Source organism: Mesoplodon mirus (genome assembly GCF_964341445.2).
Source record: "Mesoplodon mirus genome assembly, contig: HAP1_SCAFFOLD_839, whole genome shotgun sequence".
NCBI lineage: Eukaryota > Metazoa > Chordata > Mammalia > Artiodactyla > Ziphiidae > Mesoplodon > Mesoplodon mirus.
The window spans coordinates 58,747-202,925 of NW_028295200.1; the positions used below are offsets into that span (position 1 = coordinate 58,747).

A 144,179-nucleotide genomic window follows, 5' to 3' on the forward strand; every position below is an offset into this window, starting at 1 on the left:
TTGACTTGCAGTGGCCTATCGTTGTATCAAGTCAGTATTTCTGTCCTCCCAGACAAGTCTGATCTACTAATTCGCCGACTCCTAAGGTACTAATAGCTTAGTAAGCCCAAGACGAAGGACCGAACCTCCGATCCGTCCGAGTATAAATTGCAGAGTATCCCTAACCACTGCGCTACATGCTCCCCATGAACTGTAAGGTGATTTCTAAAAATTTTGACATGATTTTAGAAACCGTCGCTTCTACGGTAATACGCCATTAAGATTGAAAAAAAGAAAATTGAAAGGTTGTAGAAAAAAAGCACCTTTGCAGTACTTTGCAATTTAATTCTTGCGTTTGAGCTAGCAAAAAATTGTTTAGACGACCTTATATTACTTTTCCTAGGCGTTGTTGAAAAGTTGTTGGTGTCGAAAGGAAGGCTTTCCTGTAACCGTTGAGCGAATAACTACTGGAAACATGCAATTATTCTACATAAGACTATTATAGGATTTTGTTCTTAGTTGATGATTTGGTAAGAACTTAAGCATGATTGAGTATAAAGTTTAAAAACTATGTTACTCTACCCATGGCTCCTAGCTGAATTGAAAATGAAGCCAACTCTTCAATACAGCGTACAACACATCGTTGCACTTCTGCGAAATCGCAGCTAAACCTTCTCGCGATGGCTATCAACAGTGGTCTTTAAAATGTCTCTGCTTCTCATTTGTGTTCTTCTAATCTTCCTGACATCGTCGTTTTACTGCCCGTCAACTCACATTGTTAGATAATGCACTCTTAAATTTTGTTTGTAAGTTTACATTTATTTTTACATCGATTCACCTGTATCACCCTCCGTTGATCATTGTTATGTGATCCGAACAGATTACGGTGGAGTTGTTACTTCTACCTGTAAAAAGAGAATACTGGTGGAAGCTGCTCGCTCTAGAGACTCGAAGAACATCGTAATTTCTCTTCTTGGCTTCTCTACGTGAGATTTCTAACCCTCGGGTTAGTGGTCTTTCTCTTGTGCAACTGATATCACGAGGAACACAGCCAATAACGGCTCCCGTTTAGCCGGTGCCGTTACATATCTGGCCTACCTTAATTTCGACGAGCAGATCTTACACAACTGCTTTTCTGATTTTTTACCAACTGAAATAGGTGTATTCTTCAGAATACCTATCACGCTATCGTAATCCTTGTTACTCCTTGCATCATCCCTTATAAAGCGCGCTCACAAGATTTCACCCTGGTTACGCCGAAGTTTTCGAAGCCATGTTAAGCCAAAAAGAATCATGGAATCAAAAAGAAGGGCTCGAAACTGCCTGTTCTCTGCATTTTTCACTATGTATCCGACGTTCCGCTAACCTCACCGACCCAGTCGAAAAAATCCCTTATTTATTAGTAAGGAAAATACGAAGAAAACACACGAAGAACGGTGAGGATTTAAGAAAGCTGTTCCGTATGCGATTGAAATTTAGATTTGAGTCTTTTCTCTGTAAGTGTTAGTCTTTTCCCTGTTAGCGTAGGTGCTGGGCTGAGAGCTGTGACCTGGACCTTTTCAGCCTATGAAGAAGGCGAACCGCCAAAACGTTATCGATCATATAATAAATATTGTTTTATCAACCTCGTGTGTGCTCAAGAAAAGGTATATAGATATCAATCAATGCAGAGGTTAAGAGAAACTCGGTTCTAGGAATTGTATTTTTAGTAGCCATTTGTGATATATCGCATTGAGGGCGTTTGAGTAAACAACCCGTATACGTTGGCAATGGCTAGTTTTCATGACCACTTTTGTCTCAATTGAATCAAGAGTGTTTAATGAAACCTACACAAATGTTATGTTGTGCTTTTGCTATAATTCAACGAGGTTTGTTGTCGTATGGGTGTAATTTATTGTACCGAATTCTTTTCCAAACCATGCCTGGTCTTCATCACTGCCATTCATCCAGCGTTCCGTCAATTCTAATCAATATGAGTGGAATTTATGTGAACACTCGTGTTGAACACAATGTGCGAAAATCTTGAACAATCTTAATGGGAAATAATTGTTTAACGCTCAGATGCAGTTGTTCGGGTCCAACCTTGTTAGAACCGAGTGCAATGCGATTCTTCATCAACGAATGAAGTGGGACTTCTGGGCAAAGCACTGCCCATACCTGCTGAGCTGATGTGTGCACAAGTGAACAGGGCTGTCAAAGATATATATAAAGAAATCTACGGATGGCCTTTTCTGGTAGTTGTTGGAATGTGTTAAGTTTTCCGTCAGAATTTCGGAAGTGTTTAGCTTGATCTGAAGTATCGGAAAGTGTTCCACTGGCATTGCTGAATTTTCCAATACTGTTAAATCTTCTTCTATCGCTAATCTGCAGATCTTCCCTAGCATAGGAAATGGTAGCCAATTGCCGATAGTTCATATATCTTTAGATTTATGTTTAAGCTAAAACATTTCTGCGGGTTGTTGAACGCGTTGCGATGACCCGATCGTATTCATCACCGATTTTTATAATCTTAAGATTTCATTTCCTGATATTTTCAGCTTTTTCTCCTTCTGTCCTAAAAAGGAGTCTGTGTGAATGATGCGACATTGTCCCATCATGTATGAAATTGGGGAACAACAGTCGCTTCCATTTGGTAAAATCTTCTGCTTAAATGTCGCTTTTTTTAAAGAGTAATCTCCATTGGGAGAATTACGAAGGATATAAGTCGTCCAGTGTTGAAATGTACGTCACCGGGTTTACGAGTTTCTATGAATGGCTTTAGTGATAAACTCTGATAGTTTCCCGCTCTGTTCGTTCCATTCTATTTATTTCGTGTTCTCGGATTTGAGATTATTTAGGCGGCCAGTGGGGTGTTATACTTCTCTCGTGTGCTACTACACGGGACTTATATTAATGTAAATCTTAAACATAATTAGTTAGGCACTTACACAAATAAGACGTCAATATAAAGAGAGATCGATAGAAGTAGAAAGCATACATTGTGTTGAAGCATACCTTCAATGATCCTGGTTTTATGAGAGGGAATAGATAACATGTGGGAGTTCAATCGAATTTTTGATTATCTTAATACCAGGACCGACTATTGGGAAGGCATAGCAAAATTAGGGGGTGGTTTTTCAGAGACCTCAACAACTGGATTTTACTACTATTAGTAAAGATTTCAAATAGTGTGACAAGAAGTAAGAGAGCGTAAAAGCGTCAGAAATAAATAACGATATTTGTAAAGCGTTTGGAGCGCATAGACGCTATCGTGACACAAAAAAAAACAGTAAAAAATATTAATAACTTTCATTATTAATTCCCTAATTCTAAAAAAAAGAATTACGCAGTTAATAAAGAAAGTTAATAACAGTTTCCAAGACCGACTATCCTTTAATCTCGGCATTGTTTAATACTTGAACAAACACAACGTTGGTAAACAATTTTACTTATTGGGCTGACTTTCGGCCGTATCGCCTTCTTCAGAGCCACTTCTCGATCTCCGACCAACCGCTTGGTTGTGTCTGCGGAAGAGGAGAGAAGAAGAATTGACAAAGTTAATAACATTGTAAGCTAACTGCAGCTTCAGCTCAATTGGGGTTTAAAACCGATTTGGGCAATTAACACAATCAGAGGTAATCAAGTTGACGGCGAATGGTGATAGCAATGATAGAAGTAAAACATACTGAAAGGCAAAGCAAAGCGCACAGATGGGTGTGGTGAATAACTGGTGACCCCCGCAGATAGGGCAGTCACGGGTTGGAAATTCGCCTACGACAAATTTCGTTGCAGTGTAGGGGTCCATCTCTTGTCTTGCTTAGCGAAACTGTAAAAACGATTTATATATTTCCACCGCGTAGCCGAAAACAAAAGCGTAAGAGCATGGCGAAAATCACAGCTATCTCATGATAAGAGTTAAGTCGCCTATAATATTGAGCATCATAAAAAGTTCTACATAAATCCAACGTTTGAAGGCTTTCGTTTTTCGCAGTCAACGTCGTGTTATGAGAGTGATGTGTTTAGTAAATCAAAGATTGTTATACTTCCGACCGCGTAGAATTTCATTTGATGCTATTCCATGTGTTTTCGCTTTGCATCATTTTCATGTAGTAAAAAAATATCATGTTCTATTGTCCTCTTATTAAATAGATCCTGGACTTGTACAGTGGCGAGTTCTTGCGACTGGGTTGGTTTTTGCTTTTGGTACTGAGGCTCCTGTTTCGAAAACTGGGACGATTTAGTGAGCGAGCTCGATTGCTTACCGAAGTGTATCGTTTGTGTTTGCGGCTACAATACGTCCATTACGAGCTTTGAAAAATCGAACTTTTAATAATGCTTATAAAGAATCGATAGAACACTTTGAAGAGGACTTGATGAGTTGAACATTGGCTTGATTGTTCGGTAGGCCACCGAAAGTTATGGGATGGGTCACATATGCATTCATTCACATCTGCGTGATGAAGACGAATGCATGGCGCATTCATCAACGTTGAGCGTTTTGTCTTTTATCTCTATCCACAAGCACTCCAATTAACGAAAATTGTTTGCGATTATCGAAAAAGTAGCATCGTCACGCATGCTTTGATGTCACCTGGATCACCTGGATTCCCGTTGATCTTCGAGTGTATCGAGCGGGCGACAGTACTGTCTCCATCCGTCCCTGTCGCGTGCAAGAGTAGCCCAATGGGTTCTGCTCGCTCCAGGGACACGTTGAGCATCATACCATTCCTTCAGCGTTTTTGTGAAGAACTCTGACCATCGGGTCGGTGGTCTTCCTGTTGTGCGCTTGACATCCCGAGGAATCCAATCCGTTACGGCTCTTGTCCATCGGTTGTCATTGAATCGCATCACGTGCCCGGCCCACCTTATTTTTGACTTTTTGGCGTGAAGAACGGCGTCTCTAATTTTCGATCGTTGACGTAGGTCGGAGCTTCGTATTCCCTCTCTCACTTGTGTGATACGGGACAGTCCTAGCATCGCCCTTTCGACTGCGCGTTCAGTAACGCTGAGTGTTCTTTCATCCTGCTTACGTAGACACCAGGTCTCTGATGCGTACGTTAAGGTAGGAAGAATCGTTGAGTCAAAAAGGTGGGCACGGAGTCGAGTGTTCTTCATTCTCTTCACTACATCCTCGATGCTCTTAAAAGCTCCCCATGCCGCTCTCTTCCTCCTGCTCAGCTCTGGAGCTAAGTCGTTCATCATGTTGATTTCTCGACCTAGATACACATAACTAGAGCATTCGGAGATATTTGTTCCGTTGAGCGTAAATGGGGCATTAGATACCCATCCGTTCCTCATGAACATCGTTTTTGTTAGATTTAGCCGAAGGCCAATATTTCCACACACTTTGTCGAACTCGGCAAGCATTCGTTCCGCCCGACTGATGTTTGATGTTATAAGAACGATGTCATCAGCAAAGCGAAGATGGTGTAGTTGCCGACCGTCGATTTTCACTCCTTCATTCTCCCATTCCAATTTTCGCATAACGTCTTCGAGGGTCGTTGTAAACAGTTTTGGCGAGATTGTGTCGCCTTGTCGAACACCTCTCTTTACGTTAATTTTAATTTCGTTGTAGAATGGTGATATGATAGTTGTGAAATCCTTATATAGCTCACGAAAGATCTTGATGTACTGCGCAGCGACGCCCTGGTTTCCCAGAGCTTCAATCACCGCTTCTGTCTCAACGGAGTCAAAGGCTTTCTTCAAGTCGATGAAAGTTAGACAGAGCGGTCTTTTATACTCTCGTGACACTTCAATGAGCCTCGTTATTGTGTGGATGTGGTCTATCGTGCTGAATCCTTTTCGGAACCCTGCTTGCTCGCATGGCTGTACCTCGTCCAGTGTTCTATCAATCCTGTTGAGGATGACTCGAGTGAAAAGTTTATAGACGACGGACAGCAGGCAGATTGGGCGATAATTACCAATGTCGTGGAGGTCTCCCTTTTTGTACAACAACACGGTCTTGCTGATCTTCCATTGATTTGGAACCTTGCATTCCGACAGGTAGCGCGTGAAGAGACGAGCCAGTGTGTTGATTAGAACTGGCGGAAGGTTCTTCAGATGTTCAGGTCTTATCCTGTCTAGACCGGGTGTTGTGCGGCTTCTCAGAAATGAGATAGCATGTTGGATTTCTGAAGGGAGAACCGGTGGAACAACATATTCGTCCTCTTTGATTTCATATGTAGGGAGGAGGACGTGGCTGTCGAAAAGATCAGAGTAGTAGTCGTGGATGATTTTCTCCATTGCCCTTCTTGAAGCTGTAAGTGTTCCGTCTGGGCGTCGGAGTGCAATCATCTTAGTTTTATAATTGGCAAAGCTCCGGCGAACGTTGCGAATGTTCTTCCCAACTTCAGCAGCTTCAACCATCACTGCAGTTCTTCTCTCTTTGAGATCTTATTTTATTGCCTTTCTGCACAGTTTTGCGAGTTCGGACGTGAGTTTTCGGTTGCCTGTGGCTCGCGCAATACCACGTTGGCGTATCAACTCGAGTGTTTCTGGAGAGAGACGTCTCTTAGTGACTTTGGGACACTCGGCGCTTATAGCACTAACGTGAAGATGTTGAATAAGCCGATTGTATTCTTCGTCAATGTTGTCAGTAACAGAATCTTTCCATAGGCCGACTATTGATTTGAATAAATCCCAATTAACGGCAGTTTTGGGATTTCGTTTTTTGAACATAGCGGCTTTCTCTCCTTTCCGCGAAAAAAAGAATTTTGCACGAAGAAGGCGATGGTCTGATCCGGTGTAGAACTTGGGGACAACAGCGACATCGGTTAGGCAAAACCTTCGGTTTACTATGATGTGGTCTATTTCATTATGGTACTCTCCATTGGGGGATTCCCACGTCCAGCGTTGAGAGAGGGGCTTTTGGAACTGTGAGCTACCATGGATTGTCTTGGTCGTCATGATAAACTCGGATAGCCTCTCTCCCTGTTCGTTCCATTCTAATCCGTGGGTCCCAATGTGATGTTCTTCAGACATTCTTCTCGGTCCAATCTTAGCGTTGAAGTCGCCAATTATGACTTTGAAGAAAGTATGATCTTCTCTGTAGAACTTTTCCAAGTCCATATAAAACGCTTCGACCTCATCTTCGTCGTAGCTTGAAGTTGGTGCGTAGACGACGAAGATAGTCAAAGCTGGCATAGGCCCACATCTCTTCAACCTTAACCGTCCGATTCGGGTTGTTAGTTGCTCAAACGATTCGATGTTCATGGCCAAACTCGGGTTGACGTGGACACCAACGCCTCCATCTCCTCTATTGTCGCATGTTCCAAGGAAGAGTTCTTCTCCGGAATCATGCACGGCGTTAAAGGAACGATGTCTCCTCGTCTCAGCCAGTCCGATGACGTCGTACCTGATTTTTCTGGCTTGCATCAGCAAGTCCTCAACAGCGGACTCTGATGCAAGCGATCTTGCGTTGTAGGTACAGATCGTCACCTTAGTCCTATCACATTTAGGCAGCCTAGAATGGCCCTGAGATTTTAGCAGCCTCTCCGTACTCGTCCTACCCAACGCTGCAGTATCGGGGGCTCTTTCGGGGTCAGGGGAATGAGGCCCATTTGTTATACTGTTTTTGGCGTTTTTTGTACCGACGGAGTAGCTTGCCGGGCTCTGACCATGGGGCTAAATATACTCATGAGTAGCTTGCCAGTCTTTCCCAGAGTTTAGTAGAGTGGACATTGAGCTTATTTGTTGGAGGCGACTACTAACCGCCTCACATGTACTTCCCAGTCACTTGCTTGCAGGCTTTTAGCCGAATTTACTTGTAGAATACAATCTGCACTGCAAGAGCATATCCACACACGCGTGCACGAACATGTCTACACAGCAACAGAAGGTATGTGCGAAATCGGCGCAGCAGAAAAAGGGAGTCCATCCCCTTAATCCACCTGCGGCTCTGGACAGTACAAGGTCGCTTTTGGTCCGCGTTTCACCCCCTATCCGCCACCTGGGGACGCGCCACGTAGCCTCGCGACCGCCGGCTCGAGATCCTTCCGTGAGGAAAAACCTCAGTGAATGGAGATCCGTGGATGCTTTGATGTAGGAAAAAGAATCTAAGGAAGCATATGAATGTAGCACATGCTGAGATATGTGTCTTCCACTACACTCATGATGTATGTTGATGTTAATTTATAGTTAAGGAGTGTAGATGATGTGTAGTAGACACTGTGATACAATCAACTCTTGGTTCTAAGTGAGCACTGTAATGAGAAAAGGCTCACCGCGAAGAGAGCTTGTGAGTCTACCGCAGAAATTTTTTGCTATGTCCTCGTTTAGGTATAAAAAAAAAGATAAAGGATAAAAAGGATAGTTGGCGTTGATCAGTCCCCGAGGGATACGCCATGTATTCGACTTCATTATAAATCTTAGAGGTGATTGAATGCATATGTGTCATATACAATGATTTGCGGGGGTAAGTCAATTCAGTGTTTTTATCCTCCCAGACATGTCTGCCACCAATTTGCCGACACAGTAGGGATGGAGGGCTTGGTGTGCGCAGAACGCGGGATCGAATCCACTGTGTATTGCAGGACACCTCTAACCACTGCGCTACACGCGTCCCGTTTAGTACATATTTGAAATTTCGACCTTTGCTCCGCCATCTATTTTATAATAGATAGTGACTGACGTTCTAGAAAATTAGACCAATTGAAACACGTGGTAGTTGTGAATGTTAATGATGCCGCACTTGACATTTTGCTCAAATATGTTGTGGTTGAACAGGTATATGTTAAAGTATACTTCGTATTTTATGATATATTTCAGTTTTGTACCGATGACGCATGTACTCGTTGTTTTTGCAGGATTTGCAAATATTTCGAGATCCGATTTTCGAACAATCCTCTTTCAAGTTGACACTTCATGGGTAGACTAACCCTAGTGGGTCAATACGATTTTACATTTAAAATAGTGTAACTGTCCGATACGCTGTAATTCAGCTACATCTGCTGTTTCTCAATGTCTCTACCAAAATACAAAAAAAAAATTTTTAAGTTTTTCTGCCTTTAAATAGATCAACTTGGATGCAGTCTTGATCTTGTATTTGTGTTAATTATGCAGTTTTTTTGTCCAATTTTTTATGTTTTCCTAACTTTTCTATGTTGTTAATGAGGAGACCGGCCAGTAGAGAGATCTCTGCTTCTTGAAAAAATAGAGCTACCTTTCAACGGACGAGAAGATGTTAAAAATCCCTTTGACGAATTGTAGAGTGCAGTTGTTTACTGGGTGTAATCAAAACTATTTGTCTGTAAAATGGCTAACTGTTCACCAGTGTTTTATGTCGTAAACACGTAAGTAACTAAACTTTTTTTTTGCAAAACTCCTACAATTAGCACTTCTTATATACCATCTGGATTCTTTCCATCCTCCAACTTTCATAAGAGTTTTAAATCGTTATAAGATAAAGCCCTCATAACTAGCACTCTAGATGTAAAATCGATGTCAATTTGAGGTTCGAGATAGTAGGTCAGCTTTTCCATTATTAGCACTTATCCTCATCGTTATGGGAAGCGAAGTCAAAAACTACTTCAAATCAAAATAACCGCTAAGAAGACACTGAGATATTTGCAAAACTTGGGGGCGGTGCGAACTTCCAACCCGATGATTGCCCTTTCCGGGGGGTCACCAAGTTATCCATTACACCATCCGTGCCCCTCGCTTTGCCTTTCTCTCAGCGTGCTTTTTTTTTTTTTTATTTTACTTTTATCAACGCTATCAGCACTCACCCGTTATCGGGATGATCTTGGGTGCCCAAATCGGCCTTAAACCCAAGCTAAGCTGAAGCTGCGGTTAATTTATAATGTTGAATTTAAAATTCAACATTACTTCAAATCAATTTGAAGAAATTTTTAACTAGAGTAATAGAAGAGTGCCTAAAATGGAGAGAAAGTAAAATCCATAATTTCAACTACTTTTGAGAAAAGAATACACAAAACATAGTAGCAGCTGGGAAAATTTGGTAAAACATTTAGTTTTGCTTGTGAAGGCTTTTCGAATACATCTAACTCATCAGAATCATCGACGAAAGTTTTTTCTACGACTGACTGTGCAACTTGGAATATCAGAGATAAATCAGGATAGACATGCCAACATTTTTTAACAATTTCCATTGACAAATTGCACAGAGGAGTGCAAGAAAAATTGTTATGAAAAGGTTCGGGTAAAAAGTAAAAATGATTTCCGATGTCGACTTGTAGATTTAACTTTCACTTTAGAAATAAGAGGTTGTAACCAACTTAACCAGGAATTAAGAATTTCATAACGACAAAGAAATACTATTGATATGTACCTAGAAAGCTTGAACGCCTTTATGCGCTTTACCAATGTTATTATTGATATGTGAAGTAATAGGAATAGAAGCAATTAAAAAGAAAACAACTGAAATTTTCGCGTTGAAATGGAGGAATTTTAGCAGAAAAGGAATTATTTTAATAAATCATAAAAATTTAATCCGCTAAAATAACTGGTTAAAAAATAATGTGTTAGTGTTCGAACGTTGCAGGGGGATCTCTATGGGCTGTTGAATTTCAATCACTGAGCGAATCAGAATTGGTTACCAAGCCTGATGTACTTTCATTATCCTGGAACAGGAAAGGGACAGGTTATGCTAGGGTTATAGTTATAGGGGAAAGGAGATAACATTTTACTTAATTGGCGACTGTTACATTTATCTTTGTGCCTTATTTACTTTAAAGAAGCAACGCTGGGAGACTTACATTTCTTCATTGTTGGCACAGTATCACTAATAAATTCAGATTTTAAAGCACAACATTTTATGGAGACTACAGTTAATGGGGGGATCATAGGCTGTATCTTGTGTCAAAAAGAAAAACAACAGCAACAATACCACATTGCTCCAGTTAGGATTTCTTTAAAAAAAGAAAGAAGAAAGGTTCATATTTCAATAAAAGAAGAATTAACAGTTAAAGCCCTAATATAAGATACGAAGAGCAATGTCCTCAGGGTCTATGTACATTTGATAACTAGCTTCAAAACTCATAATAAGATGCCGAGAAACTCCTCATCTCTATACTCATTCTCTGACGTAAATTCATCGTGGACCCCTACACAGAGAACTCAATGCTCATAAGCTTCAAAAACTTTAGCATCACTGTCGTTGAAGAGCTGACTTAAAACCTACTGGAAATCGTTATTAGAATCCCTGTTCGCCCCATAAAAGTTCAGCTCCTATCCAGTTTAAAATCGTTCAGATAAACGAAAAGCTTCATTACAGCACAAAGTAGAACTAATATTTCATAGATAGATGTGTTTGTGGCATTCCAACGACATAAACAAGCAATTAAGAGAAACGGAATAAGTCAACTGTTCACTTTTAAGTAGCGCTTTGCAGTATATCGGCGAATATAAAGCAATAAAATATAAATACACATAGACTGATAAAAGAAATTGCATTCGATGTATGGAGTCATTTGTATCGTCTGAAATGACCTAATGTAAAGATGTGGTTCCCATTGACTCCCGTATGACCCCTACAGAGGTCTTTACGAATGTGTTAATCAGCTGTCAAGAACATAGAACTTTGTTAAGTGCACGCATTCACTCACAAATATATACATAAAATGGAAATTCGAGCTATGCCTGGAATTTTATAAAGAATTTTTACCACCACATATAGACAAATACTAGTATGTTGGATGTTTCCTACATTAACTACTACATCATTGAATTTTCGTTTAACATTAAGAGGATGAAGACAAAGAAAAATAAGAATTCAAATTTACGAATTGCACGAACAACTCTTTGAAAATTTGGTGAACCAGTATACTTTCCATTTAGTTTGAAAGAAAAAGCTTCTTTTCAGTGCGGCATTGAACCAAAGCTTGTGCCTCTGGCAGTCATCATAAATTTCGGCATCAATAACACTGCCTTCATTTATCTTACCAGCGAGACTCCATTGGTGTGAACTATTTGCACAAGTTACACCTTCATTGCTGAAAAAAAATGTAATGAAATATATCTGCACTGATAGATTAGTTGTGAGAGTTTCATAACGGTTTACAGAATCATTGTGGATAGAAGGAGGGCGGGAAAAGCATCATGGAAACTTTTCTAGAAGTCCCTTGTCTTCTATGTGAACAGAAAGGATTACTTTTATGGGAAAAGCTTTAGCATAGAACAAATGTTCTGCATCACATGATTCCAACACCCTAATAATTGACATTGGTTGATGAACCGCAATGGATAGAGATTGGGTCACACACTACAATGATAGGTGGTGTATTACTGAAACCAACAAAATTCGGTCCCATCCTAATGATTTCAGTATTTGAGTTAGATATTACTGCAGGCGTCAAAAGGATGCTACCGCTACATGGATTTTGGCATTGGTCTCTAGGTGGCAAGATATATGCAATTAAAACGTGAGAAAATGAAATTTTGCTATTCATAAGAATTTTCGTAACAAACAATGAATGCAAGAGTCGAATGCAAGAAGTTTTGGAATCTCCATTATGTGTAATGTGAGTCATGTAAAATAAAAAAAGTATTACTTATTTAGTTGTTCGCATTCCCAGGACGAAGATACGCGACGTTTCTGTTCATTTGATAATCAACTAAATGTTTGGTAAGCACGTACTTGTCTGTTACTGGAAAAAAGAAGAAACATTGTTATTCAACCACAACTATGTAGAATTAACTTTAAAATATTACAGCTATACAATAGTATTATTAACAAACGTACATATAGTTAAGATATTTGGTTATGTTACCATAAGGTGGTTAACTTCGATCGAAAAATGATTTTTCGATAGCAAAAGCTATGCAGCAGAATAAATAAATAGCGGAAGTGAAATTAGCTTTAAGTGCTAAATATTAACCAAATGCGTGAAGATATGGACAAGCAGAGGCAATGAATTTGGTCCCAATATCAGTTGTTTGAGGAAACTTGTAGAATGAGAAACCATCAACCTCACTCTTCAGTAGTCATAAACATGAGCAAAATTATTTCATTTACGTAGTATTGAAGAATAGCTTGAGTTTCCTTGATGAGGGGATACATCGATATCAAAACTATTTTCATTCGAGAGGTGCCGCTAAAGCTATCCAGAGTGACGAATTCAGCATAAAAATAGATGTAGATGCCATCAGGCTTCTTGGAGTTGCCATTTGAAACTGAGTTTTTGTGCTTTATGAAGTAATATGAGATCAGAGTGGTTAAGTAAGTAATGTGAAGAATTTTTTTTGATTTCTTGAACAACAAGCGATCATTTTCTAAAAAAACATACACAGTTCGCAATAAATAAACCATTTTTTAAAAAAAAAACTCAATTAACGAGATAATTGACCAACTACTTGACTGGTAATTGAGAGGTATTCCAATTTCAATCGCAATCACGAATCATGTTTATAGTATGGAATTAGTGGGTATGAAAAGATAGAAGTGGATACCAGTAAAACACTTTCAAGTGTTGCCAGTAAAAGTCTCTTCTTTTATGTTCTCAACCCCTATTCTCCAGTTATAAGAAAAATAGATCTCCATTCTCTAGTTATAAGAAAAATATCCTCTGTTTCCGAAAACTGGAAAAACTGTAACTACATGAAATGCATATGAAACATAGCGCACCTATTTATGTCAACGAAGTGTATGTCCATCACAATATCTTCAATGTTCCTTAATATTGCGTAGACTTTCCTTGAGGAATAACCGCCTCTAAGTTGAAACGGTGTCATAAAGGTCTCGTATAGGCTCAGCTAGTTATCTACAACGATTTGAATACACTGAATAAATCCGCCATTTTGAAAACACTAAAATAGCCACCTGCATGCTTGAATAACACAATTTCGTTGGTGAAATACTTGAGAAATAATCTGCAATAAACCACATATTATACGATAAACAAATTCTTTAATATAAAAACCCGTTTGTCTTTGATTAGAAGAAAAAAACCACCAATCATACGCAACAAGAAAAAAGCAAAAGAAAAGCATTAAGCGTGGTTTCTGGAGAGCTAATAAGAAAGACTGTCATATGAAATTTAAAAAAATTTAAGGCTTTAAAATAACATAAGAAATTAAGAACGCTCAAAAAGCATGAATGATTCCCCACGCTTTCATATAATTAGCTATCCCAAATAATTGTAGCTTTGAGGTCTTAAGGAGGGGTGGATCGCGAAGAGTTTAAGCTAGTTATTTCTCATAAGATTAAATGACGTGACACGTAATGCTCGAGATAACTTGTATGCTGTACATTCGTAGAGGGCGAAGTGGAGGAATTGCATTGTATCCATTGAATCTTGTTCTCACCGTTTATTTTGCTACATAGAGTTTTTTTATCGTACTTTTTGGGCTCAATCGATACCTTGTCCAAAACATTTGTGGTAGCGATCATTACTTGTAAAGAGCTATTTTCAACGCCTAATAACTCTGCACATTTATTAAAACCGTTTTTTTTTTTTGGAAAGATTTCATCCACTAGTAATTTGAATGGTAATTGACTGACATTTTAATTCGTATCGCTATGATAGAACATGGTTATCATATGTAAAGGGCGGCTATAAAAAATATAGAAGTGGACTCAACACAGCTGAAAAATGCTTGTAAATGCTGGTAAAAATGCGGTTATGTGGAAATATAGAGAAAATTGCATATTTAACACATAAATGATCGCAGTTGATTTTATGGAGAGCAGAAAAGTCTTGAAGTTTTCTACGAAAAGTTGTTCGGTTCCGATAAGGTATGGACCACATAGCTCAAAGGTGTTTCAGAGTCTCGTAATTCACTTGAGTGCGTCTCTTTATGACCCACATTCTCTATGGCGTCCTCTTTAAAAGCAACAGTGTCTCGTCATAAAATGACCATCTCCAACAGGATTTTGTTTGTAAATTATTAAGGATAGAGAACATCTTCTCATAATCCGTGCAGACATAGCGGTTCGGTCAGATTTGTTATCGACTCCCAACAAGAAGTGCGATAAAAAATCTCTGCGAAGCGCTGGATGGATGTGGTGTGTTATAATTTCAGTACAGTGGTTGGTTATGTGTCAACACCTTATTATTAACACTTAATCGACCATCTGAATCCATTCGGATGCAGGCCTCTTCAGCAGTTCACAGAAGTTTTTTACGGGAATTTTTATAATCATTCGATAATCAATCTCGCCTATCGTTTATGGCCTGCATGGATCTTGAAATGTTTTCTGTATACTTAACTATTTCCAAAAATATTTGGGCAAGTGCATCGACCTTTAATTCGACTGGTAATCTATTGTGATTTTAATAATAGTCGCTATAATGAACCATAGTTGTCATATGGAATGAGGGATATAGAAAATACAAAAATGCGCTCAACATAAACTGGTAAACACTCCAAAATTGTAAAGGTGCTATTTTTGTGCTGTATACTTGATAACATAGTGTAAATAGTAGCATGCATACAATTCATACTCTTAGAGCAATAGAGGAAAGTATTTTCCACAATAATATCATTTTCTGAACCCTAAAACCATCGTGTATTGTTGAAAAACCAGCAAGTTGCGGCATCCGTGAAATTAACTGTGGTCTGTTATGTGTTACTACTGCCTAACATTAACAAGGACAGACGACCTACCAATTTTTTTAGCAGTTATAGTTAATTTATAGTTGTAACACAAGATCTGTTGCATCTAGGTTCTCCACTGAGAAACTGTTGATGCAGGCTAAGAAGATCAAGGTCGTTGTTTTCGGACTGGTCCAAATGAGATGATACCGCCCACTTGACACCGTCTATTGTACTGGAGAAACGCTTTCGAGAACATGCGAAAACAGGAAAGTCGGCAGCGTCGGTGCCCCCGTCGACACAAATATGACCATAAACATTGATTCTTTCGATCAACTAGCAACTCGAATTGGGCGAATACGGTTGAAGAGGCGCCTATACCGGCGTTGACATTCTTCATCGTCTACGCACTCACATATAGTCACGACTATGACGACGTCGAAGAGTACTATATAGACATGGAAAAAGCTCTACAGAGATGACCATACCTTTATCAACGTTATCACTGCCAATCCGCACGGTAAAATTAGTTAGTGGTTTAGTGAGATCTCTTTCTTTTCCCGTTATAACATTACTAGGAATTTCTCAAGGTTTACAACTTAACGACTATGCTTCACAGGAAAATAGCTATTATTCTCAATAATTTATAACAGCTTGGTTTTTGGATGTAAATCTCAAACTCGTTTTCAATTTGGGCGATCATCTGTCGGAAGAAACTCTGTTGTACATCACAGTTTGACAATCAGGAGCGCTTTCATCCCGGTCGACAAGTAAATCATTGAGGACAAAACAAAAATGTTACATTTCTAGTGCTTAAAACTTGTATAGGAGTCTATTTTTATTATTCAGTAATTGAGCAGAAAAATTACTTGTTTAAATAATTTTCGAAGTCTTAAGATAGTCGTGGAAGAAGAGCATATTTCTTTTAGAACGTTGACGGCACGAGGAAAAGACCGTTGGTCGGCTAAAGATATGAGGAAATTCATTTCAAAGGAGAAGCTTTTGAAGCCAGTCAAGGTAGAAGAATCTGCATGAAGACATTATCATTTCAATGGTTTAATTTTCACATTTCATAAACAGTTCTTAAATGCAATTTTTGATCACCCAACATTCATCGTGTTCTTTGTTTACTTCCTTTCTTTTCGTTAAGATTTCTATAGCATTTCGTGCTATCACTATCACTTTCCTCCAACATTTCTTGTCTTGTGATGCTTACATGTACATAATTTGATTTTTTTTCGTAGACTTCTGAAGTTTTGACGAGCATTTTTTTTAAATCTTCCATCATAGCCTTTTCTATGTGAATAGATGAATTTTATTCAAATAAATCTCGTAATTACTCGTGTCAATGGTGGCAAATGATGTAACGACTTTCATACTCAATCACAAGGTCACAATCTTTCTTTTTATCTATGCAGCTAACAAAAATTTGCACATAGTCGCTAATTCCATTAATCTCTAACTCAGGACAGCTATGCTTCAGTTTAACATGCAAGTTTTATCAAATCACTCTGCTTTCAAATTATTCTAGTTCATTTTACAATGAAGCGGACGATGTGTTCGCATGTAGACCGAGTGAGATCGTTAAGGTGAGCTCTTAAATGCAGATGGCGACATAATCTTAGAAAGTCAGCAAGCATTACGGTATACTATCGATTTTTTATCTCTACCGTTCTTGACTAAGCAACTACAATCACTTTAGCAAAAAAAATGCACCCCTACCTCTTGAGGGGTTGAGGATATAAGTGCAATACATCCATTTTCTAGTTCTTTGATTCAGTTTTACTTCCCTTGTTCAATATTTACCAATTTACAGAATCAAGATCAAAGAAAAGATAATGGGAAAAAGAAGAGAACACTGAACATTGGATCAGCGCCACATTGTCAGCAATAGCGGAAATTAGCGAGCAAGTGGTGTCAGCTGTGACGACTAATTCCGTCATATCGCTTGTATGTTTTTGCATGAAACCAACCAGAAATGTAATTAATAAAGTAATTTGAAACTGTGAGAAGTTATTCACTACAATCTTTGGCTTCATTATACTACAATAATATAAAGTATTGAAAAACAGCATATCGATAGAATGTTCCATCGATATAAAGTGTATTAATATTGAAACAAAACTCCTCAGGCTCTAAGTCTACGTGAATAGAAGCGTCTTCGACGGGGATAAATAGTAAATTATTAGTTTATGTTTGTTTGTTGCTTTTGCGCAGTTGTTTCAATCAAATAAATTGTTCAATTATAGACTAAACAGTAGATGTAAAGCTTGCTTCGTTGGGTATCGTGCTATGATTTCGAACTCGTTTGAGGTAAATTCATGATTTAAAAAGTATTCTACGTGAATAGAAGCGTTTTCGACGGGGATAAATAGTAAATTATTAGTTTATGTTTGTTTGTTGCTTTTGCGCAGTTGTTTCAATCAAATAAATTGTTCAATTATAGACTAAACAGTAGATGTAAAGCTTGCTTCGTTGGGTATCGTGCTATGATTTCGAACTCGTTTGAGGTAAATTCATGATTTAAAAAGTATTCACTCCAAGTTTTTGGAAGAACGTTTTCTCTTTCAAATTTTAGCATTATTATACATCATTATCTATATGATTAAATTTTTAAAAATATTTTTGTTACATTTCTCCTCGTTATTTCACAGATGAGCTTCCACAAAACTGCAAGCCAGAGCTGAGTTATAAGAGGCGATACTGATCTCTTGGTGCCTGTAAAAATCAGATTTCACCCATTCTGTAAAAAAGGTGATATATACAAAACACTATGAAAAGAGTATAACATATGTAGTGTTTTCTCAACTGAGTTTCTCAAATATTTGTTAGCAATAACATTACTCATCTGCCGAAAGTTCGAAGACCACATACTCGTTAGCGAGGAAAATCCGTAAAAAGCTTATGCTCGTTGCTTGTGAGCTTACTTCCGAAACACACGAAATGAACGTAATGCCTGCTTGGACGAATATCATGGTAGTATTCTTTATTAGAATTTTGTTCTATCATTCCTATAAGTTTCAGCCTGTGTCACACCTTACATCATTATCAATGAGGAAGACTGAGTCAACTAATATGCATTTCTAAGATCATCATCCTTATTGTTACTAGCCAAAAATTTGTGCAAGAAGCTTGATATCACTTAAAGTTATAAAGCTTAGGTAAGAAAGCTATAATTCCATAGTAAAAAATCGCTATCTCATTGAAAAACAATGACCATAAAAGGCGAAACTACTTTTTATTATACCAGAATCAATAAAATATCATCTGGTTGTCTCCTTTATGTACTAATTTTTTAAATCAAAATCTTTGTGTCACATGAAAATTTCTGCAGTCGTCATTCGGACTTTTAATCCTTGGCATAAAGCATTTAGGATTACTCGCATCCTTCAAAAGGTTGTTTTTTAAAGCCATCTTACATTTAACGTGCACTTATCTTAGCTAGGGAGAGTGTCACAAAAACTAACATATTTCACGTTTTCTACTCTTGCTCTTCTTTTTTTTTTTAAAATGCGACGTGGTAAATGGATATACCTTATTTTTTATACTTAGTTTTCTAAGTATTGCTTATTTGTCCAAAATGTAATATTCCTTTTTGAAATTAAAAATAAGTGATCGAATATAAAAGAGTGATTTTTACATAAACGAATATAAAGAGTAAAGTGACGACACGGAGTATACAGTTCATATTCATTGGTATCAATGGATTCAAACTGTGAAAATCGAAAATTTCAGGGTTTACCATTTTATCTACACATGTCTATTCACTATGACCAGTCAACATCCGAAAACAGCATTCGATTTCCTCACCTACAATTGGACCATCCAACACTTGAACAAATCAGCATCGAGCGGGTGAAAAGCGTCGAGAAAGCGTGCAAGAGACTTTTTCGAGTGCCTTCGGATTTAATGTAGTAATCATGTCGAGTGCCAAATATAGTTTAGTTTTCAAGCTGATATTTCCTTAAATATACCCCATTAAGAGATGCCATTAAGACACCATTTTGATACTGTGCTGGATTAGTGTTTTACTTAATTTGGGGTCAAAATTTAAAGATGATAATTTGCCTAGATTTAAACACACCTATAATTTTGAATTTCATTTTTAACTACCTATTTCTGTTAATCGGTAGTGTTATTATCAATCGAAATAACGGCTAAGACACTGAGATATTTGCAAAACTTCGGGGCGGTGCGAACTTCCAACCAGATGATTGCCCTTTCCGGGGGGTCACCAGTTATCCATTACACCATCCGTGCCCCTCCCTTTGCCTTTCTCTCAGCGTGCTTTATTTTACTATACACCTATAACTGTTCCAAAGCAGCATTCCGTATATGTGAAGCTAGATTTAACACAAATATTGCTTACCAGCACTTCTTTCCGCTGTATACTTTTTCGTCAAAGAATGATAGCCAATAGAATAAATCTACTCACAAAGGTCTGAACTATTCGCACTTTTAACGTTAGCTTTCTTTCAACCTATCCTCAATAACGGATACTTCGCCGATCTTGTTCGTATTTTAGCAATAAATATCCGATTTTGAGCAGAAAATTGAACACCACTACAACATCGTTAAAAAAAATAACTTTATCGGCCAAAGTGAAAGCCTTAATAAGTACTGAATTTTTTTTTTAACTGTACAAGTTTAGACATTCCATCCATGCAGAAGATAAGATTTTTTAGTCTGAAGTCGTCAAAGGCCTGTTTGGTCGCTTCTGAATTGATGTTTAGTGCGAATGAAGTTGTCCAGGATTTTGAAGTGGCAGTAATCCGTAATTCCCACTTTAAATTAGTAAACATGTCCAACTCCAACATGTCCTTCTACACTACCACTTGCAATTCGCGCTGCTTATAATTACATAGTAGAAACCGTCTTTACCGATCTTTCATCAACATCCTATATTCCAATTTTTAGTACATTATAGCGACTTCTGCACACTAATTCTTGCCGTAGTAATTTTCCCAGGATTTTATGCGTTATGATTTCATGTGCTCAATAACATCCATGACCAGTGGCCGCAAAATTCTTCGAGCGTAATTTCGCACAAATGTGTTTCAGGGTTTTCTTCATGTGTCTTTTCTCTTGGTCATCATAAGGGTAGCTGCGATCCTTGTAATCCTCAAGCTGCTTTTCTCCATCAATAAACATTCCGAAACGAACGTTGTAACCATTGATCATTAGCAATTCTCTGACCAAATGCAGTTCAATGCAACCAGTTTCAACGATTTTGCGTCACTGTTCAATTGAAAGTTAAAAAAGTCAAATTTTGAAACGACATTATCTCAGTAGTCCAAATCAATGAAGGACAATGGACAAACCATTCGGCATTGGTCACTATCGTTGATTTTCTGAGCAATGCATCATGGATTCGACTTCAGGCATTGTAAAAGTGATTGAACGCAATGAGTTCCGGTTACCTGGCAATGTATGAAATCACTGGCCTTATCCTCCCAGACTAGTCTGGCACCAATTTCTCGTTACCAGAGGAAGGAAGGACTTGATTAGATCGGCTCTCAGATCAAACACTCAGATAGTGCTTATTCCATTGCACCTCTAACTAGTACGCTACAGGTACCCACCCAGAATCAGTACAAGTTAGTATTAGAACAAGATCACTAAGAAAAATGGTGAAAAAAAACGTGAACTTTTCGCGTTACGAAATTGGGCAATCTACTCTAAATAATCCAAATATTTCCTCAATCTTTTATAATTTTTTGCTGCATTACCTTTACAATCAGTTTTGTGGTTTATCAATTGATTGAAACCGTTTATGCTCATCTCTGACACAGTCGACTAATCTGTTCTCCACACCCCATGAGCACCAGGAGCACAATGATTTTTTTGTATGAGGCTTTCTGTTTTCAATATCTGTGATAAAAGATATCCACGGCAGGCTTGCCAAGCTTTGTCATTGCAATGCAGGACCTAACAAAGGTGTAGCTTGTCAAGTTCCTCCTATTACAAGTCGGGTTTATTTATTGGAATCTACCTCACACGGTGTCCCATTTCTACCACCTCACTTCATTTCAGCCTTCTGGTCAGTTGACATGCAAAATACAATCCATGCACATTGAGAAAAACTCATAGATTTATTCATGAGTATGGTTACCTGTATTTGAAAAATATAAATCATTCCGACAATTCAGAAGCCAAAAATCCATCTCTTCAGCGTTTCACTATCTACTAACGTAGTCGTTTTTGGCATAGTTCTAATAAGTTAGCCACTAACTATGTGTCTGGGATTAACTGAGTTGAATTTTTTCACATATCTCCGTGGAGTATTTTGAATTATGGACGAAGATTAGGGCGAAAAACAGGAGCAAAGTTGTTCTTCCATTATCCGACGTCAGATGTTCTGCGGGTCCCAGCACATCTCTTATTGGTTTCCTCGTATTCACCATCTACGAAGGTCCACGGATTTGTGTGTGGATTCGGCTTGAAAAAAATAGGAGAAAACGAGATCAAACTCGGGCGTTGTTGCAGAATAGAGTATTTAAAACAGCAATGAGGATTAGGCCAAGGAATGCACAGGGCGACATTTGTTTCAAAAAAATCGTAACGGCGAGTTCTACCTTGGAAAATATAAAAGTCGCTGTCATTCCCCTGCTACGGTCGAAGGAGCTGGGCCACGAAACCCTGCCTCACTCACCATAGTTGCCGCATCTCTTATCTATCGTCTACGACTTTTTCAAGCATCTCGACAGCTTCCTGTTCGGTAAAAATTTCAGAAACAAACGAAGGCTTAAACTGCATTCAATGACTTCATCGCTTCCAAAAATGCAGAATTTTATGCAACCGATATGTGCCTCGTTCGCAAAAATGTGTAAATTTTAAAGGTTTTTATTACGGTTAAGAAAGCTTACTCTGAGCTAAGATGTGGCTTTCTAAGAAATAGCCCACATTTTTGACGTCGGGATGCAAAAGCAGAATTTTAGAGGAGATTTTAGGACATGGTATGGGTATTGTAGAACTAAGAATATTAGAGTACAACTTTCTCTACATCAACTTCATATAATAGAAAGAAGTGGTAGAACCACTGTGTTTCTCAAGTAGAATTGGATTCAGATCTTTATGTTCACAATTGAACAGAAGCATTGTTTCCTGTTTTGGACTACTTCCAGTGTTTTTTTAACCTGTTATATTTTCCTGCAAAAATAGTGTATAGCTAATATTTAATAATCACCAACCGTGTTAGGTGAACTAATATCTTGCTTCAGTTTTCATCATTTCTTAGCAATATTTCGTAACACCTTTGCTTTGCTAGAGATAATACAAAAACTTTATTACTAAAGATGATGAAAGGCAACAGATTACTAATGAAGAACTGAGATATAATCGAAATAGCCTCTTTCCGGTTCAGTCTACTAACAGTCTTTACTCTAAATCTCCTTGATCAGCCGGTTCTCTCGTCATATAATATTTATATATTTTTATTTATTGTCATGTTATTTTTGATGAAAGAAGCTCATTTACAGATTGCAGATGATTTGAATCATTCCACGAAGATGGCGGTGAATTGAGGCTGTAGGGAAACTTGTAAACTGCAGTGATGTCAACTTAATACTCGACATAATCCTAATGTTCTAAACCTTTAAGATTTACCTAACTTCTAAGCAATTGTGAATTTCTACAAGATGTTTGCAGGTGTATTTCCAAGCACAGATCTAATCTTCATTCGAGGACAATTATTTGAAAAAAACAACACGCGTGATTGTGCTGCTTATGGAGAAGACTCAGGTGGCTGTCATTTCAAAGCCTAGCTGCCTACTTATTAACAGCTGCAGATTAATTAATCAAGCGCAAAAACTATTCGGTAGTGTTATTTACGAAGCACTAAAGTACTAAAGATATTAACAGAAAATGAGCATTTTATTGATGTTTACTTTAAACGCATGTTTCCCTGGGTATTTTTATAGTCGTTCTTCTTCAAATAATATGCGAACCCCAGTTCCCAGTAGTTTTAAGGAGTGCAAAGAAAAAAACCTCTATAAACCACTCGAATGAGGGTTGTACAGATTTTCGGCATGCGTTAATATGCAATGACTTAAGTCCTTATGTGACGTCATAAAACATAAAATAACGGATCAAAGGGATCGTCGTTGATCAATCCGTGAGGCGATGCGCCATGCATTCGACTTCAGCAGACATCATTGAGATGGTTGAATATATATTCAATTTATACAAACTTACGATATCTGACAAATGTAAGAGTCTAAATAATTTTCCGATCCCAGAGTGATATGGACGACTTAGTAAGCCCGGAATCGAACCAAGGATCAAACGTGAATTTTAGGGCGCCTCTAACCACTGCGTCATACTGTCGTCATGTGGAGTCATACGATGATTGAATGGTTGCTTTTAACTTTCAACACATTACATTCGAGATTTATTTGATCCAGTGCATTCAATGAGAAAATAATGAACGCTTTTAACTTTAAATTAATATATTGTCGGTTCGTATTGAACCTTAATACTTGGAATAAAACCATTGAAATCTATAGATTTTTGCCTACAGATATCCCATCAAATTAAAATTCTTATTTTCTAAAGGCAATGATATTCTTTTCACATTTCAGAGAGAAAGCCTTTATCTCCAATACAAAAGCTGTTCAATTCAACAACACAATATTTCGCCCTAGAATGCATAGACGTATTTTTCGTAGCTCCGTTTGTATTTGCGGCTACCGCGCTTATTTGAAAAGTTTGAAAAAATTTAGATTTGGTTTCATTTTTTTGGAATGTTTTGCTTCATTTGTAATAGATTTACATTACACTTGGAATGGTAGAGTAAAGTTGTTTTTATTGGTATGTAGATTTCCCAATTCCCTTACTATTAATGAAGAAATTATAGTCTGTTATCGAAAATACAGTTTCGTTACGGAAGTGTTAATAATGATTACTGAACAAATTGCATAATATACTTAATTTTTCAAATAGTGGAATAACATTGAAGTTCGCAACTTATTTATTTTCATTTTCCAATAGAATATAGTGCTTGACAGTTGCAATAAGCCGGAACTCTTAACATTTTATAGTTCTCTCGCACAGTTCGACGAGATCTACAATATTTTTTTTAAATCGTCGCGCAATATCGAATAAATAAACTGTAGGAGACACTATTATTGACATTCATAATCATAATGAATGCTTTCCTAAGCACAAATCAACAATTAAGAAGCGGTGGAAACTGCCTGCTGGCGGTCATAGGGATTTTATAGTGACGTGTTGATTTCTATCCATTTCTAGCTGGTTATCATGTTTTTCATTTCACGAATAGATGTGTAAAAGATATGTACGTGTTGTTTTCTTGATTTCGCTGATATAAAAGTAAACCGTCATCTCAGTGGTCTCAAATGAGTTCTCTACCTCGTAAATATACTCGCGCTCAACTTGGTGCTCCTCGTAGGTTTTTTGGAATTCAAAAATTCATATTTATCATTTTGAAATTTCCATATCGATTACTCAGAAATAATATATCGATTTTCTTAATGCTTTCTCTATTGTGTTTGAGTTTTACTGTTACGTTAATGTTAGTGGATTTTTAACGTTTAATCTGGATGACCGTTGCTAGAGTCAGTATGCATTCCAAATATATTTTTTTATTTGTTGTTCTCTTTAATACCTTCAGACACTTCCAAAATGTCTAGCATTGCGGATGATGAAGAGATAGTGGAAGACAGATTCGATGATCAGAGTTTCGACGATGCCCCGCTTTCAGATCGTGAATCAAACTGTGAGTTTGCACTAGAATTGTTGTATACTAATTAACGAGGTACTCGTAGAATTTCCTCTGCAATCTACCATGTCGTGATGTCATTGTGTAATACTTTTTTTTTTAATTTAGTTGATGAAAAGGAATTGCATGAATATGACAATGTTCAACAATCCGTTGACGAAAGGTATGTGTTTTGCGCAACAGATTGTTTTTAGCTAAAACAACTTCGAATGTATAACCTATTTAACAGGATTCATTCTTTCCTTTCCACAATTCCGGAGGAATCGAAGATTGGAGACATGCCAAATAGTGGTTTGCGCTTTAGTTCTTAATCTTAATCAGTATTTGTTGTTTTGGTATATGAGACTTCTAATCTTAAGCTCCACTTTTTATTTTCAACCACACTCATGTCTTTACGCAGATGAAATAGGTTCCTATACTTTTACAATTAACCATTCTGTCATCAATAAGTCGACATCCGTCGAATAGCAATACCTTCAATAACGATGATTGTTCATCCTTTCGGGCGGTTTCTGTCAAAAGCAGCGAATTTATTTCAGACCGTTAGTTTTGTGTTATTAGTCATCCAATATAAAGAACTGATAAGTCTCACTTTAGAAAAACCAATTGACATCATTCAAAGAGAGCAGGAATCATTTCTTCGCGATCATGGCCGCTTCATTTTAAACGATCCAAGGTTTGCAAACTGTTCCAACAAGTCTATATCTATTTACCATTTTATTTCTCTGTATTGAAGGTTCAATCAGAGCAATTTCGAGAAGGAGAATAGTTGGGAGCCAAGCATTATTAATCATTCTTCGTGCGAAAAAACAAATAAGGCTAGATTTTCCCAAGGCCTTCCAGTGCCGGTATGTCTTTTAAAACTTTCTCAGTTATTCGTTTCATCAACTATATTACTGCAGGATAATGGTGATTGTTGCCTGAAATCTGACGGAACATGCTTGAATGCTGCTAATGAAGCACCTTCAGAAAGCAACAACGGCGCGGTTGGTATAATCACAAGTATTTCGTTCTATCATTATTAAACGATTGAATATCTTGTTCCAGGTTTCCGTTAGTACTAAAATGTTTTGTCAGAACATCGTAAACAAGGAAAACATAACGAGTGATGTTACCAATAAAGACTACGATCACATGCTATTAGACATGCAAAAAGTGATTAAGAACTTTCTTGGAACTGTTACTGTATGTTTTAAGCTTCCTGAGGCGTTCAAATTTCAGCTTAATTTGAGTCATAGTTGGAGTACTCCCAAGCGGATTCTGGATTCATCGTATGTTACCAACGAACCGACAAACCCTTCTGTTTCATCTTCAGGAGTCGTACAAACGAGCACTCCTATTTGTGTGTTACTGCATTTTCATATTAATTCTATAGCCATCCACTGCATATTCACTCTTTTACATATATATATATATATATATATATATATATATATACGTATGCACACGTACATACATGTGTATATACATATATATATGCATATATATACATATATGTGTATATATACATATGTTTTTTAGCCTTAATAGCCAAAGCTACATCTCGACATCATGATCTTGCTAAAGAATTCCATGGTATATCTCCGATCCTGCCTGAAGGTAATTTACATGGAAAAATTGGCTTTAGTTCGGGTTCCTTTTATGTGTATAGAGTTGTTTTTTCTTTTTAGCTTCATCTACACTTGATGAGCACTCTGTTGCGGAAACCACGGGATCGCTTCATTTAAGTATAAGGACAATTCAAGAGGTTTTAAAGGAATACCTTTGATCCTAACGAAGAGTGTATCTTCGATAATCAAAAATTCTGAAACGAGTATTTATTGTCTTAACTTAAGCAAGAAGTATATTTAAAAGTGACTATTACACATAAGTTAGGTTAGTAAATTCTTGCGAAACATTGATAACCCTGGCATGAAAAACAGCATAGTTTTTCTCAGTTATTTATTCGTTAAAAAAGAGATCGCGGTGTTTGAGTTCTTGGAAGAACGGTGGAATTATCTCTAATGTCGAATCTTTTAACCCGTTTATGAAAATGTTTCTTATTAGTCGGACACCTTTCCAGAATTAAAACGAAAAATTTTTCAGAAACAACCCTCTGGTGCTTCCACAGAATCGTTAATGAAGGTGTTGGAAGAGCATAGAAAAAGTCGAGTGAAGGCACGAAAAGCTCATAATCACCTTTTTGCGCCTCCGGTTTCATATATGTCAGTGCATATATCTTAATTAGTAAAAAAAGGTGCATTCACACTGCTCTATTTAAGTAAACCATCATTGCCGTGTACCTCGCGTAATCTCTCTTCCACTAAATCATGTAGCAGTGGTGGAATCATGGTAGGAGCTGTCTTTTATAGTTGCCGCAATAACATTGCGCAATATATTTGTAGTTTAGGCTGGATTCGTTGTGGCAGAAAATGCTTTGGTAGGTTAAGTTCCAAGTGTTTCTGTAAAGGCTGTCTTCCTGATTTATTTTCAAGGCTAACATATTCTGTTCAGGATAAAACTACAGATATGAATAAGACAATTGTTCCTGACAATGAAATGGTTTCAAAGGTTTCTGCCACATTGACGGTTGTTCTTTGACTTTATTTTGCTATCGTTCTATTTAGCATGATTCATTTTCCTTTCAGCTCTTTATTTTGCTCGCCCACCCACTACTTTTTTATTGCTCTTCTCCATATATTTAATCTATACAGCTTCCCGATGCAGACGTTATATCACGCGTCGCCTGAGAAGCTTATTTTGTACAAATTAAAGTTTGCAAAATTTTTTTGCAAACGGGTTAGTTCTTTTCGCGACGGAACTGTTCTAAGAAGAAGGAAACTAAGAGTACCAGCTTATTATTATGATTCCATATGTTTTATCATTGAAGACATTAGAGATACTCGACTCTATCGTAACAACTCGTATAACCTAAACGTTTTGCCATCAACTTTTGAACCTTTTGGTATACCATTTATATATATACTTGTGGAGTTTGTATATATGTATATATACATACAAACAAACATATATACAAACATATATACATATAACATTTATATATTTATAGTATATATACATATATATAACCTCAGGAGGGGCTGGTGTAGAGCAGTGATTAGAGGTGAATTTGCAATATGCACTGTATCGAACAAAGGTTCGATCCCTTCATCTAAGGTCACCATGCCTTCATCTCTCCGTGGATGACGAGTTGGTTAAAACTTGTTTGGAAGGATAAAAGCACTAACTTGAAACATCATTGGGCCACCTTTGGCTAGTGTATAGGCCAAATACGCATTCAATCATTCCTATGATGGTTGATGGAATCGACCACATGCCACTTCCTTCATGGTCTAATCAAAGCCGAATAGTTAATCCTTTACCTAAGGAGCTTCTACTCACCAATTTGAAAACTCTTTGAGCTTGTGCAATCTTTCCAGCGTCCTAGAGAGGTTTTCAAACAGGAAATTTTCTCTACTGAAGCAAAGTTAGCAATTCGCATATTGTTTAGAAGACATTTTAAAAGTCTCCAGTTCTACTTTCATTGTAAGCTAAGTAAGACAGATTTTCAAATTTATCTCTTGATGGGATTTGGGATTCAAGAGGATGGAATACATAAGCGAAGTTTGGAATTCCTCTTAATAGTGTTAACAGTTGTTATGTGAAGGCACAGTCTAATAAATATGTTCATCTCTTCAAAAGATGTTGGTACCCTCGATTCTGATTCGTCGCCTGCCCAAGCCACTTTACTTTCACAACGAGATATTAGAAGTACTCCAAAAATTCTTAAAGTTCTGTTCATTCTCCCAGAAGCTGCAGTCCATTGCAAAATCTGTTCTCGATAATCCAAGTGTCGTGATGCATCATATTGCTCCACCACTGAAGTCATCTTTGTCCTTCTATGTACTTCTCTTTACTTTCTTCGCATATGAGTAACACTGGATGTTTCGGTGGCTTATGAATTGTATTTTTTACACTCGTTGAACAATTCGAAAAAGTTCAGTTCTCTTCGGCCGACATAACACAAGCGTTTATTTGAACATACAATTTAACATCCAGTTCAACTGTATCACCTGTATTCCCGTTGATCTTCGATTGAATCAAGCGGGCGCCAGTAATTCCTCCATCTGTCCCTGTCGCGTGCAAGAGTGGTCCAAAGGGTTCTGCTCGCTCTAGGGACACGTTGAGCATCATACCATTCGTTCAGCGTGTTTGTAAAGAACTCTGAAGAATCGGGTCGGTGGTCTTCCTGTTGTGCGCTTGACATCCCGAGGAATCCAATCCGTGGCGGCTCTTGTCCATCGGTTGCCATTTCGTCGCATCACGTGCCCGGCCCACCTTATTTTTGACATTTTGGCGTAAAGGACGGCGTCTCTAATTTTCGATCGTTGACGTAGGTCCGAGCTTCGTATTCCCTCTCTCACTTGCGTGACACGCGACACTCCTAGCATCGCCCTTTCGCTGAGTGTTCTTTCATCCTGCCTACGTAGCGATCAGGTCTCTGATGCGTATGTTAATGCAGGAAGCATCGTTGATTCAAAAATGTGGGCACGGAGTCGAGTGTTCTTCATCCTCTTCACTACATCCTCGATGCTCTTAAAAGCTCCCTAAGCTGCTCTCTTCCTCCTGCTCAGCTATGGAGCTACGTCATTCATCATTTGAGTTCTCGAGTTCTTCTAGGTACACATAACTGTTGCATTCGGAGATATTTGTTCCGTTGAGCTTAAATGGGGCCTTTGAGACCGATCCGTTTTCATGAATACCGTTTTCGTCATGTATAGTCGAAGACCAATACTTCCACATACTCGGTCAATGTCGGCAAGCATTCGTTCCGCCTGACTGATGTTTGATGTTATAAGGACGATATCATCAGCAAAGCGAAGATGGTGTAGTTGCCGACCATCATTTTTCACTCTTTCATTGTCCCATTCCAATTTTCGCATAACGTCTTCGAGGCTCGATGTGAAAAGTTTTGGCGACATTGTGTCGCCTTGTCGAACACCCCTCTTTACGTTCATTTTAATTGCGTTGTAAAATGGCGATACGGTATTCTATTCGTGAAATTCTTCTATAGCTCACGAAGGAGTGGTGTTTGGGTAGCGACGCCCTGGTTTCCCAGAGCTTCTATAACCGCTTCTGTCTCAACGGAGTCAAAGGCTTTCCTCAAGTCGATGAAAGTGAGACAGAGCGGTCTTTTATACTCTCGTGATAGTTCGATGAGCCTCGTTATTGTGTGTATGTGGTCTATCGTACTGAATCCTTTTCGGAACCCTGCTTCCTCGCATGGCTGTACCTCGTCCAATGTTCTGTCCATCCTGTTGAGAATGACTCTAGTAAAGAGTTTATTTACGACGGACAGCAGGCAGATTGGGCGATAGTTGCCAATGTCGTGGAGGTCTCCCTTTTTGTACAACAACACGGTTTTGCTGGTCTTCCATTGTTTGGAACCTTGCATTCTGACAGGTAGCCTGTGAAGAGACGAGCCAGTGCATTTGCACACCCAAATCGGTTATGCAAAATCTTCGGTTTACTATGATGTGGTCTATTTCACTATGGTACTCTCCATTGGGGGATTCCCACGTCCAGCGTTGAGAGAGGGGCTTTTGGAACTGTGAGTTACCATGGATTGTCTTGGTCGTCATGATAAACTCGGATAGCCTCTCTCCCTGTTCGGTCCAATCTTAGCGTTGAAGTCGCCAATTATGACTTTGAAGGAGGTATGATCTTCTCTGTAGAACTTCTCCAAGTCCATATAAAACGCTTCGACCTCATCTTCGTCGTAGCTTGAGGTAGCTGCGTAGACGACGTAGATAATTAGAGCCGGCATAGGCCCACATCTCTTCAACCTTAACCGTCCGATTCGGGTTGTTAGTTGTTTAAACGATTCGATGTTCATGGCCAAACTCGTGTTGACGAGGACACCAACGCCTCCAACTCCTCTATTGTCGCATGTTCCAAGGAAGAGTTCTTTTCCAGAATCATAAACGGCGTTAAAGGAATGATGTCTCCTCGTCTCAGCCAGTCCGATGTCGTCGTATCTGATCTTTCTGGCCTGCATCAGCAAGTCCTCAACAGCGGACTCAGATGCAAGCGATCTTGCGTTGTAGGTACAGATCGTCACCTTAGTCCTATCACATTTAGGTAGCCCAGATAGCCCTGAGATTGTAGCAGCCTCTCCGTACTCGTCCTACCCAACGCTGCCTTATCGGGGGCTCTTTCGTGGTCAGGGGAATGACTCTCATTTATTTTACTCTGTTTGGCATCTTTTGTACCCATGGGGTAGCTTGCCGGGCTCTAACCATGGGGGCTGAATATACTAATGAGTAGCTTGCCAGTCTTTCCCAGAGTTCATTGGAGTTGAGTGGACAGGACTCCTAACCGCCTCCCATGTACTTCCTAGTCACTTGCTTGCAGGCTTTTGGCCGAATTGACTTGTAGAATACAATTTGCACTGCCAGATCTGCGCAGCAGAAAAAGAGTGTTCATCCCTTTGATCCACCTGCTGCTCTGGGAAGCACAAGGTCGCTTTTGGTTCGCGTTTGACCCCCTATCCGCCACCTGGGGACGCGCCACGTAGCCTCACGACTAACCGGCTCGAGATCCATCAGTGAGGAAAAACCTCAGTGAGTGGAAATCCGTGGAACATCCAGTTATTACCAGCAATTGGTTGTTTTTCATTTGAAATCTCTTTTAAGAATCATAGTTGTAGTACTGAATTTATAAGAGGGTAGAGTTTTTGGCGCTGGTCAATAACTTTGGGATTTACAATCTATTAAGCTGAGCCTCGAACAGGTAAAATATTTGCCCTATACGATCTTGCGTGGCCTACCGATGTTTCCAGGTAATGCTTTTTTTTGGAACCACTTTCCTGATCTCAAAGGATGGAGAGTTCGGTTTGTTTGGAGCGCGAGATCGAGCCAAGCCTCGTTTATTATAGGGTTCCTAGGCGATAAATACTTTTCTTTAAAGTGGATAGTTGTAAATGTTGTATAAAATTGGAGAAATATACTACATGTGTTGCAAAATCGACCGCCAAAGGCGACAGCAACGTATTTCAAAAGAAACATGGAAAACTAAATAGATAAGCCGAATTGTAGAGCCGAATACACAAATAAGGGGCGGGCTATTGCGAAACTACAGTGAAAATCATGAGTCACATATTATTCGTTGCGTGAGAGATGAGAAATTATACGTTGTTCCATGGGCTTGACACAAAAATTTAGACGTTGTACACGTTGTCTTAGGTGGGTTAAAAAAGAGATTAGATCAAGACGAACTGGAAATATATCTGGCTAAAAATTCACCTCTCAAAATGCTTTACATGGTGAAGACTCTACTCCGAAGCGAATGGTACCGCCAACATTCATTTGAATATTATTTCCTTCTCGGTTTCTTTTTGATTTTCTTTTTTTTATTTCCTAATGTATACATTTTAGAAAATGGATCATGGTGTTGCTTGTAATCAAGGGAAGGTTACATGCGAGGGAGAGGTGCGTTGTGAGGCGGTTTTTTTGCTTTTATGATTTTAATAGTTCCTCTTTCTCTTACAATATTCGTTCCTGGTGGTGATCCTTTTCGAGCATCGCGACGTTTGCGTGTGTTATTCTATAAAATACAAACGTACAAATCTTTTGAAGTTGCAACTACAACTGGGTGGCTTAAGCCACAATCATTATTGTCAGCCATCCCAATGTTCACCTTAAAGCTCTCTTGCATCTTATTCTGTCTCTCTGATATCTTTCTGGGCCATTTATAATGAATAGAAGAATGATTGTAAAGTTGCATTCAAACCCCGTATACAATCCATTTTCCATCCTTGGATTAGGGTTATAAGGCAACGAAAGCAATAAAGGGAAAGCTAGGCAAGTACGATCTAATTAGCAAGCACTCTATGTATAATAAGTAAACAATTAGTATTTGTGTATAAATTTTTGTGTTCGCTCTCATCAACTTCCGTGCTGTTGTTTGCTTGTTTATTAGCTATTCAAGCTGTTTTTCATACATATTTTGGTAATTGTACGCATATCTCTATGATGAAACTTCACTCCGTTACTGCATAGTACTATATGTTGCGTCCTATTGCTGTTTGTGAGTAAATGTAAGCCAAAACCAACTATGTATTTTTTATGATCAAAAATATAATTCCTATATCTGTTGTGCTGGGATGGTTTGCACACAACATACATTAGTCATAATCATTCTTGATTCTGTGTATACTGGTTGATTCTATGATTGGGAAGAAGTGGTGAGACACTTCAGAGCTTGAAGAAGTAAGTCCACGTATACTCTTCAAAGGTCGGTAAGGCAACTAATAGGTTTGCTAAGTTCCCCAGAGAGCGGCTCGTAGCTGTTTTTGGTCGTTATTCACTTCTTTCGTATGCCCCATACAACCTAATGACGTGCGAGTGAATGAAGTTGACGAATATATCTTTAGTTGAGCTCTCGACCGCATTCCTCTGCAAGATCATCTAGCTCTTTATCTACAAACGCTATGGTTCCATGCTTTTCACAACTGACTTCTAATCCGACGCGGAGGTTTTTTTTCAACTACCAATAAGAATTTTATGACAGCTTTATTTTCTGAAAATTGAGATTTAGGTCTGTGCTTTATATCCCTCAACTCGAAGTAGCGTTCGGTTTCGTAGCTATTGGAGATACAGCTGTTTCGAACGTTGATGTTACCAATCGTACAGATACCTCTCTTCGAATAAGGGCGAAGCTCAGTCATTCTGGACCACTTTTACTGTACACTAGTTATTTTCTAAAATCTTTCCTATCACTATTCAATGCTCTAATGAAGAACGACTATATTGGTTGCAGCTCTTGGACAGCCAAATCTTACTTCTGGATCCACGTCGTACTGTTCCGCTTCGAATTGAATTTTCCCCGTCTCAGATTGCTCGATTCTATACAAATGTTCTGATTGCGGTGGAGGGAGGAGATGGACCTCAAGTGAACTATAGGGTATTCTTTTTTTTCTTATAAGCTTTTATTTATAGATAATGTTTCATTGTTTCTTTTCTTTTCTTAAATCTTTGTTGTGTAACTTCAATGGTGTTAATTTCATTTTTATGGTTACTTTCAGCTGAATTAAACTCTTAATTTTTCTTTCTACTTTTTAATACACTTCTACATAAAGCATTATTTCTTTTAAGATGCCGGTTCGAGGACTGGGTGGAGCTGCAGTTGTTAGAGTGAAGGCCAGAGATGACCTACGTATTTTACGAAATGGAACTTATATCTTACAGTCTTGTCATGAATCAACTTTCTCATTTTCGTTGACAAACTCAGGAAACCGGTTTGTTACTAACAACCGTTGTTGATTCAGAAGCTATTGGAAGAGCATTGTATGTGATTATATCTTATATGATTCATTATAAAACTTGAACTTTTAGACGAGCGTTTTCCCGTGTAGTCGTTTTATGCACTACAGAATCTGGCGCTCTGGAACACATTCCTGCTGATATTCGTCCAGCTCCTGGAATTGTGATAGATCGTGGTGACTCTAAGGAAAGGATATTCACTGTTATTTATTTTGCTTACGTCTTGTTTTTATTTTCATTTAAATGTCCTCTGTAGTAACACATTTAGATATGTGGTCGTAAACAAAATTCACTTAAAACTTATAATTATGATTTTATCCTGAAGAAAAATTTATCGTAACGCTCATCTAACTTTTCAAAAAATTTTGACGCGCTTAATATCGCCTACAGTTATTTTGCCTTTTTAAGCTGGTTTCCATACGTCTCCATTCTCCCATATCTTCAATGAACTCAATTGTCTCTACTGCGTCAACAGCAGTAAGCATTTTTGCATACCTGTATTTCTGTACTCCCTTTTGGTTTCGAAACTTATTAGATCCATTTAAAGTAGTTTTGTTGTAGCAACAGCGAACAGCTAGTGAGCTTCAAGTGATGGTATATTGGGGAGAAGAACGCACTCGTCAACGACTAAGATGGTTGATTTACTTTCTCCTCATTCTTCTTTTTTGAGACATGAATATGGTGTTTTCATATCCTTACGTTTCACTATTTTTTACTTTCTTAAAGGTATCTCTGTCATTTCAGAATAGTTTTGTACATATTTCTTACTTGTATTTTTTATAGCTCACGAAGTTTTAGTTTCGAGAAATTGAAAGACATTTCACATCTGTGTGAAGGGATTCGTTTTACGGATGCTTTTCTTGGTGAAGAGTTATCATTCTGCCCTCCTGAAGACCATCCCATTACCAAAGAGGACGTGCGACTTTTCGATCAGAAGCTGAGGATGTCTACTATATATGTGAGTCGGTAATTTTTCGCAATGTCTGGTTTTCATAGCTGTATTATTTGTAGGTTTGCTCCCAGCTAGTTCGCCTAAGGCAATCATTGGCCTCGAGCTATTCAACATCGTTTGAGAGGAGCCTTCAACCAGAAGACACTTTTTGCGAGGAATCTACTTACAAAGTAGCTGTTCCTGACCAAACGCTGCAATAGATGGGATCAAATCTTATATTTAACTAGAGATTTTCTAATTTCTTATTTCGATCTCTGGATCTCTTTCACGATGTATGGTTAGAGGGTGATATAAAAGCTGTGTTTTTGTGATACATTTCGTTCCAACGCTGGAAATGCGTTTAATGTAATGTCATATTTGAAAAAAGTGAATTCAAGAGGCAAATGATGCTGTCGACATACTCTTATGGTCCTGAATACGGCCTGGATGTGGTCCATACAACAGGTTTCATGACGGAATCCTGATTGCTGTTGTTGTGACTCAAAGTTCACGATATGCAGAAGAGGGTAATCTTCGTGTAAAAATTGTAGAGAACACTCAACAAGCGTATCGGACAGTACTGATGAAGAATTCTTTTGCAACCTAAGGAGGAGGAGCGTGCGCGAGATCGACTATCTAGGATCCTTTCCTTTGAAAGTAAGACGTCATATGGCTTGTGGCTTTCAACAGAAAGAATTTTGTAATGATTTTATTTGGCAATCAATGACGGAGTCACTGACCTATCTGTGAATAAATGAATAAAGATAGGTTGAGTCTCATGTGTAGATGGAAACGAATAACGCAGAAAATTATAAAATAGTTCTACAATTCTCAATTGATCTCAAAAAGAATCCTGAATGGTTACAATACACTACTTTCGTGGAGTGTTGCTATAGTTGAAAGTGTTCAAATGGCATTTGCAATACACCTGATTTAAATACTAATGGTGCGCGTGTAGCGTAGTAGTTAGAGGTGGCCTGCAATACGCTTTCCAACAATCCTTGGTTCGATCCCGTACCCAGGCACACTAAACCTTCCATTCCGCTGGAATCGGTATATTGGTACCAGACTTGGTTGAGAGGATAAGCACACTGACGTGATAGATCGGTAGGCCACCGAAAGTCATTTTATTGGATAATATATGCATTTATTAATCTCTACAATGCTTGATGAAGTCGAATGCATAGCGCGAGACTGATCAGCACTGATTGATTGTCCTTTATTTTTCAAATAATAACAAAAACCACAACAATATATCGTACTTGGCAAGAAAACGGAAATATCGATGAAAAAAAAAACATAAAAAAACCAAAGTGTGCATAGGATGAGACCGATGTCAAATAATATTGTGGTTTAATGAAACGAAGAAAAAACTCGAAAGAATCTAAAATGCCCAACTAATTTATGTGTGTAGGGTGGATACATATTAGAAAGGTATTTCTTCGCGATTCTTTTTATCCGTTTGCTAGCCTTAATAAAAGAACTAATTTACGTGGAAATTGTTTTGAAATTAGCAACATTGTCGCTTTTTAGATCCATGTTATATGGCTTTGGACAATTAGATCAAATTTGCCACACATTTTAAAAAGGGCAACCAGAAACAGTCAATTATTTTGTACAAAAATCCTCGACAAAATCTGGTACCTGTAACGCTGTAGATTCTCGACTAATAGATTTACGTAACCCTCACATACGAATCATTTCACATCGGATCTCTGGCTAACCGATTACCATTTTTTCGCAGGAATCTCGAAAGCTACTACTACTAAGAAGTCTTTAACAACTAGACCGCTGCTGAAAACGTTTTCAGGAAAATCGTCGATTTCAAGACGTCAAAATGCTATGCGAACAAAAGAAAAGTGTCTCGTTGGTAGAATTAGTAGATTCCAACTGTTTCTTTTTTCAGAGTAGCCATGTTGTGTTTGATCAGGATTATATCATTTTAAAAGTAAATTATGACCTTTATAAATAAATCGTCTACAATCCATCGTTATTTTATCACCTGAGATTGTTTTCATGAGAGCAGCGATTTGAATCTTCCGATTTGTTAACAGACGAACTGCTCGACAACAATGTTACAAACCAAATTCAAGGTTTAAGGGCTTCGTTGGTCTGGTGCCGCATTGAACCAGTAAGGTTATTATGTTGTTAAATGGTTAGGAAAGTGTAATCTTCTGGAATTTACTAAAGAGACATCTGGGTAAAAATATGAAGGATATTGATACTTATACTACTTCATAATTGAAAATTAAACAATTGTTGTTCAACCCTTAAGTAGTCGCCAGTTATGCGGATTTGAAGAAGCCAATTGGTCCTGAACAAGTCTGGTACCAATTCTCCGACCCGACTCCGGAGGGATGATAGGCTTAATGGTCCTCGTGTATGATCGAACCAATACCTTTCTTTTGCTGAACAGTATCACTTCTAATGTGTTATCAATTCCTAATTTTAATAGTACTCTATGAAATTTAATGAATAAATTGAATGGATTCTGCTGCCTAGAATATAGCTTTTCGGTTCGCTTCCTTAACACAAAAACGCCATGTGTACCAAAATCGGTATACACCCCTTGAAAGATTCCCAGAGGTTTTCTTACCGCACTTCTTGAAATCACTAGAAAAGAAAATTCGACGTAAATCGTATGTCCGGAATAGCTCTTCGAAAACTGTTCTCTCAACTAATAATTTATAAAAAACCTCCATTTAGAGCAGCTCAATTTGGGACAAGAGTGTATTGCTTTTTAAGAGAATATACACTACAGATTATGGCCAATGAGAAAACGCAGATATTCCCTTGTTTAGACATTGAGGTTCATTACCTTAGGACAGCTTTTCACTATGATGTAATAATAAATCAGTAATGATAAATGTTCTAACTTACTGTGTTTCTTTTCACGACAGTGAAATTATTGGAAATAATTTGGATACATAACAGCATCATTGCAGTTCTTTGAGAATTCTTCTTCAGACTGTTCAGACATTAGGGGTGAGAAGATTTTCTGTTTGGAAACAATTATTAATTCTTATTACCACCAATTTTTATTGCTGGTTTAGACCCTTACTGTTCGAGAACATAGATATATGCGATATTATAGTACAGCCCATAAGATAGGTCCTTCTATGCAGTAAGTCCTCAGCCAAAGGAATACTTGTATACCAACACTATCGGTGTACAAATGCCTTCTCTTATTTAGAAATTCGTACATAAAGTACATCATTATGGAATGCACTACATCTGCACTAAAATTCAGTACATCCTGAATAACTTGTGAATTCTGAAGAACTTGGTTTTGTTCTTGGATCTCTTATGTGAGATGTACTGGTAGAAAGCTGTCACAATGAATTGTCACATTGTCATACGTCAGCAAAATGGAGATTTGCCATCGGACATCCAAATCACTTTCTTGACATAAAAGGCCAATGACACAATGAGATGGCATGATGAATGTTTTAAAGTGAAATAAGCTTAAAATGAAAAGTACACACACCTTAGAAAACTTACTAGTACTTTCCTACTTTGGTAGATCACTTTTTACAGATAAATAACTGGTGTTATTAAAAATTTTGCATCGTCCATGTAATGTATGTGTAAAACATGTAATGTATAATATTTTGTATTTGTATTACATTATTTTATTTATTTATATTTATTTATTATATTATTTTGCATTTGCCCTCAGGGCAGAGACGGTGATTGCATGATCTCAGGTACAGTGTACCTGATTTCTTGCAAAACTTGCGGAGACGAATATATTGGCGAAACGGGAAGACCTCTTTGTGTCCGCATAGAAGAACACCTAGATGGAAAATTTAAAAGCAAAACGAGTACTCCACTAGGCACGCATAGGACACAAAGACACAACGGAGAGGATTTTGATGTTAAGGTTAATATTCTTGCGCAAGAAACTAGCATATCGACGCGCAGGGTTCTTGAGGCATTTTGCATTAACTTCAAAAACCCAAATATGAACCGCAAGGAAGAGTGCCTCCTAATCACACGTGATTTCGCACAATATATCAGATTGATCTTCTAGTCTGATAAAGGGGCACTCTAGAAGGAAGTGTACCTCATTCCTCTTCCGCAGACACAACCTAGCGGTTGGTCGAAGGCAGAGAAGTGGTGAGTATTCGATGTTATTCACGCGGTTAGGATTTGGTTTTTGAGTTTCTCTGTTTGAGATATTGACGTGTTTGGCTTGGTAGATCGCTGTCAGTCGACCTTTCCAGGCTCTGAAGAAGGCGACACGGCCGAAACGTCAGCCTCATAATAAACTTAACAACCTCGCGCTCGTTCAAAGAAGAAGAATCAAGAAGTATTAAACAATGCCGAGGTTAAAAGACAGTCGGTCTTGGAAATTGTGGAATTATAACTTTCTTACCTAAGCTTTATAACTTTAAGTGATATCAAGCTTCTTGCACAAATTTTTGGCTAGTAACTATAAGGATGATGCTCTTAGAAATGCATATTAGTTGACTCAGTCTTCCTCATTGATAATGATGTAAGGTGTGACACAGGCTGAAACTTATAGGAATGATAGAACAAAATTCTAATAAAGAATACTACCATGATATTCGTCCAAGCAGGCATTACGTTCATTTGGTGTGTTTCGGAAGTAAGCTCACAAGCAATGAGCATAAGCTTTTTATGGATTTTCCTCGCTAACGAGTATGTGGTCTTCGAACTTTCGGCAGATGAGTAATGTTATTGCTAACAAATATTTGAGAAACTCAGTTGAGAAAACACTACATATGTTATACTCTTTTCATAGTGTTTTGTATATATCACCTTTTTTACAGAATGGGTGAAATCTGATTTTTACAGGCACCAAGAGATCAGTATCGCCTCTTATAACTCAGCTCTGGCTTGCAGTTTTGTGGAATCTCATCTGTGAAATAACGAGGAGAAATGTAACAAAAATATTTTTAAAAATTTAATCATATAGATAATGATGTATAATAATGCTAAAATTTGAAAGAGAAAACGTTCTTCCAAAAACTTGGAGTGAATACTTTTTAAATCATGAATTTACCTCAAACGAGTTCGAAATCATAGCACGATACCCAACGAAGCAAGCTTTACATCTACTGTTTAGTCTATAATTGAACAATTTATTTGATTGAAACAACTGCGCAAAAGCGACAAACAAACATAAACTAATAATTTACTATTTATCCCCGTCGAAGACGCTTCTATTCACGTAGACTTAGAGCCTGAGGAGTTTTGTTTCAATATTAATAGACTTTATATCGATGGAACATTCTATCGATATGATGTTTTTCAATACTTTATATTATTGTAGTATAATGAAGCCAAAGATTGTAGTGAATAACTTCTCACAGTTTCAAATTACTTTATTAATTACATTTCTGGTTGGTTTCATGCAAAAACATACAAGCAATATGACGGAATTAGTCGTCACAGCTGACACCACTTGCTCGCTAATTTCCGCTATTGCTGACAATGTGGCGCTGATCCAATGTTCAGTGTTCTCTTCTTTTTCCCATTATCTTTTCTTTGATCTTGATTCTGTAAATTGATAAATATTGAACAAGGGAAGTAAAACTGAATCAAAGAACTAGAAAATGGATGTATCGCACTTATATCCTTAACCCCTCAAGAGGTAAGGGTGTATTTTTTTTGCTAAAGTGATTGTAGTTGCTTAGTCAAGAACGGTAGAGATAAAAAATCGATAGTATACCGTAATGCTTGCTGACTTTCTAAGATTAAGTCGCCATCTGCATTTAAGAGCTCACCTTAACGATCTCACTCGGTCTATATGCGAACACATCGTCCGCTTCATTCTAAAATGAACTAGAATAATTTGAAAGCAGAGTGATTTGATAAAACTTGCATGTTAAACTGAAGCATAGCTGTCTTGAGTTAGAGATTAATGGTGTGATTGAGTATGAAAGTCGTTACATCATTTGCCACCATTGACACGAGTAATTACGATATTTATTTGAATAAAATTCATCTATTCACATAGAAAAGGCTATGATGGAAGATTTAAAAAAAATGCTCGTCAAAACTTCAGAAGTCTACGAAAAAAAATCAAATTATGTACATATAAGCATCACAAGACAAGAAATGTTGGAGGAAAGTGATAGTGATAGCACGAAATGCTACAGAAATCTTAACGAAAAAAAAGGAAGTAAACAAAGAACACGATGAATGTTGGGTGATCAAAAATTGCATTTAAGAACTGTTTATGAAATGTGAAAATTAAACCATTGAAATGATAATGTCTTCATGCAGATTCTTCTACCTTAACTGGCTTCAAAAGCTTCTCCTTTGAAATGAATTTCCTCATATCTTTAGCCGACCAACGGTCTTTTCCTCGTGCCGTCAACGTTCTAAAATAAATATGCTCTTCTTCCACGACTATCTTAAGACTTCGAAAATTATTTAAACAAGTAATTTTTCTGCTCAATAACTGAATAATAAAAATAGACTCCTATACAAGTTTTAAGCACTAGAAATGTAACATTTTTGTTTTGTCCTCAATGATTTACTTGTCGACCGGGATGAAAGCGCTCCTGATTGTCAAACTGTGATGTACAACAGAGTTTCTTCGGACAGATGATCGCCCAAATTGAAAAGGAGTTTGAGATTTCCATCCAAAAACCAAGCTGTTATAAATTATTGAGAATAATAGCTATTTTCCTGTGAAGCATAGTCGTTAAGTTGTAAACCTTGTAAACCTTGAGAAATTCCTAATAATGTTATAACGGGAAAAGAAAGAGATCTCACTAAACCAGCAACATACTCTTTATGTGTAACGGCAATATGAGACAATAGGCTTACTCTTGAATGTGTTGCAGCATGGAAGTGCCGAACTTGTCCTCAGGAAACCAAATGCACGAGCAATTACAACTATCTCAGATTTTAGCCGCTTAAATTAGATCTTAGTAATATTTCACGATTACTATGTAGCTCATGCTACTCGTTCGCAAGAGTTGGATAAAAAGTAAAGAAAAATAGAAGTCCGGAAGTCGACATTTTTAGTCAAACTTACCTTTTCATAAGTTTAAATGCTTTTTCACTAAACAACGTCCATCGTTTTGGTAGTGTCGGATTTTTATGCTTCAACCATTGCTCCCATTCCCAGTACTCCTTACACATGATAGACGCTTTTTGCCATAGGAATCGTCCTCTCAAGCAGTAGTAAAAGATAACACCTGAAGTGGCATGAAAATCAGTATGCCTTGCCATAGTTAGTCATTAAATTCTATATATTGTTCTTTCATTTTACTAAATGCTTCCTGAACCTTCTTCAAAATACTTTGCAAGCTCTCATATAACTTCAATTGTATATATGTTCTCCATTTCAAAAACTTGTTTTAAAAGCTACACTTCAAACATTGTTGTATTTTCTTATTTTGTTGTTAATTAGTGGTAATTATTAAACTTTTGAATGAAACGCGTGTCGTGTGGAAACCCCAGAGTGATATTAATGATTATGAACAGAAACCATAGATTCATCAAGTCAAGAAAAAGATTGATTTTGGCTTTGAAAACATAACAGAAGAACTGCTGTAGGTAAGAGAACACAAATACTTACCTTGAACCTATTCTTGAAAAAGGGCATAAAGTGTAGATCCTAGAAGTGCAAGAATGTTTACCATTTTGAATACAGACAATCTAAGAAACCATGGGCACGGCTTCAGTGACCGAGTTATAAAAAGTGGTTTCTACCTCATTTTTACAGAGAAGATCTAATCATGAAACTTAGCCATGTACGTTTTTTGTGCATTCGTCTGTTTATTATGTAACCATTCATGAAATGAGAAATTCCGTCTAAAAATAAGAACCGCACGTCTTTTTCAAGCAGCTCCCTTACTGAGACTCCAGAAAGAGTGGACGGTGTCGTTTTGCCGAAGAGTGTCTAACTGACGCCCATATAGAACGAGATTGATAACCTCACATGAAAACGGATCAACGAACTCCATCATCAAATCTTATCCACGATGATTCAGATGAGGGATAAAATCGACGAAATCGATTCCAAGCATAGCTAGTGAGGAATAGAACTTTCGTCACACTAAAGGAAAGCTTGAAGCACATTCCAGATAAAGAAAGTGATGCTTGTAAACAGGAAATACTTTACACTACATTTTTCTAACTAGGTAGGTTTAACAAAAACTTTTTAATCCAAAATTTAGTGGAAATTGTAAGAAGAATTATTAGTGATGTCGACGCCAAAAATACGATAATTATAAGAGGCTGAAGATTTATGATAATGTAACACACCAAGTCAGTCTAGCCGCTGGGTTAAACGGCAACTTACAAGCGGTAGCATCATAATATCAGATGAATTCATTTCAAAATCATGTAAAACCACTATGAATTGTTTTCTATTGAACAGTTCCTGATCAATAGTACTCGCGATAATTCCTGATAAAAAAATTTCTTGCAATAATAAGTTAATAAAGCGAAGATAAAGTGGTATGCCTCGATCAATCCCTGAAGAATGCGCCATACAATCGACTTCATCAAGCATCGTAGAGGTAATTGAATGCATATTTGCTCCATACACTGATCTGCGGTGTCTTCCTATGTATCAAGTCGATGCCTTTACCCTCTCATTATCAATTTTCCGATCTCGGAGGTACGGAAGGATTGGTGAGCACGATGCGCTGAATCGAACCATCGATCGATCCAGTGTGAATTTCAGGACACATCTAATCGCTGCGCTACACTCGCCGACAAAATTATAAGAATTCGGAACGTAATAAATCTAAGGAACGGGCTATATTCACATCTATCTTCCCATCAAGGAAGAGAACTGCTAAATAGCAAGCTGAACTGCTTAAATACTATGCTGTCCAAACACATACATGCTCAAAGTCACGGCTGTTCGATAGCTGCGGATAAGATTTCGATAATCAGAGCTGAAGAGTTCCGAATATGACAGACTTGAAAAAGACAATTTATACTAACGTTCTATGTTTATATGTAAATTTCTTAAGCGCAATTTCCATCGGTTATAACTGGGCGGGATTTCGTTATGTTTCTCTGACTTTTGCATCTTAACGCAGTAATGATGCTCTTCTCTCGTCCTTCCTTTTATCCCTTCTCTGAAGAACTTTGCAAGATCGGCATGTTGCTCGCGCATCTCCGCGTTTGGGTATCTACCGGAGTGCTTCTGCCGACGGACTTGTGCTTTTAAATTATCGGCTTTATTAGCACTGACATGGAGACGTTGATTTAAAGAGTCTCTTCAACTGCTTGAGGTTTCGAGAAACCTTTTTTCTTCGGCATCATAAATCACTGAGGTATTCCAATCTCGGCCTATCTAGTGATACCGTTCTTAACCTTCTTAGCTAATATCACATCGTTAGTCAAAGATTCAGACGCAAGTGTGTATGCGTTGTAGCGACGTATGTACAATACGCCTTTATACTATCACCAGACCCTAGATGGCTAGAATGATGCTGAGATTTAGTGACCTTGTTTGGCTCATCCCACCCAAAGTTGCCTTATTATAAGTTCTTTTGAGGTGATGAAAATAAGACAATTTATTTTCGCTATTTTTGGCGACAGCTACCATTGGATCGTTTGCAAGACTCCGCCAAGGAAATTGATATTTCTACGAGCATAGCTCTTCGGACTTTTATACAGCATAAGTGAAGCGGAAATGCTAGACGTAAGGTTGCATACTTTGATACACGACAAACGGTATTAATAAAGGTAGAATAAAGCAGTTTCTAAAGCCATGTGTTCAGCAGATCTAGGAATAAGGGAGGACGGTATACTTAGATATCTAAGTGCGTAACTAACACACAGCAGATTCAATAGAAAAGAAAATGTTAGATGATTTAAAACGTCAAAATAGAAATGAAACTGAATCAGTTGAAGTTTGGACGACTGACTAACAGAGAATTGGTTAACATGATACAACTTCTTGTCTGCCATGGACAACAACATTGGAATGGGAGGCACTCAAAAATACCGTAACAAGGATGAGGCTAAGAAGATTGTTAATTAACATTGTTAAAACGCGCAAATATAACCTTTTTCAACATGTTGCTAGAACAAAAAAGAAGGAAAGCTTTCGAAAATAATCACAATAAAGAGGGAAAATCACTTAAGAATGCCGCAGATAAATGCTAAAAGAATACACCCGTTTAGAAGTCGTCACGTGTTTCTTGTACACGAGCGCCAACAACAATTTATTGCAATTCAAACAGCTTGTGTTTTCCTTGTCACTAATGGTTTTCGCCCACACATACAAACAGTCATCAACAAATGAATTTACCAAAACCATAACAAACAATCAACAATCTACTTTTGAATAAATTTAATTATTCTGAATCCTATAAAAAGAAAAAAAAGCAAATTCCTCTCCACAGTATCGAACGATATATGGTAGAAATGTGCTTAGCAAGAAACATAATACTGTTATTAATGTTAAAGGATAAAGGATGAAGTGGTTGACGTTGATCAATCCTTGGGATGCGCAATGCATTCGACTTCATTAGACATCATAGAGGTGATTGAATGCATATGTGGCCTATACAATGCCTTGCGGGGGCCAGCCGATGTGTCAAGGCAGTATTTTTATCCTCCCATACAATTCTGGTACCAATTTACCGACTCCGAAGAGATAGTAATCTTGGTGAGCCCGCCGCGCGGTATCGAATGCATTGTGCATTGCAGGGCGCCTCTAACCACTGCGCTACACGTGTCCGTTATTATCGTTACGTTTATCAGTCTAACGTGCCCTTCCTCATCTTCGAAGTGGGATTCTCCACGGTGAAAGTTTGAAACCAACGTTGCACTGTGCGTTTGTTAACAGCTCCTTGACCCCATGCGTTAATTGTGCTACTCTATGTCCCAGTCTGAAATCGTAGAAATAGACTTGTCGAAATTTTTCTTTTGACACCTGAAATTCTAACGTTTTAGATATGTCAAAAACATAATTGGCAGCATTAATTAATTATGAAATTAATTAAAACATATACAAGAAAAAGATATAGAGAGAGATAAGAAAGGGGCACGTGTAGAGCAGTGGTTAGAGGTGTCCTTCAATACACACTTCATTCGATCCCACGCCCTGGGCTCACCAAACCTTCCATCCATCCGGTTCAGCAAACTGGTACCAGAATTGTATGGGAGGATATAAAAAACACTGAGTTGACACATCGCGCAGCACCTGCAAGTTATAGTATAGGCCAGACATCATTCAATCACTTCTACGATGTCCGATGAAGTCGAATGCATGGTGCATCTATTAGGGATTGATCAACGCCAACCACTTTATCCTCTATCCTTTTGTAGAAGAAAAATGACATTACGAAAGCAACATTATTCTCCGAACAACCTAATACATTACTAACTAATTATGTGAATAAATAATAAACCTGATTTTTCGTGAATGAAGTTCTAACTTTCTTTTCTTGGCAATTTTGGTCCACGAATTCAGCTTCGTCATTTCGAGCACACCGGTTTTTTTTATCATTCATCTTAAAGTGTTACTGTTAGAACGCAAATATCCTTACAAAATACATGTGAATTTTCAAATTTACCTGTTGATATCCATATAAAATATTGTTGACAGAAAATGTAGGGTTTTCCATTCGCTCGAAATTGTATGAATGATAATACGAAGCAGCTACAGCAATTCCTCAGAAAAGAGGAGAATAAGCGGCGGAACCATAATGAAATTCGGTGTTAATGTCAATCAACTCGTTTATTTGCTATTAACAACCACAATAACATTGAAAATGAAAATTAAAAGCGGTGGAAAGTAAAACGACAATTAGGCAATCGACATAACTGTTTGCAAGCACTGTTATTCTCATCCCGTATGTCGATAAGATCATTACGACGTCTAGTTGTACTTTAATTGCGGAGAAACAAACTTTCTAATTGTATAATAAAAGAATAGAGCTAAATAATGGTACTCAATAATACGCAAAAATTTTGACCTCGCAATTTTACCAAAGGGGTGCATTTCAGTGCTTGGCCACGTTGCCTTTGGCTCGATCTCGTGTTCTCGGCAACCGAGGCCTCCATCATTCCGGATTCCAAAAATTGGTAGTGGATATGTTTGGGAGGATAAAAACATTGACTTGATAGGTGAGTTGCCCAACGAAAGTCATTGTTTAAATGTCATACTCATTCAATCATCTCTAATATGTATTAGCTCGAATGCATAGCGCATCCCTGAGGCATTAATATCACCAACACTGAGGATAACATTGAATTAAGAACAAACACACTTAATTGATGGATTTAATTCCAATGATTTCTGTCTGCATAACATGTCATAAAATTGGAATTTATAAAAGTCCTAACACAGCATTGCCATACACTGCATTTGCATATTTTCTGAAATTTAATGACCAAAGTAAAAATCGTAGAATTCCACTGTTTTCTTCAAAAAAGGCATTCTTTTCTAATATATATGTATATATTCGTATACTTTATGATGTCAAAAAATTTAGGAATTTGGGCATTCTTTGCATATTCCTTGAATGTGGATTTTGAAGCAAATGTACACCAAAAGTAGTATTCGAGAAGAATCTTGTTCTATAACCTCAAAGCGACAAAGCTAAGTCACTTTCTTAAGTCTCCAAGCTCTTCGCGGTGCTCAAGTACTTTAGTTGTCGGAAAATTATTGGGAGTTTTGGATAAACCATCATAACTCATTATGTGCTTACTATAGACTAGAATTATCATCAGGTCTAAACAATCCATCGTCGTTTGCTGTCAAGTTTTGTTAACAAATAAACGTTCAAGGTTATGGCTCACCTCCATGTTTCCTATAATTCATTCAACGATATGGAAGACAGGTTTCATAGGATTAGATTACATTTCGAACTTCCCAACAGAATTTACCAGGGACTTCTCAGACATCACAAGATACGAGTGTACTTGAATATTTATGAAATTATTAGTGTCCTAACGCTATCACTTAGCCATGTACTTGAAAAGGCTGATAGAATTTCGAGACAACGGAATGACACAGACGCTGTGTTGCCTGTTATAACAGGTTCGAAAAAATCTACTTTAATGTGTACCAAACAGGTCAATACTAGATGTAGTCAATGTAGAGGTTGTACACTGCAATAATTGTAATATGTATATATATATATATATATATATAGTGTATATTGTAAACGATACGGATTTCAATCATGTTTAAATGATGTAAAATGTAAACGTCACATTTTAGAGAAACATTTTATTGAATATTTTGTGAAGAAAAATCGTTTAAAGGGTGCAAGTTATGTGAACACCTAGCATTTTTTCAGACAATCGTTTTGACGAAGCCGAGTGTTCAACTACATTACAATTTCATTCGTACAAGTCTTCTCAATGATTTATTCTTTTTTTTTAACAAACAATTAAACAAGATATTATTGCAAATGTTGAGCTTCAGAGCTTAGAAAATACAGTATTTATAGTCGTAGCTTCAATGATTTCTTCTAAGATGATTCTCACTTCACCATCAGCAATCTGTCGCCCTGAATTGGTAGTGTCAGAAAAAGTACCTACTTCAACATTTCCAGTGCATTCACGGACTACAGAATCCAACTTAGACAAGAATAAGATCTTCGACAAGACAAAACGACAGATTAAAATTGTCATCAAAGTACTGAAGACAAGAGTAAAACCAGAACAAATGATGCGTGATGTGATCAATATTAACCTGGAGTGATTGGAGCTTGCTAATAGTCTCTAAATAAGAGCATATGAAATATTAGGATTTTGATTGTGAATTAATTTCACCGTCAGCATCTTCGACAGCTTCGCTCCTTTTATCATCCGACTCTTTTGTCTTATTTTCTTTATTGTCGACGTTCGAAGTAGACGCAATCTGAATTCTGTGTTCGACGCACGGAAATAACGAGCTGCGACTTATACTAGCAGCAGTGGTACACATGTATACAGTATAATACTTGTAAATGCTTACCTAGTTAGATGTACAGTATATAGAATCATTTTATATTACACAGCTATTCCGCTAGCATTACGAAACCATACGATTAAAATATGAACGAACCTCGGTGATTGATCCAGTTGGCTCATCCGATGCTGCCGGACCAGTCTCCTCAACAGCTGGTGTTGAATCTTTATTTAATTCGCTATTAACGATATACTGAAATCATATCAAGTAAACCAATGACACGCCATTCTCGATGAGAATGTTTTGAAGAGTCGCTAATTTAAAAAATGAATTCAAATTTTTAGAGTATCTTTACACGAACGAAGAATACAAACACACACAAGCAAATATACACGCCCAAATATTCACATGAAAATACGTAGGTATACCTTAATACGTACACATGAACAAACGTTTATATGTATATATATCGGACCACAGTTTAAAGATTTAGGTTCTGTCAGCATTCGCATTTTCGTTGAAGAACGTACCACCAGAGGTAAGATGCGAGCACTTCTGCTTAGGAAATACTTTTGATTAAGGGCTGGTAATACCAATGAGGAAAAAATTGTTACAAAACATTCTTTGATAATGCCCTGATAATGTCATACTTTTGAATGAATTGGTTGGTGTTTGTTCAGTACGACGATGATAATACAACAGCACTGAGTGAGGTTTAGTTTATTTGCGGTGTTGCGGTGTAGAAGGTAGAATCATATGATGTCGGTGAGTGAGTAAAAATTTTTGAAGCTTTTTTCAATTGTGCATAAATGTAATGTGTGTGCGCATGTGTACATCGCATGTGTACTTTTCTATGTACCTAACTACATAATTTACAAGTCTCTCTTTCTGATGCATAATTACAATTTTTAACAACCACAATAGAAAACCACTACGTAGAACTATTCTCTAACTTACCAAGTCTGTACTTCAAACATTTTGCTATGCCAAAAAGTGCATAAAGTTTTGTGAGTTAGAAAAAAGGCTACAAAATTAACATAGACTGAAAGTAGGCAGAGCAAAAATACACCTGTGATAGGTTGAGCGAGCCGTAACAGCATTGCGGATGCGCGCACAAACGATAGGTATCGATCGGACGAGAATACGAATGCGAAGGCAATAACATATAACCTACCTATGCAAAAAATAAATGGTTAACAATACTTAACCTTAGTGGTATAACAGCTTCTCTGCTTTGTCACACATTAATTCTTCGTGTCGGTGACAAAACAACGATTATGGAGTTTATCTCATCATATTTGTAAATCACATCTTTTCTTTTCGACTTTACGACGAATAACTAGAAAAAATAAATAAAATAACGATGATATTTTAAGGAAGACTACGAAAAAGAAAAAGCGAAAAAAAGTTCAAGAGAGGGTAGTAGAATTGTTCTTCGAGGCTAGTTATGTTTTTTCTTCTATGTGTGCCGAATAATCGCAAACTTCTTCATTAGCTCTTTTTTAATTTTAACAAAGCTTAAAATATACTAAATACGTTGGAATAACAGATCGTCGTAATATGAAGGTTAGCAGAGTGTGAGATTTTTCGTTTTCTTGAGCAGCGATGTGTGCATATCAACGCCAAAAATTCAGATAACAAACCGTACAAAGTGGAAAAACTTACCAAATCGTGTGGAGAAACGGTGGGAAGGAAAGTTGAGGTAAGTTAGAGTGCGCGGAAAAGCGCAGTGGATAAAAGTGCCATGCAATACATGTGGTCACGAGTCGACCCAGCAATTCGACGTGACCAAGCCGCCATTCATTCAGTGGAAGCGAATTCGTACAAGATTTATTTGTTAGGCAATCAATACTATACCTCGTATATTAAAAGGTCATAACGAATTATTTTCTGGACCAAATATGTATTGGGTCAATTTTAGTAAATGAAAAAAAAAGTAAAAAATTAATGAATTTCGAATGCGTGGCGTATCTCTAAGGATTGTTCAACGACAAACGTTTCAAGCTTATGGAACGTGTGCGTTTGTTTTCTTCTGGAATAGAAATGGGTAATTGAATTGGCCATGTGCACTGCTTTACCTTGTATCCATTTACAGATCTACACATATTGCTGGAAAATTTTGATAGCTGTGCTAGAGTTCTCTCACATATTCATTCAAATGGAGTCGCTATTCTTTGTAGATCGAAGGAGGCTTGTCCCAATAAATCTGGCACCAATCTGCCGATTTCGGATGGTTGTGAGGGTTGGCTGGCCCTAGGCGTGGAAAACTACACTTATTATGCATGTGTTTTACAACATCTTCAACCACTACCCTTCCAATGCCCGAAAATGAACCGTCCAAATAAAATTGTAGGCTTATTGCTGCTCACATGTGTGAATAATGATGGAAGCAATTTTTAGGGCGAAAACAGAAAGGAATGTGGTGAAGTAGCAGTTGACATTGACAAATCTCAGGAACGTAGAGGAATCGTGGTTGAAAAAGAGAGAAGAAAAAAACTGAAACAAGAACGAAAGTCTCGCAGTGCCGATAGAGCACAAAGGCGTAGTGAAGTTAGCAACAACGAGAATGCATCGATTTTAAAAACACGGAACGATAAGTCCTTCTACGATGTACCGAAAGCGAAAAGTCTATGCAGAATGCAGAATGTCGATGATGAGCCGCAAGCAAAATCATTGAAACGATCGACAGAGAGGCTCTCAATTTCGCTATCAACAGATAATCGCTCTATTTGGGCTCAAAACCTCTTGATGCACGTGGTTTGTCTTTTTTATATTATTATTCTACTATGAACCGCCATGGAAGACAGCCTGTAAAAATCTACATAACAAAAAGAAAGGAACACGTTTAAGAACAATGTAAAATTTTAGAATATAACATCGTTGAGAAAAGAATTCATTCAAAATAAGAGAAATTCGCAAACGAACTACACATTTGAACACTGCAAGTGAAATATGACGAAGAACAGGTGTATTTATAATAGAAGAATAAAGTAGTGGTTTTATTATTAGTACTTAAATTTGTGCTTTCGATAAATAAAATTTGCTAAAGACTAGTAACTATAGCGACTCTTTCTTAGGCTTAGACATGTTAATCGAACTATACTTTTTATTATACATGTTACATCACCCGATATCTCATATTTGCTAATACCAATACTTGCTCCATCGGAATCGCCTCCAACCACTAGTCTTTGAATTTGGGGGTAGATTCAGCTGATCCTTGAGGGTTTTAGTATTCTTTATGAAAGTGGTAAAATACGGATCGAATATCTCTTCGTTATCCTGGGACAGCTCTGAGGAGCGTTCTCATGTCTTAAACATAGGCAGTCACCAGTCCATTATTAATCATTCTTCGTGCGAAAAAACAAATAAGGCTAGATTTTCCCAAGGCCTTCCAGTGCCGGTATGTCTTTTAAAACTTTCTCAGTTATTCGTTTCATCAACTATATTACTGCAGGATAATGGTGATTGTTGCCTGAAATCTGACGGAACATGCTTGAATGCTGCTAATGAAGCACCTTCAGAAAGCAACAACGGCGCGGTTGGTATAATCACAAGTATTTCGTTCTATCATTATTAAACGATTGAATATCTTGTTCCAGGTTTCCGTTAGTACTAAAATGTTTTGTCAGAACATCGTAAACAAGGAAAACATAACGAGTGATGTTACCAATAAAGACTACGATCACATGCTATTAGACATGCAAAAAGTGATTAAGAACTTTCTTGGAACTGTTACTGTATGTTTTAAGCTTCCTGAGGCGTTCAAATTTCAGCTTAATTTGAGTCATAGTTGGAGTACTCCCAAGCGGATTCTGGATTCATCGTATGTTACCAACGAACCGACAAACCCTTCTGTTTCATCTTCAGGAGTCGTACAAACGAGCACTCCTATTTGTGTGTTACTGCATTTTCATATTAATTCTATAGCCATCCACTGCATATTCACTCTTTTACATATATATATATATATACGTATGCACACGTACATACATGTGTATATACATATATATATGCATATATATACATATATGTGTATATATACATATATGTTTTTTAGCCTTAATAGCCAAAGCTACATCTCGACATCATGATCTTGCTAAAGAATTCCATGGTATATCTCTGATCCTGCCTGAAGGTAATTTACATGGAAAAATTGGCTTTAGTTCGGGTTCCTTTTATGTGTATAGAGTTGTTTTTTCTTTTTAGCTTCATCTACACTTGATGAGCACTCTGTTGCGGAAACCACGGGATCGCTTCATTTAAGTATAAGGACAATTCAAGAGGTTTTAAAGGAATACCTTTGATCCTAACGAAGAGTGTATCTTCGATAATCAAAAATTCTGAAACGAGTATTTATTGTCTTAACTTAAGCAAGAAGTATATTTAAAAGTGACTATTACACATAAGTTAGGTTAGTAAATTCTTGCGAAACACAGATAACCCTGGCATGAAAAACAGCATAGTTTTTCTCAGTTATTTATTCGTTAAAAAAGAGATCGCGGTGTTTGAGTTCTTGTAAGAACGGTGGAATTATCTCTAATGTCGAATCTTTTAACCCGTTTATGAAAATGTTTCTTATTAGTCGGACACCTTTCCAGAATTAAAACGAAAAATTTTTCAGAAACAACCCTCTGGTGCTTCCACAGAATCGTTAATGAAGGTGTTGGAAGAGCATAGAAAAAGTCGAGTGAAGGCACGAAAAGCTCATAATCACCTTTTTGCGCCTCCGGTTTCATATATGTCAGTGCATATATCTTAATTAGTAAAAAAAGGTGCATTCACACTGCTCTATTTAAGTAAACCATCATTGCCGTGTACCTCGCGTAATCTCTCTTCCACTAAATCATGTAGCAGTGGTGGAATCATGGTAGGAGCTGTCTTTTATAGTTGCCGCAATAACATTGCGCAATATATTTGTAGTTTAGGCTGGATTCGCTGTGGCAGAAAATGCTTTGGTAGGTTAAGTTTCAAGTGTTTCTGTAAAGGCTGTCTTCCTGATTTATTTTCAAGGCTAACATATTCTGTTCAGGATAAAACTACAGATATGAATAAGACAATTGTTCCTGACAATGAAATGGTTTCAAAGGTTTCTGCCACATTGACGGTTGTTCTTTGACTTTATTTTGCTATCGTTCTATTTAGCATGATTCATTTTCCTTTCAGCTCTTTATTTTGCTCGCCCACCCACTACTTTTTTATTGTTCTTCTCCATATATTTAATCTATACAGCTTCCCGATGCAGACGTTATATCACGCGTCGCCTGAGAAGCTTATTTTGTACAAATTAAAGTTTGCAAAATTTTTTTGCAAACGGGTTAGTTCTTTTCGCGACGGAACTGTTCTAAGAAGAAGGAAACTAAGAGTACCAGCTTATTATTATGATTCCATATGTTTTATCATTGAAGACATTAGAGATACTCGACTCTATCGTAACAACTCGTATAACCTAAACGTTTTGCCATCAACTTTTGAACCTTTTGGTATACCATTTATATATATACTTGTGGAGTTTGTATATATGTATATATACATACAAACAAACATATATACAAACATATATACATATAACATTTATATATTTATAGTATATATACATATATATAACCTCAGGAGGGGCTGGTGTAGAGCAGTGATTAGAGGTGAATTTGCAATATGCACTGTATCGAACAAAGGTTCGATCCCTTCATCTAAGGTCACCATGCCTTCATCTCTCCGTGGATGACGAGTTGGTTAAAACTTGTTTGGAAGGATAAAAGCACTAACTTGAAACATCATTGGGCCACCTTTGGCTAGTGTATAGGCCAAATACGCATTCAATCATTCCTATGATGGTTGATGGAATCGACCACATGCCACTTCCTTCATGGTCTAATCAAAGCCGAATAGTTAATCCTTTACCTAAGGAGCTTCTACTCACCAATTTGAAAACTCTTTGAGCTTGTGCAATCTTTCCAGCGTCCTAGAGAGGTTTTCAAACAGGAAATTTTCTCTACTGAAGCAAAGTTAGCAATTCGCATATTGTTTAGAAGACATTTTAAAAGTCTCCAGTTCTACTTTCATTGTAAGCTAAGTAAGACAGATTTTCAAATTTATCTCTTGATGGGATTTGGGATTCAAGAGGATGGAATACATAAGCGAAGTTTGGAATTCCTCTTAATAGTGTTAACAGTTGTTATGTGAAGGCACAGTCTAATAAATATGTTCATCTCTTCAAAAGATGTTGGTACCCTCGATTCTGATTCGTCGCCTGCCCAAGCCACTTTACTTTCACAACGAGATATTAGAAGTACTTCAAAAATTCTTAAAGTTCTGTTCATTCTCCCAGAAGCTGCAGTCCATTGCAAAATCTGTTCTCGATAATCCAAGTGTCGTGATGCATCATATTGCTCCACCACTGAAGTCATCTTTGTCCTTCTATGTACCTCTCTTTACTTTCTTCGCATATGAGAAACACTGGATGTTTCTGTGGCTTATGAATTGTATTTTTTACACTCGTTGAACAATTCGAAAAAGTTCAGTTCTCTTCGGCCGACATAACACAAGCGTTTATTTGAACATACAATTTAACATCCAGTTCAACTGTATCACCTGTATTCCCTTTGATCTTCCATTGAATCAAGCGGGCGCCAGTAATTCCTCCATCTGTCCCTGTCGCGTGCAAGAGTGGTCCAAAGGGTTCTGCTCGCTCTAGGGACACGTTGAGCATCATACCATTCTTTCAGCGTGTTTGTAAAGAACTCTGAAGAATCGGGTCGGTGGTCTTCCTGTTGTGCGCTTGACATCCCGAGGAATCCAATCCGTGGCGGCTCTTGTCCATCGGTTGCCATTTCGTCGCATGACGTGCCCGGCCCACCTTATTTTTGACATTTTGGCGTAAAGGACGGCGTCTCTAATTTTCGATCGTTGACGTAGGTCCGAGCTTCGTATTCCCTCTCTCACTTGCGTGACACGCGACACTCCTAGCATCGCCCTTTCGCTGAGTGTTCTTTCATCCTGCCTACGTAGCGATCAGGTCTCTGATGCGTATGTTAATGCAGGAAGCATCGTTGATTCAAAAATGTGGGCACGGAGTCGAGTGTTCTTCATCCTCTTCACTACATCCTCGATGCTCTTAAAAGCTCCCTAAGCTGCTCTCTTCCTCCTGCTCAGCTATGGAGCTACGTCATTCATCATTTGAGTTCTCGAGTTCTTCTAGGTACACATAACTGTTGCATTCGGAGATATTTGTTCCGTTGAGCTTAAATGGGGCCTTTGAGACCGATCCGTTTTCATGAATACCGTTTTCGTCATGTATAGTCGAAGACCAATACTTCCACATACTCGGTCAATGTCGGCAAGCATTCGTTCCGCCTGACTGATGTTTGATGTTATAAGGACGATATCATAAGCAAAGCGAAGATGGTGTAGTTGCCGACCATCATTTTTCACTCTTTCATTGTCCCATTCCAATTTTCGCATAACGTCTTCGAGGCTCGATGTGAAAAGTTTTGGCGACATTGTGTCGCCTTGTCGAACACCCCTCTTTACGTTCATTTTAATTGCGTTGTAAAATGGCGATACGGTATTCTATTCGTGAAATTCTTCTATAGCTCACGAAGGAGTGGTGTTTGGGTAGCGACGCCCTGGTTTCCCAGAGCTTCTATAACCGCTTCTGTCTCAACGGAGTCAAAGGCTTTCCTCAAGTCGATGAAAGTGAGACAGAGCGGTCTTTTATACTCTCGTGATAGTTCGATGAGCCTCGTTATTGTGTGTATGTGGTCTATCGTACTGAATCCTTTTCGGAACCCTGCTTCCTCGCATGGCTGTACCTCGTCCAATGTTCTGTCCATCCTGTTGAGAATGACTCTAGTAAAGAGTTTATTTACGACGGACAGCAGGCAGATTGGGCGATAGTTGCCAATGTCGTGGAGGTCTCCCTTTTTGTACAACAACACGGTTTTGCTGGTCTTCCATTGTTTGGAACCTTGCATTCTAACAGGTAGCCTGTGAAGAGACGAGCCAGTGCATTTGCACACCCAAATCGGTTATGCAAAATCTTCGGTTTACTATGATGTGGTCTATTTCACTATGGTACTCTCCATTGGGGGATTCCCACGTCCAGCGTTGAGAGAGGGGCTTTTGGAACTCTGAGTTACCATGGATTGTCTTGGTCGTCGTGATAAACTCGGATAGCCTCTCTCCCTGTTCGGTCCAATCTTAGCGTTGAAGTCGCCAATTATGACTTTGAAGGAGGTATGATCTTCTCTGTAGAACTTCTCCAAGTCCATATAAAACGCTTCGACCTCATCTTCGTCGTAGCTTGAGGTAGCTGCGTAGACGACGTAGATAATTAGAGCCGGCATAGGCCCACATCTCTTCAACCTTAACCGTCCGATTCGGGTTGTTAGTTGTTTAAACGATTCGATGTTCATGGCCAAACTCGTGTTGACGAGGACACCAACGCCTCCAACTCCTCTATTGTCGCATGTTCCAAGGAAGAGTTCTTTTCCAGAATCATAAACGGCGTTAAAGGAATGATGTCTCCTCGTCTCAGCCAGTCCGATGTCGTCGTATCTGATCTTTCTGGCCTGCATCAGCAAGTCCTCAACAGCGGACTCAGATGCAAGCGATCTTGCGTTGTAGGTACAGATCGTCACCTTAGTCCTATCACATTTAGGTAGCCCAGATAGCCCTGAGATTGTAGCAGCCTCTCCGTACTCGTCCTACCCAACGCTGCCTTATCGGGGGCTCTTTCGTGGTCAGGGGAATGACTCTCATTTATTTTACTCTGTTTGGCATCTTTTGTACCCATGGGGTAGCTTGCCGGGCTCTAACCATGGGGGCTGAATATACTAATGAGTAGCTTGCCAGTCTTTCCCAGAGTTCATTGCAGTTGAGTGGACAGGACTCCTAACCGCCTCCCATGTACTTCCTAGTCACTTGCTTGCAGGCTTTTGGCCGAATTGACTTGTAGAATACAATTTGCACTGCCAGATCTGCGCAGCAGAAAAAGAGTGTTCATCCCTTTGATCCACCTGCTGCTCTGGGAAGCACAAGGTCGCTTTTGGTTCGCGTTTGACCCCCTATCCGCCACCTGGGGACGCGCCACGTAGCCTCACGACTAACCGGCTCGAGATCCATCAGTGAGGAAAAACCTCAGTGAGTGGAAATCCGTGGAACATCCAGTTATTACCAGCAATTGGTTGTTTTTCATTTGAAATCTCTTTTAAGAATCATAGTTGTAGTACTGAATTTATAAGAGGGTAGAGTTTTTGGCGTTGGTCAATAACTTTGGGATTTACAATCTATTAAGCTGAGCCTCGAACAGGTAAAATATTTGCCCTATACGATCTTGCGTGGCCTACCGATGTTTCCAGGTAATGCTTTTTTTTGGAACCACTTTCCTGATCTCAAAGGATGGAGAGTTCGGTTTGTTTGGAGCGCGAGATCGAGCCAAGCCTCGTTTATTATAGGGTTCCTAGGCGATAAATACTTTTCTTTAAAGTGGATAGTTGTAAATGTTGTATAAAATTGGAGAAATATACTACATGTGTTGCAAAATCGACCGCCAAAGGCGACAGCAACGTATTTCAATAGAAACATGGAAAACTAAATAGATAAGCCAAATTGTAGAGCCGAATACACAAATAAGGGGCGGGCTATTGCGAAACTACAGTGAAAATCATGAGTCACATATTATTCGTTGCGTGAGAGATGAGAAATTATACGTTGTTCCATGGGCTTGACACAAAAATTTAGACGTTGTACACGTTGTCTTAGGTGGGTTAAAAAAGAGATTAGATCAAGACGAACTGGAAATATATCTGGCTAAAAATTCACCTCTCAAAATGCTTTACATGGTGAAGACTCTACTCCGAAGCGAATGGTACCGCCAACATTCATTTGAATATTATTTCCTTCTCGGTTTCTTTTTGATTTTCTTTTTTTTTATTTCCTAATGTATACATTTTAGAAAATGGATCATGGTGCTGCTTGTAATCAAGGGAAGGTTACATGCGAGGGAGAGGTGCGTTGTGAGGCGGTTTTTTTGCTTTTATGATTTTAATAGTTCCTCTTTCTCTTACAATATTCGTTCCTGGTGGTGATCCTTTTCGAGCATCGCGACGTTTGCGTGTGTATTCTATAAAATACAAACGTACAAATCTTTTGAAGTTGCAACTACAACTGGGTGGCTTAAGCCACAATCATTATTGTCAGCCATCCCAATGTTCACCTTAAAGCTCTCTTGCATCTTATTCTGTCTCTCTGATATCTTTCTGGGCCATTTATAATGAATAGAAGAATGATTGTAAAGTTGCATTCAAGCCCCGTATACAATCCATTTTCCATCCTTGGATTAGGGTTATAAGGCAACGAAAGCAATAAAGGGAAAGCTAGGCAAGTAGGATCTAATTAGCAAGCACTCTATGTATAATAAGTAAACAATTAGTATTTGTGTATAAATTTTTGTGTTCGCTCTCATCAACTTCCGTGCTGTTGTTTGCTTGTTTATTAGCTATTCAAGCTGTTTTTCATACATATTTTGGTAATTGTACGCATATCTCTATGATGACACTTCACTCCGTTAGCTGCATAGTACTATATGTTGCGTCCTATTGCTGTTTGTGAGTAAATGTAAGCCAAAACCAACTATGTATTTTTTATGATCAAAGATATAATTCCTATATCTGTTGTGCTGGGATGGTTTGCACACAACATACATTAGTCATAATCATTCTTGATTCTGTGTATACTGGTTGATTCTATGATTGGGAAGAAGTGGTGAGACACTTCAGAGCTTGAAGAAGTAAGTCCACGTATACTCTTCAAAAGTCGTAAGGCAACTAATAGGTTTGCTAAGTTCCCCAGAGAGCGGCTCGTAGCTGTTTTTGGTCGTTATTCACTTCTTTCGTATGCCCCATACAACCTAATGACGTGCGAGTGAATGAAGTTGACGAATATATCTTTAGTTGAGCTCTCGACCGCATTCCTCTGCAAGATCATCTAGCTCTTTATCTACAAACGCTATGGTTCCATGCTTTTCACAACTGACTTCTAATCCGACGCGGAGGTTTTTTTTTCACTTACCAATAAGAATTTTATGACAGCTTTATTTTCTGAAAATTGAGATTTAGGTCTGTGCTTTATATCCCTCAACTCGAAGTAGCGTTCGGTTTCGTAGCTATTGGAGATACAGCTGTTTCGAACGTTGATGTTACCAATCGTACAGATACCTCTCTTCGAATAAGGGCGAAGCTCAGTCATTCTGGACCACCTTTTACTGTACACTAGTTATTTTCTAAAATCTTTCCTATCACTATTCAATGCTCTAATGAAGAATGACTATATTGGTTGCAGCTCTTGGACAGCCAAATCTTACTTCTGGATGCACGTCGTACTGTTCCGCTTCGAATTGAATTTTCCCCGTCTCAGATTGCTCGATTCTATACAAATCTTCTGATTGCGGTGGAGGGAGGAGATGGACCTCAAGTGAACTATAGGGTATTCTTTTTTTTCTTATAAGCTTTTATTTATAGATAATGTTTCATTGTTTCTTTTCTTTTCTTAAATCTTTGTTGTGTAACTTCAATGGTGTTAATTTCATTTTTATGGTTACTTTCAGCTGAAATAAACTCTTAATTTTTCTTTCTACTTTTTTAATACACTTCTACATAAAGTATTATTTCTTTTAAGATGCCGGTTCGAGGACTGGGTGGAGCTGCAGTTGTTAGAGTGAAGGCCAGAGATGACCTACGTATTTTACGAAATGGAACTTATATCTTACAGTCTTGTCATGAATCAACTTTCTCATTTTCGTTGACAAACTCAGGAAACCGGTTTGTTACTAACAACCGTTGTTGATTCAGAAGCTATTGGAAGAGCATTGTATGTGATTATATCTTATATGATTCATTATAAAACTTGAACTTTTAGACGAGCGTTTTCCCGTGTAGTCGTTTTATGCACTACAGAATCTGGCGCTCTGGAACACATTCCTGCTGATATTCGTCCAGCTCCTGGAATTGTGATAGATCGTGGTGACTCTAAGGAAAGGATATTCACTGTTATTTATTTTGCTTACGTCTTGTTTTTATTTTCATTTAAATGTCCTCTGTAGTAACACATTTAGATATGTGGTCGTAAACAAAATTCACTTAAAACTTATAATTATGATTTTATCCTGAAGAAAAATTTATCGTAACGCTCATCTAACTTTTCAAAAAATTTTGACGTGCTTAATATCGCCTACAGTTATTTTAGCCTTTTTAAGCTGGTTTCCATACGTCTCCATTCTCCCATATCTTCAATGAACTCAATTGTCTCTACTGCGTCAACAGCAGTAAGCTTTTTTGCATACCTGTATTTCTGTACTCCCTTTTGGTTTCGAAACTTATTAGATCCATTTAAAGTAGTTTTGTTGTAGCAACAGCGAACAGCTAGTGAGCTTCAAGTGATGGTATATTGGGGAGAAGAACGCACTCGTCAACGACTAAGATGGTTGATTTACTTTCTCCTCATTCTTCTTTTTTGAGACATGAATATGGTGTTTTCATATCCTTACGTTTCACTATTTTTTACTTTCTTAAAGGTATCTCTGTCATTTCAGAATAGTTTTGTACATATTTCTTACTTGTATTTTTTATAGCTCACGAAGTTTTAGTTTCGAGAAATTGAAAGACATTTCACATCTGTGTGAAGGGATTCGTTTTACGGATGCTTTTCTTCGTGAAGAGTTATCATTCTGCCCTCCTGAAGACCATCCCATTACCAAAGAGGACGTGCGACTTTTCGATCAGAAGCTGAGGATGTCTACTATATATGTGAGTCGGTAATTTTTCGCAATGTCTGGTTTTCATAGCTGTATTATTTGTAGGTTTGCTCCCAGCTAGTTCGCCTAAGGCAATCATTGGCCTCGAGCTATTCAACATCGTTTGAGAGGAGCCTTCAACCAGAAGACACTTTTCGCGAGGAATCTACTTACAAAGTAGCTGTTCCTGACCAAACGCTGCAATGGATGGGATCAAATCTTATATTTAACTAGAGATTTTCTAATTTCTTATTTCGATCTCTGGATCTCTTTCACGATGTATGGTTAGAGGGTGATATAAAAGCTGTGTTTTTGTGATACATTTCGTTCCAACGCTGGAAATGCGTTTAATGTAATGTCATATTTGAAAAAAGTGAATTCAAGAGGCAAATGATGCTGGCGACATACTCTTATGGTCCTGAATACGGCCTGGATGTGGTCCATACAACAGGTTTCATGACGGAATCCTGATTGCTGTTGTTGTGACTCAAAGTTCACGATATGCAGAAGAGGGTAATCTTCGTGTAAAAATTGTAGAGAACACTCAACAAGCGTATCGGACAGTACTGATGAAGAATTCTTTTGTAACCTAAGGAGGAGGAGCGTGCGCGAGATCGACTATCTAGGATCCTTTCCTTTGAAAGTAAGACGTCATATGGCTTGTGGCTTTCAACAGAAAGAATTTTGTAATGATTTTATTTGGCAATCAATGACGGAGTCACTGACCTATCTGTGAATAAATGAATAAAGATAGGTTGAGTCTCATGTGTAGATGGAAACGAATAACGCAGAAAATTATAAAATAGTTCTACAATTCTCAATTGATCTCAAAAAGAATCCTGAATGGTTACAATACACTACTTTCGTGGAGTGTTGCTATAGTTGAAAGTGTTCAAATGGCATTTGCAATACACCTGATTTAAATACTAATGGTGCGCGTGTAGCGTAGTAGTTAGAGGTGGCCTGCAATACGATTTCCAACAATCCTTGGTTCGATCCCGTACCCAGGCACACTAAACCTTCCATTCCGCTGGAATCGGTATATTGGTACCAGACTTGGTTGAGAGGATAAGCACACTGACGTGATAGATCGGTAGGCCACCGAAAGTCATTTTATTGGCAAATATATGCATTTATTAATCTCTACAATGCTTGATGAAGTCGAATGCATAGCGCGAGACTGATCAGCACTGATTGATTGTCCTTTATTTTTCAAATAATAACAAAAACCACAACAATCTATCGTACTTGGCAAGAAAACGGAAATATCGATGAAAAAAAAAACATAAAAAAACCAAAGTGTGCATAGGATGAGACCGATGTCAAATAATATTGTGGTTTAATGAAACGAAGAAAAAACTCGAAAGAATCTAAAATGCCCAACTAATTTATGTGTGTAGGGTGGATACATATTAGAAAGGTATTTCTTCGCGATTCTTTTTATCCGTTTGCTAGCCTTAATAAAAGAACTAATTTACGTGGAAATTGTTTTGAAATTAGCAACATTGTCGCTTTTTAGATCCATGTTATATGGCTTTGGACAATTAGATCAAATTTGCCACACATTTTAAAAAGGGCAACCAGAAACAGTCAATTATTTTGTACAAAAATCCTCGACAAAATCTGGTACCTGTAACGCTGTAGATTCTCGACTAATAGATTTACGTAACCCTCACATACGAATCATTTCACATCGGATCTCTGGCTAACCGATTACCATTTTTTCGCAGGAATCTCGAAAGCTACTACTACTAAGAAGTCTTTAACAACTAGACCGCTGCTGAAAACGTTTTCAGGAAAATCGTCGATTTCCAGACGTCAAAATGCTATGCGAACAAAAGAAAAGTGTCTCGTTGGTAGAATTAGTAGATTCCAACTGTTCCTTTTTTCAGAGTAGCCATGTTGTGTTTGATCAGGATTATATCATTTTAAAAGTAAATTATGACCTTTATAAATAAATCGTCTACAATCCATCGTTATTTTATCACCTGAGATTGTTTTCATGAGAGCAGCGATTTGAATCTTCCGATTTGTTAACAGACGAACTGCTCGACAACAATGTTACAAACCAAATTCAAGGTTTAAGGGCTTCGTTGGTCTGGTGCCGCATTGAACCAGTAATTTTATTATGTTGTTAAATGGTTAGGAAGGTCTAATCTTCTGGAATTTACTAAAGAGACATCTGGGTAAAAATATGAAGGATATTGATACTTATACTACTTCATAATTGAAAATTAAACAATTGTTGTTCAACCCTTAAGTAGTCGCCAGTTATGCGGATTTGAAGAAGCCAATTGGTCCTGAACAAGTCTGGTACCAATTCTCCGACCCGACTCCGGAGGGATGATAGGCTTAATGGTCCTCGTGTATGATTGAACCAATACCTTTCTTTTGCTGAACAGTGTCACTTCTAATGTGTTATCAATTCCTAATTTTAATAGTACTCTATGAAATTTAATGAATAAATTGAATGGATTCTGCTGCCTAGAATATAGCTTTTCGGTTCGTTTCCTTAACACAAAAACGCCATGTGTACCAAAATCGGTATACACCCCTTGAAAGATTCCCAGAGGTTTTCTTACCGCACTTCTTGAAATCACTAGAAAAGAAAATTCGACGTAAATCGTATGTCCGGAATAGCTCTTCGAAAACTGTTCTCTCTCCTAATAATTTATAAAAAACCTCCATTTAGAGCAGCTCAATTTGGGACAAGAGTGTATTGCTTTTTAAGAGAATATACACTACAGATTATGGCCAATGAGAAAACGCAGATATTCCCTTGTTTAGACATTGAGGTTCATTACCTTAGGACAGCTTTTCACTATGATGTAATAATAAATCAGTAATGATAAATGTTCTAACTTACTGTGTTTCTTTTCACGACAGTGAAATTATTGGAAATAATTTGGATATATAACAGCATCATTGCAGTTCTTTGAGAATTCTTCTTCAGACTGTTCAGACATTAGGGGTGAGAAGATTTTCTGTTTGGAAACAATTATTAATTCTTATTACCACCAATTTTTAATAACTTGTGAATTCTGAAGAACTTGGTTTTGTTCTTGGATCTCTTATGTGAGATGTACTGGTAGAAAGCTGTCACAATGAATTGTCACATTGTCATACGTCAGCAAAATGGAGATTTGCCATCGGACATCCAAATCACTTTCTTGACATAAAAGGCCAATGACACAATGAGATGGCATGATGAATGTTTTAAAGTGAAATAAGCTTAAAATGAAAAGTACACACACCTTAGAAAACTTACTAGTACTTTCCTACTTTGGTAGATCACTTTTTACAGATAAATAACTGGTGTTATTAAAAATTTTGCATCGTCCATGTAATGTATGTGTAAAACATGTAATGTATAATATTTTGTATTTGTATTACATTATTTTATTTATTTATATTTATTTATTATATTATTTTGCATTTGCCCTCAGGGCAGAGACGGTGATTGCATGATCTCAGGTACAGTGTACCTGATTTCTTGCAAAACTTGCGGAGACGAATATATTGGCGAAACGGGAAGACCTCTTTGTGTCCGCATAGAAGAACACCTAGATGGAAAATTTAAAAGCAAAACGAGTACTCCACTAGGCACGCATAGGACACAAAGACACAACGGAGAGGATTTTGATGTTAAGGTTAATATTCTTGCGCAAGAAACTAGCATATCGACGCGCAGGGTTCTTGAGGCATTTTGGATTAACTTCAAAAACCCAAATATGAACCGCAAGGAAGAGTGCCTCCTAATCACACGTGATTTCGCACAATATATCAGATTGATCTTCTAGTCTGATAAAGGGGCACTCTAGAAGGAAGTATACCTCATTCCTCTTCCGCAGACACAACCTAGCGGTTGGTCGAAGGCAGAGAAGTGGTGAGTATTCGATGTTATTCACGCTGTTAGGACTTGGTTTTTGAGTTTCTCTGTTTGAGTTATTGACGTGTTTGGCTTGGTAGATCGCTGTCAGTCGACCTTTCCAGGCTCTGAAGAAGGCGACACGGCCGAAACGTCAGCCTCATAATAAACTTAACAACCTCGCGCTCGTTCAAAGAAGAAGAATCAAGAAGTATTAAACAATGCCGAGGTTAAAAGACAGTCGGTCTTGGAAATTGTGGAATTATAACTTTCTTACCTAAGCTTTATAACTTTAAGTGATATCAAGCTTCTTGCACAAATTTTTGGCTAGTAACAATAAGGATGATGCTCTTAGAAATGCATATTAGTTGACTCAGTCTTCCTCATTGATAATGATGTAAGGTGTGACACAGGCTGAAACTTATAGGAATGATAGAACAAAATTCTAATAAAGAATACTACCATGATATTCGTCCAAGCAGGCATTACGTTCATTTGGTGTGTTTCGGAAGTAAGCTCACAAGCAATGAGCATAAGCTTTTTATGGATTTTCCTCGCTAACGAGTATGTGGTCTTCGAACTTTCGGCAGATGAGTAATGTTATTGCTAACAAATATTTGAGAAACTCAGTTGAGAAAACACTACATATGTTATACTCTTTTCATAGTGTTTTGTATATATCACCTTTTTTACAGAATGGGTGAAATCTGATTTTTACAGGCACCAAGAGATCAGTATCGCCTCTTATAACTCAGCTCTGGCTTGCAGTTTTGTGGAAGCTCATCTGTGAAATAACGAGGAGAAATGTAACAAAAATATTTTTAAAAATTTAATCATATAGATAATGATGTATAATAATGCTAAAATTTGAAAGAGAAAACGTTCTTCCAAAAACTTGGAGTGAATACTTTTTAAATCATGAATTTACCTCAAACGAGTTCGAAATCATAGCACGATACCCAACGAAGCAAGCTTTACATCTACTGTTTAGTCTATAATTGAACAATTTATTTGATTGAAACAACTGCGCAAAAGCAACAAACAAACATAAACTAATAATTTACTATTTATCCCCGTCGAAGACGCTTCTATTCACGTAGACTTAGAGCCTGAGGAGTTTTGTTTCAATATTAATACACTTTATATCGATGGAACATTCTATCGATATGCTGTTTTTCAATACTTTATATTATTGTAGTATAATGAAGCCAAAGATTGTAGTGAATAACTTCTCACAGTTTCAAATTACTTTATTAATTACATTTCTGGTTGGTTTCATGCAAAAACATACAAGCGATATGACGGAATTAGTCGTCACAGCTGACACCACTTGCTCGCTAATTTCCGCTATTGCTGACAATGTGGCGCTGATCCAATGTTCAGTGTTCTCTTCTTTTTCCCATTATCTTTTCTTTGATCTTGATTCTGTAAATTGATAAATATTGAACAAGGGAAGTAAAACTGAATCAAAGAACTAGAAAATGGATGTATTGCACTTATATCCTTAATCCCTCAAGAGGTAAGGGTGTATTTTTTTTGCTAAAGTGATTGCAGTTGCTTAGTCAAGAACGGTAGAGATAAAAAATCGATAGTATACCGTAATGCTTTCTGACTTTCTAAGATTATGTCGCCATCTGCATTTAAGAGCTCACCTTAACGATCTCACTCGGTCTATATGCGAACACATCGTCCGCTTCATTCTAAAATGAACTAGAATAATTTGAAAGCAGAGTGATTTGATAAAACTTGCATGTTAAACTGAAGCATAGCTGTCTTGAGTTAGAGATTAATGGAATTAGTGACTATGTGCAAATTTTTGTTAGCTGCATAGATAAAAAGAAAGATTGTGACCTTGTGATTGAGTATGAAAGTCGTTACATCATTTGCCACCATTGACACGAGTAATTACGAGATTTATTTGAATAAAATTCATCTATTCACATAGAAAAGGCTATGATGGAAGATTTAAAAAAAATGCTCGTCAAAACTTCAGAAGTCTACGAAAAAAATCAAATTATGTACATGTAAGCATCACAAGACAAGAAATGTTGGAGGAAAGTGATAGTGATAGCACGAAATGCTACAGAAATCTTAACGAAAAAAAAGGAAGTAAACAAAGAACACGATGAATGTTGGGTGATCAAAAATTGCATTTAAGAACTGTTTATGAAATGTGAAAATTAAACCATTGAAATGATAATGTCTTCATGCAGATTCTTCTACCTTGACTGGCTTCAAAAGCTTCTCCTTTGAAATGAATTTCCTCATATCTTTAGCCGACCAACGGTCTTTTCCTCGTGCCGTCAACGTTCTAAAAGAAATATGCTCTTCTTCCACGAGTATCTTAAGACTTCGAAAATTATTTAAACAAGTAATTTTTCTGCTCAATTACTGAATAATAAAAATAGACTCCTATACAAGTTTTAAGCACTAGAAATGTAACATTTTTGTTTTGTCCTCAATGATTTACTTGTCGACCGGGATGAAAGCGCTCCTGATTGTCAAACTGTGATGTACAACAGAGTTTCTTCCGACAGATGATCGCCCAAATTGAAAACGAGTTTGAGATTTCCATCCAAAAACCAAGCTGTTATAAATTATTGAGAATAATAGCTATTTTCCTGTGAAGCATAGTCGTTAAGTTGTAAACCTTGAGAAATTCCTAATAATGTTATAACGGGAAAAGAAAGAGATCTCACTAAACCAGCAACATACTCTTTATGTGTAACGGCAATATGAGACAATAGGCTTACTCTTGAATGTGTTGCAGCATGGAAGTGCCGAACTTGTCCTCAGGAAACCAAATGCACGAGCAATTACAACTATCTCAGATTTTAGCCGCTTAAATTAGATCTTAGTAATATTTCACGATTACTATGTAGCTCATGCTACTCGTTCGCAAGAGTTGGATAAAAAGTAAAGAAAAATAGAAGTCCGGAAGTCGACATTTTTAGTCAAACTTACCTTTTCATAAGTTTAAATGCTTTTTCACTAAACAACGTCCATCGTTTTGGTAGTGTCGGATTTTTATGCTTCAACCATTGCTCCCATTCCCAGTACTCCTTACACATGATAGACGCTTCTTGCCATAGGAATCGTCCTCTCAAGCAGTAGTAAAAGATAACACCTGAAGTGGCATGAAAATCAGTATGCCTTGCCATAGTTAGTCATTAAATTCTATATATTGTTCTTTCATTTTACTAAATGCTTCCTGAACCTTCTTCAAAATACTTTGCAAGCTCTCATACAACTTCAATTGTATATATGTTCTCCATTTCAAAAACTTGTTTTAAAAGCTACACTTCAAACATTGTTGTATTTTCTTATTGTGTTGTTAATTAGTGGTAATTATTAAACTTTTGAATGAAACGCGTGTCGTGTGGAAACCCCAGAGTGATATTAATGATTATGAACAGAAGCCATAGATTCATCAAGTCAAGAAAAAGATTGATTTTGGCTTTGAAAACATAACAGAAGAACTGCTGTAGGTAAGAGAACACAAATACTTACCTTGAACCTATTCTTGAAAAAGGGCATAAAGTGTAGATCCTAGAAGTGCAAGAATGTTTACCATTTTGAATACAGACAATCTAAGAAACCATGGGCACGGCTTCAGTGACCGAGTTATAAAAAGTGGTTTCTACCTCATTTTTACAGAGAAGATCTAATCATGAAACTTAGCCATGTACGTTTTTTGTGCATTCGTCTGTTTATTACGTAACCATTCATGAAATGAGAAATTCCGTCTAAAAATAAGAACCGCACGTCTTTTTCAAGCAGCTCCCTTACTGAGACTCCAGAAAGAGTGGACGGTGTCGTTTTGCCGAAGAGTGTCTAACTGACGCCCATAAAGAACGAGATTGATAACCTCACATGAAAACGGATCAACGAACTCCATCATCAAATCTTATCCACGATGATTCAGATGAGGGATAAAATCGACGAAATCGATTCCAAGCATAGCTAGGGAGGAATAGAACTTTCGTCACACTAAAGGAAAGCTTGAAGCACATTCCAGATAAAGAAAGTGATGCTTGTAAACAGGAAATACTTTACACTACATTTTTCTTAACTAGGTAGGTTTAACAAAAACTTTTTAATCCAAAATTTAGTGGAAATTGTAAGAAGAATTATTAGTGATGTCGACGCCAAAAATAGGATAATTATAAGAGGCTGAAGATTTATGATAATGTAACACACCAAGTCAGTCTAGCCGCTGGGTTAAACGGCAACTTACAAGCGGTAGCATCATAATATCAGATGAATTCATTTCAAAATCATGTAAAACCACTATGAATTGTTTTCTATTGAACAGTTCCTGATCAATAGTACTCGCGATAATTCCTGATAAAAAAATTTCTTGCAATAATAAGTTAATAAAGCGAAGATAAAGTGGTATGCCTCGATCAATCCCTGAAGAATGCGCCATACAATCGACTTCATCAAGCATCGTAGAGGTAACTGAATGCATATTTGCTCCATACACTGATCTGCGGTGTCTTCCTATGTATCAAGTCGATGCCTTTACCCTCTCATTATCAATTTTCCGATCTCGGAGGTACGGAAGGATTGGTGAGCACGATGCGCTGAATCGAACCATCGATCGATCCAGTGTGAATTTCAGGACACATCTAATCGCTGCGCTACACTCGCCGACAAAATTATAAGAATTCGGAACGTAATAAATCTAAGGAACGGGCTATATTCACATCTATCTTCCCAGCAAGGAAGAGAACTGCTAAATAGCAAGCTGAACTGCTTAAATACTATGCTGTCCAAACACATACATGCTCAAAGTCACGGCTGTTCGATAGCTGCGGATAAGATTTCGATAATCAGAGCTGAAGAGTTCCGAATATGACAGACTTGAAAAAGACAATTTATACTAACGTTCTATGTTTATATGTAAATTTCTTAAGCGCAATTTCCATTTTAAATCGGTTATAACTGGGCGGGATTTGGTTACGTTTTTCTGACTTGTGCATCTTAACGCACTAATGATGCTCTTCTCTCGTCCTTCCTTTTATCCCTTCTCTGAAGGACTTTGCAAGATCGGCATGTTGCTCGCGCATCTCCGCGTTTAGGTATCTACCGGAGTGCTTCTGCCGACGGACTTGTGCTTTTAAATTATCGGCTTTATTAGCACTGACATGGAGACGTTGATTTAAAGAGTCTCTTCAACTGCTTGAGGTTTCGAGAAACCTTTTTTCTTCGGCATCATAAATCACTGAGGTATTCCAATCTCGGCCTATCTAGTGATACCGTTCTTAACCTTCTTAGCTAATATCACATCGTTAGTCAAAGATTCAGACGCAAGTGTGTATGCGTTGTAGCGACGTATGTACAATACGCCTTTATACTATCACCAGACCCTAGATGGCTAGAATGATGCTGAGATTTAGTGACCTTGTTTGGCTCATCCCACCCAAAGTTGCCTTATTATAAGTTCTTTTGAGGTGATGAAAATAAGACAATTTATTTTCGCTATTTTTGGCGACAGCTACCATTGGATCGTTTGCAAGACTCCGCCAAGGAAATTGATATTTCTACGAGCATAGCTCTTCGGACTTTTATACAGCATAAGTGAAGCGGAAATGCTAGACGTAAGGTTGCATACTTTGATACACGACAAACGGTATTAATAAAGGTAGAATAAAGCAGTTTCTAAAGCCATGTGTTCAGCAGATCTAGGAATAAGGGAGGACGGTATACTTAGATATCTAAGTGCGTAACTAACACACAGCAGATTCAATAGAAAAGAAAATGTTAGATGATTTAAAACGTCAAAATAGAAATGAAACTGAATCAGTTGATGTTTGGACGACTGACTAACAGAGAATTGGTTAACATGATACAACTTCTTGTCTGCCATGGACAACAATATTGGAATAGGAGGCACTCAAAAATACCGTAACAAGGATGAGGCTGAGAAGATTGTTAATTAACATTGTTAAAACGCGCAATTATAACCTTTTTCAACATGTTGCTAGAACAAAAAAGAAGGAAAGCTTTCGAAAATAATGGATTAAAAAAATTATAATTTTTATATTAATATAATAATTATAATTAAAAAAAATAAATTATGGATTTGCCGTCTACATTCCAACAGTTCCTCTTGCATGAACTTCGGTGGTGCAATGATAAAATCTCTAACCTCTACTTATGTTACCAACTCTGGAAGTGTTTCTTCAAAAAAGAAAACCTTGTTTGGTGTCAAGACCAAGACAAGAATATGTCTAGAACTATATCATATGAAAAATAAAAACAGGATTTTGATAAATAAGCAACATCAAAATGAAGGTCGTAACTTCAAGTCTGACTAGACTGCAGCAACTATTTATGCTATAAGATAAGATATTAATACGTTTCCGAAATATCTAGATAATAGGTATTGGAAAAAAATCTGTCAGATTGCAATCTATGAAAGTAGAGAATAATCTTCTCATTTTAATATACGATTGAGTAACAGCACATCACAATAAAGAGACATTAACATTTACGTGTACAAATGTTGTGACGATAAATCCTAGCGAAATGCAACTAGTGGGATGACAGAATGATGCTCGACTTTATTGGAAAGCGAAGAACGTCCATTTCAACCATATAAACATTAGAAGAAGGAGAATGACAATAAAATTGCCGGACGACAATAGCGACTGACAATAGTTAAACAGTCAATTGTGGCTGTTGCAAGAGAACATTTAACTGAGAATTTTTAGACGAAAATACTTTACTAAAAATACAAGATGAAGGTGCTACGATAATGTACGACTTAATATCAGTATCCTTATGCCAACTTTTTTGTTCGATGAATTATAAGAAAAAATTCCCAGAACCGACTATATCTTAACCTCGGCATTGTTCGATAATTGCAAACTTCTTCTTTAAGAAAACACGAGGTTGTTAAAATAATATTTATTAATTACACGTTGGCTGACGTTTCGGCGGTTCCGCCTGCGGTTCATGTTTGGGTTTTTGAAATTAATCCAAAAAGCCTCAAGAATTTTCGCGCTGATATGTTAGATTCTTGTGCGAGGATTTTAACTTTTATATCAAAATCTTCTTTGTTATGTTTTTCTGCTTTGTACGTACCTAGTGGAGTATTTGGTTTGTTTTTGGATTTTCTATCTAGGTGTTCTTTTATGCGGACACAAAGAGGCCTTCCCTCTCGCCAATATATTCGTCCCCGCATATTTTGCAAGAAATCAAGTACACTATACCCGAACTCATGGAATCACCGTCTCTCCCCTGAGGGTAAATCGTACATTTTTGCATTGTACATAGACGGTCATATAAGCGACTTTCAATTAATTGGCGCCGTAGAGGGTTTGGTGGTATTTCTATACTGCTACCGATTTTTTTAAGCCTGCCCCTTTCAAGTATCGTTTTATAGCTGTGCTTATTTCGTTCTTATTAAAGGGTAGGAGGAACGGGATTTTGTTTTCGCTAGACTTTTTATTACGGTTCATCGCCTTTCCTCTAAACATATCTCGAGAAGTTACAATATGGTAACCGTTGGAAATGGCTATTTCCGTGCCAAGTTGTGTGATTCCTCTCTCTGTTCTCCCCCTGTACATACACCGGAGGCTGTACGAAACCTGTTTCTTATCAGTGCTCTTTTGGTGTGTGAAGGATGAGAAGCGAGATAATTAACCAATATGTTTTTGTTACTTGGTTTACGGTACCGCTTCGTAGCATAGCTGTTATGATATAGGTTAACCTGAACGTTTAAAAATGGAAGCCAATCCTCTTTTGGTCTCTCTGGGGTGAACTTTATGTACTCTGTTTGTCCATTCAATAATTCAAAAGATTTGTTCATCTCCTCTTGTGTGGAGAAGATGACAAAACAATTATCAACATATCTACAGTAGGGTATCGGCCTAAGATTAATTACCGTGGCTTCTGTTTTAGACATGAAAGTAGTAGCAAAACTATGTGCCAGTCGCTGCCCCATTGCCAACCCTCTCTTCTGTGCGTAATATTTGTCAGACCATCTAAAGATTGAGCAGTTTAAGCACTCCTTTAGTAGGGTCATGATTTTTGGAATCGACAAGCCATACATGTTAATTTCTTCTTGGTGTTTAGAAAGGAATTCGAAAATGGCTTGCATTGCGGAGTCATTTGTTACGTTCGTATAAGGGTCGGTAACATCGAACGACTCCATGACGTTAGCGAGAATAAATAGAGGGCTTCAGAATTTGATAACATGTCCCGCGTATAGAAAAAAATTTCTTTATTGGATGGATTTCATGGGTTTTAAAAATGAAAAAATATTATGCAATTAAGATCAAAGAAGTCGTATTTCCTCTGAAAATCTTTTTTCCAGCTTATGCAGTTCATAGCTGTATTTCTCATATCCTAGCGTTCCATGCGATAAATATGATCCATTACACCTTCTGAAAATCAACTATGTTAATTTATTTTCAAAGGACGCCTATTCGGCTTTTTAAAATATGGCCTGTCCTTTGAATATTTCTAAGTACACAACAGAGATTTTCAATGTCAAAACCATTCTTAAATCTGTTTTCAAAAAGCTATTTAATGACTGCTTGCAAAATGTCTGGGGATCAAAACGGAATGCGGAAAAAAAAACCACGAAAAAAATGAGCATTGATACAATGCCGATAGTCGTCAATGTGTTAAATCACATCGTTATTTTTGAGTAAAAACATAAACATAAAGCAACGCTTAGAACTGGAAATGGCCACAAGATATGGACAAGGAAGACTTTACTTACACTCTGCACGAAGTTGGTTGTAAAGGTTTTCGTCCCGGAGATATGAGTCTTCACGTCGAAGAAGGTCGAGTATCAGAAGTTGATAACAAGGAAAATAATTGGTGCTGCCATCTAAAAACTATTTGATGAGTTGTACAGAGACTTAACGTTATAATTGAATAATCATTCGTTATTTTCGAGACAGTAAAAAGTAAAAATGCATTCTAAGTGAGTGCCTCGTGAATTCAACGGATATCTGTGAGATAATCGTCAAGATGTCTGTTAAGCATTTGTTTTACGCAACAAAACCGATCTAATTTCTAATGATATTGTGATGTAGATGAAAAGCAGACTCTATACGATAACACACGACGTTCAGCACGTAGAACTGAATGAGACGACACTTCTAAGCACTTTGAAGACGTAGAATTTCTATCAAAAAATCGTTATGATCGTATCGTATCACATCGTAGGAAACAAGTGCTATGCATGTTCAACCTGGTCAATTAAATTCTAAAACAGGCGACAGTGCCGAAATGTTCGCCACAAAGAAAAATCATAAGAATCTGGCGTAATCTTACCAATAAACTAAGATCGCTGTTATCAACAGAGATTAAAGGAATAACGCTGTTTAAAAATAGTTTGTAATGCCCTCGTAGGTTTCATTTGATTTCTCAGATAAAAGATAGATAGTTATGATTGACAAAAATATGCACTAGATGGCATAAAAAATAGTTTCGACGATTTTTAAGTGTTTAAATTTTAAAGCAAAATACAGACTACTTTTTTCATTCTATTAAATTTACGTCCGATCTTTCAACATGTTTGATTGTGACACGTATTTTGCTGGAACAAATATTCAACGGAACACCACTGCACATGGACGATCGCTTTCCATCCCTGGATGAAATTACTATTCATCATATCAGACCGTTCCACCAAACATTCACTCATACATGAAAAATGTTTTGCGAGATATTTCTATCGAAATATCATATTGAGACATAGAGTGTGCTACAATTCGAAGCGATAGTCAAATAATTTCCGCAATATTACTATTCATTGCCTTAGAAAACGCATGAAAACATAGTGATGAAACACAAAATATAACCAAATTAAAGTAACTCGAAATCTTTTGTGTAAATAAACTGTGGACATATCATTCTTCATAAACGGAATCAATAAAATCACATACTCGATAAACGTTTCAGAGCCAGCCGTAATATTTCGAAGACAATTTTTTTTCGAATTCATTTGAAAGAGATAAAAGTACTAGGGTGAATTCAACTCCATGACGATTAATGCCAGAAAAGAGCTGAAACATTTGAACATGAAATAATCCATGACGCATAGAGGAATACGCTATTCGTAATTCTCGTTCAAATTTGGATATTCTGTTTCAGCATCTCACGTAATACTAAATTTATTTTCACACTATTGACTATAAAGAAAATTGAATTTTTTCGTACGATTAACCATATGATTCTCAACGCCCTTTGCTAAGAATAATGGGCTTGCTATTTTATCCTTACAAAGAATATACAACATAAACACGGATGCATCGATGATCCCAATTGTTGGCATATGTGAATGTAAAGTAGAAAACAGATTCAGAGCTAGCATAGTGGCAGTAGGGCCGTTCATTAGAGCGGTTAAAAACAAAAGGCAATGGTTCGATCCTATCCTGGGCTAACCAAGCCTCCCATCCGTCTGAAGTCAGGAAATTGGTACTAGACTTGTCATAGACCCGCTAGTTCCCTCCAGTCTACAAAAACTGGCAACTGTCTTTGGTGGAGAAGTCGAAACTCCGTAGCATGCTTGTCTCAGGAATGGAGAATGAATCGTATCGACTAGCCTTAAACGACGTTCATATATGAGACTGAAACTCTTCAAACAGCTGCCGAACCCATATGCGAAAATCCAAAGACCTTCGTGGATGATGGATACGAGAAAAGGAAGAAAATGCAAGAATTGCTGGAAACCACACAAATGTGATACATCTGTGATGTCGGGCCATGCAAGCGAAGGAAAAAATTATTGCGGACTTATCGCCACTCCTAATAAGCAGTTAAAGATGAGAACAGTTAAAAATGAAATTTAACATCATTATAAATTGACCAGCGTCAGCTTAGCTTGGGTTCAATGCCGATTTGGGCATCCAAGATCATCCCGATAACGGATGAGTGCTGATAGCGTTGATAGAAGCAAAATAAAACGCGCTGAGAGAAAGGCAAAGCGAGGGGCACGGATGGTGTAATTGACAACTGGTGAACCCCTGGAAAGGGCAATCATCTGGTTGGAAGTTTGCATCGCCCCCAAGTTTTGCAAATTAGCGTCTTAGCGGTTATATTTCGATTTATAATAGCACTGCAGACTAAGAAAAATAGGCAGTTAAAAATGAAATTTAACTCCTAATAGTTTCTCAAATTATGCACTCTAACTAGACATCAATTATTTCACCAGAATTAGAGAAAAAACATAAAGGACATAAAATAATTACAAGAAGCAAGAAATCCGATTCTGTGAAGGCGTGAATATTATACATTTGCCATTTTGCGTGGTGGAAAACAAAGCCATCACGTGAAAAATGACACTACGGTACTAAAAAATTAGAGAATAAAGATATGTTGCCGCACCAAATTAACCTAATTGCATTTGTTCGCCTGAATTTGACCTAGTAGGGACATGGAGAGAGATAGTGTCACTGAAACGATAGTGATACGACTGACAGGCGATTTTTTCGACAGAGAGAAACAGCTGTCCACAAATAATCAGTATAGGTGGCCCTACTGGAGAGGGCTCTAGTTGACATGTGCAAAAAGAAAAGGAAAGTTGGTAAAAGCTGGTAATATGCCAGAACTTGAAAAGCGAACAATTCAAAGTTCAAGACCATCCGAGGGCTGTGAAAACATTTATTTCACAACGCACAATTTTTTTAACGCACCAGCCTACTCTGTCAAATGTGCAACCTATACCAGAAATGTTCACGGTTTTATTCCTACGTACAATCAAGAACTCCTTGACAGCACATTGCATTTTCATAAACAAACAACAACACAAAGAAAAATCAACGGAAAAATAATACGTGTGTCGTGAATTCGTTGACTAAAATCATGAGTGCGTTTGTAGAAGAAGTGGACTAATCGTTCGCTGATCATTCCAACACTGAACCACCTATACCTATAAAAACCAATAGTTGAGGAATAAAACTCACACGAATTTATAAAGGAGATTCATTGCGAAATAAACTAAAAAAAACCTAAAATCAATCACATAAATATCGAATTGGGTGGTAACCTGAGAACGTAACCCGCTTACTCATCTGTGTCCCAGCTCAGCTTCCGAAGACGTCGCACGAGTGCAGTCTTTGTTATGCGTGGTTTCTTCAATACGGCTGAAGTGCTAGCCCATGTTTCACCTGCACAGCATAGAGGTGGAAGAACTCTTGTTGTGTTAAATAAGTGAGAACATAGATCGGCATCATAATTTTGATCAATTTGCTCTTTCAGAGGCCGTACCGCGCCCATGATTATCGCTGTCTTCTATTTTCTTTGTCACCCAATAATCTACAATAATGCTTTACGAACATAGTAAACCAGAATTTATTCAAAATAAAGGAAAAACAGTATCAGAAAGATAAATTTAGAGAAAACATCATCGTGTGGACCTGCACAGCACCATTCTTCTAAAAAACTATAAAAACCAAACTATAAACGCAACCTCTTTTGTTTTTGTTTCCTTCTCGATTTCGCAAAACGTTCCTGCCTGAAATCCGGTTCAATTTTCAGGCTGCGTAAAACTCTTCAGTGACGGCGAAGTTGCTAACGTTTTTACCAGCATTGAATGTAATAAAAGTTAACGTATGTATACATGAAAAACGGTTACCATAAGGTATTTCAAATGCGATAGTGCTTAGTTACAAAAAGACGAATATAAGAAGCTTTGCAGAATACTTCTTAATTTTTCTTCTTTGAACAAACACGAGGTTTGTAAGCAATTTTATTATTGGGCTGACGTTTCGGCCGTATCGCCTTCTTCAGAGCCTGGAAAGGTCGATTGACAACGATCTACCAAGCCAAACACGCCAACAACTTAAACAGAGAAACTCAAAAACCAAGTTCCAACCACGTAAACAACGTCAAATACTCACCACTTCTCTGCCTCCGACCAACCGTTTGGTTGTGTCTGCGGAAGAGGAATGAGGTGTACTTCCTTCCGGAGTGCCCCTTTATCAGACTAGAAGATCAGTCTTATATACTGTGCGAGATCACGTGTGATTAGGAGGCACTCTTCCTTGCGGTTCATGTTTGGGTTCTTGAAATTAGTCCAAAACGCCTCATGAACCCTGCGCGCCGACATGCTAGCTTTCTGCGCGAGAATATTAACCTTAACATCAAAATCCTGTCCGTTGTGTCCTTGTGTCCTATGCGTGCCTAGTGGAGTGTTCGCCTTGCTTTTAAATTAACCATCTAGGTGTTCTTTTATGCGGACACAAAGAGGTATTCCCGTTTCGCCAATATATTCGTCCCCGCAAATTTTGCAAGAAATCAGGTACACTGTACCCGAGATCATGCAATCACCGTCTCTGACCTGAGGGCAAATCGTACATTTATGCGTTGTACATAGACGGTCGTACAAGCGGTTTCGAATCAATTGGCGACGTAGATTATTCGGTGTTATTTCTATAACTACCACTGATTTCTCTAAGCCCACCCTTCTTAAGCATCTTTTTATAGCTATGCTTAATTCGTTCGAAATGAAGGGTATTTGCAACGGAATTTTATTATCGCTAGACCCATCGTTAGAGCTCATCGCCTTTCCTCTAAACTTATACCGAGAAGCTACGATATTGTAACCGTTGGAAATGGCTATTTTCCGTGCCAAGTCGAGTGAATCTTCTCTCTGTTCTCCTCCCGTACACACACCGGAGGCCGTACGAAACATGTCTCTTGTAGTGCTCTTTTTGTGTGTGAAGGATGAGATGAGAGATAATGAACTAGTATGTTTTTATTACTTGGCTTACGGTACCACTTCGTAGCATAGCTGTTATGATGTAAGCTAACCTGAAAGTTTAAAAATGGAAGCCAGCCCTCTTTAGGTGTCTCTCGGGTGAACTTAATGTACTCTGACTGTTCATTTAACAATTCAAAATATTTGTTCATCTCCTCTTGTGTGGAGAAGATGACAAAACAATCATCAATATATCTACAGTAGAGTATCGGCCCAAGATTAATTACCGGGGCTTCTATTTTAGACATAGACGCAATAGCGAGACTAGGTGCCAGTCGCTGTCCCATTGCCAACCCTCTCTTTTGTGGGCAATATTTACCGGATCATCTAAAGATTGACCAGTTCAAACACTATTTTATGAGGGTCATGATCTGCTCAATCGACAAGCCATACATGTTAATTTCTTTTTGGTGTTTAGAAAGAGGTTCGAAAACGGCTTGCATTGCGGAGTCATTCGATACGTTCGTATAATCGAACATCGAATGACTCCATGACGTAGGCGCTGTTAGGACGCTCGTAACGTAGATGGTCCAGAAACATTCGGGTGTTCGTGAGATGAGTTAGCAAATGTTTCAGTAACTGGACGACTATCAGGTTTATAAACCATGTTATTCTGTCCGTTGGCCCGTTTACACAACTGATAATTGGTCTAACCTTAAACGTTAATGGATTTGTTGACCACAATTCATCAGTGGATACCAGCTTATGAGTTTTAATAAGCAAGTATAGCACGGGACATGTTGGCAGATCGGTTTTTAGTTGAGAGATAAACGATGGTTTTAATTAGTTAATTTAATTTCAATTAATTTTTTCCTGGAAACTTTGCAGAATAATTGTAAAAGTTTAAAACAAACCTTCGTTCATCTATCTGGGCGGTCCTCCCACAGGTCATTTGTCTCGGGCGAGTTCTGAAATTAAACCAAATAGCTGTCACTTACAAAATATTTTATGGTTCATTTTGATTTATTTTTTATAACTGTTTAAAATAACTTACGCTTTGATCTTGGGCACAAGAGAGAACAGCAGTGGTGGGTGATGACGGTTGACCATCACTGCGCTTCGGTCGAATCCCTCCAGGGACAAAGAAGTCCTAGAACTCTCCCTCCTGTTTCAATGGTCGGCAGCTAATAGTGAACTACAATAGGTGAACAATTCAAGAATCCTTTAATAATTGCTTATATTTTATTGAATAGAGCATTTTAACTGCAGAATTGTAAAATAGAGCATTCTTTCCTCCTGTGAACATGTCAGATTTATAGTCATCGTTGTTTTTGTTTATTCTTTTGTTTATTCTTTAAAAATCCTGCAGTAGAGAAAGGGTTTTTCTATAATCCACTCATGTTAGCTATTTCTAAAGTTTTCCATTGACAATAAAATAATGCTCTGTTTTGAGAAATAGAAAATTGCTAATAGACCTGGAATTAGGTGTCGTCGTCAATGTACTAACCGCATGTTTAGTCACTTCTTTCTTGTTCTTTAGAATAACTAATGGATATTTCATTTCATTATGAAATTTTCATTGATTTGAAATTTTCATTCATTCGTTGTCTCATTACTTTTGCCTTTCTTTTAAATTTAGCGTTCTCTGCTCTTAACTTACCTAATATGTTATTACTGCGATTGATGAACATCAGAATGAGCTTATAACAACTTTCAAAGAAAAGTACTGCAGGCATTCCAAGGCTCACAAGCGAACCGTATTGCCTTACCGATTGTATGAAATAGTTATTTGGGCCATGAAGGTATGTAAAAATTGATAATGTATTCTCTCTTTAAGTTCAACTTTATTAACATTTCGAATTATGTACTGTTTTGTTTTAAATGTTGGGTAAAAAAGTTGTATGGAATCGTACACAAACCTTCCTTATGTAGACCGAGATCTAACTGAATAGTCTGGTTGAAAGTTGTTTTTATCATTCCTTAAGAAATTTGTATAATAAAGAATGCCTCTCACGTCATCGAGGATACCATGCGTAAGCTAAGGAGAAATATCGTCATCAATCTCTTAGCGATTTTGTTTGTGATTGGAGATTTTTGCAGAGATGTTCTAGATTCTCTAAATTTAGATGGTCTTTTATAATTTTAGGCTGAGAGCTTTATCATTTTTTCCTGCTACAAGGATGATCAAGCTGTATGAAGTTTGCCGTTGAGAAAACGAAGCTTGGCATTTGTGTTTTCACAATTTTAAAAGATCCTAATATATGTTCTTATGAAAAGAACATTGTATTTCTGTTAATGCCAAAAATTTTAAAGATCATATTTTTTTAGGTAGAGGAATGGTCTGCCTAGTATCCATTTTTTCCCAAAAATTAATTTTCCACCATATTTTGCGCTTTTCTTTTATTTCTGCAATATATATGTACATATATGTATCTATTTATTTATATTTTAAAATTATGTTATTGTATAGTACATTACGTCTTCAAATGCTCTTCATAAGTGAAAATTTAGGTCCTAATGAGAAGAAGAAAAAGACCTTTCTTGTTTACGGTCATCAGGTCGTACAGGCAGCTGACAAGAAGATCCGCTTTTATTTTTATCTGTGAGTAACGCAATATGTAATCTAAATGTAAAATGTTTTAAGACTGCTTTGCTTTTATGAAAGTTAGATTCGTTCAAGCTAACAGAGAAGGACGGTAGTTATTCGCTTAGTTGACGAGGTGATATTTTTACTTACGAGTTCCTTATTTCTTATGGGTAGCTATATTCGATATAAATATGTTTCCCAGTGACGATATGATTTTTAAGGGATGCACATTGAAACTGTAAACGTAAAATAACGATGTTAACTGATCTTATTAGGATGAAACTCCAGTTTATTGATTCATGTGCCTTTGCAATGAAGTGCTTTGTGCACTGACTTTTTAGTGTTGTATAATAAAATCATTCTCATTGAAGTGGACAAATCAAGGTCACATTTACTTTTGCATCTATTGCATTGATTCATGTCACGCTTGTCTTCAAAAAGGCAGGATTTGTTATTCACATTAATTTAAGGATTCTTAGTTTCGTCCTTTTTTAAAGGTATTATGATTGTAGTTGTAGTCTAGTTTTTGCTAATTCTTACTAGTGTTTCTTTTCGTTCCAAACATTTATGTAGCTTGTTTCCGAATTCATGAATGAGTCTCCTTTCGAAGCTCCTAAGGAAAGCTCTCAGTGGTCATAAGGGATATTTCTTCAAAAACATTTATATGAAATGATCTTCAAGCCTTCAGAGGCAAAAGAATTACCTCAAGTATAGTCTGAGCCGAGATGTTTTGCTATCTGCTCATTTGATAAAATATAATTCTATTCGAAGAAATGTTGTGTCCTATCAGTTCTCAGTGATGAATATATAATTTTCGTATTGGCGCAGAGCGAGTTTCAAATATGCTTGTGAGTTAAGCAGCAAAAAATATTACATAGCGTGCGGGTGAGGCCAAACTTTGATAAATACTTTTTATGTCCTAAATCAGCTGATGATTTTGATAAAATTTTGTGACAGCTGGTTGAATAGGAAGTTGCACTTTTCGCGCACACTACATCCACAATATTACTGTAAAGCTAACAACGATTTTGTTGACAAGTCGACTAATATCTGCAAGGAATGCCAATAGACAACGTCGACCTTACCCCATATCCTCCTCTAAGCCTAACAACAGCTGTCAACATGGTTGGATTCCACGCGAGGTCAGTATCGTAACCGTCTCTTTTCATCCGAAGCAAATTGCAGCAAATTGAATTGGTGATTGAGTGGTAGTGTTAAGTGACACACCGACTAGTTTATTGTTTTAGTTTTTGGTGCCTTTCTGCTCCATTTGATGATAGGATAGCTCTTGAATTACTGATTTGCTCGTCAGTCGCCATGGAAGTTTTTTTGATTTTGTTGTCTTTACGGCCCTGCCTCAAACATGGGTAATTAAACCTTTATATACATGGTACACAAAAAATAATCACGAAAGAATGAGATCATGAATGTACATAGAATGAGACACTCAGTAATATGTTCAACAGAGAGAAGCAATATAATTACCTAGTTGCACCAACGTCAACGTTTTGCGATGTGGAGAACAGAAAAGATAAGGTTAACAGTGCACATTACGTAGATTACCTCGATTCCCGTTGATCTTCGCGTGTATCGAGCGGGCGCCAGTATTGTCTCCATCCGTCAGTGTCGCATGCAAGAGTGGCCCAATGTGTTCTGCTCGCTCTAGGGACGCATTGAGTATCATACCATTCCTTAAGAGTTTTTGTGAAGAACTCTCACCATCGGGTCGGTGGTTTTCCTGTTGTGCGCTTGACATCCCGAGGAATCCAATCGGTGATGGCTCTTGTTCATCGGTTGTCATTGAGTCGCATCACGTGCCCGGTCCACCTTGTTTTTGACATTCTGGCTTAAAGAACGGCGTCTCTAATCTTCGATCGCTGACGTAGTCCGAGTTCCATATTCCCTCTCTCACTTTGCGTTAGACGGGACACTCCTACTATCGCCCTTTCGACTGCGCGTTCAGTAACGCTGAGTGTTCTTTCATCCTGCTTACGTAGTGGCCAGGTTTCTGATGTGTACGTTAACGCAAGAAGAATCGTCGAGTCAGAAAGGTGGGCACGGAGTCGCGTGTTCTTCATCCTCTTCACTACATCATCGATGCTCTTAAAAGCTCCCCATGCCGCTCTTTTCCTCCTGCTCAGCTCTGGGACTAGGTAATTCATCACGTTGACTTCTCGACCTATATACACATAACTACAGCATTCGGAGATATTCGTTCCGTTGAGCGTAAATGGGGCATTCGACACCAATCCGTTCCTCACGAACATCGTTTTCGTCAGGTTTAGCCGAAGACCAATACTTCCACATACTCTGTCAAAGGCGGCAAGCATTCGTTCCGCCTGACTGATGCTTGATGTTATAAAGACGATATTATCAGCAGAGCGAAGATGGTGTAGTTCCCGACCATCAATTTTACTCCTTCATTGTCCCATTCCAATTTTCGCATAATGTCTTCTAGGGTTGTTGTAAAAAGTCTTGGCGATATTGTGTCGCCTTGTCGAACCCCTCTCGTTACGTTAATTTTAATTTCGTTGTAGAATGTTGATATGATAGTTGTGAAATCCTTATACAGCTCACGAAGGATCTTGATGTACTGAGTAGCGACGCCCTGCTTTTCCAGAGCTTCTGTCACCGCTTCTGTCTCAAAGGAGTCAAAGGCCTTTTTCAAGTCGATTAAAGTGAGACAAAGCGGTCTTTTGTACTCTTGTGATACTTCAGTGAGCCTCGTTATTGTGTAGATGTAGCCTATCGTGCTGAATCTTTTTCGATACCCTGCTTGCTCGCATGGCTGTACCTCGTCCAATGTTCTGTCAATCCTATTAAGGATGACTCGAGTAGATAGTTTATAGACGACGGACAGCAGGCAAATTGGGCGATAATTTCCAATGTCGTTGAGGTCTCCTTTTTTGTACAACAACATGGTTTTGCTGGTCTTCCATTGATCTGGAACCTTGCATTCTGAAAGGTAGCGTGTGAAAAGACGAGCCAGTGTGTTGATGAGAACTGGCTTAGAACTGGATTCTCATCAACAATGTGCATACATGAAATAATTCAGTAATGTGTTCAACAGAGAGAACCATTGTAACTAGTTAGTTGTACTGGCGACTACATTAACGTCTTGAAATGGATTCACTAGCCATTATGAAGAACAGAAGAGTCCTACAAACATTGTCTAACAATGAGAGTTTAGGAAGAATTGGAAAAGCGAAGCAAAACAGACGAGATCCGTTGACCACTCATTAGCCATACATTTGCTACTTCTGGGCTAGTTATTGACCTTGAGCTTTGGATGGGTGGAGACGGTCACGACACCAGTCTCGTATGGAATCCAACCATGCCGACAGCTATTGTTAGGCATGGAGGATTTGGGGTAAGGTCCATGTTGTCTATTGGCATTCCCAGCAGATATTAGCCGACTTGCCGACAATTCATTACTCATAATTGATCCATCAAAAAGACTCCTGCATATTCAAACTATTGAAGTAGAAGTTATTCCTTTGTTGTTTCACATGGCGATATCTTTTCAGTATGGGTGAATAAAGTGCGTTGAATTTGTGGCATTCAATTACTATTCATCCCTCTAATATTTTGTGGTTAATTTAGCTTTATGAAGTACCCATGGCTGCATGGTGGCCAAAAATATAGGAAAGAAATGAAGAGGGCACGACACTAGGATTCTGATATTATTCGTGTCTTCGCATATCCTTCATTATTAAATAGCTGCGATACGCGAAGAGGAACATAAGAATTTATTGGTACTTCCTTGAGTTATCTCAGGATTAACGAGATTACTATTATAGTAGTATAGGGATCTGCGATCCATAGGTATATTGATCATATTCCCTTCTCTCGTGAACTACCGTTAAATGAGGCAGATTGGTTGTGTTGCAGGTAAAGAACTGTAATAAAGCATAAAGGATAAAGTTGTTCGAGTTGATCAATCCTTGAGGGACGCGCCATACTTTTCGACTTCATCAAGTATTATAGAAGTGATTGACTTGCAGTGGCCTATCGTTGTATCAAGTCAGTATTTCTGTCCTCCCAGACAAGTCTGATCTACTAATTCGCCGACTCCTAAGGTACTAATAGCTTAGTAAGCCCAAGACGAAGGACCGAACCTCCGATCCGTCCGAGTATAAATTGCAGAGTATCCCTAACCACTGCGCTACATGCTCCCCATGAACTGTAAGGTGATTTCTAAAAATTTTGACATGATTTTAGAAACCGTCGCTTCTACGGTAATACGCCATTAAGATTGAAAAAAAGAAAATTGAAAGGTTGTAGAAAAAAAGCACCTTTGCAGTACTTTGCAATTTAATTCTTGCGTTTGAGCTAGCAAAAAATTGTTTAGACGACCTTATATTACTTTTCCTAGGCGTTGTTGAAAAGTTGTTGGTGTCGAAAGGAAGGCTTTCCTGTAACCGTTGAGCGAATAACTACTGGAAACATGCAATTATTCTACATAAGACTATTATAGGATTTTGTTCTTAGTTGATGATTTGGTAAGAACTTAAGCATGATTGAGTATAAAGTTTAAAAACTATGTTACTCTACCCATGGCTCCTAGCTGAATTGAAAATGAAGCCAACTCTTCAATACAGCGTACAACACATCGTTGCACTTCTGCGAAATCGCAGCTAAACCTTCTCGCGATGGCTATCAACAGTGGTCTTTAAAATGTCTCTGCTTCTCATTTGTGTTCTTCTAATCTTCCTGACATCGTCGTTTTACTGCCCGTCAACTCACATTGTTAGATAATGCACTCTTAAATTTTGTTTGTAAGTTTACATTTATTTTTACATCGATTCACCTGTATCACCCTCCGTTGATCATTGTTATGTGATCCGAACAGATTACGGTGGAGTTGTTACTTCTACCTGTAAAAAGAGAATACTGGTGGAAGCTGCTCGCTCTAGAGACTCGAAGAACATCGTAATTTCTCTTCTTGGCTTCTCTACGTGAGATTTCTAACCCTCGGGTTAGTGGTCTTTCTCTTGTGCAACTGATATCACGAGGAACACAGCCAATAACGGCTCCCGTTTAGCCGGTGCCGTTACATATCTGGCCTACCTTAATTTCGACGAGCAGATCTTACACAACTGCTTTTCTGATTTTTTACCAACTGAAATAGGTGTATTCTTCAGAATACCTATCACGCTATCGTAATCCTTGTTACTCCTTGCATCATCCCTTATAAAGCGCGCTCACAAGATTTCACCCTGGTTACGCCGAAGTTTTCGAAGCCATGTTAAGCCAAAAAGAATCATGGAATCAAAAAGAAGGGCTCGAAACTGCCTGTTCTCTGCATTTTTCACTATGTATCCGACGTTCCGCTAACCTCACCGACCCAGTCGAAAAAATCCCTTATTTATTAGTAAGGAAAATACGAAGAAAACACACGAAGAACGGTGAGGATTTAAGAAAGCTGTTCCGTATGCGATTGAAATTTAGATTTGAGTCTTTTCTCTGTAAGTGTTAGTCTTTTCCCTGTTAGCGTAGGTGCTGGGCTGAGAGCTGTGACCTGGACCTTTTCAGCCTATGAAGAAGGCGAACCGCCAAAACGTTATCGATCATATAATAAATATTGTTTTATCAACCTCGTGTGTGCTCAAGAAAAGGTATATAGATATCAATCAATGCAGAGGTTAAGAGAAACTCGGTTCTAGGAATTGTATTTTTAGTAGCCATTTGTGATATATCGCATTGAGGGCGTTTGAGTAAACAACCCGTATACGTTGGCAATGGCTAGTTTTCATGACCACTTTTGTCTCAATTGAATCAAGAGTGTTTAATGAAACCTACACAAATGTTATGTTGTGCTTTTGCTATAATTCAACGAGGTTTGTTGTCGTATGGGTGTAATTTATTGTACCGAATTCTTTTCCAAACCATGCCTGGTCTTCATCACTGCCATTCATCCAGCGTTCCGTCAATTCTAATCAATATGAGTGGAATTTATGTGAACACTCGTGTTGAACACAATGTGCGAAAATCTTGAACAATCTTAATGGGAAATAATTGTTTAACGCTCAGATGCAGTTGTTCGGGTCCAACCTTGTTAGAACCGAGTGCAATGCGATTCTTCATCAACGAATGAAGTGGGACTTCTGGGCAAAGCACTGCCCATACCTGCTGAGCTGATGTGTGCACAAGTGAACAGGGCTGTCAAAGATATATATAAAGAAATCTACGGATGGCCTTTTCTGGTAGTTGTTGGAATGTGTTAAGTTTTCCGTCAGAATTTCGGAAGTGTTTAGCTTGATCTGAAGTATCGGAAAGTGTTCCACTGGCATTGCTGAATTTTCCAATACTGTTAAATCTTCTTCTATCGCTAATCTGCAGATCTTCCCTAGCATAGGAAATGGTAGCCAATTGCCGATAGTTCATATATCTTTAGATTTATGTTTAAGCTAAAACATTTCTGCGGGTTGTTGAACGCGTTGCGATGACCCGATCGTATTCATCACCGATTTTTATAATCTTAAGATTTCATTTCCTGATATTTTCAGCTTTTTCTCCTTCTGTCCTAAAAAGGAGTCTGTGTGAATGATGCGACATTGTCCCATCATGTATGAAATTGGGGAACAACAGTCGCTTCCATTTGGTAAAATCTTCTGCTTAAATGTCGCTTTTTTTAAAGAGTAATCTCCATTGGGAGAATTACGAAGGATATAAGTCGTCCAGTGTTGAAATGTACGTCACCGGGTTTACGAGTTTCTATGAATGGCTTTAGTGATAAACTCTGATAGTTTCCCGCTCTGTTCGTTCCATTCTATTTATTTCGTGTTCTCGGATTTGAGATTATTTAGGCGGCCAGTGGGGTGTTATACTTCTCTCGTGTGCTACTACACGGGACTTATATTAATGTAAATCTTAAACATAATTAGTTAGGCACTTACACAAATAAGACGTCAATATAAAGAGAGATCGATAGAAGTAGAAAGCATACATTGTGTTGAAGCATACCTTCAATGATCCTGGTTTTATGAGAGGGAATAGATAACATGTGGGAGTTCAATCGAATTTTTGATTATCTTAATACCAGGACCGACTATTGGGAAGGCATAGCAAAATTAGGGGGTGGTTTTTCAGAGACCTCAACAACTGGATTTTACTACTATTAGTAAAGATTTCAAATAGTGTGACAAGAAGTAAGAGAGCGTAAAAGCGTCAGAAATAAATAACGATATTTGTAAAGCGTTTGGAGCGCATAGACGCTATCGTGACACAAAAAAAAACAGTAAAAAATATTAATAACTTTCATTATTAATTCCCTAATTCTAAAAAAAAGAATTACGCAGTTAATAAAGAAAGTTAATAACAGTTTCCAAGACCGACTATCCTTTAATCTCGGCATTGTTTAATACTTGAACAAACACAACGTTGGTAAACAATTTTACTTATTGGGCTGACTTTCGGCCGTATCGCCTTCTTCAGAGCCACTTCTCGATCTCCGACCAACCGCTTGGTTGTGTCTGCGGAAGAGGAGAGAAGAAGAATTGACAAAGTTAATAACATTGTAAGCTAACTGCAGCTTCAGCTCAATTGGGGTTTAAAACCGATTTGGGCAATTAACACAATCAGAGGTAATCAAGTTGACGGCGAATGGTGATAGCAATGATAGAAGTAAAACATACTGAAAGGCAAAGCAAAGCGCACAGATGGGTGTGGTGAATAACTGGTGACCCCCGCAGATAGGGCAGTCACGGGTTGGAAATTCGCCTACGACAAATTTCGTTGCAGTGTAGGGGTCCATCTCTTGTCTTGCTTAGCGAAACTGTAAAAACGATTTATATATTTCCACCGCGTAGCCGAAAACAAAAGCGTAAGAGCATGGCGAAAATCACAGCTATCTCATGATAAGAGTTAGGTCGCCTATAATATTGAGCATCATAAAAAGTTCTACATAAATCCAACGTTTGAAGGCTTTCGTTTTTCGCAGTCAACGTCGTGTTATGAGAGTGATGTGTTTAGTAAATCAAAGATTGTTATACTTCCGACCGCGTAGAATTTCATTTGATGCTATTCCATGTGTTTTCGCTTTGCATCATTTTCATGTAGTAAAAAAATATCATGTTCTATTGTCCTCTTATTAAATAGATCCTGGACTTGTACAGTGGCGAGTTCTTGCGACTGGGTTGGTTTTTGCTTTTGGTACTGAGGCTCCTGTTTCGAAAACTGGGACGATTTAGTGAGCGAGCTCGATTGCTTACCGAAGTGTATCGTTTGTGTTTGCGGCTACAATACGTCCATTACGAGCTTTGAAAAATCGAACTTTTAATAATGCTTATAAAGAATCGATAGAACACTTTGAAGAGGACTTGATGAGTTGAACATTGGCTTGATTGTTCGGTAGGCCACCGAAAGTTATGGGATGGGTCACATATGCATTCATTCACATCTGCGTGATGAAGACGAATGCATGGCGCATTCATCAACGTTGAGCGTTTTGTCTTTTATCTCTATCCACAAGCACTCCAATTAACGAAAATTGTTTGCGATTATCGAAAAAGTAGCATCGTCACGCATGCTTTGATGTCACCTGGATCACCTGGATTCCCGTTGATCTTCGAGTGTATCGAGCGGGCGCCAGTACTGTCTCCATCCGTCCCTGTCGCGTGCAAGAGTAGCCCAATGGGTTCTGCTCGCTCCAGGGACACGTTGAGCATCATACCATTCCTTCAGCGTTTTTGTGAAGAACTCTGACCATCGGGTCGGTGGTCTTCCTGTTGTGCGCTTGACATCCCGAGGAATCCAATCCGTTACGGCTCTTGTCCATCGGTTGTCATTGAATCGCATCACGTGCCCGGCCCACCTTATTTTTGACTTTTTGGCGTGAAGAACGGCGTCTCTAATTTTCGATCGTTGACGTAGGTCGGAGCTTCGTATTCCCTCTCTCACTTGTGTGATACGGGACAGTCCTAGCATCGCCCTTTCGACTGCGCGTTCAGTAACGCTGAGTGTTCTTTCATCCTGCTTACGTAGACACCAGGTCTCTGATGCGTACGTTAAGGTAGGAAGAATCGTTGAGTCAAAAAGGTGGGCACGGAGTCGAGTGTTCTTCATTCTCTTCACTACATCCTCGATGCTCTTAAAAGCTCCCCATGCCGCTCTCTTCCTCCTGCTCAGCTCTGGAGCTAAGTCGTTCATCATGTTGATTTCTCGACCTAGATACACATAACTAGAGCATTCGGAGATATTTGTTCCGTTGAGCGTAAATGGGGCATTAGATACCCATCCGTTCCTCATGAACATCGTTTTTGTTAGATTTAGCCGAAGGCCAATATTTCCACACACTTTGTCGAACTCGGCAAGCATTCGTTCCGCCCGACTGATGTTTGATGTTATAAGAACGATGTCATCAGCAAAGCGAAGATGGTGTAGTTGCCGACCGTCGATTTTCACTCCTTCATTCTCCCATTCCAATTTTCGCATAACGTCTTCGAGGGTCGTTGTAAACAGTTTTGGCGAGATTGTGTCGCCTTGTCGAACACCTCTCTTTACGTTAATTTTAATTTCGTTGTAGAATGGTGATATGATAGTTGTGAAATCCTTATATAGCTCACGAAAGATCTTGATGTACTGAGCAGCGACGCCCTGGTTTCCCAGAGCTTCAATCACCGCTTCTGTCTCAACGGAGTCAAAGGCTTTCTTCAAGTCGATGAAAGTTAGACAGAGCGGTCTTTTATACTCTCGTGACACTTCAATGAGCCTCGTTATTGTGTGGATGTGGTCTATCGTGCTGAATCCTTTTCGGAACCCTGCTTGCTCGCATGGCTGTACCTCGTCCAGTGTTCTATCAATCCTGTTGAGGATGACTCGAGTGAAAAGTTTATAGACGACGGACAGCAGGCAGATTGGGCGATAATTACCAATGTCGTGGAGGTCTCCCTTTTTGTACAACAACACGGTCTTGCTGATCTTCCATTGATTTGGAACCTTGCATTCCGACAGGTAGCGCGTGAAGAGACGAGCCAGTGTGTTGATTAGAACTGGCGGAAGGTTCTTCAGATGTTCAGGTCTTATCCTGTCTAGACCGGGTGTTGTGCGGCTTCTCAGAAATGAGATAGCATGTTGGATTTCTGAAGGGAGAACCGGTGGAACAACATATTCGTCCTCTTTGATTTCATATGTAGGGAGGAGGACGTGGCTGTCGAAAAGATCAGAGTAGTAGTCGTGGATGATTTTCTCCATTGCCCTTCTTGAAGCTGTAAGTGTTCCGTCTGGGCGTCGGAGTGCAATCATCTTAGTTTTATAATTGGCAAAGCTCCGGCGAACGTTGCGAATGTTCTTCCCAACTTCAGCAGCTTCAACCATCACTGCAGTTCTTCTCTCTTTGAGATCTTATTTTATTGCCTTTCTGCACAGTTTTGCGAGTTCGGACGTGAGTTGTCGGTTGCCTGTGGCTCGCGCAATACCACGTTGGCGTATCAACTCGAGTGTTTCTGGAGAGAGACGTCTCTTAGTGACTTTGGGACACTCGGCGCTTATAGCACTAACGTGAAGATGTTGAATAAGCCGATTGTATTCTTCGTCAATGTTGTCAGTAACAGAATCTTTCCATAGGCCGACTATTGATTTGAATAAATCCCAATTAACGGCAGTTTTGGGATTTCGTTTTTTGAACATAGCGGCTTTCTCTCCTTTCCGCGAAAAAAAGAATTTTGCACGAAGAAGGCGATGGTCTGATCCGGTGTAGAACTTGGGGACAACAGCGACATCGGTTAGGCAAAACCTTCGGTTTACTATGATGTGGTCTATTTCATTATGGTACTCTCCATTGGGGGATTCCCACGTCCAGCGTTGAGAGAGGGGCTTTTGGAACTGTGAGCTACCATGGATTGTCTTGGTCGTCATGATAAACTCGGATAGCCTCTCTCCCTGTTCGTTCCATTCTAATCCGTGGGTCCCAATGTGATGTTCTTCAGACATTCTTCTCGGTCCAATCTTAGCGTTGAAGTCGCCAATTATGACTTTGAAGAAAGTATGATCTTCTCTGTAGAACTTTTCCAAGTCCATATAAAACGCTTCGACCTCATCTTCGTCGTAGCTTGAAGTTGGTGCGTAGACGACGAAGATAGTCAAAGCTGGCATAGGCCCACATCTCTTCAACCTTAACCGTCCGATTCGGGTTGTTAGTTGCTCAAACGATTCGATGTTCATGGCCAAACTCGGGTTGACGTGGACACCAACGCCTCCATCTCCTCTATTGTCGCATGTTCCAAGGAAGAGTTCTTCTCCGGAATCATGCACGGCGTTAAAGGAACGATGTCTCCTCGTCTCAGCCAGTCCGATGACGTCGTACCTGATTTTTCTGGCTTGCATCAGCAAGTCCTCAACAGCGGACTCTGATGCAAGCGATCTTGCGTTGTAGGTACAGATCGTCACCTTAGTCCTATCACATTTAGGCAGCCTAGAATGGCCCTGAGATTTTAGCAGCCTCTCCGTACTCGTCCTACCCAACGCTGCAGTATCGGGGGCTCTTTCGGGGTCAGGGGAATGAGGCCCATTTGTTATACTGTTTTTGGCGTTTTTTGTACCGACGGAGTAGCTTGCCGGGCTCTGACCATGGGGCTAAATATACTCATGAGTAGCTTGCCAGTCTTTCCCAGAGTTTAGTAGAGTGGACATTGAGCTTATTTGTTGGAGGCGACTACTAACCGCCTCACATGTACTTCCCAGTCACTTGCTTGCAGGCTTTTAGCCGAATTTACTTGTAGAATACAATCTGCACTGCAAGAGCATATCCACACACGCGTGCACGAACATGTCTACACAGCAACAGAAGGTATGTGCGAAATCGGCGCAGCAGAAAAAGGGAGTCCATCCCCTTAATCCACCTGCGGCTCTGGACAGTACAAGGTCGCTTTTGGTCCGCGTTTCACCCCCTATCCGCCACCTGGGGACGCGCCACGTAGCCTCGCGACCGCCGGCTCGAGATCCATCCGTGAGGAAAAACCTCAGTGAATGGAGATCCGTGGATGCTTTGATGTAGGAAAAAGAATCTAAGGAAGCATATGAATGTAGCACATGCTGAGATATGTGTCTTCCACTACACTCATGATGTATGTTGATGTTAATTTATAGTTAAGGAGTGTAGATGATGTGTAGTAGACACTGTGATACAATCAACTCTTGGTTCTAAGTGAGCACTGTAATGAGAAAAGGCTCACCGCGAAGAGAGCTTGTGAGTCTACCGCAGAAATTTTTTGCTATGTGCTCGTTTAGGTATAAAAAAAAAGATAAAGGATAAAAAGGATAGTTGGCGTTGATCAGTCCCCGAGGGATACGCCATGTATTCGACTTCATTATAAATCTTAGAGGTGATTGAATGCATATGTGTCATATACAATGATTTGCGGGGGTAAGTCAATTCAGTGTTTTTATCCTCCCAGACATGTCTGCCACCAATTTGCCGACACAGTAGGGATGGAGGGCTTGGTGTGCGCAGAACGCGGGATCGAATCCACTGTGTATTGCAGGACACCTCTAACCACTGCGCTACACGCGCCCCGTTTAGTACATATTTGAAATTTCGACCTTTGCTCCGCCATCTATTTTATAATAGATAGTGACTGACGTTCTAGAAAATTAGACCAATTGAAACACGTGGTAGTTGTGAATGTTAATGATGCCGCACTTGACATTTTGCTCAAATATGTTGTGGTTGAACAGGTATATGTTAAAGTATACTTCGTATTTTATGATATATTTCAGTTTTGTACCGATGACGCATGTACTCGTTGTTTTTGCAGGATTTGCAAATATTTCGAGATCCGATTTTCGAACAATCCTCTTTCAAGTTGACACTTCATGGGTAGACTAACCCTAGTGGGTCAATACGATTTTACATTTAAAATAGTGTAACTGTCCGATACGCTGTAATTCAGCTACATCTGCTGTTTCTCAATGTCTCTACCAAAATACAAAAAAAAAATTTTTAAGTTTTTCTGCCTTTAAATAGATCAACTTGGATGCAGTCTTGATCTTGTATTTGTGTTAATTATGCAGTTTTTTTGTCCAATTTTTTATGTTTTCCTAACTTTTCTATGTTGTTAATGAGGAGACCGGCCAGTAGAGAGATCTCTGCTTCTTGAAAAAATAGAGCTACCTTTCAACGGACGAGAAGATGTTAAAAATCCCTTTGACGAATTGTAGAGTGCAGTTGTTTACTGGGTGTAATCAAAACTATTTGTCTGTAAAATGGCTAACTGTTCACCAGTGTTTTATGTCGTAAACACGTAAGTAACTAAACTTTTTTTTTGCAAAACTCCTACAATTAGCACTTCTTATATACCATCTGGATTCTTTCCATCCTCCAACTTTCATAAGAGTTTTAAATCGTTATAAGATAAAGCCCTCATAACTAGCACTCTAGATGTAAAATCAATGTCAATTTGAGGTTCGAGATAGTAGGTCAGCTTTTCCATTATTAGCACTTATCCTCATCGTTATGGGAAGCGAAGTCAAAAACTACTTCAAATCAAAATAACCGCTAAGAAGACACTGAGATATTTGCAAAACTTGGGGGCGGTGCGAACTTCCAACCCGATGATTGCCCTTTCCGGGGGGTCACCAAGTTATCCATTACACCATCCGTGCCCCTCGCTTTGCCTTTCTCTCAGCGTGCTTTTTTTTTTTTTTTATTTTACTTTTATCAACGCTATCAGCACCACCCGTTATCGGGATGATCTTGGGTGCCCAAATCGGCCTTAAACCCAAGCTAAGCTGAAGCTGCGGTTAATTTATAATGTTGAATTTAAAATTCAACATTACTTCAAATCAATTTGAAGAAATTTTTAACTAGAGTAATAGAAGAGTGCCTAAAATGGAGAGAAAGTAAAATCCATAATTTCAACTACTTTTGAGAAAAGAATACACAAAACATAGTAGCAGCTGGGAAAATTTGGTAAAACATTTAGTTTTGCTTGTGAAGGCTTTTCGAATACATCTAACTCATCAGAATCATCGACGAAAGTTTTTTCTACGACTGACTGTGCAACTTGGAATATCAGAGATAAATCAGGATAGACATGCCAACATTTTTTAACAATTTCCATTGACAAATTGCACAGAGGAGTGCAAGAAAAATTGTTATGAAAAGGTTCGGGTAAAAAGTAAAAATGATTTCCGATGTCGACTTGTAGATTTAACTTTCACTTTAGAAATAAGAGGTTGTAACCAACTTAACCAGGAATTAAGAATTTCATAACGACAAAGAAATACTATTGATATGTACCTAGAAAGCTTGAACGCCTTTATGCGCTTTACCAATGTTATTATTGATATGTGAAGTAATAGGAATAGAAGCAATTAAAAAGAAAACAACTGAAATTTTCGCGTTGAAATGGAGGAATTTTAGCAGAAAAGGAATTATTTTAATAAATCATAAAAATTTAATCCGCTAAAATAACTGGTTAAAAAATAATGTGTTAGTGTTCGAACGTTGCAGGGGGATCTCTATGGGCTGTTGAATTTCAATCACTGAGCGAATCAGAATTGGTTACCAAGCCTGATGTACTTTCATTATCCTGGAACAGGAAAGGGACAGGTTATGCTAGGGTTATAGTTATAGGGGAAAGGAGATAACATTTTACTTAATTGGCGACTGTTACATTTATCTTTGTGCCTTATTTACTTTAAAGAAGCAACGCTGGGAGACTTACATTTCTTCATTGTTGGCACAGTATCACTAATAAATTCAGATTTTAAAGCACAACATTTTATGGAGACTACAGTTAATGGGGGGATCATAGGCTGTATCTTGTGTCAAAAAGAAAAACAACAGCAACAATACCACATTGCTCCAGTTAGGATTTCTTTAAAAAAAGAAAGAAGAAAGGTTCATATTTCAATAAAAGAAGAATTAACAGTTAAAGCCCTAATATAAGATACGAAGAGCAATGTCCTCAGGGTCTATGTACATTTGATAACTAGCTTCAAAACTCATAATAAGATGCCGAGAAACTCCTCATCTCTATACTCATTCTCTGACGTAAATTCATCGTGGACCCCTACACAGAGAACTCAATGCTCATAAGCTTCAAAAACTTTAGCATCACTGTCGTTGAAGAGCTGACTTAAAACCTACTGGAAATCGTTATTAGAATCCCTGTTCGCCCCATAAAAGTTCAGCTCCTATCCAGTTTAAAATCGTTCAGATAAACGAAAAGCTTCATTACAGCACAAAGTAGAACTAATATTTCATAGATAGATGTGTTTGTGGCATTCCAACGACATAAACAAGCAATTAAGAGAAACGGAATAAGTCAACTGTTCACTTTTAAGTAGCGCTTTGCAGTATATCGGCGAATATAAAGCAATAAAATATAAATACACATAGACTGATAAAAGAAATTGCATTCGATGTATGGAGTCATTTGTATCGTCTGAAATGACCTAATGTAAAGATGTGGTTCCCATTGACTCCCGTATGACCCCTACAGAGGTCTTTACGAATGTGTTAATCAGCTGTCAAGAACATAGAACTTTGTTAAGTGCACGCATTCACTCACAAATATATACATAAAATGGAAATTCGAGCTATGCCTGGAATTTTATAAAGAATTTTTACCACCACATATAGACAAATACTAGTATGTTGGATGTTTCCTACATTAACTACTACATCATTGAATTTTCGTTTAACATTAAGAGGATGAAGACAAAGAAAAATAAGAATTCAAATTTACGAATTGCACGAACAACTCTTTGAAAATTTGGTGAACCAGTATACTTTCCATTTAGTTTGAAAGAAAAAGCTTCTTTTCAGTGCGGCATTGAACCAAAGCTTGTGCCTCTGGCAGTCATCATAAATTTCGGCATCAATAACACTGCCTTCATTTATCTTACCAGCGAGACTCCATTGGTGTGAACTATTTGCACAAGTTACACCTTCATTGCTGAAAAAAAATGTAATGAAATATATCTGCACTGATAGATTAGTTGTGAGAGTTTCATAACGGTTTACAGAATCATTGTGGATAGAAGGAGGGCGGGAAAAGCATCATGGAAACTTTTCTAGAAGTCCCTTGTCTTTTATGTGAACAGAAAGGATTACTTTTATGGGAAAAGCTTTAGCATAGAACAAATGTTCTGCATCACATGATTCCAACACCCTAATAATTGACATTGGTTGATGAACCGCAATGGATAGAGATTGGGTCACACACTACAATGATAGGTGGTGTATTACTGAAACCAACAAAATTCGGTCCCATCCTAATGATTTCAGTATTTGAGTTAGATATTACTGCAGGCGTCAAAAGGATGCTACCGCTACATGGATTTTGGCATTGGTCTCTAGGTGGCAAGATATATGCAATTAAAACGTGAGAAAATGAAATTTTGCTATTCATAAGAATTTTCGTAACAAACAATGAATGCAAGAGTCGAATGCAAGAAGTTTTGGAATCTCCATTATGTGTAATGTGAGTCATGTAAAATAAAAAAAGTATTACTTATTTAGTTGTTCGCATTCCCAGGACGAAGATACGCGACGTTTCTGTTCATTTGATAATCAACTAAATGTTTGGTAAGCACGTACTTGTCTGTTACTGGAAAAAAGAAGAAACATTGTTATTCAACCACAACTATGTAGAATTAACTTTAAAATATTACAGCTATACAATAGTATTATTAACAAACGTACATATAGTTAAGATATTTGGTTATGTTACCATAAGGTGGTTAACTTCGATCGAAAAATGATTTTTCGATAGCAAAAGCTATGCAGCAGAATAAATAAATAGCGGAAGTGAAATTAGCTTTAAGTGCTAAATATTAACCAAATGCGTGAAGATATGGACAAGCAGAGGCAATGAATTTGGTCCCAATATCAGTTGTTTGAGGAAACTTGTAGAATGAGAAACCATCAACCTCACTCTTCAGTAGTCATAAACATGAGCAAAATTATTTCATTTACGTAGTATTGAAGAATAGCTTGAGTTTCCTTGATGAGGGGATACATCGATATCAAAACTATTTTCATTCGAGAGGTGCCGCTAAAGCTATCCAGAGTGACGAATTCAGCATAAAAATAGATGTAGATGCCATCAGGCTTCTTGGAGTTGCCATTTGAAACTGAGTTTTTGTGCTTTATGAAGTAATATGAGATCAGAGTGGTTAAGTAAGTAATGTGAAGAATTTTTTTTGATTTCTTGAACAACAAGCGATCATTTTCTAAAAAAACATACACAGTTCGCAATAAATAAACCATTTTTTAAAAAAAAAACTCAATTAACGAGATAATTGACCAACTACTTGACTGGTAATTGAGAGGTATTCCAATTTCAATCGCAATCACGAATCATGTTTATAGTATGGAATTAGTGGGTATGAAAAGATAGAAGTGGATACCAGTAAAACACTTTCAAGTGTTGCCAGTAAAAGTCTCTTCTTTTATGTTCTCAACCCCTATTCTCCAGTTATAAGAAAAATAGATCTCCATTCTCTAGTTATAAGAAAAATATCCTCTGTTTCCGAAAACTGGAAAAACTGTAACTACATGAAATGCATATGAAACATAGCGCACCTATTTATGTCAACGAAGTGTATGTCCATCACAATATCTTCAATGTTCCTTAATATTGCGTAGACTTTCCTTGAGGAATAACCGCCTCTAAGTTGAAACGGTGTCATAAAGGTCTCGTATAGGCTCAGCTAGTTATCTACAACGATTTGAATACACTGAATAAATCCGCCATTTTGAAAACACTAAAATAGCCACCTGCATGCTTGAATAACACAATTTCGTTGGTGAAATACTTGAGAAATAATCTGCAATAAACCACATATTATACGATAAACAAATTCTTTAATATAAAAACCCGTTTGTCTTTGATTAGAAGAAAAAAACCACCAATCATACGCAACAAGAAAAAAGCAAAAGAAAAGCATTAAGCGTGGTTTCTGGAGAGCTAATAAGAAAGACTGTCATATGAAATTTAAAAAAATTTAAGGCTTTAAAATAACATAAGAAATTAAGAACGCTCAAAAAGCATGAATGATTCCCCACGCTTTCATATAATTAGCTATCCCAAATAATTGTAGCTTTGAGGTCTTAAGGAGGGGTGGATCGCGAAGAGTTTAAGCTAGTTATTTCTCATAAGATTAAATGACGTGACACGTAATGCTCGAGATAACTTGTATGCTGTACATTCGTAGAGGGCGAAGTGGAGGAATTGCATTGTATCCATTGAATCTTGTTCTCACCGTTTATTTTGCTACATAGAGTTTTTTTATCGTACTTTTTGGGCTCAATCGATACCTTGTCCAAAACATTTGTGGTAGCGATCATTACTTGTAAAGAGCTATTTTCAACGCCTAATAACTCTGCACATTTATTAAAACCGTTTTTTTTTTTTTGGAAAGATTTCATCCACTAGTAATTTGAATGGTAATTGACTGACATTTTAATTCGTATCGCTATGATAGAACATGGTTATCATATGTAAAGGGCGGCTATAAAAAATATAGAAGTGGACTCAACACAGCTGAAAAATGCTTGTAAATGCTGGTAAAAATGCGGTTATGTGGAAATATAGAGAAAATTGCATATTTAACACATAAATGATCGCAGTTGATTTTATGGAGAGCAGAAAAGTCTTGAAGTTTTCTACGAAAAGTTGTTCGGTTCCGATAAGGTATGGACCACATAGCTCAAAGGTGTTTCAGAGTCTCGTAATTCACTTGAGTGCGTCTCTTTATGACCCACATTCTCTATGGCGTCCTCTTTAAAAGCAACAGTGTCTCGTCATAAAATGACCATCTCCAACAGGATTTTGTTTGTAAATTATTAAGGATAGAGAACATCTTCTCATAATCCGTGCAGACATAGCGGTTCGGTCAGATTTGTTATCGACTCCCAACAAGAAGTGCGATAAAAAATCTCTGCGAAGCGCTGGATGGATGTGGTGTGTTATAATTTCAGTACAGTGGTTGGTTATGTGTCAACACCTTATTATTAACACTTAATCGACCATCTGAATCCATTCGGATGCAGGCCTCTTCAGCAGTTCACAGAAGTTTTTTACGGGAATTTTTATAATCATTCGATAATCAATCTCGCCTATCGTTTATGGCCTGCATGGATCTTGAAATGTTTTCTGTATACTTAACTATTTCCAAAAATATTTGGGCAAGTGCATCGACCTTTAATTCGACTGGTAATCTATTGTGATTTTAATAATAGTCGCTATAATGAACCATAGTTGTCATATGGAATGAGGGATATAGAAAATACAAAAATGCGCTCAACATAAACTGGTAAACACTCCAAAATTGTAAAGGTGCTATTTTTGTGCTGTATACTTGATAACATAGTGTAAATAGTAGCATGCATACAATTCATACTCTTAGAGCAATAGAGGAAAGTATTTTCCACAATAATATCATTTTCTGAACCCTAAAACCATCGTGTATTGTTGAAAAACCAGCAAGTTGCGGCATCCGTGAAATTAACTGTGGTCTGTTATGTGTTACTACTGCCTAACATTAACAAGGACAGACGACCTACCAATTTTTTTAGCAGTTATAGTTAATTTATAGTTGTAACACAAGATCTGTTGCATCTAGGTTCTCCACTGAGAAACTGTTGATGCAGGCTAAGAAGATCAAGGTCGTTGTTTTCGGACTGGTCCAAATGAGATGATACCGCCCACTTGACACCGTCTATTGTACTGGAGAAACGCTTTCGAGAACATGCGAAAACAGGAAAGTCGGCAGCGTCGGTGCCCCCGTCGACACAAATATGACCATAAACATTGATTCTTTCGATCAACTAGCAACTCGAATTGGGCGAATACGGTTGAAGAGGCGCCTATACCGGCGTTGACATTCTTCATCGTCTACGCACTCACATATAGTCACGACTATGACGACGTCGAAGAGTACTATATAGACATGGAAAAAGCTCTACAGAGATGACCATACCTTTATCAACGTTATCACTGCCAATCCGCACGGTAAAATTAGTTAGTGGTTTAGTGAGATCTCTTTCTTTTCCCGTTATAACATTACTAGGAATTTCTCAAGGTTTACAACTTAACGACTATGCTTCACAGGAAAATAGCTATTATTCTCAATAATTTATAACAGCTTGGTTTTTGGATGTAAATCTCAAACTCGTTTTCAATTTGGGCGATCATCTGTCGGAAGAAACTCTGTTGTACATCACAGTTTGACAATCAGGAGCGCTTTCATCCCGGTCGACAAGTAAATCATTGAGGACAAAACAAAAATGTTACATTTCTAGTGCTTAAAACTTGTATAGGAGTCTATTTTTATTATTCAGTAATTGAGCAGAAAAATTACTTGTTTAAATAATTTTCGAAGTCTTAAGATAGTCGTGGAAGAAGAGCATATTTCTTTTAGAACGTTGACGGCACGAGGAAAAGACCGTTGGTCGGCTAAAGATATGAGGAAATTCATTTCAAAGGAGAAGCTTTTGAAGCCAGTCAAGGTAGAAGAATCTGCATGAAGACATTATCATTTCAATGGTTTAATTTTCACATTTCATAAACAGTTCTTAAATGCAATTTTTGATCACCCAACATTCATCGTGTTCTTTGTTTACTTCCTTTCTTTTCGTTAAGATTTCTATAGCATTTCGTGCTATCACTATCACTTTCCTCCAACATTTCTTGTCTTGTGATGCTTACATGTACATAATTTGATTTTTTTTCGTAGACTTCTGAAGTTTTGACGAGCATTTTTTTTAAATCTTCCATCATAGCCTTTTCTATGTGAATAGATGAATTTTATTCAAATAAATCTCGTAATTACTCGTGTCAATGGTGGCAAATGATGTAACGACTTTCATACTCAATCACAAGGTCACAATCTTTCTTTTTATCTATGCAGCTAACAAAAATTTGCACATAGTCGCTAATTCCATTAATCTCTAACTCAGGACAGCTATGCTTCAGTTTAACATGCAAGTTTTATCAAATCACTCTGCTTTCAAATTATTCTAGTTCATTTTACAATGAAGCGGACGATGTGTTCGCATGTAGACCGAGTGAGATCGTTAAGGTGAGCTCTTAAATGCAGATGGCGACATAATCTTAGAAAGTCAGCAAGCATTACGGTATACTATCGATTTTTTATCTCTACCGTTCTTGACTAAGCAACTACAATCACTTTAGCAAAAAAAATGCACCCCTACCTCTTGAGGGGTTGAGGATATAAGTGCAATACATCCATTTTCTAGTTCTTTGATTCAGTTTTACTTCCCTTGTTCAATATTTACCAATTTACAGAATCAAGATCAAAGAAAAGATAATGGGAAAAAGAAGAGAACACTGAACATTGGATCAGCGCCACATTGTCAGCAATAGCGGAAATTAGCGAGCAAGTGGTGTCAGCTGTGACGACTAATTCCGTCATATCGCTTGTATGTTTTTGCATGAAACCAACCAGAAATGTAATTAATAAAGTAATTTGAAACTGTGAGAAGTTATTCACTACAATCTTTGGCTTCATTATACTACAATAATATAAAGTATTGAAAAACAGCATATCGATAGAATGTTCCATCGATATAAAGTGTATTAATATTGAAACAAAACTCCTCAGGCTCTAAGTCTACGTGAATAGAAGCGTCTTCGACGGGGATAAATAGTAAATTATTAGTTTATGTTTGTTTGTTGCTTTTGCGCAGTTGTTTCAATCAAATAAATTGTTCAATTATAGACTAAACAGTAGATGTAAAGCTTGCTTCGTTGGGTATCGTGCTATGATTTCGAACTCGTTTGAGGTAAATTCATGATTTAAAAAGTATTCTACGTGAATAGAAGCGTTTTCGACGGGGATAAATAGTAAATTATTAGTTTATGTTTGTTTGTTGCTTTTGCGCAGTTGTTTCAATCAAATAAATTGTTCAATTATAGACTAAACAGTAGATGTAAAGCTTGCTTCGTTGGGTATCGTGCTATGATTTCGAACTCGTTTGAGGTAAATTCATGATTTAAAAAGTATTCACTCCAAGGTTTTGGAAGAACGTTTTCTCTTTCAAATTTTAGCATTATTATACATCATTATCTATATGATTAAATTTTTAAAAATATTTTTGTTACATTTCTCCTCGTTATTTCACAGATGAGCTTCCACAAAACTGCAAGCCAGAGCTGAGTTATAAGAGGCGATACTGATCTCTTGGTGCCTGTAAAAATCAGATTTCACCCATTCTGTAAAAAAGGTGATATATACAAAACACTATGAAAAGAGTATAACATATGTAGTGTTTTCTCAACTGAGTTTCTCAAATATTTGTTAGCAATAACATTACTCATCTGCCGAAAGTTCGAAGACCACATACTCGTTAGCGAGGAAAATCCGTAAAAAGCTTATGCTCGTTGCTTGTGAGCTTACTTCCGAAACACACGAAATGAACGTAATGCCTGCTTGGACGAATATCATGGTAGTATTCTTTATTAGAATTTTGTTCTATCATTCCTATAAGTTTCAGCCTGTGTCACACCTTACATCATTATCAATGAGGAAGACTGAGTCAACTAATATGCATTTCTAAGATCATCATCCTTATTGTTACTAGCCAAAAATTTGTGCAAGAAGCTTGATATCACTTAAAGTTATAAAGCTTAGGTAAGAAAGCTATAATTCCATAGTAAAAAATCGCTATCTCATGGAAAAACAATGACCATAAAAGGCGAAACTACTTTTTATTATACCAGAATCAATAAAATATCATCTGGTTGTCTCCTTTATGTACTAATTTTTTAAATCAAAATCTTTGTGTCACATGAAAATTTCTGCAGTCGTCATTCGGACTTTTAATCCTTGGCATAAAGCATTTAGGATTACTCGCATCCTTCAAAAGGTTGTTTTTTAAAGCCATCTTACATTTAACGTGCACTTATCTTAGCTAGGGAGAGTGTCACAAAAACTAACATATTTCACGTTTTCTACTCTTGCTCTTCTTTTTTTTTTTAAAATGCGACGTGGTAAATGGATATACCTTATTTTTTATACTTAGTTTTCTAAGTATTGCTTATTTGTCCAAAATGTAATATTCCTTTTTGAAATTAAAAATAAGTGATCGAATATAAAAGAGTGATTTTTACATAAACGAATATAAAGAGTAAAGTGACGACACGGAGTATACAGTTCATATTCATTGGTATCAATGGATTCAAACTGTGAAAATCGAAAATTTCAGGGTTTACCATTTTATCTACACATGTCTATTCACTATGACCAGTCAACATCCGAAAACAGCATTCGATTTCCTCACCTACAATTGGACCATCCAACACTTGAACAAATCAGCATCGAGCGGGTGAAAAGCGTCGAGAAAGCGTGCAAGAGACTTTTTCGAGTGCCTTCGGATTTAATGTAGTAATCATGTCGAGTGCCAAATATAGTTTAGTTTTCAAGCTGATATTTCCTTAAATATACCCCATTAAGAGATGCCATTAAGACACCATTTTGATACTGTGCTGGATTAGTGTTTTACTTAATTTGGGGTCAAAATTTAAAGATGATAATTTGCCTAGATTTAAACACACCTATAATTTTGAATTTCATTTTTAACTACCTATTTCTGTTAATCGGTAGTGTTATTATCAATCGAAATAACGGCTAAGACACTGAGATATTTGCAAAACTTCGGGGCGGTGCGAACTTCCAACCAGATGATTGCCCTTTCCGGGGGGTCACCAGTTATCCATTACACCATCCGTGCCCCTCCCTTTGCCTTTCTCTCAGCGTGCTTTATTTTACTATACACCTATAACTGTTCCAAAGCAGCATTCCGTATATGTGAAGCTAGATTTAACACAAATATTGCTTACCAGCACTTCTTTCCGCTGTATACTTTTTCGTCAAAGAATGATAGCCAATAGAATAAATCTACTCACAAAGGTCTGAACTATTCGCACTTTTAACGTTAGCTTTCTTTCAACCTATCCTCAATAACGGATACTTCGCCGATCTTGTTCGTATTTTAGCAATAAATATCCGATTTTGAGCAGAAAATTGAACACCACTACAACATCGTTAAAAAAAATAACTTTATCGGCCAAAGTGAAAGCCTTAATAAGTACTGAATTTTTTTTTTAACTGTACAAGTTTAGACATTCCATCCATGCAGAAGATAAGATTTTTTAGTCTGAAGTCGTCAAAGGCCTGTTTGGTCGCTTCTGAATTGATGTTTAGTGCGAATGAAGTTGTCCAGGATTTTGAAGTGGCAGTAATCCGTAATTCCCACTTTAAATTAGTAAACATGTCCAACTCCAACATGTCCTTCTACACTACCACTTGCAATTCGCGCTGCTTATAATTACATAGTAGAAACCGTCTTTACCGATCTTTCATCAACATCCTATATTCCAATTTTTAGTACATTATAGCGACTTCTGCACACTAATTCTTGCCGTAGTAATTTTCCCAGGATTTTATGCGTTATGATTTCATGTGCTCAATAACATCCATGACCAGTGGCCGCAAAATTCTTCGAGCGTAATTTCGCACAAATGTGTTTCAGGGTTTTCTTCATGTGTCTTTTCTCTTGGTCATCATAAGGGTAGCTGCGATCCTTGTAATCCTCAAGCTGCTTTTCTCCATCAATAAACATTCCGAAACGAACGTTGTAACCATTGATCATTAGCAATTCTCTGACCAAATGCAGTTCAATGCAACCAGTTTCAACGATTTTGCGTCACTGTTCAATTGAAAGTTAAAAAAGTCAAATTTTGAAACGACATTATCTCAGTAGTCCAAATCAATGAAGGACAATGGACAAACCATTCGGCATTGGTCACTATCGTTGATTTTCTGAGCAATGCATCATGGATTCGACTTCAGGCATTGTAAAAGTGATTGAACGCAATGAGTTCCGGTTACCTGGCAATGTATGAAATCACTGGCCTTATCCTCCCAGACTAGTCTGGCACCAATTTCTCGTTACCAGAGGAAGGAAGGACTTGATTAGATCGGCTCTCAGATCAAACACTCAGATAGTGCTTATTCCATTGCACCTCTAACTAGTACGCTACAGGTACCCACCCAGAATCAGTACAAGTTAGTATTAGAACAAGATCACTAAGAAAAATGGTGAAAAAAAACGTGAACTTTTCGCGTTACGAAATTGGGCAATCTACTCTAAATAATCCAAATATTTCCTCAATCTTTTATAATTTTTTGCTGCATTACCTTTACAATCAGTTTTGTGGTTTATCAATTGATTGAAACCGTTTATGCTCATCTCTGACACAGTCGACTAATCTGTTCTCCACACCCCATGAGCACCAGGAGCACAATGATTTTTTTGTATGAGGCTTTCTGTTTTCAATATCTGTGATAAAAGATATCCACGGCAGGCTTGCCAAGCTTTGTCATTGCAATGCAGGACCTAACAAAGGTGTAGCTTGTCAAGTTCCTCCTATTACAAGTCGGGTTTATTTATTGGAATCTACCTCACACGGTGTCCCATTTCTACCACCTCACTTCATTTCAGCCTTCTGGTCAGTTGACATGCAAAATACAATCCATGCACATTGAGAAAAACTCATAGATTTATTCATGAGTATGGTTACCTGTATTTGAAAAATATAAATCATTCCGACAATTCAGAAGCCAAAAATCCATCTCTTCAGCGTTTCACTATCTACTAACGTAGTCGTTTTTGGCATAGTTCTAATAAGTTAGCCACTAACTATGTGTCTGGGATTAACTGAGTTGAATTTTTTCACATATCTCCGTGGAGTATTTTGAATTATGGACGAAGATTAGGGCGAAAAACAGGAGCAAAGTTGTTCTTCCATTATCCGACGTCAGATGTTCTGCGGGTCCCAGCACATCTCTTATTGGTTTCCTCGTATTCACCATCTACGAAGGTCCACGGATTTGTGTGTGGATTCGGCTTGAAAAAAATAGGAGAAAACGAGATCAAACTCGGGCGTTGTTGCAGAATAGAGTATTTAAAACAGCAATGAGGATTAGGCCAAGGAATGCACAGGGCGACATTTGTTTCAAAAAAATCGTAACGGCGAGTTCTACCTTGGAAAATATAAAAGTCGCTGTCATTCCCCTGCTACGGTCGAAGGAGCTGGGCCACGAAACCCTGCCTCACTCACCATAGTTGCCGCATCTCTTATCTATCGTCTACGACTTTTTCAAGCATCTCGACAGCTTCCTGTTCGGTAAAAATTTCAGAAACAAACGAAGGCTTAAACTGCATTCAATGACTTCATCGCTTCCAAAAATGCAGAATTTTATGCAACCGATATGTGCCTCGTTCGCAAAAATGTGTAAATTTTAAAGGTTTTTATTACGGTTAAGAAAGCTTACTCTGAGCTAAGATGTGGCTTTCTAAGAAATAGCCCACATTTTTGACGTCGGGATGCAAAAGCAGAATTTTAGAGGAGATTTTAGGACATGGTATGGGTATTGTAGAACTAAGAATATTAGAGTACAACTTTCTCTACATCAACTTCATATAATAGAAAGAAGTGGTAGAACCACTGTGTTTCTCAAGTAGAATTGGATTCAGATCTTTATGTTCACAATTGAACAGAAGCATTGTTTCCTGTTTTGGACTACTTCCAGTGTTTTTTTAACCTGTTATATTTTCCTGCAAAAATAGTGTATAGCTAATATTTAATAATCACCAACCGTGTTAGGTGAACTAATATCTTGCTTCAGTTTTCATCATTTCTTAGCAATATTTCGTAACACCTTTGCTTTGCTAGAGATAATACAAAAACTTTATTACTAAAGATGATGAAAGGCAACAGATTACTAATGAAGAACTGAGATATAATCGAAATAGCCTCTTTCCGGTTCAGTCTACTAACAGTCTTTACTCTAAATCTCCTTGATCAGCCGGTTCTCTCGTCATATAATATTTATATATTTTTATTTATTGTCATGTTATTTTTGAAGAAAGAAGCTCATTTACAGATTGCAGATGATTTGAATCATTCCACGAAGATGGCGGTGAATTGAGGCTGTAGGGAAACTTGTAAACTGCAGTGATGTCAACTTAATACTCGACATAATCCTAATGTTCTAAACCTTTAAGATTTACCTAACTTCTAAGCAATTGTGAATTTCTACAAGATGTTTGCAGGTGTATTTCCAAGCACAGATCTAATCTTCATTCGAGGACAATTATTTGAAAAAAACAACACGCGTGATTGTGCTGCTTATGGAGAAGACTCAGGTGGCTGTCATTTCAAAGCCTAGCTGCCTACTTATTAACAGCTGCAGATTAATTAATCAAGCGCAAAAACTATTCGGTAGTGTTATTTACGAAGCACTAAAGTACTAAAGATATTAACAGAAAATGAGCATTTTATTGATGTTTACTTTAAACGCATGTTTCCCTGGGTATTTTTATAGTCGTTCTTCTTCAAATAATATGCGAACCCCAGTTCCCAGTAGTTTTAAGGAGTGCAAAGAAAAAAACCTCTATAAACCACTCGAATGAGGGTTGTACAGATTTTCGGCATGCGTTAATATGCAATGACTTAAGTCCTTATGTGACGTCATAAAACATAAAATAACGGATCAAAGGGATCGTCGTTGATCAATCCGTGAGGCGATGCGCCATGCATTCGACTTCAGCAGACATCATTGAGATGGTTGAATATATATTCAATTTATACAAACTTACGATATCTGACAAATGTAAGAGTCTAAATAATTTTCCGATCCCAGAGTGATATGGACGACTTAGTAAGCCCGGAATCGAACCAAGGATCAAACGTGAATTTTAGGGCGCCTCTAACCACTGCGTCATACTGTCGTCATGTGGAGTCATACGATGATTGAATGGTTGCTTTTAACTTTCAACACATTACATTCGAGATTTATTTGATCCAGTGCATTCAATGAGAAAATAATGAACGCTTTTAACTTTAAATTAATATATTGTCGGTTCGTATTGAACCTTAATACTTGGAATAAAACCATTGAAATCTATAGATTTTTGCCTACAGATATCCCATCAAATTAAAATTCTTATTTTCTAAAGGCAATGATATTCTTTTCACATTTCAGAGAGAAAGCCTTTATCTCCAATACAAAAGCTGTTCAATTCAACAACACAATATTTCGCCCTAGAATGCATAGACGTATTTTTCGTAGCTCCGTTTGTATTTGCGGCTACCGCGCTTATTTGAAAAGTTTGAAAAAATTTAGATTTGGTTTCATTTTTTTGGAATGTTTTGCTTCATTTGTAATAGATTTACATTACACTTGGAATGGTAGAGTAAAGTTGTTTTTATTGGTATGTAGATTTCCCAATTCCCTTACTATTAATGAAGAAATTATAGTCTGTTATCGAAAATACAGTTTCGTTACGGAAGTGTTAATAATGATTACTGAACAAATTGCATAATATACTTAATTTTTCAAATAGTGGAATAACATTGAAGTTCGCAACTTATTTATTTTCATTTTCCAATAGAATATAGTGCTTGACAGTTGCAATAAGCCGGAACTCTTAACATTTTATAGTTCTCTCGCACAGTTCGACGAGATCTACAATATTTTTTTTAAATCGTCGCGCAATATCGAATAAATAAACTGTAGGAGACACTATTATTGACATTCATAATCATAATGAATGCTTTCCTAAGCACAAATCAACAATTAAGAAGCGGTGGAAACTGCCTGCTGGCGGTCATAGGGATTTTATAGTGACGTGTTGATTTCTATCCATTTCTAGCTGGTTATCATGTTTTTCATTTCACGAATAGATGTGTAAAAGATATGTACGTGTTGTTTTCTTGATTTCGCTGATATAAAAGTAAACCGTCATCTCAGTGGTCTCAAATGAGTTCTCTACCTCGTAAATATACTCGCGCTCAACTTGGTGCTCCTCGTAGGTTTTTTGGAATTCAAAAATTCATATTTATCATTTTGAAATTTCCATATCGATTACTCAGAAATAATATATCGATTTTCTTAATGCTTTCTCTATTGTGTTTGAGTTTTACTGTTACGTTAATGTTAGTGGATTTTTAACGTTTAATCTGGATGACCGTTGCTAGAGTCAGTATGCATTCCAAATATATTTTTTTATTTGTTGTTCTCTTTAATACCTTCAGACACTTCCAAAATGTCTAGCATTGCGGATGATGAAGAGATAGTGGAAGACAGATTCGATGATCAGAGTTTCGACGATGCCCCGCTTTCAGATCGTGAATCAAACTGTGAGTTTGCACTAGAATTGTTGTATACTAATTAACGAGGTACTCGTAGAATTTCCTCTGCAATCTACCATGTCGTGATGTCATTGTGTAATACTTTTTTTTTTAATTTAGTTGATGAAAAGGAAATGCATGAATATGACAATGTTCAACAATCCGTTGACGAAAGGTATGTGTTTTGCGCAACAGATTGTTTTTAGCTAAAACAACTTCGAATGTATAACCTATTTAACAGGATTCATTCTTTCCTTTCCACAATTCCGGAGGAATCGAAGATTGGAGACATGCCAAATAGTGGTTTGCGCTTTAGTTCTTAATCTTAATCAGTATTTGTTGTTTTGGTATATGAGACTTCTAATCTTAAGCTCCACTTTTTATTTTCAACCACACTCATGTCTTTACGCAGATGAAATAGGTTCCTATACTTTTACAATTAACCATTCTGTCATCAATAAGTCGACATCCGTCGAATAGCAATACCTTCAATAACGATGATTGTTCATCCTTTCGGGCGGTTTCTGTCAAAAGCAGCGAATTTATTTCAGACCGTTAGTTTTGTGTTATTAGTCATCCAATATAAAGAACTGATAAGTCTCACTTTAGAAAAACCAATTGACATCATTCAAAGAGAGCAGGAATCATTTCTTCGCGATCATGGCCGCTTCATTTTAAACGATCCAAGGTTTGCAAACTGTTCCAACAAGTCTATATCTATTTACCATTTTATTTCTCTGTATTGAAGGTTCAATCAGAGCAATTTCGAGAAGGAGAATAGTTGGGAGCCAAGCATTATTAATCATTCTTCGTGCGAAAAAACAAATAAGGCTAGATTTTCCCAAGGCCTTCCAGTGCCGGTATGTCTTTTAAAACTTTCTCAGTTATTCGTTTCATCAACTATATTACTGCAGGATAATGGTGATTGTTGCCTGAAATCTGACGGAACATGCTTGAATGCTGCTAATGAAGCACCTTCAGAAAGCAACAACGGCGCGGTTGGTATAATCACAAGTATTTCGTTCTATCATTATTAAACGATTGAATATCTTGTTCCAGGTTTCCGTTAGTACTAAAATGTTTTGTCAGAACATCGTAAACAAGGAAAACATAACGAGTGATGTTACCAATAAAGACTACGATCACATGCTATTAGACATGCAAAAAGTGATTAAGAACTTTCTTGGAACTGTTACTGTATGTTTTAAGCTTCCTGAGGCGTTCAAATTTCAGCTTAATTTGAGTCATAGTTGGAGTACTCCCAAGCGGATTCTGGATTCATCGTATGTTACCAACGAACCGACAAACCCTTCTGTTTCATCTTCAGGAGTCGTACAAACGAGCACTCCTATTTGTGTGTTACTGCATTTTCATATTAATTCTATAGCCATCCACTGCATATTCACTCTTTTACATATATATATATATATATATATATATATATACGTATGCACACGTACATACATGTGTATATACATATATATATGCATATATATACATATATGTGTATATATACATATGTTTTTTAGCCTTAATAGCCAAAGCTACATCTCGACATCATGATCTTGCTAAAGAATTCCATGGTATATCTCTGATCCTGCCTGAAGGTAATTTACATGGAAAAATTGGCTTTAGTTCGGGTTCCTTTTATGTGTATAGAGTTGTTTTTTCTTTTTAGCTTCATCTACACTTGATGAGCACTCTGTTGCGGAAACCACGGGATCGCTTCATTTAAGTATAAGGACAATTCAAGAGGTTTTAAAGGAATACCTTTGATCCTAACGAAGAGTGTATCTTCGATAATCAAAAATTCTGAAACGAGTATTTATTGTCTTAACTTAAGCAAGAAGTATATTTAAAAGTGACTATTACACATAAGTTAGGTTAGTAAATTCTTGCGAAACATTGATAACCCTGGCATGAAAAACAGCATAGTTTTTCTCAGTTATTTATTCGTTAAAAAAGAGATCGCGGTGTTTGAGTTCTTGGAAGAACGGTGGAATTATCTCTAATGTCGAATCTTTTAACCCGTTTATGAAAATGTTTCTTATTAGTCGGACACCTTTCCAGAATTAAAACGAAAAATTTTTCAGAAACAACCCTCTGGTGCTTCCACAGAATCGTTAATGAAGGTGTTGGAAGAGCATAGAAAAAGTCGAGTGAAGGCACGAAAAGCTCATAATCACCTTTTTGCGCCTCCGGTTTCATATATGTCAGTGCATATATCTTAATTAGTAAAAAAAGGTGCATTCACACTGCTCTATTTAAGTAAACCATCATTGCCGTGTACCTCGCGTAATCTCTCTTCCACTAAATCATGTAGCAGTGGTGGAATCATGGTAGGAGCTGTCTTTTATAGTTGCCGCAATAACATTGCGCAATATATTTGTAGTTTAGGCTGGATTCGCTGTGGCAGAAAATGCTTTGGTAGGTTAAGTTCCAAGTGTTTCTGTAAAGGCTGTCTTCCTGATTTATTTTCAAGGCTAACATATTCTGTTCAGGATAAAACTACAGATATGAATAAGACAATTGTTCCTGACAATGAAATGGTTTCAAAGGTTTCTGCCACATTGACGGTTGTTCTTTGACTTTATTTTGCTATCGTTCTATTTAGCATGATTCATTTTCCTTTCAGCTCTTTATTTTGCTCGCCCACCCACTACTTTTTTATTGCTCTTCTCCATATATTTAATCTATACAGCTTCCCGATGCAGACGTTATATCACGCGTCGCCTGAGAAGCTTATTTTGTACAAATTAAAGTTTGCAAAATTTTTTTGCAAACGGGTTAGTTCTTTTCGCGACGGAACTGTTCTAAGAAGAAGGAAACTAAGAGTACCAGCTTATTATTATGATTCCATATGTTTTATCATTGAAGACATTAGAGATACTCGACTCTATCGTAACAACTCGTATAACCTAAACGTTTTGCCATCAACTTTTGAACCTTTTGGTATACCATTTATATATATACTTGTGGAGTTTGTATATATGTATATATACATACAAACAAACATATATACAAACATATATACATATAACATTTATATATTTATAGTATATATACATATATATAACCTCAGGAGGGGCTGGTGTAGAGCAGTGATTAGAGGTGAATTTGCAATATGCACTGTATCGAACAAAGGTTCGATCCCTTCATCTAAGGTCACCATGCCTTCATCTCTCCGTGGATGACGAGTTGGTTAAAACTTGTTTGGAAGGATAAAAGCACTAACTTGAAACATCATTGGGCCACCTTTGGCTAGTGTATAGGCCAAATACGCATTCAATCATTCCTATGATGGTTGATGGAATCGACCACATGCCACTTCCTTCATGGTCTAATCAAAGCCGAATAGTTAATCCTTTACCTAAGGAGCTTCTACTCACCAATTTGAAAACTCTTTGAGCTTGTGCAATCTTTCCAGCGTCCTAGAGAGGTTTTCAAACAGGAAATTTTCTCTACTGAAGCAAAGTTAGCAATTCGCATATTGTTTAGAAGACATTTTAAAAGTCTCCAGTTCTACTTTCATTGTAAGCTAAGTAAGACAGATTTTCAAATTTATCTCTTGATGGGATTTGGGATTCAAGAGGATGGAATACATAAGCGAAGTTTGGAATTCCTCTTAATAGTGTTAACAGTTGTTATGTGAAGGCACAGTCTAATAAATATGTTCATCTCTTCAAAAGATGTTGGTACCCTCGATTCTGATTCGTCGCCTGCCCAAGCCACTTTACTTTCACAACGAGATATTAGAAGTACTCCAAAAATTCTTAAAGTTCTGTTCATTCTCCCAGAAGCTGCAGTCCATTGCAAAATCTGTTCTCGATAATCCAAGTGTCGTGATGCATCATATTGCTCCACCACTGAAGTCATCTTTGTCCTTCTATGTACTTCTCTTTACTTTCTTCGCATATGAGAAACACTGGATGTTTCGGTGGCTTATGAATTGTATTTTTTACACTCGTTGAACAATTCGAAAAAGTTCAGTTCTCTTCGGCCGACATAACACAAGCGTTTATTTGAACATACAATTTAACATCCAGTTCAACTGTATCACCTGTATTCCCGTTGATCTTCGATTGAATCAAGCGGGCGCCAGTAATTCCTCCATCTGTCCCTGTCGCGTGCAAGAGTGGTCCAAAGGGTTCTGCTCGCTCTAGGGACACGTTGAGCATCATACCATTCGTTCAGCGTGTTTGTAAAGAACTCTGAAGAATCGGGTCGGTGGTCTTCCTGTTGTGCGCTTGACATCCCGAGGAATCCAATCCGTGGCGGCTCTTGTCCATCGGTTGCCATTTCGTCGCATCACGTGCCCGGCCCACCTTATTTTTGACATTTTGGCGTAAAGGACGGCGTCTCTAATTTTCGATCGTTGACGTAGGTCCGAGCTTCGTATTCCCTCTCTCACTTGCGTGACACGCGACACTCCTAGCATCGCCCTTTCGCTGAGTGTTCTTTCATCCTGCCTACGTAGCGATCAGGTCTCTGATGCGTATGTTAATGCAGGAAGCATCGTTGATTCAAAAATGTGGGCACGGAGTCGAGTGTTCTTCATCCTCTTCACTACATCCTCGATGCTCTTAAAAGCTCCCTAAGCTGCTCTCTTCCTCCTGCTCAGCTATGGAGCTACGTCATTCATCATTTGAGTTCTCGAGTTCTTCTAGGTACACATAACTGTTGCATTCGGAGATATTTGTTCCGTTGAGCTTAAATGGGGCCTTTGAGACCGATCCGTTTTCATGAATACCGTTTTCGTCATGTATAGTCGAAGACCAATACTTCCACATACTCGGTCAATGTCGGCAAGCATTCGTTCCGCCTGACTGATGTTTGATGTTATAAGGACGATATCATCAGCAAAGCGAAGATGGTGTAGTTGCCGACCATCATTTTTCACTCTTTCATTGTCCCATTCCAATTTTCGCATAACGTCTTCGAGGCTCGATGTGAAAAGTTTTGGCGACATTGTGTCGCCTTGTCGAACACCCCTCTTTACGTTCATTTTAATTGCGTTGTAAAATGGCGATACGGTATTCTATTCGTGAAATTCTTCTATAGCTCACGAAGGAGTGGTGTTTGGGTAGCGACGCCCTGGTTTCCCAGAGCTTCTATAACCGCTTCTGTCTCAACGGAGTCAAAGGCTTTCCTCAAGTCGATGAAAGTGAGACAGAGCGGTCTTTTATACTCTCGTGATAGTTCGATGAGCCTCGTTATTGTGTGTATGTGGTCTATCGTACTGAATCCTTTTCGGAACCCTGCTTCCTCGCATGGCTGTACCTCGTCCAATGTTCTGTCCATCCTGTTGAGAATGACTCTAGTAAAGAGTTTATTTACGACGGACAGCAGGCAGATTGGGCGATAGTTGCCAATGTCGTGGAGGTCTCCCTTTTTGTACAACAACACGGTTTTGCTGGTCTTCCATTGTTTGGAACCTTGCATTCTGACAGGTAGCCTGTGAAGAGACGAGCCAGTGCATTTGCACACCCAAATCGGTTATGCAAAATCTTCGGTTTACTATGATGTGGTCTATTTCACTATGGTACTCTCCATTGGGGGATTCCCACGTCCAGCGTTGAGAGAGGGGCTTTTGGAACTGTGAGTTACCATGGATTGTCTTGGTCGTCATGATAAACTCGGATAGCCTCTCTCCCTGTTCGGTCCAATCTTAGCGTTGAAGTCGCCAATTATGACTTGGAAGGAGGTATGATCTTCTCTGTAGAACTTCTCCAAGTCCATATAAAACGCTTCGACCTCATCTTCGTCGTAGCTTGAGGTAGCTGCGTAGACGACGTAGATAATTAGAGCCGGCATAGGCCCACATCTCTTCAACCTTAACCGTCCGATTCGGGTTGTTAGTTGTTTAAACGATTCGATGTTCATGGCCAAACTCGTGTTGACGAGGACACCAACGCCTCCAACTCCTCTATTGTCGCATGTTCCAAGGAAGAGTTCTTTTCCAGAATCATAAACGGCGTTAAAGGAATGATGTCTCCTCGTCTCAGCCAGTCCGATGTCGTCGTATCTGATCTTTCTGGCCTGCATCAGCAAGTCCTCAACAGCGGACTCAGATGCAAGCGATCTTGCGTTGTAGGTACAGATCGTCACCTTAGTCCTATCACATTTAGGTAGCCCAGATAGCCCTGAGATTGTAGCAGCCTCTCCGTACTCGTCCTACCCAACGCTGCCTTATCGGGGGCTCTTTCGTGGTCAGGGGAATGACTCTCATTTATTTTACTCTGTTTGGCATCTTTTGTACCCATGGGGTAGCTTGCCGGGCTCTAACCATGGGGGCTGAATATACTAATGAGTAGCTTGCCAGTCTTTCCCAGAGTTCATTGCAGTTGAGTGGACAGGACTCCTAACCGCCTCCCATGTACTTCCTAGTCACTTGCTTGCAGGCTTTTGGCCGAATTGACTTGTAGAATACAATTTGCACTGCCAGATCTGCGCAGCAGAAAAAGAGTGTTCATCCCTTTGATCCACCTGCTGCTCTGGGAAGCACAAGGTCGCTTTTGGTTCGCGTTTGACCCCCTATCCGCCACCTGGGGACGCGCCACGTAGCCTCACGACTAACCGGCTCGAGATCCATCAGTGAGGAAAAACCTCAGTGAGTGGAAATCCGTGGAACATCCAGTTATTACCAGCAATTGGTTGTTTTTCATTTGAAATCTCTTTTAAGAATCATAGTTGTAGTACTGAATTTATAAGAGGGTAGAGTTTTTGGCGTTGGTCAATAACTTTGGGATTTACAACCTATTAAGCTGAGCCTCGAACAGGTAAAATATTTGCCCTATACGATCTTGCGTGGCCTACCGATGTTTCCAGGTAATGCTTTTTTTTGGAACCACTTTCCTGATCTCAAAGGATGGAGAGTTCGGTTTGTTTGGAGCGCGAGATCGAGCCAAGCCTCGTTTATTATAGGGTTCCTAGGCGATAAATACTTTTCTTTAAAGTGGATAGTTGTAAATGTTGTATAAAATTGGAGAAATATACTACATGTGTTGCAAAATCGACCGCCAAAGGCGACAGCAACGTATTTCAATAGAAACATGGAAAACTAAATAGATAAGCCGAATTGTAGAGCCGAATACACAAATAAGGGGCGGGCTATTGCGAAACTACAGTGAAAATCATGAGTCACATATTATTCGTTGCGTGAGAGATGAGAAATTATACGTTGTTCCATGGGCTTGACACAAAAATTTAGACGTTGTACACGTTGTCTTAGGTGGGTTAAAAAAGAGATTAGATCAAGACGAACTGGAAATATATCTGGCTAAAAATTCACCTCTCAAAATGCTTTACATGGTGAAGACTCTACTCCGAAGCGAATGGTACCGCCAACATTCATTTGAATATTATTTCCTTCTCGGTTTCTTTTTGATTTTCTTTTTTTTATTTCCTAATGTATACATTTTAGAAAATGGATCATGGTGCTGCTTGTAATCAAGGGAAGGTTACATGCGAGGGAGAGGTGCGTTGTGAGGCGGTTTTTTTGCTTTTATGATTTTAATAGTTCCTCTTTCTCTTACAATATTCGTTCCTGGTGGTGATCCTTTTCGAGCATCGCGACGTTTGCGTGTGTTATTCTATAAAATACAAACGTACAAATCTTTTGAAGTTGCAACTACAACTGGGTGGCTTAAGCCACAATCATTATTGTCAGCCATCCCAATGTTCACCTTAAAGCTCTCTTGCATCTTATTCTGTCTCTCTGATATCTTTCTGGGCCATTTATAATGAATAGAAGAATGATTGTAAAGTTGCATTCAAACCCCGTATACAATCCATTTTCCATCCTTGGATTAGGGTTATAAGGCAACGAAAGCAATAAAGGGAAAGCTAGGCAAGTACGATCTAATTAGCAAGCACTCTATGTATAATAAGTAAACAATTAGTATTTGTGTATAAATTTTTGTGTTCGCTCTCATCAACTTCCGTGCTGTTGTTTGCTTGTTTATTAGCTATTCAAGCTGTTTTTCATACATATTTTGGTAATTGTACGCATATCTCTATGATGAAACTTCACTCCGTTAGCTGCATAGTACTATATGTTGCGTCCTATTGCTGTTTGTGAGTAAATGTAAGCCAAAACCAACTATGTATTTTTTATGATCAAAAATATAATTCCTATATCTGTTGTGCTGGGATGGTTTGCACACAACATACATTAGTCATAATCATTCTTGATTCTGTGTATACTGGTTGATTCTATGATTGGGAAGAAGTGGTGAGACACTTCAGAGCTTGAAGAAGTAAGTCCACGTATACTCTTCAAAGGTCGGTAAGGCAACTAATAGGTTTGCTAAGTTCCCCAGAGAGCGGCTCGTAGCTGTTTTTGGTCGTTATTCACTTCTTTCGTATGCCCCATACAACCTAATGACGTGCGAGTGAATGAAGTTGACGAATATATCTTTAGTTGAGCTCTCGACCGCATTCCTCTGCAAGATCATCTGGCTCTTTATCTACAAACGCTATGGTTCCATGCTTTTCACAACTGACTTCTAATCCGACGCGGAGGTTTTTTTTTCACTTACCAATAAGAATTTTATGACAGCTTTATTTTCTGAAAATTGAGATTTAGGTCTGTGCTTTATATCCCTCAACTCGAAGTAGCGTTCGGTTTCGTAGCTATTGGAGATACAGCTGTTTCGAACGTTGATGTTACCAATCGTACAGATACCTCTCTTCGAATAAGGGCGAAGCTCAGTCATTCTGGACCACCTTTTACTGTACACTAGTTATTTTCTAAAATCTTTCCTATCACTATTCAATGCTCTAATGAAGAACGACTATATTGGTTGCAGCTCTTGGACAGCCAAATCTTACTTCTGGATCCACGTCGTACTGTTCCGCTTCGAATTGAATTTTCCCCGTCTCAGATTGCTCGATTCTATACAAATGTTCTGATTGCGGTGGAGGGAGGAGATGGACCTCAAGTGAACTATAGGGTATTCTTTTTTTTCTTATAAGCTTTTATTTATAGATAATGTTTCATTGTTTCTTTTCTTTTCTTAAATCTTTGTTGTGTAACTTCAATGGTGTTAATTTCATTTTTATGGTTACTTTCAGCTGAAATAAACTCTTAATTTTTCTTTCTACTTTTTTAATACACTTCTACATAAAGCATTATTTCTTTTAAGATGCCGGTTCGAGGACTGGGTGGAGCTGCAGTTGTTAGAGTGAAGGCCAGAGATGACCTACGTATTTTACGAAATGGAACTTATATCTTACAGTCTTGTCATGAATCAACTTTCTCATTTTCGTTGACAAACTCAGGAAACCGGTTTGTTACTAACAACCGTTGTTGATTCAGAAGCTATTGGAAGAGCATTGTATGTGATTATATCTTATATGATTCATTATAAAACTTGAACTTTTAGACGAGCGTTTTCCCGTGTAGTCGTTTTATGCACTACAGAATCTGGCGCTCTGGAACACATTCCTGCTGATATTCGTCCAGCTCCTGGAATTGTGATAGATCGTGGTGACTCTAAGGAAAGGATATTCACTGTTATTTATTTTGCTTACGTCTTGTTTTTATTTTCATTTAAATGTCCTCTGTAGTAACACATTTAGATATGTGGTCGTAAACAAAATTCACTTAAAACTTATAATTATGATTTTATCCTGAAGAAAAATTTATCGTAACGCTCATCTAACTTTTCGAAAAATTTTGACGCGCTTAATATCGCCTACAGTTATTTTGCCTTTTTAAGCTGGTTTCCATACGTCTCCATTCTCCCATATCTTCAATGAACTCAATTGTCTCTACTGCGTCAACAGCAGTAAGCATTTTTGCATACCTGTATTTCTGTACTCCCTTTTGGTTTCGAAACTTATTAGATCCATTTAAAGTAGTTTTGTTGTAGCAACAGCGAACAGCTAGTGAGCTTCAAGTGATGGTATATTGGGGAGAAGAACGCACTCGTCAACGACTAAGATGGTTGATTTACTTTCTCCTCATTCTTCTTTTTTGAGACATGAATATGGTGTTTTCATATCCTTACGTTTCACTATTTTTTACTTTCTTAAAGGTATCTCTGTCATTTCAGAATAGTTTTGTACATATTTCTTACTTGTATTTTTTATAGCTCACGAAGTTTTAGTTTCGAGAAATTGAAAGACATTTCACATCTGTGTGAAGGGATTCGTTTTACGGATGCTTTTCTTGGTGAAGAGTTATCATTCTGCCCTCCTGAAGACCATCCCATTACCAAAGAGGACGTGCGACTTTTCGATCAGAAGCTGAGGATGTCTACTATATATGTGAGTCGGTAATTTTTCGCAATGTCTGGTTTTCATAGCTGTATTATTTGTAGGTTTGCTCCCAGCTAGTTCGCCTAAGGCAATCATTGGCCTCGAGCTATTCAACATCGTTTGAGAGGAGCCTTCAACCAGAAGACACTTTTTGCGAGGAATATACTTACAAAGTAGCTGTTCCTGACCAAACGCTGCAATAGATGGGATCAAATCTTATATTTAACTAGAGATTTTCTAATTTCTTATTTCGATCTCTGGATCTCTTTCACGATGTATGGTTAGAGGGTGATATAAAAGCTGTGTTTTTGTGATACATTTCGTTCCAACGCTGGAAATGCGTTTAATGTAATGTCATATTTGAAAAAAGTGAATTCAAGAGGCAAATGATGCTGTCGACATACTCTTATGGTCCTGAATACGGCCTGGATGTGGTCCATACAACAGGTTTCATGACGGAATCCTGATTGCTGTTGTTGTGACTCAAAGTTCACGATATGCAGAAGAGGGTAATCTTCGTGTAAAAATTGTAGAGAACACTCAACAAGCGTATCGGACAGTACTGATGAAGAATTCTTTTGCAACCTAAGGAGGAGGAGCGTGCGCGAGATCGACTATCTAGGATCCTTTCCTTTGAAAGTAAGACGTCATATGGCTTGTGGCTTTCAACAGAAAGAATTTTGTAATGATTTTATTTGGCAATCAATGACGGAGTCACTGACCTATCTGTGAATAAATGAATAAAGATAGGTTGAGTCTCATGTGTAGATGGAAACGAATAACGCAGAAAATTATAAAATAGTTCTACAATTCTCAATTGATCTCAAAAAGAATCCTGAATGGTTACAATACACTACTTTCGTGGAGTGTTGCTATAGTTGAAAGTGTTCAAATGGCATTTGCAATACACCTGATTTAAATACTAATGGTGCGCGTGTTGCGTAGTAGTTAGAGGTGGCCTGCAATACGCTTTCCAACAATCCTTGGTTCGATCCCGTACCCAGGCACACTAAACCTTCCATTCCGCTGGAATCGGTATATTGGTACCAGACTTGGTTGAGAGGATAAGCACACTGACGTGATAGATCGGTAGGCCACCGAAAGTCATTTTATTGGCAAATATATGCATTTATTAATCTCTACAATGCTTGATGAAGTCGAATGCATAGCGCGAGACTGATCAGCACTGATTGATTGTCCTTTATTTTTCAAATAATAACAAAAACCACAACAATATATCGTACTTGGCAAGAAAACGGAAATATCGATGAAAAAAAAAACATAAAAAAACCAAAGTGTGCATAGGATGAGACCGATGTCAAATAATATTGTGGTTTAATGAAACGAAGAAAAAACTCGAAAGAATCTAAAATGCCCAACTAATTTATGTGTGTAGGGTGGATACATATTAGAAAGGTATTTCTTCGCGATTCTTTTTATCCGTTTGCTAGCCTTAATAAAAGAACTAATTTACGTGGAAATTGTTTTGAAATTAGCAACATTGTCGCTTTTTAGATCCATGTTATATGGCTTTGGACAATTAGATCAAATTTGCCACACATTTTAAAAAGGGCAACCAGAAACAGTCAATTATTTTGTACAAAAATCCTCGACAAAATCTGGTACCTGTAACGCTGTAGATTCTCGACTAATAGATTTACGTAACCCTCACATACGAATCATTTCACATCGGATCTCTGGCTAACCGATTACCATTTTTTCGCAGGAATCTCGAAAGCTACTACTACTAAGAAGTCTTTAACAACTAGACCGCTGCTGAAAACGTTTTCAGGAAAATCGTCGATTTCAAGACGTCAAAATGCTATGCGAACAAAAGAAAAGTGTCTCGTTGGTAGAATTAGTAGATTCCAACTGTTCCTTTTTTCAGAGTAGCCATGTTGTGTTTGATCAGGATTATATCATTTTAAAAGTAAATTATGACCTTTATAAATAAATCGTCTACAATCCATCGTTATTTTATCACCTGAGATTGTTTTCATGAGAGCAGCGATTTGAATCTTCCGATTTGTTAACAGACGAACTGCTCGACAACAATGTTACAAACCAAATTCAAGGTTTAAGGGCTTCGTTGGTCTGGTGCCGCATTGAACCAGTAAGGTTATTATGTTGTTAAATGGTTAGGAAAGTGTAATCTTCTGGAATTTACTAAAGAGACATCTGGGTAAAAATATGAAGGATATTGATACTTATACTACTTCATAATTGAAAATTAAACAATTGTTGTTCAACCCTTAAGTAGTCGCCAGTTATGCGGATTTGAAGAAGCCAATTGGTCCTGAACAAGTCTGGTACCAATTCTCCGACCCGACTCCGGAGGGATGATAGGCTTAATGGTCCTCGTGTATGATCGAACCAATACCTTTCTTTTGCTGAACAGTATCACTTCTAATGTGTTATCAATTCCTAATTTTAATAGTACTCTATGAAATTTAATGAATAAATTGAATGGATTCTGCTGCCTAGAATATAGCTTTTCGGTTCGCTTCCTTAACACAAAAACGCCATGTGTACCAAAATCGGTATACACCCCTTGAAAGATTCCCAGAGGTTTTCTTACCGCACTTCTTGAAATCACTAGAAAAGAAAATTCGACGTAAATCGTATGTCCGGAATAGCTCTTCGAAAACTGTTCTCTCAACTAATAATTTATAAAAAACCTCCATTTAGAGCAGCTCAATTTGGGACAAGAGTGTATTGCTTTTTAAGAGAATAAACACTACAGATTATGGCCAATGAGAAAACGCAGATATTCCCTTGTTTAGACATTGAGGTTCATTACCTTAGGACAGCTTTTCACTATGATGTAATAATAAATCAGTAATGATAAATGTTCTAACTTACTGTGTTTCTTTTCACGACAGTGAAATTATTGGAAATAATTTGGATACATAACAGCATCATTGCAGTTCTTTGAGAATTCTTCTTCAGACTGTTCAGACATTAGGGGTGAGAAGATTTTCTGTTTGGAAACAATTATTAATTCTTATTACCACCAATTTTTATTGCTGGTTTAGACCCTTACTGTTCGAGAACATAGATATATGCGATATTATAGTACAGCCCATAAGATAGGTCCTTCTATGCAGTAAGTCCTCAGCCAAAGGAATACTTGTATACCAACACTATCGGTGTACAAATGCCTTCTCTTATTTAGAAATTCGTACATAAAGTACATCATTATGGAATGCACTACATCTGCACTAAAATTCAGTACATCCTGAATAACTTGTGAATTCTGAAGAACTTGGTTTTGTTCTTGGATCTCTTATGTGAGATGTACTGGTAGAAAGCTGTCACAATGAATTGTCACATTGTCATACGTCAGCAAAATGGAGATTTGCCATCGGACATCCAAATCACTTTCTTGACATAAAAGGCCAATGACACAATGAGATGGCATGATGAATGTTTTAAAGTGAAATAAGCTTAAAATGAAAAGTACACACACCTTAGAAAACTTACTAGTACTTTCCTACTTTGGTAGATCACTTTTTACAGATAAATAACTGGTGTTATTAAAAATTTTGCATCGTCCATGTAATGTATGTGTAAAACATGTAATGTATAATATTTTGTATTTGTATTACATTATTTTATTTATTTATATTTATTTATTATATTATTTTGCATTTGCCCTCAGGGCAGAGACGGTGATTGCATGATCTCAGGTACAGTGTACCTGATTTCTTGCAAAACTTGCGGAGACGAATATATTGGCGAAACGGGAAGACCTCTTTGTGTCCGCATAGAAGAACACCTAGATGGAAAATTTAAAAGCAAAACGAGTACTCCACTAGGCACGCATAGGACACAAAGACACAACGGAGAGGATTTTGATGTTAAGGTTAATATTCTTGCGCAAGAAACTAGCATATCGACGCGCAGGGTTCTTGACGCATTTTGCATTAACTTCAAAAACCCAAATATGAACCGCAAGGAAGAGTGCCTCCTAATCACACGTGATTTCGCACAATATATCAGATTGATCTTCTAGTCTGATAAAGGGGCACTCTAGAAGGAAGTGTACCTCATTCCTCTTCCGCAGACACAACCTAGCGGTTGGTCGAAGGCAGAGAAGTGGTGAGTATTCGATGTTATTCACGCGGTTAGGATTTGGTTTTTGAGTTTCTCTGTTTGAGATATTGACGTGTTTGGCTTGGTAGATCGCTGTCAGTCGACCTTTCCAGGCTCTGAAGAAGGCGACACGGCCGAAACGTCAGCCTCATAATAAACTTAACAACCTCGCGCTCGTTCAAAGAAGAAGAATCAAGAAGTATTAAACAATGCCGAGGTTAAAAGACAGTCGGTCTTGGAAATTGTGGAATTATAACTTTCTTACCTAAGCTTTATAACTTTAAGTGATATCAAGCTTCTTGCACAAATTTTTGGCTAGTAACAATAAGGATGATGCTCTTAGAAATGCATATTAGTTGACTCAGTCTTCCTCATTGATAATGATGTAAGGTGTGACACAGGCTGAAACTTATAGGAATGATAGAACAAAATTCTAATAAAGAATACTACCATGATATTCGTCCAAGCAGGCATTACGTTCATTTGGTGTGTTTCGGAAGTAAGCTCACAAGCAATGAGCATAAGCTTTTTATGGATTTTCCTCGCTAACGAGTATGTGGTCTTCGAACTTTCGGCAGATGAGTAATGTTATTGCTAACAAATATTTGAGAAACTCAGTTGAGAAAACACTACATATGTTATACTCTTTTCATAGTGTTTTGTATATATCACCTTTTTTACAGAATGGGTGAAATCTGATTTTTACAGGCACCAAGAGATCAGTATCGCCTCTTATAACTCAGCTCTGGCTTGCAGTTTTGTGGAATCTCATCTGTGAAATAACGAGGAGAAATGTAACAAAAATATTTTTAAAAATTTAATCATATAGATAATGATGTATAATAATGCTAAAATTTGAAAGAGAAAACGTTCTTCCAAAAACTTGGAGTGAATACTTTTTAAATCATGAATTTACCTCAAACGAGTTCGAAATCATAGCACGATACCCAACGAAGCAAGCTTTACATCTACTGTTTAGTCTATAATTGAACAATTTATTTGATTGAAACAACTGCGCAAAAGCGACAAACAAACATAAACTAATAATTTACTATTTATCCCCGTCGAAGACGCTTCTATTCACGTAGACTTAGAGCCTGAGGAGTTTTGTTTCAATATTAATAGACTTTATATCGATGGAACATTCTATCGATATGCTGTTTTTCAATACTTTATATTATTGTAGTATAATGAAGCCAAAGATTGTAGTGAATAACTTCTCACAGTTTCAAATTACTTTATTAATTACATTTCTGGTTGGTTTCATGCAAAAACATACAAGCAATATGACGGAATTAGTCGTCACAGCTGACACCACTTGCTCGCTAATTTCCGCTATTGCTGACAATGTGGCGCTGATCCAATGTTCAGTGTTCTCTTCTTTTTCCCATTATCTTTTCTTTGATCTTGATTCTGTAAATTGATAAATATTGAACAAGGGAAGTAAAACTGAATCAAAGAACTAGAAAATGGATGTATCGCACTTATATCCTTAACCCCTCAAGAGGTAAGGGTGTATTTTTTTTGCTAAAGTGATTGTAGTTGCTTAGTCAAGAACGGTAGAGATAAAAAATCGATAGTATACCGTAATGCTTGCTGACTTTCTAAGATTATGTCGCCATCTGCATTTAAGAGCTCACCTTAACGATCTCACTCGGTCTATATGCGAACACATCGTCCGCTTCATTCTAAAATGAACTAGAATAATTTGAAAGCAGAGTGATTTGATAAAACTTGCATGTTAAACTGAAGCATAGCTGTCTTGAGTTAGAGATTAATGGTGTGATTGAGTATGAAAGTCGTTACATCATTTGCCACCATTGACACGAGTAATTACGATATTTATTTGAATAAAATTCATCTATTCACATAGAAAAGGCTATGATGGAAGATTTAAAAAAAATGCTCGTCAAAACTTCAGAAGTCTACGAAAAAAAATCAAATTATGTACATATAAGCATCACAAGACAAGAAATGTTGGAGGAAAGTGATAGTGATAGCACGAAATGCTACAGAAATCTTAACGAAAAAAAAGGAAGTAAACAAAGAACACGATGAATGTTGGGTGATCAAAAATTGCATTTAAGAACTGTTTATGAAATGTGAAAATTAAACCATTGAAATGATAATGTCTTCATGCAGATTCTTCTACCTTAACTGGCTTCAAAAGCTTCTCCTTTGAAATGAATTTCCTCATATCTTTAGCCGACCAACGGTCTTTTCCTCGTGCCGTCAACGTTCTAAAATAAATATGCTCTTCTTCCACGACTATCTTAAGACTTCGAAAATTATTTAAACAAGTAATTTTTCTGCTCAATAACTGAATAATAAAAATAGACTCCTGTACAAGTTTTAAGCACTAGAAATGTAACATTTTTGTTTTGTCCTCAATGATTTACTTGTCGACCGGGATGAAAGCGCTCCTGATTGTCAAACTGTGATGTACAACAGAGTTTCTTCGGACAGATGATCGCCCAAATTGAAAAGGAGTTTGAGATTTCCATCCAAAAACCAAGCTGTTATAAATTATTGAGAATAATAGCTATTTTCCTGTGAAGCATAGTCGTTAAGTTGTAAACCTTGTAAACCTTGAGAAATTCCTAATAATGTTATAACGGGAAAAGAAAGAGATCTCACTAAACCAGCAACATACTCTTTATGTGTAACGGCAATATGAGACAATAGGCTTACTCTTGAATGTGTTGCAGCATGGAAGTGCCGAACTTGTCCTCAGGAAACCAAATGCACGAGCAATTACAACTATCTCAGATTTTAGCCGCTTAAATTAGATCTTAGTAATATTTCACGATTACTATGTAGCTCATGCTACTCGTTCGCAAGAGTTGGATAAAAAGTAAAGAAAAATAGAAGTCCGGAAGTCGACATTTTTAGTCAAACTTACCTTTTCATAAGTTTAAATGCTTTTTCACTAAACAACGTCCATCGTTTTGGTAGTGTCGGATTTTTATGCTTCAACCATTGCTCCCATTCCCAGTACTCCTTACACATGATAGAAGCTTTTTGCCATAGGAATCGTCCTCTCAAGCAGTAGTAAAAGATAACACCTGAAGTGGCATGAAAATCAGTATGCCTTGCCATAGTTAGTCATTAAATTCTATATATTGTTCTTTCATTTTACTAAATGCTTCCTGAACCTTCTTCAAAATACTTTGCAAGCTCTCATATAACTTCAATTGTATATATGTTCTCCATTTCAAAAACTTGTTTTAAAAGCTACACTTCAAACATTGTTGTATTTTCTTATTGTGTTGTTAATTAGTGGTAATTATTAAACTTTTGAATGAAACGCGTGTCGTGTGGAAACCCCAGAGTGATATTAATGATTATGAACAGAAACCATAGATTCATCAAGTCAAGAAAAAGATTGATTTTGGCTTTGAAAACATAACAGAAGAACTGCTGTAGGTAAGAGAACACAAATACTTACCTTGAACCTATTCTTGAAAAAGGGCATAAAGTGTAGATCCTAGAAGTGCAAGAATGTTTACCATTTTGAATACAGACAATCTAAGAAACCATGGGCACGGCTTCAGTGACCGAGTTATAAAAAGTGGTTTCTACCTCATTTTTACAGAGAAGATCTAATCATGAAACTTAGCCATGTACGTTTTTTGTGCATTCGTCTGTTTATTATGTAACCATTCATGAAATGAGAAATTCCGTCTAAAAATAAGAACCGCACGTCTTTTTCAAGCAGCTCCCTTACTGAGACTCCAGAAAGAGTGGACGGTGTCGTTTTGCCGAAGAGTGTCTAACTGACGCCCATATAGAACGAGATTGATAACCTCACATGAAAACGGATCAACGAACTCCATCATCAAATCTTATCCACGATGATTCAGATGAGGGATAAAATCGACGAAATCGATTCCAAGCATAGCTAGTGAGGAATAGAACTTTCGTCACACTAAAGGAAAGCTTGAAGCACATTCCAGATAAAGAAAGTGATGCTTGTAAACAGGAAATACTTTACACTACATTTTTCTAACTAGGTAGGTTTAACAAAAACTTTTTAATCCAAAATTTAGTGGAAATTGTAAGAAGAATTATTAGTGATGTCGACGCCAAAAATACGATAATTATAAGAGGCTGAAGATTTATGATAATGTAACACACCAAGTCAGTCTAGCCGCTGGGTTAAACGGCAACTTACAAGCGGTAGCATCATAATATCAGATGAATTCATTTCAAAATCATGTAAAACCACTATGAATTGTTTTCTATTGAACAGTTCCTGATCAATAGTACTCGCGATAATTCCTGATAAAAAAATTTCTTGCAATAATAAGTTAATAAAGCGAAGATAAAGTGGTATGCCTCGATCAATCCCTGAAGAATGCGCCATACAATCGACTTCATCAAGCATCGTAGAGGTAATTGAATGCATATTTGCTCCATACACTGATCTGCGGTGTCTTCCTATGTATCAAGTCGATGCCTTTACCCTCTCATTATCAATTTTCCGATCTCGGAGGTACGGAAGGATTGGTGAGCACGATGCGCTGAATCGAACCATCGATCGATCCAGTGTGAATTTCAGGACACATCTAATCGCTGCGCTACACTCGCCGACAAAATTATAAGAATTCGGAACGTAATAAATCTAAGGAACGGGCTATATTCACATCTATCTTCCCATCAAGGAAGAGAACTGCTAAATAGCAAGCTGAACTGCTTAAATACTATGCTGTCCAAACACATACATGCTCAAAGTCACGGCTGTTCGATAGCTGCGGATAAGATTTCGATAATCAGAGCTGAAGAGTTCCGAATATGACAGACTTGAAAAAGACAATTTATACTAACGTTCTATGTTTATATGTAAATTTCTTAAGCGCAATTTCCATCGGTTATAACTGGGCGGGATTTCGTTATGTTTCTCTGACTTTTGCATCTTAACGCAGTAATGATGCTCTTCTCTCGTCCTTCCTTTTATCCCTTCTCTGAAGAACTTTGCAAGATCGGCATGTTGCTCGCGCATCTCCGCGTTTGGGTATCTACCGGAGTGCTTCTGCCGACGGACTTGTGCTTTTAAATTATCGGCTTTATTAGCACTGACATGGAGACGTTGATTTAAAGAGTCTCTTCAACTGCTTGAGGTTTCGAGAAACCTTTTTTCTTCGGCATCATAAATCACTGAGGTATTCCAATCTCGGCCTATCTAGTGATACCGTTCTTAACCTTCTTAGCTAATATCACATCGTTAGTCAAAGATTCAGACGCAAGTGTGTATGCGTTGTAGCGACGTATGTACAATACGCCTTTATACTATCACCAGACCCTAGATGGCTAGAATGATGCTGAGATTTAGTGACCTTGTTTGGCTCATCCCACCCAAAGTTGCCTTATTATAAGTTCTTTTGAGGTGATGAAAATAAGACAATTTATTTTCGCTATTTTTGGCGACAGCTACCATTGGATCGTTTGCAAGACTCCGCCAAGGAAATTGATATTTCTACGAGCATAGCTCTTCGGACTTTTATACAGCATAAGTGAAGCGGAAACGCTAGACGTAAGGTTGCATACTTTGATACACGACAAACGGTATTAATAAAGGTAGAATAAAGCAGTTTCTAAAGCCATGTGTTCAGCAGATCTAGGAATAAGGGAGGACGGTATACTTAGATATCTAAGTGCGTAACTAACACACAGCAGATTCAATAGAAAAGAAAATGTTAGATGATTTAAAACGTCAAAATAGAAATGAAACTGAATCAGTTGAAGTTTGGACGACTGACTAACAGAGAATTGGTTAACATGATACAACTTCTTGTCTGCCATGGACAACAACATTGGAATGGGAGGCACTCAAAAATACCGTAACAAGGATGAGGCTAAGAAGATTGTTAATTAACATTGTTAAAACGCGCAAATATAACCTTTTTCAACATGTTGCTAGAACAAAAAAGAAGGAAAGCTTTCGAAAATAATCACAATAAAGAGGGAAAATCACTTAAGAATGCCGCAGATAAATGCTAAAAGAATACACCCGTTTAGAAGTCGTCACGTGTTTCTTGTACACAAGCGCCAACAACAATTTATTGCAATTCAAACAGCTTGTGTTTTCCTTGTCACTAATGGTTTTCGCCCACACATACAAACAGTCATCAACAAATGAATTTACCAAAACCATAACAAACAATCAACAATCTACTTTTGAATAAATTTAATTATTCTGAATCCTATAAAAAGAAAAAAAAGCAAATTCCTCTCCACAGTATCGAACGATATATGGTAGAAATGTGCTTAGCAAGAAGCATAATACTGTTATTAATGTTAAAGGATAAAGGATGAAGTGGTTGACGTTGATCAATCCTTGGGATGCGCCATGCATTCGACTTCATTAGACATCATAGAGGTGATTGAATGCATATGTGGCCTATACAATGCCTTGCGGGGGCCAGCCGATGTGTCAAGGCAGTATTTTTATCCTCCCATACAATTCTGGTACCAATTTACCGACTCCGAAGTGATAGTAATCTTGGTGAGCCCGCCGCGCGGTATCGAATGCATTTTGCATTGCAGGGCGCCTCTAACCACTGCGCTACACGTGTCCGTTATTATCGTTACGTTTATCAGTCTAACGTGCCCTTCCTCATCTTCGAAGTGGGATTCTCCACGGTGAAAGTTTGAAACCAACGTTGCACTGTGCGTTTGTTAACAGCTCCTTGACCCCATGCGTTAATTGTGCTACTCTATGTCCCAGTCTGAAATCGTAGAAATAGACTTGTCGAAATTTTTCTTTTGACACCTGAAATTCTAACGTTTTAGATATGTCAAAAACATAATTGGCAGCATTAATTAATTATGAAATTAATTAAAACATATACAAGAAAAAGATATAGAGAGAGATAAGATAGGGGCACGTGTAGAGCAGTGGTTAGAGGTGTCCTTCAATACACACTTCATTCGATCCCCACGCCCTGGGCTCACCAAACCTTCCATCCATCCGGTTCAACAAACTGGTACCAGAATTGTATGGGAGGATATAAAAAACACTGAGTAGACACATCGCGCAGCACCTCCAAGTTATAGTATAGGCCAGACATCATTCAATCACTTCTACGATGTCCGATGAAGTCGAATGCATGGTGCATCTATTAGGGATTGATCAACGCCAACCACTTTATCCTCTATCCTTTTGTAGAAGAAAAATGACATTACGAAAGCAACATTATTCTCCGAACAACCTAATACATTACTAACTAATTATGTGAATAAATAATAAACCTGATTTTTCGTGAATGAAGTTCTAACTTTCTTTTCTTGGCAATTTTGGTCCACGAATTCAGCTTCGTCATTTCGAGCACACCGGTTTTTTTTATCATTCATCTTAAAGTGTTACTGTTAGAACGCAAATATCCTTACAAAATACATGTGAATTTTCAAATTTACCTGTTGATATCCATATAAAATATTGTTGACAGAAAATGTAGGGTTTTCCATTCGCTCGAAATTGTATGAATGATAATACGAAGCAGCTACAGCAATTCCTCAGAAAAGAGGAGAATAAGCGGCGGAACCATAATGAAATTCGGTGTTAATGTCAATCAACTCGTTTATTTGCTATTAACAACCACAATAACATTGAAAATGAAAATTAAAAGCGGTGGAAAGTAAAATGACAATTAGGCAATCGACATAACTGTTTGCAAGCACTGTTATTCTCATCCCGTATGTCGATAAGATCATTACGACGTCTAGTTGTACTTTAATTGCGGAGAAACAAACTTTCTAATTGTATAATAAAAGAATAGAGCTAAATAATGGTACTCAATAATACGCAAAAATTTTGACCTCGCAATTTTACCAAAGGGGTGCATTTCAGTGCTTGGCCACGTTGCCTTTGGCTCGATCTCGTGTTCTCGGCAACCGAGGCCTCCATCATTCCGGATTCCAAAAATTGGTAGTGGATATGTTTGGGAGGATAAAAACATTGACTTGATAGGTGAGTTGCCCAACGAAAGTCATTGTTTAAATGTCATACTCATTCAATCATCTCTAATATGTATTAGCTCGAATGCATAGCGCATCCCTGAGGCATTAATATCACCAACACTGAGGATAACATTGAATTAAGAACAAACACACTTAATTGATGGATTTAATTCCAATGATTTCTGTCTGCATAACATGTCATAAAATTGGAATTTATAAAAGTCCTAACACAGCATTGCCATACACTGCATTTGCATATTTTCTGAAATTTAATGACCAAAGTAAAAATCGTAGAATTCCACTGTTTTCTTCAAAAAAGGCATTCTTTTCTAATATATATGTATATATTCGTATACTTTATGATGTCAAAAAATTTAGGAATTTGGGCATTCTTTGCATATTCCTTGAATGTGGATTTTGAAGCAAATGTACACCAAAAGTAGTATTCGAGAAGAATCTTGTTCTATAACCTCAAAGCGACAAAGCTAAGTCACTTTCTTAAGTCTCCAAGCTCTTCGCGGTGCTCAAGTACTTTAGTTGTCGGAAAATTATTGGGAGTTTTGGATAAACCATCATAACTCATTATGTGCTTACTATAGACTAGAATTATCATCAGGTCTAAATCGTTTGCTGTCAAGTTTTGTTAACAAATAAACGTTCAAGGTTATGGCTCACCTCCATGTTTCCTATAATTCATTCAACGATATGGAAGACAGGTTTCATAGGATTAGATTACATTTCGAACTTCCCAACAGAATTTACCAGGGACTTCTCAGACATCACAAGATACGAGTGTACTTGAATATTTATGAAATTATTAGTGTCCTAACGCTATCACTTAGCCATGTACTTGAAAAGGCTGATAGAATTTCGAGACAACGGAATGACAGAGACGCTGTGTTGCCTGTTATAACAGGTTCGAAAAAATCTACTTTAATGTGTACCAAACAGGTCAATACTAGATGTAGTCAATGTAGAGGTTGTACACTGCAATAATTGTAATATGTATATATATATATATATATATATATAGTGTATATTGTAAACGATACGGATTTCAATGATGTTTAAATGATGTAAAATGTAAACGTCACATTTTAGAGAAACATTTTATTGAATATTTTGTGAAGAAAATCGTTTAAAGGGTGCAAGTTATGTGAACACCTAGCATTTTTTCAGACAATCGTTTTGACGAAGCCGAGTGTTCAACTACATTACAATTTCATTCGTACAAGTCTTCTCAATGATTTATTCTTTTTTTTAACAAACAATTAAACAAGATATTATTGCAAATGTTGAGCTTCAGAGCTTAGAAAATACAGTATTTATAGTCGTAGCTTCAATGATTTCTTCTAAGATGATTCTCACTTCACCATCAGCAATCTGTCGCCCTAAATTGGTAGTGTCAGAAAAAGTACCTACTTCAACATTTCCAGTGCATTCACGGACTACAGAATCCAACTTAGACAAGAATAAGATCTTCGACAAGACAAAACGACAGATTAAAATTGTCATCAAAGTACTGAAGACAAGAGTAAAACCAGAACAAATGATGCGTGATGTGATCAATATTAACCTGGAGTGATTGGAGCTTGCTAATAGTCTCTAAATAAGAGCATATGAAATATTAGGATTTTGATTGTGAATTAATTTCACCGTCAGCATCTTCGACAGCTTCGCTCCTTTTATCATCCGACTCTTTTGTCTTATTTTCTTTATTGTCGACGTTCGAAGTAGACGCAATCTGAATTCTGTGTTCGACGCACGGAAATAACGAGCTGCGACTTATACTAGCAGCAGTGGTACACATGTATACAGTATAATACTTGTAAATGCTTACCTAGTTAGATGTACAGTATATAGAATCATTTTATATTACACAGCTATTCCGCTAGCATTACGAAACCATACGATTAAAATATGAACGAACCTCGGTGATTGATCCACTTGGCTCATCCGATGCTGCCGGACCAGTCTCCTCAACAGCTGGTGTTGAATCTTTATTTAATTCGCTATTAACGATATACTGAAATCATATCAAGTAAACCAATGACACGCCATTCTCGATGAGAATGTTTTGAAGAGTCGCTAATTTAAAAATGAATTCAAATTTTTAGAGTATTCTTTACACGAACGAAGAATACAAACACACACAAGCAAATATACACGCCCAAATATTCACATGAAAATACGTAGGTATACCTTAATACGTACACATGAACAAACGTTTATATGTATATATATCGGACCACAGTTTAAAGATTTAGGTTCTGTCAGCATTCGCATTTTCGTTGAAGAACGTACCACCAGAGGTAAGATGCGAGCACTTCTGCTTAGGAAATACTTTTGATTAAGGGCTGGTAATACCAATGAGGAAAAAATTGTTACAAAACATTCTTTGATAATGCCCTGATAATGTCATACTTTTGAATGAATTGGTTGGTGTTTGTTCAGTACGACGATGATAATACACTACAACTATGATTCTTAAAAGAGATTTCAAATGAAAAACAACCAATTGCTGGTAATAACTGGATGTTCCAAGGATTTCCACTCACTGAGGTTATTCCTCACTGATGGATCTCGAGCCGGTTAGTCGTGAGGCTACGTGGCGCGTCCCCAGGTGGCGGATAGGGGGTCAAACGCGAACCAAAAGCGACCTTGTGCTTCCCAGAGCAGCAGGTGGATCAAAGGGATGAACACTCTTTTTCTGCTGCGCAGATCTGGCAGTGCAAATTGTATTCTACAAGTCAATTCGGCCAAAAGCCTGCAAGCAAGTGACTAGGAAGTACATGGGAGGCGGTTAGGAGTCCTGTCCACTCAACTCCAATGAACTCTGGGAAAGACTGGCAAGCTACTCATTAGTATATTCAGCCGCCATGGTTAGAGCCCGGCAAGCTACCCCATGGGTACAAAAGATGCCAAACAGAGTAAAATAAATGAAAGTCATTCCCCTGTCCTGACCACGAAAGGGCCCCCGATAAGGCAGCGTTGGGTAGGACGAGTTCGGAGAGGCTGCTACAATCTCAGGGCTATCTGGGCTACCTAAATGTGATAGGACTAAGGTGACGATCTGTACCTACAACGCAAGATCGCTTGCATCTGAGTCCGCTGTTGAGGACTTGCTGATGCAGGCCAGAAAGATCAGATACGACGACATCGGACTGGCTGAGACGAGGAGACATCATTCCTTTAACGCCGTTTATGATTCTGGAAAAGAACTCTTCCTTGGAACATGCGACAATAGAGGAGTTGGAGGCGTTGGTGTCCTCGTCAACACGAGTTTGGCCATGAACATCGAATCGTTTAAACAACTAACAACCCGAATCGGACGGTTAAGGTTGAAGAGATGTGGGCCTATGCCGGCTCTAATTATCTACGTCGTCTACGCAGCTACCTCAAGCTACGACGAAGATGAGGTCGAAGCGTTTTATATGGACTTGGAGAAGTTCTACAGAGAAGATCATACCTCCTTCAAAGTCATAATTGGCGACTTCAACGCTAAGATTGGACCGAACAGGGAGAGAGGCTATCCGAGTTTATCATGACGACCAAGACAATCCATGGTAACTCACAGTTCCAAAAGCCCCTCTCTCAACGCTGGACGTGGGAATCCCCCAATGGAGAGTACCATAGTGAAATAGACCACATCATAGTAAACCGAAGATTTTGCATAACCGATTTGGGTGTGCAAATGCACTGGCTCGTCTCTTCACAGGCTACCTGCCAGAATGCAAGGTTCCAAACAATGGAAGACCAGCAAAACCGTGTTGTTGTACAAAAAGGGAGACCTCCACGACATTGGCAACTATCGCCCAATCTGCCTGCTGTCCGTCGTAAATAAACTCTTTACTAGAGTCATTCTCAACAGGATGGACAGAACATTGGACGAGGTACAGCCATGCGAGGAAGCAGGGTTCCGAAAAGGATTCAGTACGATAGACCACATACACACAATAACGAGGCTCATCGAACTATCACGAGAGTATAAAAGACCGCTCTGTCTCACTTTCACGACTTGAGGAAAGCCTTTGACTCCGTTGAGACAGAAGCGGTTATAGAAGCTCTGGGAAACCAGGGCGTCGCCTACCCAAACACCACTCCTTCGTGAGCTATAGAAGAATTTCACGAATAGAATACCGTATCGCCATTTTACAACGCAATTAAAATGAACGTAAAGAGGGGTGTTCGACAAGGCGACACAATGTCGCCAAAACTTTTCACATGGAGCCTCGAAGACGTTATGCGAAAATTGGAATGGGACAATGAAAGAGTGAAAAATGATGGTCGGCAACTACACCATCTTCGCTTTGCTGATGATATCGTCCTTATAACATCAAACATCAGTCAGGCGGAACGAATGCTTGCCGACATTGACCGAGTATGTGGAAGTATTGGTCTTCGACTATACATGACGAAAACGGTATTCATGAAACGGATCGGTCTCAAAGGCCCCATTTAAGCTCAACGGAACAAATATCTCCGAATGCAACAGTTATGTGTACCTAGAAGAACTCGAGAACTCAAATGATGAATGACGTAGCTCCATAGCTGAGCATGAGGAAGAGAGCAGCTTAGGGAGCTTTTAAGAGCATCGAGGATGTAGTGAAGAGGATGAAGAACACTCGACTCCGTGCCCACATTTTTGAATCAACGATGCTTCCTGCATTAACATACGCATCAGAGACCTGATCGCTACGTAGGCAGGATGAAAGAACACTCAGCGAAAGGGCGATGCTAGGAGTGTCGCGTGTCACGCAAGTGAGAGAGGGAATACGAAGCTCGGACCTACGTCAACGATCGAAAATTAGAGACGCCGTCCTTTACGCCAAAATGTCAAAAATAAGGTGGGCGCGGGCACGTGATGCGACGAAATGGCAACCGATGGACAAGAGCCGCCACGGATTGGATTCCTCGGGATGTCAAGCGCACAACAGGAAGACCACCGACCCGATTCTTCAGAGTTCTTTACAAACACGCTGAACGAATGGTATGATGCTCAACGTGTCCCTAGAGCGAGCAGAACCCTTTGGACCACTCTTGCACGCGACAGGGACAGATGGAGGAATTACTGGCGCCCGCTTGATTCAATCGAAGATCAACGGGAATACAGGTGTAACAGTTGAACTGGATGTTAAATTGTATGTTCAAATAAACGCTTGTGTTATGTCGGCCGAAGACAACTGAACTTTTTCGAATTGTTCAACGAGTGTAAAAATACAATTCATAAGCCACAGAAACATCCAGTGTTTCTCATATGCGAAGAAAGTAAAGAGAGGTACATAGAAGGACAAAGATGACTTCAGTGGTGGAGCAATATGATGCATCACGACACTTGGATTATCGAGAACAGATTTTGCAATGGACTGCAGCTGCTGGGAGAATGAACAGAACTTTAAGAATTTTTGGAGTACTTCTAATATCTCGTTGTGAAAGTAAAGTGGCTTGTGCAGGCGACGAATCAGAATCGAGGGTACCAACATCTTTTGAAGAGATGAACATATTTATTAGACTGTGCCTTCACATAACAACTGTTAACACTATTAAGAGGAATTCCAAACTTCGCTTATGTATTCCATCCTCTTGAATCCCAAATCCCATCAAGAGATAAATTTGAAAATCTGTCTTACTTAGCTTACAATGAAAGTAGAACTGGAGACTTTTAAAATGTCTTCTAAACAATATGCGAATTGCTAACTTTGCTTCAGTAGAGAAAATTTCTGTTTGAAAACCTCTCTAGGACGCTGGAAAGATTGCACAAGCTCAAAGAGTTTTCAAATTGGTGAGTAGAAGCTCCTTAGGTAAAGGATTAACTATTCGGCTTTGATTAGACCATGAAGGAAGTGGCATGTGGTCGATTCCATCAACCATCATAGGAATGATTGAATGCGTATTTGGCCTATACACTAGCCAAAGGTGGCCCAATGATGTTTCAAGTTAGTGCTTTTATCCTTCCAAACAAGTTTTAACCAACTCGTCATCCACGAGAGATGAAGGCATGGTGAGCTTAGATGAAGGGATCGAACCTTTGTTCGATACAGTGCATATTGCAAATTCACCTCTAATCACTGCTCTACACCAGCCCCTCCTGAGGTTATATATATGTATATATATTATAAATATATAAATGTTATATGTATATATGTTTGTATATATGTTTGTTTGTATGTATATATACATATATACAAACTCCACAAGTATATATATAAATGGTATACCAAAAGGTTCAAAAGTTGATGGCAAAACGTTTAGGTTATACGAGTTGTTACGATAGAGTCGAGTATCTCTAATGTCTTCAATGATAAAACATATGGAATCATAATAATAAGCTGGTACTCTTAGTTTCCTTCTTCTTAGAACAGTTCCGTCGCGAAAAGAACTAACCCGTTTGCAAAAAAATTTTGCAAACTTTAATTTGTACAAAATAAGCTTCTCAGGCGACGCGTGATATAACGTCTGCATCGGGAAGCTGTATAGATTAAATATATGGAGAAGAGCAATAAAAAAGTAGTGGGTGGGCGAGCAAAATAAAGAGCTGAAAGGAAAATGAATCATGCTAAATAGAACGATAGCAAAATAAAGTCAAAGAACAACCGTCAATGTGGTAGAAACCTTTGAACCATTTCATTGTCAGGAACAATTGTCTTATTCATATCTGTAGTTTTATCCTGAACAGAATATGTTAGCCTTGAAAATAAATCAGGAAGACAGCCTTTACAGAAACACTTGAAACTTAACCTACCAAAGCATTTTCTGCCACAGCGAATCCAGCCTAAACTACAAATATATTGCGCAATGTTATTGCGGCAACTATAAAAGACAGCTCCTACCATGATTCCACCACTGCTACATGATTTAGTGGAATACGCGAGGTACACGGCAATGTTGTTTACTTAAATAGAGCAGTGTGAATGCACCTTTTTTTACTAATTAAGATATATGCACTGACATATATGAAACCGGAGGCGCAAAAAGTTGATTATGATCTTTTCGTGCCTTCACTCGACTTTTTCTATGCTCTTCCAACACTTCATTAACGATTCTGTGGAAGCACCAGAGGGTTGTTTCTGAAAAATTTTTTCGTTTTAATTCTGGAAAGGTGTCCGACTAATAAGAAACATTTTCATAAACGGGTTAAAAGATTCGACATTAGAGATGATTCCACCGTTCTTCCAAGACTCAAACACCGCGATCTTTTTTTTTAACGAATAAATAACTGAGAAAAACTATGCTGTTTTTCATGCCAGGGTTATCAATGTTTCGCAAGAATTTACTAACCTAACTTATGTGTAATAGTCACTTTTAAATATACTTCTTGCTTAAGTTAAGACAATAAATACTCGTTTCAGAATTTTTGATTATCGAAGATACACTCTTCGTTAGGATCAAAGGTATACCTTTAAAACCTCTTGAATTGTCCTTATACTTAAATGAAGCGATCCCGTGGTTTCCGCAACAGAGTGCTCATCAAGTGTAGATGAAGCTAAAAAGAAAAAACAACTCTATACACATAAAAGGAACCCGAACTAAAGCCAATTTTTCCATGTAAATTACCTTCAGGCAGGATCAGAGATATACCATGGAATTCTTTAGCAAGATCATGATGTCGAGATGTAGCTTTGGCTATTAAGGCTAAAAAACATATATGTATATATACACATATATGTATATATATGCATATATATATGTATATACACATGTATGTACGTGTGCATACGTATATATATATATATATATATATATATATATATATATATATATATATATGTAAAAGAGTGAATATGCAGTGGATGGCTATAGAATTAATATGAAAATGCAGTAACACACAAATAGGAGTGCTCGTTTGTACGACTCCTGAAGATGAAACAGAAGGGTTTGTCGGTTCGTTGGTAACATACGATGAATCCAGAATCCGCTTGGGAGTACTCCAACTATGACTCAAATTAAGCTGAAATTTGAACGCCTCAGGAAGCTTAAAACATACAGTAACAGTTCCAAGAAAGTTCTTAATCACTTTTTGCATGTCTAATAGCATGTGATCGTAGTCTTTATTGGTAACATCACTCGTTATGTTTTCCTTGTTTACGATTTTAGTACTAACGGAAACCTGGAACAAGATATTCAATCGTTTAATTATTGCATGGCACTTTTATCCACTGCGCTTTTCCGCGCACTCTAACTTACCTCAACTTTCCTTCCCACCGTTTCTCCACACGATTTGGTAAGTTTTTCCACTTTGTACGGTTTGTTATCTGAATTTTTGGCGTTGATATGCACACATCGCTGCTCAAGAAAACGAAAAATCTCACACTCTGCTAACCTTCATATTACGACGATCTGTTATTCCAACGTATTTAGTGTATTTTAAGCTTTGTTAAAATTAAAAAAGAGCTAATGAAGAAGTTTGCGATTATTCGGCACACATAGAAGAAAAAACATAACTAGCCTCGAAGAACAACTCTACTACCCTCTCTTGAACTTTTTTTCGCTTTTTCTTTTTCGTAGTCTTCCTTAAAATATCATCGTTAATTGATTTATTTTTTCTAGTTATTCGTCGTAAAGTCGAAAAGAAAAGATGTGATTTACAAATATGATGAGATAAACTCCATAATCGTTGTTTTGTCTCCGACACGAAGAATTAATGTGTGACAAAGCAGAGAAGCTGTTATACCACTAAGGTTAAGTATTGTTAACCATTTATTTTTTGCATAGGTAGGTTATATGTTATTGCCTTCGCATTCGTATTCTCGTCCGATCGATACCTATCGTTTGTGCGCGCATCCGCAATGCTGTTACGGCTCGCTCAACCTATCACAGGTGTATTTTTGCTCTGCCTACTTTCAGTCTATGTTAATTTTGTAGCCTTTTTTCTAACTCACAAAACTTTATGCACTTTTTGGCATAGCAAAATGTTTGAAATACAGACTTGGTAAGTTAGAGAATAGTTCTACGTAGTGGTTTTCTATTGTGGTTGTTAAAAATTGTAATTATGCATCAGAAAGAGAGACTTGTAAATTATGTAGTTAGGTACATAGAAAAGTACACATGCGATGTACACATGCGCACACACATTACATTTATGCACAATTGAAAAAAGCTTCAAAAATTTTTACTCACTCACCGACATCATATGATTCTACCTTCTACACCGCAACACCGCAAATAAACTAAACCTCACCCAGTGCTGTTGTATTATCATCGTCGTACTGAACAAACATCAACCAATTCATTCAAAAGTATGACATTATCAGGGCATTATCAAAGAATGTTTTGTAACAATTTTTCCTCATTGGTATTACCAGCCCTTAATCAAAAGTATTTCCTAAGCAGAAGTGCTCGCATCTTACCTCTGGTGGTACGTTCTTCAACGAAAATGCGAATGCTGACAGAACCTAAATCTTTAAACTGTGGTCCGATATATATACATATAAACGTTTGTTCATGTGTACGTATTAAGGTATACCTACGTATTTTCATGTGAATATTTGGGCGTGTATATTTGCTTGTGTGTGTTTGTATTCTTCGTTCGTGTAAAGATACTCTAAAAATCTGAATTCATTTTTTAAATTAGCGACTCTTCAAAACATTCTCATCGAGAATGGCGTGTCATTGGTTTACTTGATATGATTTCAGTATATCGTTAATAGCGAATTAAATAAAGATTCAACACCAGCTGTTGAGGAGACTGGTCCGGCAGCATCGGATGAGCCAACTGGATCAATCACCGAGGTTCGTTCATATTTTAATCGTATGGTTTCGTAATGCTAGCGGAATAGCTGTGTAATATAAAATGATTCTACATACTGTACATCTAACTAGGTAAGCATTTACAAGTATTATACTGTATACATGTGTACCACTGCTGCTAGTATAAGTCGCAGCTCGTTATTTCCGTGCGTCGAACACAGAATTCAGATTGCGTCTACTTCGAACGTCGACAATAAAGAAAATAAGACAAAAGAGTCGGATGATAAAAGGAGCGAAGCTGTCGAAGATGCTGACGGTGAAATTAATTCACAATCAAAATCCTAATATTTCATATGCTCTTATTTAGAGACTATTAGCAAGCTCCAATCACTACAGGTTAATATTGATCACATCACGCATCATTTGTTCTGGTTTTACTCTTGTCTTCAGTACTTTGATGACAATTTTAATCTGTCGTTTTGTCTTGTCGAAGATCTTATTCTTGTCTAAGTTGGATTCTGTAGTCCGTGACTGCACTGGAAATGTTGAAGTAGGTACTTTTTCTGACACTTCCAATTCAGGGCGACAGATTGCTGTTGGTGAAGTGAGAATCATCTTAGAAGAAATCATTGAAGCTACGACTATAAATACTGAATTTTCTAAGCTCTGAAGCTCAACATTTGCAATAATATCTTGTTTAATTGTTTGTTAAAAAAAAGAATAAATCATTGAGTAGACTTGTACGAATGAAATTGTAATGTAGTTGAACACTCGGCTTCGTCAAAACGATTGTCTGAAAAAATGCTAGGTGTTCAC

At 37.8% G+C, this 144,179-nt stretch overlaps 1 protein-coding gene and 1 long non-coding RNA gene across 2 annotated transcripts; one reads left to right on the forward strand and one right to left on the reverse strand.

The window, feature by feature from the left end:
* Positions 1 to 25,002: 25,002 nt before the first annotated feature.
* On the forward strand, positions 25,003 to 73,447 carry LOC309797662 (uncharacterized protein; the record flags this gene model as incomplete). The annotated part of the gene is made up of 7 exons (XM_082646118.1): positions 25,003 to 25,186; positions 25,298 to 25,352; positions 25,419 to 25,480; positions 25,787 to 25,865; positions 25,926 to 26,175; positions 51,678 to 52,034; positions 73,355 to 73,447. The coding sequence occupies exons 1-7, from the start codon at positions 25,093 to 25,095 to the stop codon at positions 73,445 to 73,447; spliced, it is 990 nt and encodes a 329-aa protein (XP_082502244.1). The 5' UTR covers positions 25,003 to 25,092.
* A 4,260-nt stretch (positions 73,448 to 77,707) lies between these two features.
* On the reverse strand, positions 77,708 to 78,728 carry LOC309797664. The gene is made up of 4 exons (XR_014292768.1): positions 78,537 to 78,728; positions 78,372 to 78,416; positions 77,970 to 78,217; positions 77,708 to 77,831 (listed from the first exon to the last, which is right to left on the reverse strand). It is a non-coding gene; the product is annotated as an uncharacterized lncRNA (long non-coding RNA).
* Positions 78,729 to 144,179: the final 65,451 nt, after the last annotated feature.